Source organism: Oryctolagus cuniculus, chromosome 12 (genome assembly GCF_051225735.1).
Source record: "Oryctolagus cuniculus isolate XC-2025 breed Fujian yellow rabbit chromosome 12, ASM5122573v1, whole genome shotgun sequence".
Classification (NCBI taxonomy): Eukaryota; Metazoa; Chordata; class Mammalia; order Lagomorpha; family Leporidae; genus Oryctolagus; species Oryctolagus cuniculus.
Genome location: NC_142878.1, coordinates 105963753 through 106103464, shown reverse-complemented (window position 1 = coordinate 106103464; position 139712 = coordinate 105963753). Strand labels below are relative to the sequence as shown.

The 139712-nt window shown below is 53.3% G+C and overlaps 3 protein-coding genes and 3 long non-coding RNA genes across 26 annotated transcripts; 2 read left to right on the top strand and 4 right to left on the bottom strand.

Moving 5' to 3' along the window:
• Positions 1-784: 784 nt before the first annotated feature.
• On the top strand, positions 785-2081 carry LOC149123208 (uncharacterized). 2 transcript variants are annotated; one of them, XR_016218385.1, is made up of 5 exons: positions 824-917; positions 1132-1247; positions 1374-1483; positions 1671-1754; positions 1943-2081. It is a non-coding gene; the product is annotated as an uncharacterized LOC149123208 (long non-coding RNA). The 2 variants fall into 2 exon arrangements; XR_016218386.1 differs by lacking the exon at positions 1132-1247 and having other exon boundaries at positions 785-917.
• A 2533-nt stretch (positions 2082-4614) lies between these two features.
• PSMA4 (proteasome 20S subunit alpha 4) lies at positions 4615-13141 on the bottom strand. 3 transcript variants are annotated; one of them, XM_089310806.1, is made up of 9 exons: positions 13026-13141; positions 11167-11194; positions 10998-11040; positions 10599-10761; positions 9287-9364; positions 8906-8994; positions 6753-6883; positions 5613-5736; positions 4615-5021 (listed from the first exon to the last, which is right to left on the bottom strand). In XM_089310806.1, exons 2-9 carry the CDS (start codon positions 11167-11169, stop codon positions 4867-4869), a joined length of 786 nt encoding a protein of 261 aa, XP_089166932.1. In that variant the 5' UTR covers positions 11170-11194; positions 13026-13141; the 3' UTR covers positions 4615-4866. The 3 variants fall into 3 exon arrangements, with proteins under 3 accessions (XP_089166932.1, XP_008246673.1, XP_089166931.1); XM_008248451.5 differs by lacking the exon at positions 13026-13141 and adding an exon at positions 12602-12696; XM_089310805.1 differs by lacking the exon at positions 13026-13141 and adding an exon at positions 12353-12425.
• Positions 13142-16518: 3377 nt separating this feature from the next.
• On the bottom strand, positions 16519-35185 carry HYKK (hydroxylysine kinase). 12 transcript variants are annotated; one of them, XM_089310801.1, is made up of 6 exons: positions 34980-35185; positions 30463-30813; positions 27428-27567; positions 23691-23962; positions 21803-21986; positions 16519-18298 (listed from the first exon to the last, which is right to left on the bottom strand). In XM_089310801.1, the coding sequence occupies exons 4-6, from the start codon at positions 23796-23798 to the stop codon at positions 17838-17840; spliced, it is 753 nt and encodes a 250-aa protein (XP_089166927.1). In that variant the 5' UTR covers positions 23799-23962; positions 27428-27567; positions 30463-30813; positions 34980-35185; the 3' UTR covers positions 16519-17837. The 12 variants fall into 12 exon arrangements, 10 of the variants coding, with proteins under 10 accessions (XP_089166927.1, XP_002721640.4, XP_051690516.3 ...); XR_016218384.1 differs by lacking the exon at positions 16519-18298 and adding an exon at positions 19910-20148 and having other exon boundaries at positions 34980-35113; XR_016218383.1 differs by lacking the exon at positions 21803-21986 and having other exon boundaries at positions 34980-35113.
• A 4474-nt stretch (positions 35186-39659) lies between these two features.
• IREB2 (iron responsive element binding protein 2) lies at positions 39660-101431 on the bottom strand. 6 transcript variants are annotated; one of them, XM_089310797.1, is made up of 23 exons: positions 99878-100027; positions 98320-98627; positions 97994-98241; positions 79867-80032; positions 78679-78816; positions 77621-77839; positions 74847-74916; positions 73868-74051; positions 72885-73024; positions 68641-68812; positions 66511-66608; positions 62939-63055; positions 62191-62350; positions 60538-60673; positions 59058-59142; positions 58572-58728; positions 58145-58269; positions 53908-54012; positions 53677-53819; positions 49997-50144; positions 49798-49920; positions 46823-47008; positions 39660-42533 (listed from the first exon to the last, which is right to left on the bottom strand). In XM_089310797.1, exons 4-23 carry the CDS (start codon positions 79965-79967, stop codon positions 42423-42425), a joined length of 2718 nt encoding a protein of 905 aa, XP_089166923.1. In that variant the 5' UTR covers positions 79968-80032; positions 97994-98241; positions 98320-98627; positions 99878-100027; the 3' UTR covers positions 39660-42422. The 6 variants fall into 6 exon arrangements, with proteins under 6 accessions (XP_089166923.1, XP_089166921.1, XP_089166920.1 ...); XM_089310795.1 differs by having other exon boundaries at positions 97994-98258; positions 98538-98627; positions 99878-100017; XM_089310794.1 differs by lacking the exons at positions 97994-98241; positions 99878-100027 and adding an exon at positions 101197-101431 and having other exon boundaries at positions 98538-98627.
• On the top strand, positions 100160-101939 carry LOC127487814 (uncharacterized). Its single transcript, XR_007915058.3, has 2 exons — positions 100160-100293; positions 101314-101939. It is a non-coding gene; the product is annotated as an uncharacterized LOC127487814 (long non-coding RNA).
• A 9407-nt stretch (positions 101940-111346) lies between these two features.
• LOC149123207 (uncharacterized) lies at positions 111347-118962 on the bottom strand. 2 transcript variants are annotated; one of them, XR_016218381.1, is made up of 3 exons: positions 118694-118958; positions 113949-114117; positions 111347-112150 (listed from the first exon to the last, which is right to left on the bottom strand). It is a non-coding gene; the product is annotated as an uncharacterized LOC149123207 (long non-coding RNA). The 2 variants fall into 2 exon arrangements; XR_016218382.1 differs by lacking the exon at positions 111347-112150 and adding an exon at positions 112177-112707 and having other exon boundaries at positions 118694-118962.
• Between the last annotated feature and the right edge of the window lie 20750 nt (positions 118963-139712).

Sequence of the window (139712 nt, the reverse complement as noted above, 5' to 3'; positions counted from 1 at the left end):
TCTTTTCGCGTGATTTATTTTTAAAAGCATAATTTGAAACTCACCACAAGTGAAATCAACTTCAGATTTTGATTTCTGCATTGTAGAAGAAATTGTAATTTCGGGAAAGCGTTGAAGGGCCGTCAGGATACAGAAAGCTCACCCGTTCTGATTCAGCTGGGAAATGAGCTGTTTGTAGTTTGGCGCAGAGGGTTAAGCCGTTACCTGCAAGGCCGGCACTGACATGAGCACGGACTCGAGTCCCAGCTGCTCTGCCTCTGACCCAGCTCCCTGCTAATGCGCCTGGGAAGGCAGAAGACGACGGCCCACGTGCTTGGGCCCCCGCACCCACATGGAAGACCCGGGTGGAGTTCCTGCCTCCTGGCTTTGGCCTGGTCCAGCCTCCAGCCATCTGGGGAGTGAACCAGCTGATGGAAGATTTCTCTCTCTCTGTAACTACCTTCCAAATAAATAAATAAATCTTTTTTAAAAAAAAAAAAATGTTTGAAGAAAGAGAGAACAGGCTTCCATCCACGGTTTATTCCCCAAATGCCTGCAGTGGTCCCCGCGAGCCGGGACCAAACCAGAGCTGGGAACTGAGCTTCAGGTCTCCCCTGTGGGAACCCGATCACTTGAGCATGAGCAGGAAGCTGGAGTCAGGCGTGGAGCTGCGACTCAAACCCAGGGATGCAGGCATCTTCAGCAGGCAAATACCCACCCTGGAAGCGTTTAGAATTTCACTCCAGGGGCTGGTGCTGAGGCTCAAAGGGTTAAGCCGCCACCTTCCTATCAGCTCCCTGCTAATGTGCCTGGGAAAGCAGCAGCAGGTGGCCCAAGTCTTTGGGTGCCTGGGCCCATGTGGGAGACCCGGATGAAGCTCCTGGCTTCTGCCTGGCCTAGCCCTTGCCACTGCAGCCATTTGGGAAGTGAACCAATGGGTAAAGATTTTTTTTAAAAGATACATTTATTTATATAAAAGTCAGAGTTACAGAGAGAGAGAGAGAAAGGTCTTCCATCTGCTAGTTCATTCCCCAATTGGCCACAGTGGCTGGAGCTGTGCTGATCCAAAGCCAGGAGCCAGGAGCTTCTTCCTGGTCTCCCACACGGGTGCAGGGGCCCAAGGACTTGGGCCATCTTCTACTGCTTTCCCAGGCCACAGCAGAGAGCTGGATCGGAAGAGGAGCAGCCGGGACTTGAACTCACGCCTAGATGGGATGCCGGCACTGCAGCTGACAGCTTTACCCACTACACCACAGCACTGGCCCTGGGTAAAGATTTCTATCGCTCCCTCTCTCTCTAACTCTGCCTTTCAAATAAATACATTTTAAAAAAAATCACTCCAGCACATCAACAGGCACTACTGATGCACTCATCAATATTCATTTGTTGCCTAGTGAGTGCTGGCTGCCGTCCCGGCACTGGGCCACAGCAACCGAACGCACAGGCAAAGCCGCCGCTCCAGGCGCTTCTATCCCAGTGGGAGACACAACCACGCCAGCTGGCGGTGAGTGCTCTGGGGAAGCAGCCACGCATACGAGGGGCAGCGGGCGGGCGCGAGGAGTGGATGGCTTCTTCGCAGACGCAGAGGGCACGGAGGGGCTCTCCTGTCACGGCGGCTGGCAGCCCACGGCTGTGAGTGGCCTAGGACTGAGCCGGGACTCAGCAAGCATTGGGTTTGCATTTCCGTGCAGGCTGGGCTGACACGACAGTCACGAGATGGGACATCTGGGAGACCTCACCTCCTACACACCTCTTGCATAACGGTCGTCACGCAGGTAACACTGCTTCCCCATGCAAACCCTGACCCGCTTCCCTCTGATGGAGAGGCTGGGTGCTGGGGTGTCAGCCTGCCACCTCCCCGGGTGCTAGCACCCCGAACTTCCTCTCTTTTCCCACCCAACGCTTGTGCTCCGAGTCCTCGGCTTCCCTTGGGACGAGCACCTGGTTTCGGGTTGCGTAACAGCCTGTTCGAGCAACGACAGAAGGCTGGCTCGGATGAACACGGAGCGAGGGCGAGAGGCACATGGTGGGAAAGCCGGCAGTGGAAGAGCGGCCGTCTCCTGAGCCGGGGTGAAGACAACACAGGAAGCCAGGGGAGAGCGCAGAGCCAAGCTGTTGTGTTACCTAGGGCAATGTCTACACGGCCTGCGTAAGCTCCTACCCCCACCTAACTTCAGCTCTTGTGGCAACAGGAAGCCTGGCAGCCAACAGTGGTGCAGGCTGACCAGCCGGCACCAGCCAGAAGCGGTACAGTGGCCTGAGCAGCCTTTGGGAGACCCCAGGCCTCTCACCTGACTTCCATGCTAAATGACACCTGCACCAGCGCCATGACAACTGACAATCACAACGTCCACTAGAGGCCGCAGAAGGGCCAGTTCCCATTAGCACGCCACCCCCTTTCCCAGGAAACTGTGCAGGTTCCTCCCGCGCCCCTCTTCCCTGTCGCCGTGTCCAGGCCGACTCAGCCCAGCGGGCCCTGCTCCCCCACTCTCGTGCTACGGACACGTGTCTTCACTTTTATTACAGAGCGAAAGACCCTATATTGGGGTCTCCCCCACCACAACAGGGAGCCCCCACACAGGAGTAATAGTCGCACATCTAGATGTTGAACGATCTCTCTGGCAGTTGTGTCAACTGACCGTAGGGACAGACCTGGAAACAGGAAGCCTGGTTAGGAGGCTGCTGGCCATTGAAGCCAAGAACTAACGGGGCTGGGGACCGGAGTTCTGCACCAGGGGTGTGTGGCTGGACTCTGGAGACAGAGCCAGTGGGTTCCGCCGGTCAGTTTCCCATCGACCTCTACTGCCCGCGCAGCCAGAGAGGTGACGAGGGACAGTTCATTACTTGAGAATTCTGTAGTTTAGAATTTGCAAACTCGCTAAAACCCATTTGTAAGCCTGACATCAATACTTGAGCATTTATGGTCATTTGCAGACATGCGGAGCAGTGACATTACTTGAAATGTAGAGGAGAGAGCTATCTTTCATTGCTGGCTCACTCCCCAAATGCCCGTTAACAACCAAGGCCAGGCCAGGTCACATCAGGAACCAGGGACTCCACCTGCATCTCCCACGTGAGTGCAGGGGCCCAAGCACCTGGGCCACCCTCTGCCGCCCTCCCAGACGCGATAGCACGGAGCTGGATCGGAAGCAGATGGGCTGGGGCCTGACTCGGGATGTGGACACCCCCAGCAGCAGCTTAGCTCCCTGTCCCGCACCGAGCACCCCCCAGCAGTGGAACTGGAGCGCCCACGGCACACCTCCCAGCTGCCGTCCAACAAGGTGACGTTGCCCTTCCTTCCAGCTTTTGCACCTGTTGTGGGAGTGACTGAGGCTGATGTCGCGGGTGACGAGGTCACCAGAGGTAGAGTGAGTAGAACTAGGGTTTATTGAACACACGACAAGGGAGCCACGGGCAGACAGCCCCAGGCAGACGGCTGCACAGGGCTAACCCGAGGGTACCTTCGTGACGACAGCCTCCCGCCAGCTAGGCTGTTTGCCTTCTGGTGGTCCGATGGGGTTACCCAGTTGGGTGATTTGTCTGTCTGGGTGGGGCTGGGAGGTTTTAACAGCATTAGCTGGGGATTTCCCGCCTGCCACGTGCCCTGGGTGGCCTCCAGGACACCCTGTGTATTCTTGGGGTCCGTGTTGGGGCATGCTTTTTGCACTTCTGTGCTTTTTGTGGGGGACCCGTATGTCACTGGTTTCCTATGGCATCGGTGTTCAAGGCTCCCGCACACCAGAAGGCTGCCAAGTGCCTTGCAAGTGCTGCTGGCCGAGTTCTATGTTCATGAATCAACACGCAGGAAATCAAGCGCCTCTAAAGTTTTAAGCAGAAGAGGCAGCAGCTTAACCCCGCTGTGCCGCGACAGCAACCCCAACCCAGGCGGTGTGGTGCAGTGGTTCACCCCACCACCTAGGGCTCCCGCATCCCACGCCAGAGCGCCTGGGTAAGCGCCCTGGCCCCTCTGCGCTGATCCAGCCTCCGGCTAACGTGCACCCTGGGAGGCAGCGCCAACGGCTCAGCTATGAGTCTCTGCCACGCTCTGGGAGAGCCAGACTGAGTCCCAGGCTCCTGGCTGTTCTGGGACACTGGGGAGTGCTCCCGTAGTCCGAACAAATCCTCCAAATAAATGAAAAGAATTTTAAATGCGACTCAGGTGATTCAAATGCAACAAAACATCTCAAACTTCCACCTGCATAATCCCCACCTGCACAGAGCACTGCTCCGCCCTGTTTGGTTCAGCAGGGCTGAGGACGTCCGATTTGTACTCCTGCCACACCCCAGGAGATGCCGACGCTGTCCGTCGCTTCTGTTACCACTTCTATCATGACACCACCTGCTCCAGGACGGAGCTCCCTCCAGTCAAACAGACCCCTTCTCGGCTGGTTTCCATGTCCTCCCCGTGGCTGCTGTGGCGCCCCGGCCCCGGCCCCGGCATCTGCGGCCTCCTGTCCCACACCTGCGCATCGGCTCTGCCTTTGCTCCACCTCTGACCCATCCCTGGACAGACGGGCCATCTCGTGGCCTGCGGGAAGGCAGTGTAGACCACAGGGGGCCAAGGCACGGGAAGCAACAGCCCAGCAGCCCTGGCACTCTTCCCAACAACTGCGACACAACGTTCCCGTCACCATCTCCATTCTTTCCAAGTTTTATTCCAAAAAAGGGTGTGTGTGGGGGTAAAGATGTCCGTGAAGAGTAATCACCATCCTCACAATACGGTAATGGATTGGATCGGCTGGGACGGCCAAGGACCGGGTCGGCGTCGCACATCCGCGGTCCCCGCGGCAGTTAAAAACAGTCCGCGACTTCTCGGCGTGGAGGAAGAGCCCGCCCGCCCGCCCGCCCCTTCTCGGCGTGGAGGAAGAGCCTGCCCGGCTGCCTCTCCTATTTATCCTTCTCCTTCTGCTCTTTCTCCTTCTTCTCTCGCTCGGCTTTGGCCTCCTCTTCCTCGTGCTTCTTGATCAGCTGCTCCACCTCCTTCTGTTTGAGCACTCGGATGACCGTCTTTCCGTTCTCTCTCGTGAGCGTGGCAATCTCCACTACAAACAGACACATCTGCGTTAGGGGCAGGCACGCTCAGGGACCGGCCCCACGGCCGCCGAGCCTGGCTCCCTCTGCCCAGGCCTCCTGCTCGCGGTGGCTCATGGGTACTCTGCTCTGATGGCCACTGTCACTGGATTATGTTTTACAGTCACACAACTGAGGGTCAATAAAAGGGTCTGGAGTTGCTAAGTGGGCTTCACACAAGACATCGCAGCCCACATGTCCTGGAGAGAGCGCCACCAGTCTCCCGCCCACGTGCACGTGACGACGCGCACACGCAGAGACCACGTGAGCAGTGACAACACTGTCAGCGAAGGCAACACAGCGCAGGCTCCCCCAGCCGGGAGTTCTGAGGACAATCAGGCTCAGGCTCCACACACCTGGGACGCAGCGCGGGCCCGTGGCTCCCCCACCTATCAGTGCCGACTCTGGTCGAGCCGCTGCACTTCCCCAGGCCCAGGGCTCTCACTGAGCCAGCAGGGAAAGGCCACCTGACGCCGGGCCAGCGTTCCAGGAAGGAGTCGGCGGTCAGCCGACGCAGCAGCTGCTCCCACCAAGCCCGCGCTCAGGGAGCACACAGCGGTCACCTTTCTCAGCGGACAGCTTGCTGACATCCATGGTCTTGTTGAGCACTTTGATGGCTAAAGCGAGCGCCGACTTCAAGGTCATCTCCCCCTCCTTGTAGTCTTGTTTCAACATTGACACAGCTGCCTGTAAAACAGAGCCACTTTTTAGCGTTCGCATTTTGTCTACCAGAAAATGCCTGAACTTCTATTAGCAGTGCACCCGGGTGAAGATTCTGAGGGCAGGGCAGGTGGCCGGCGGTGCTGGGGAGAGCGGGGCCCGCGCCTGGGATCTGCTGTCTCCCAGGGGTGTGTCAAAGAATCCAGAGTGTAAAACTAACAGGAAAAACTACACCTACACTTCTACAACTTCTAACAGAAAACCACCTTTAATTACAAATGCAGCCAACAAACCCCACTATATTACGAGGACCGATGAGTGTCACTAACAGAAAGGAAAGGCATCGTCCTACCACATTAAGGCTGCTGGAGCGCTCAGGTTTGAGTCCCAGATCCTCTTTCTTTCTTTTTTTTTTTTTTTTTGACAGGCAGAGTGGACAGTGAGAGAGAGAGACAGAGAGAAAGGTCTTCCTTTGCCGTTGGTTCACCCTCCAATGGCCGCTGCGGCTGGTGCGTTGCGGCCAGCGCACCGCACCGCACTGATCCGAAGGCAGGAACCAGGTGCTTCTCCTGGTCTCCCATGGGGTGCAGGGCCCAAGCACTTGGGCCATCCTCCACTGCACTCCCGGGCCACAGCAGAGAGCTGGCCTGGAAGAGGGGCAACCGGGACAGAATTCGGCGCCCCGACCAGGACTAGAACCCAGTGTGTCGGCGCTGCAAGGCGGAGGATTAGCCTAGTGAGCCGCGGCGCCGGCTCTCCAGATCCACTTTCAATTCCAGCTTCCTACCAACGTGCACCCTGGGAGGCAGAGGCGAAGGCCCAAGAGGTGAGGTCCCTGCCAACCCCATGGGAGACTCGGACTGAGTTCCTGGCTCCCAGCTTTGGGCTGGCCAACCCCTGGCTGTTGTGGGCAGATGGCAGGTTTCTATTTCTGTCTTTCTCTACCTCAGATTTTCAAATACATTTTAAAAGTTCATCTGAAGACCTTGTTTCCATCACCAGTACAGAATTACGTAGGTATGGGGTGCAGGCAGAATACTCACCGCGCTGTTGTTTCCGATGCAGGTGGCTTTCCAGCCCCCGTAATTCCCGCTGGGATCACTCTGGTAGAGCTGAAAGCCGTAGTGCTTATCCCAGCCAATGTACAGCAAGGAGACACCAAAGGGACGCTTGCCTTTACCAAAGAAAAAGAACAACCATCTAAAGTGGCATCACTGTGGTTACTGGGGCTCAGTGAGGGTAAGCATTAGTAACTGCTGTACACTCTGGCCACCACAGATAAGCTCCAGCACAAATCCCACTTCTCTTTCTAGGATTTGGATACAGCTAAGAAATGAAACAGACATGGGACCAGCACTGAATGTCATTATGATGTAAAAAGCAACCCGTTTCTAGATTTGAAAATGTGATTTTGGCCTTTCAACAACCTATCAATAAAACTCGGGCTAATTGACATGGTGAATCAGGTCTGTTCAAGAGGCAGGAATGGGGACCAGTGGCTGTGGTGTGGCAGGTTGTGGGGAGCAACTCGGACTAGACTGTTACTGGAATTAAGACTTATTCTATGCATCTGCTCTCCCACAATATGGCGCTGAGAAGGGAGTAACAACTTCCACGCAGCTGCTTCCAGTTCAACCAGTAACCTGCAGGAGCTGATCTTGCTCCTGATTGGAGGAGAGCAGCGTACTCGGCGTGTGGGTAGCAGAGTTGGGATTGGTGGAAGAGGACTATAAAGGAGGAGAGAGACAACATGCACGAGGAACATCTATCTGAAGGAACACCTGAGCAGCCCCCGAGAGAGCCGGCCGGCGGTGTGCCGCTCCCCTGCGGAAGTGGGGAAAGTGGCAGGGGGAACCGCCCTTCCACGGAGGTGGAAGGGTCGGTAGCCAACCCGAGAAGAACCAGCAGCAAACCCGGGGAGGGCCGAGCAGACAAAAGAACAGCGCAGGGTCCTGTGTCGTTCCTCCGCGAAGAGGGGGAGCGACATAATGGTGCCGTGACTCGGATAGGAAGCCTAGGAGCAACATAATGGTGCCGTGACTCGGATAGGAAGCCTAGGCAGGGTCTAGTGTCGTTCCTCTGTGAAGAGGGGGAGCGACAGCAGGTAAGGCTGCAGCCTGCAGTGCAGGCATCCCATATGGATGCCGGTTCAAGTCCTGGCTGCTCCACTTCTGATGCAGCTCTCTGCTATGACCCGGGAAAGCAGTGGAAGATGGCCCAAGTCTTCAGGCCCCTGCACCTGCGTGGGACACCAGAAGAAGCTCCTGGCTTTGGATCGGCTCAGCTCCAGCTATGGTAGCCATATGGGGAGTGAACCAGTGGATGGATGACTTCTCTCTCTCCTCTCTTTGTCCCTGACTCTAACTCTGCCTTTCAAATAAATATTAGAAAAAAAAAAAAAAAAAGCAGGAACATATGATGTGTTTACTAAATTTTCAATTTCTTTTTATTGTCTCAAAAAGGTTATTACTCATGAAACACTTTAACTTTTTGGAATAAAATTTCTAAAACATTCAGTACTGGGACTGGCAATATGGTGCAGTGGGTTGGGCCACAGCCTGCCGTGCTGGTGACCCATATGGGCCCTGGTTTGAGTCCTAGCTGCTCCACTTCTGATTCAATTTCCTGCTAATGTGCCTGGGAAAGCAGTGGAGGATGGCCCAAGTGCTCAGGCCCCTGCACCTGCATGGGAGATCCAGAGGAAGCTCCCGACTCCTGGTTTTAGCCTGGCCCAGCCCTGGCCATTGCAGTCATTTTGGGAGTGAACCAGGGTATGGAAGATACTGCTGTCGCTCCCTCCAACTCTGCCTTTCAAATAAGTAAGATAAATCTTTTTAAAAAATTCAGTACTACTGGGGCCGATGCTGTGGTGTAGTAGGTAAAAGCCGCCACCTGCAGTGCCAGCATCCCATGTGGATGCTGGTTCAAGACCCGGCTACTCTACTTCAGATCCAGCTCTCTGCTGTGGCCTGGGAAAGCAGTAGAAGATGGCCCAAGTGCTTGGGCCCCTGCACCCACGTGGGAGACCTGGAAGAAGCTCCTGGCTCCTGGCTTCTGATTGGCACAGCTCCAGCCATTGCAGCCATTTGGGGAGTGAATCAGCAGATGGAAGACTCTCTCTCTCTCTCTGCCTCTCCTTCTCTGTGTAACTCTTTCAAGTAAAATAAATAAATCTTTACAAATAAAAATTCAGTACCTCCAAACTGTGTGTAAGCTTGCTTGATGTCACACAGCGCTGTCACCAGCTGCTCACAGGGGATGGGCTCCTGATACTGTAGGAGATACCTAGGGCAGAGGGGCAGAGCGGCTTCTTCTAAACCAGCCACAGTCTAAAGAAACACCCTCCGAGGGGAAAACCAGGCCCGCAGACAAGGTAACAGGAGCCTGCAATCCGCAGAGGAAGGCGGGGGTGGGACTCCATCCACATCCCAACAGACTCAGGGTAAGCAACACTGCAAGTTTAAAAACCCACTGCTTCCCACGACCGATCTGCAGGGACTGCCCGCCTGCGGAAGCGAGCTGAGCGCCACACCCCCAGGCTCCCTCCACCCTCACAGCTCCGGCCCTGCGACCACACCTTTGCGCGATGAGTCTCAGCTCATTAGTGAGAACGTTCGCGTCCGACGTGATGCCCGCCACGCTGCAGGCCATGTCCCTGCAGGGAGAGATGGACGTGTGGGCAGGGGGGCGCCTGCGAGCCGCAGCCTCCCACCCACCTCACAGAGCACCGAGCTCCTGAGACGCTCACCAGGTTCGCTCCACCCTCGGGAGAAAACATCAGCGTGATGTCACTCAACACCCAAGATCAAGAGACGCCCCTCCAGGTTCTCCGACAGACGCAGGGCAACCGGCCTGCCCAGGAAGCCCACAGCTGGCCTCCCACGGGGCTGCAGCCCAGGCTCGCATCCAGCCTAGACACCCACCACCACCACGCCTGACCAAGCTGCTGGGCGGGCCCCACATCGCTCCCTGGGTGAGTGTGGGGAGCAACCCGGACTGGACTGAGTTACTGGAATTAAGACTTATTCTATGCATCTGCTCTCCCACAATATGGTGCTGGGAGAGGAGAAAACAGCTTCTACCCAGCTGCCTCCAGTTCAACCAATAAACTGTAGGACCTACTCCTGATTGGAGGAGAGCAGCGTGTTCAGCGTGTGGGCAGCCGAGTTGGGATTGGCAGAGGAGGACTATAAGGGAGGAGAGAGACAGCATGCACCAGGAACATCTAAGGGGAACACCTGTGCAGCCCCCGAGAGCGCCGGCCGGCGGTGTGCCGCTCCCCCGCGGAAGTGGGGAAAGTGGCCAGGGGGAACTGCCCTTCCACGGAGGTGGAAGGGACGGTAGCCAACCCGGGAAGAACCAGCAGCAAACCCGGGGAGGGCCGAGCAGACGAAAGAACAGCGCAGGGTCCTGTGTCGTTCCTCCGCGAAGACGGGGAGCGACAGGTGAGGTCATCACCAGGCCCTGCAGGCCCCCGACTGAGGACAAAGTCTCTGGCCAGCTCTCCACTGGCTGCACCCACAGGGAACAGCAGTGCCACCCAGCACACAGGGCCTGCTGCGCGGTTCCCCCAGGGGCCTGCTCTCTGTGACAATCCTGTCATTCAGCCTCATTCATGAGCTGCCATTCCAAACACTCTGAGAACCCCTGATGTGCCAGCCACTTCTGGCTTATTAAATTTGTTTCATCTGCTGTCACTCTAGGAGGGCGTGAGACGCAGGGCCACACGGCTCACCCCGGAGGCTGGACCTGCACCCGCCGCGACGGCTCTCACCCTGCAGTGAGGCGTGTCCTCCAAGCATCCGGCCCCACCCATTCCTGCTACCAGAGCAGCCGCGGGGAGAGTGGGGAGAGCCGCGGCCGGAGCTCTGCCCGGGGAGCTTACGCACTCGTTCAGCTTATAAATCTTCTCGGAGAAAAAGACCTCGTCCAGGAGCTTGTGGATGTTGCGTCTCTCGGCCGCGAGCAAAACTCCGTCGTTAGCCAAAATGCCCAGGCAGGTGCCGGCGTGTCCGATAGCCTCCATGGCGTACTCCACCTGGTACAGGCGACCTGCGGACACAGGCCGTGAGGAGCCGCTCCCACACCGCCCATGCCAAAGAACACGTCAGGGCACCGGCAGGCCGCCGAGAGCCGCAGAGCCGCACAGGGTCCACCCGGCAACCTGAGTACCGCAAACTACGGAAAGCACAGACGGCAACTACAAAAAACCGTCGGCAGCCCCTCCCCTCCCCCAAGTACAACACTTGAAGGACTGCTTTGGCAGATCGAAGCAGTCTGTACTTTACCTTCGGGAGAAAAGATGGTGGTCCTGGAGTCGTATCTCCGAGACTGCAAAGGAAAAACACCCGTGATTGCGACCCACCGCAGGCCAGCTCCCACACCCTCTTAGAGACACGTCCCGGCGCCGGTCGGCAAGGGCGCGACGCGAGCTATCAGACGCGTGCATCAACTCACCATGGTTCCTGAGCTTTGTAACGCGGCTCTGGGAAGAGAAGAGGGTCGGCATTAGAAACGAAATCCACAATTCACAACTAAGCATCCGCTGAATGAAACACACCCGTTTCACAACACGCCCTCAGCTCAGCTCAGCTCTGCCCTGCACCTGCTGGGTGCCAGGCCCTGTGCCGGGTACTGGGACCCCGGAACGGGTGAGACAGTCAGGCGAGGGGGTCAGACACAAATGGGACAGTAGCGTGGGCGAGGCACCGAGGTGGAGAAAATCAACTTAAGTACTTTTTTTTTGACAGGCAGAGTGGTGAGAGAGAGAGAGAGAGAGAGAGAGAAAGGTCTTCCTTTGCCATTGGTTCACCCTCCAATGGCCACTGCGGCCGGCGCACCGCGCTGATCTGAAGCCAGGAGCTTCTCCTGGTCTCCCATGGGGTGCAGGGCCCAAGCACTTGGGCCATCCTCCACTGCACTCCCTGGCCACAGCAGAGAGCTGGCCTGGAAGAGGGGCAACCGGGACAGAATCCGGCGCCCCGACCGGGACCAGAACCCGGTGTGCCGGCGCCGCAAGGTGGAGGATTAGCCTAGTGAGCCACAGCGCCGGCTTAAGTACTTTTCGAGAAGTCACTTGGGGACGGGAGGGAGACGGGGCCGAAACGGGGAGCAAAGGGCAGTGGGGCAGGCTGGCTCAAGGGGCAAGAGACAGCTGCTGAAGTTCAAAGACAGATCGCGAGGACGCCGGAGGGCTGAGCGAGCGGCCGGACCCCGCAGCGCCCTGAACGCACAGCCGAGCGTGCGGCACCGGGGCGGCGACCGTGCGTGCCCCCACGCCCACTCCCGACGCACGAGGCTCAGCCGGCCACGAGACACAGCCCGGAGTCCCGGCAACCAGGACCGGGGAGGTGAGCAGGGCCCGCGGACCCACGGAGAGGCCGGGTTTCTCGCTCTCAGTCAATGCGGGTCTCCCCAGGGCGACTCTGGGGCGCCAGGAACGGAGCGGTACTCTAGCCAGCGCTCGGGCTGCTGGCGGGCCAGGGCAGGGTGACCAGGGAAGGAGCCGGCGGCACGCGGCAGGGGTCACGGGGGGGCGCCGCGACAGCAGGCCGCGAGGCCACGGGCACACGACAGGCGCGCGAGCCCACGGCTCTCGGCACCTCCACGCCTGACGCCGGGCCCGGCAGGACCAGGGGCTCACCGGCACCTGCCGCAGGGCCAACTGTCACCCGCCGGGCTCCCGCGTCCGGCCCCCGGCCCCCCGTGCCCGGTCCACGCCAGCCCGACGGTGGCCGGCGCGGGCCAGCCCCGTCGCCGAGGCCGCCGGGTGCAGAGTCATCGCGCCCGCTGCTGCTCGGCCGCCGCAGGCCGAAACCGGCCGTCTCAAGACCTCCGCCCACAGGGAGCGCAAGACCCAAGACCTCCGCCCCCCCAGCGGGCTCAGGCTCACCCGAGAGGAAACACGGAAGAGTTGGAAATCCACACGAGGGCTGGACTCCAGGGGAGGAAACCCGCCGCCGCCGCCGGAGTACGAGCCGCTAATATGGCCCCCGCGCGTGCGCAGAGCCGCCCGGGGGCGGGGCGGCCGGGGACGCGGAAGCGGTCCTGGGCGGGGCGAGCACGGGGCGCCCAATGGGAGCTGCGGGGCGGGGTTCTCCCCCCGGGAGGGCGTGGCCCGGCGCAGGGGCGGAGCTGAGGACTCTGGTCGGGGCGGGAGGTGGCCTGAGCGCTGGGTTCCGTTTCCTATGCTTTCGCCTCTACCTCGGCTTGCGTCCCGGCTGGTCACAGGCCCGGGGGAGGGACAGCGGGCGCCCGCCTGTGGCTCCCGTTCCTGCCCGGGGCCCCAGGGCGGTCCCCGCCGCGTCGGATCTCACCTTGCCTCCAGCCGCCTCCCAGCGTTCTCACTTGGAAAGGATCTCCTGGAAGTGCCCAGCTCGCCTTCCCGCCCTTTCCTGCCCACCTTCAGCCGCCGACTGCACCCGGTCAGGGGTCCGCAGGCTGGAAGGCGGACCAGGGCTGGGTTAACGTCATTCGCTCCCAGTCGCCCCCTAGGAGCAGCCGGCCGGGTAGCGTCTTTTATGTAGGGTGCAACATTGTTGGATCTGGGTAGGTTTTGAAAAGCAGGTAGCTTAGAAATGAGCTGTTTAGGCCGCTAGTCCTCTCTGTGTGGTCCACACAGCGTCCGGGTCCCAGGGGGACCTTGTACAGCCCGCCCTCGGGCTCATTCACTGGGTAGTCACAGGCTCACCCAGACTCAAGGCGCAGAGCCTGTCGGTGGGAAACAGCAGTGGCACGTGACAGCGGAACCCGTGGGAGGGGAGATGTCGGGGTCTCATCATCCCACACATCGCTGCCGTCCCGTCTTCCCACTGCGACAGGAAACAGTCTACTGCTGAAGGCACTCTGCATCGAGGCCTCCCTCGGTCAGTCCCTGCAGGAAGGGCCCTCGGAAGTTCGTGGGAAACACCTGTTATGAAAGGGCTGCGGATGGATTTCAAAGTGTGCACCTCCCGCGATCTTCCTGAAGTTCTGTGGTCCCCGCGGTTCAGCCACTCTCACCTACTGGGTCACCCACAGTCATTACTCGGCCTTCCCTCTTTAATCTCACTTTTAACTGAGAAATCTCACTGAAAAACTCTGAATTCTGTGGGGTAAACCTAGGCGGCGGCGGGGCCCTGGGTCTGGGCGAGGCCCTCTGCCACTCCGTGTGTGTTCACCCCTGTGTGCCTGGGAGCAGAGATGCGGGGGGAGACCCCAAAACCCAACTCAGCTATTGGGTTCTGTTGCACAGTAGGGTGACTGCCCATAAGGTAATGTGCTGTGCATGTCTCTTTAACCTGGAAGACGGGATTTGGGTTTGGTGATTGGACTACCGAAAACATCACATCACACCCCATAAATGTGTACAATTTTTGTATGTCGAGATTTTTAATTAAAATAAATTTTTTTCTAAACAGTTCATTTTTTTTTTTTTTTGACAGGTAGAGTGGACAGTGAGAGAGAGAGAGACAGAAAGGTCTTCCTTTGCCGTTGGTTCACCCTCCAATGGCCACTGCGGCTGGCGCACCGCACTGATCTGAAGGCAGGAGCCAGGTGCTTCTCCTGGTCTCCCATGGGGTGCAGGGCCCAAGCACTAGGGCCATCCTCCACTGCACTCCCGGGCCACAGCAGAGAGCTGGCCTGGAAGAGGGGCAACCGGGACAGAATCCGGCGCCCCGACCGGGATTAGAACCCAGTGTGCCGGCACCGCAAGGCGGAGGATTAGCCTGGTGAGCCACAGCGCCGGCATTACAAGGTTTTATTACAGGAATTGGCTCATGTGACTGTGTGGCTCAGCCTGAGCCTGAGGCCTGGTGAGGACCTAGGGAGAGAGCGGGGCGGGGGATTGCGAGGGTCGGGCCTGGAGCCCGAAGGCCAGGAACCTGGAGCTGCAACGTGTGAGCCGGGAGAGGATGGGTGCCTCGCCAACTTGTCTTTTCTCTGCGTGTTTTCTGTCTGGCCCCTCGGCAGACTGCAGGATGCCCACCCACCTCGGTGAGGATGGGTCGTCTGCAGGAAGCCCTGCAGACATACCAGGAACAATGTGTCTGTGTCCGCTGTCTGGGTATCCCTTAACCCACTCACATCAGCAACCTAAAATTAACCATCAGAGGCACACGGAACTGATGGGTCGGAGGTAAGCTAGACCAAAACCGAACCGGAGACATCAGTGCAAGGCAGCATATAGAAAAACTGAAACGGCGATCGGTAGGATCTGCCTTGCAGACTCACTGACGGGGAGTCCACGTTAGCAAACGCAATCCCGAAGGGACTCTAAGAGTTTCATCACGTGAGTGGTCCGGGAGTAAAACCCAAGGCTCAGTCCATTCTTCTGATCCTCAGTTTCCTGACTGACCAAGCTAGACTGCAAGCCATCATCTGGGGTGGGCGTCAGGCCTCGTGTCTAAGCCAGCTGCGTCGCATCTCTGAGCACCTCTAGTGCCTGCGGCTCCTGACCCCAGCTTCCTGCCAACTCAGGCCTTGGGAGGCAGCAGGTGATGCTATACGTGGTTGAGTCCCGCCATCCATGCGGGACACCTGGCTCGTGGCTTTAGCCTGGCTCAGCCCTAACCATTGTGAGCATTTGGGGGTTGAACCAGAGAATGGCAGCTGTCTTGTCTCTCGGTGAAACAAAAATAAAAACCACACAATCCTTTAATGATTGCGAAGCCCAAGTGCTTTTATGTGAATGATCTTATTTGTTCCTGTCTGTGTGTCTAGGGGCCAAGGAGTGGAGGGAGGAAGGGGAGCAAGTACCGAGGGGCCCTGGGAGGGAGGGGGAACCGTTTTTCTGCCAAGGGCCGTCCGGGTATTTATGACACCATTACCAGCTTCAAAACGAGCCTGCTCTGGATCCACCGAACTCTGATCCCACCCGCTGTCGCCCTGGCAAGGCCAGGCCGCACGGTTTGGACGTTCCGCGCCCCGCCCGGGCCAGTGGGGCAGAGCGTCTGGTTCAGGAAGGCCTGACGGAGGCCCTGGCTCTTCTTGGGAAGCAACACTTCTGTTTCCTTCCCTGAACGTGAGCGTTAATCACAGCGGAATTTCCCTCGTGGGCATGTTGTAAAGAGCCTTCGATGCTCAGCTTTTGTTACCTCTTGACATACATGAGACAGGAAGGGCCCATGGGACTAAAGCCCTATGATTCTAAGAACCCAACAGGACTCGCTAATTAAGTATAAGAAAGGTAAGCCCAAAGCTCCCCGGTGTTTTGAGTTTGGACAACCTGGGTGGCCAATACGTAGCAGGTGCTAGCAGGTGCCAAGCACTCAGTGTTTTTCTCCTTTGAAATCCGACTGTGACGTTGGCACTACCATCACCCCAGCTCTCAGAGAAGTGGAGGGACAGCGAAGTGACAAATAAACGATGCAGGGCCTCGTGCTGTGACGTCATGAGGTGACCACTGCTTGCACCACCAGCATCCTACACTGGGCGCCAATTCCAGCCCCAGCTGCTCAGTTTCCCATTCAGGTTCCTGCTGCAGCCCCTGGGAAGGCAGCAGATGATGGCCCATGTACTTGGGCCCCTGACACCCACGCACGAGCCAGGATGGGGTCCCTGGATCCTGGCCTCAGCCTGGCCCGGACCTGGCTGTTGTGGCCATTTGGGGGCTGCATCAGCAGATACAAGATTCTCTCTCTCTCTCTCTCTGTCGCCTGCCTTTCAAATAAACAAATAAACATCACTTCAAAAATAGATACGAGAATATTGAGAGAAAAACTTAGCTTGGGAAGCAGAGTTAGGTAGGTAGGCAGCTAAACATTTAGAATCAATGCCTACTGGTATACAAGTCAGATATGCACCCAATGCAGACACATACACACTGAGGGCATTTGAATAAACTTTGGTCATCGGTAGAAAAGGCAGTTAAAACCACGATGGGAGAAAGGACTGGAGGAAACACAGTAGCAGATTTAAGCCAAGGATACAGCGAGCTTCATCCCATCCGCCACCTCCTCACAGAGTCAGAGATCAAATTACAGGGACATTTTCTCTGTTCGGGGCTCCCCCGGGCCCCGTGTTCCGGGAGCTCCGGGCTCAGCGGGCTCGTCTGGACGTCTCCATTTGCTTCCCTGCAGGTCCAGTGTCTCCCGGCACCCGTCTCTGGAGCTGCGGTTCCAGCCACCCTCTCAGGCTAAGGCGAACGTTTCCTCACGGAACCGTCATCTGAGTAGGCACTGCCGGTGCATTTTAGAGTGCGCGTTCCAGCCCGCGTTCACTCTGCAAGCTTCTGTAAGGAAAGATCTTCCCGTGGGAGGGCACTCCTGCAGGTGTGAGGAGAAGCGGGGAGGAGACAAGAGCACGTTCCACACAGTTTCCGGCCTCACGGTGCTCGTGGAGCAGGTGTCTGCACAACCACGACCCCTGTGCAAAGCCACGTGCCACCAGCTACAGAACGCGACAGGAGGCCAGGGACAGCGGGGTGAGAGGCGCTCTAGCCAGGTCTGTGCATCGTGTCTGGTTATTTCAAATATGCGACTACTTCATCTCTATGTAGCTCTCAATCAATTCCTGCCAACATTTAACGAAGTCCTTGATTTCAGGGCTGGACTAGAACCTGAGCGCTTACCTGACTCAAAATGACATCATCATGCGTGTTCCGTACCCAAGGCAAAGGGGATCACAGGACACGTGTCCCCAGGCACCACTTCTGTCCCAATAGATTTTCAGAGTTTTATTTATTAATTGGAAAGGGAGAGGGAGAGGGGAGGAGAGGGAGAGAGAGAGAGAGAGTCTTCCATCCCTTGGTTCATTCCCCCAAATGCCTACAACAGCCATGGCTGGGCCGGGCGAAGTTAAGAGGTAGAACTCCAGCCCCGTCTGCACATATGCAGCAGGAAGCCAGTGCTCGGGCCGTTATCTGCTGACTGGCAGGGTGCCCGTTAGCAGAGCACTGGGAGGAAGTGGAGGTGGGACTCCAGCCAGGCCTCCTGGTGCGGGATGCAGCTGGCCCCTGCCCCTGCCGCCCTTTAAGTTTAAAAAGTGGTCATGATGGCCTGAAGAGCTTGAGAGGTTTCACACATGTTTTGTCACGTTCAGAACCGATCTTGTCAATCAGTTCATTTTTAGCTACGCTGTGCGAGTGAGCCCTGCACAAAACCGGACTTGGTCCTGCTGAGTTTTAACGACGCAACTTCCACCTGGTCTCACACGGTGACCCCGGACGCGTAGGACTTGGCCGTTCCAAACCAGATCTCTTCTACGGCCGCCTGACCCATCTCGAACAGCTGCTGCAGGTGCCTCCAGCCGGTTTTGGCCGTGACCATGAGGTAGTCCCGGTTCTCGGGGTTTAGCTGGCAAGAGTGCGCAGCCATGACGAGCGACTGGCAAAAGCGACTGCAGACGAGCAGAAACAGAGAGCCCCTCTCGGCGGCGGTGAGCGGGATGACGCTCTCAAAGCCTGCCAGCACGTGACCGCCCACCGGAATGGGGTCCTTGCTTTCAATCATCATGTACATGATGGTGATGGCCACTTCGAACACATAGTAGCCATAGCTCATGTCGTCAAAGTCCAGGATCCCGGACACCTGGTCTACGGTATCTCCAGAGGCTGTCTTGCTGGACTGTATTAAGATATTGTGGTCGTTAAGGTCCCCATGATTAATGCCTGAAAGTAGACAAAGCGTAGAGACAGGCATTTAATAGCCCAGTTCATTCTCTGTCCATTTCTCTCTTAGCTGAGGATCAGTCAGAGGTACAGGGTCAGGGGCCAGTGCGGGCATCCTGTATGAGCACCACTCGAGGCCCGGCTGCTCCACTTCCGGTCCAGCGCCCTGCTAACGTGCCTGGGAAAGCAGCGAGGATGGCCCAAGTCCTAACCCCCCCATCCTAGGAGACCTGGATGGAGTTCCTGGCTCCTGATTTCAGCATGGCCCAGCCCTGGCTGTTGTGGCCACCTGGGGACTGAACCAACAGATGGAAGTTTGCTTGCTCTCTCTGTCTCTCTCTCTCTCTCTTTCTCTCTCTCCTCTCTCTGTAAGTCTGCCGCTCAAACAACCAATGTAATTTACCATATCAACCAAGAAAAACAATATGACCATCTCGATAGCTATGCATAAAAATGCTGGGTAAAATTAAAACATTCATTCATCATATAAATTTTTAGCAACCAGGAATAGAAGGGAATGTCTTAAAATTTTTATTTTAATTAATATTTTTGAAAAGTAGAAAGAAAAAAAATTTGTTTGGCCTGCTGGTTCACCCGCAAAGTGCCTGCAACAGCCACAGCTGGGCCAGGCCAAAGCCAAGCGCATGTAACTCAGTCCGGGTCTCCCACACAGGTGGCGGGGACCCAAGCCCTCGAGCCCTTGCCTGCTGCCTCCCAGGAGGTACAACAACAGGAGTGAGTCAGGACCGAGCCCAGCACTCCTGTGCGGGATGTAGGCGCCCCAAGCAGGCGCTCAGCCGCTATGCCCAACTCCTGTCCCGAAGAATGTCCTTAATGTTATACAGGCGTAAGGCAGCGGTCACGGTCAACGGTTACACAATTCCTTCCCCCGGATGTGGGCGGGGCGGTGGGGAACACAGGATGCTCAGTGAAGGAGAACAGAGAGGGGAAACACAGGACTGTTTCTCCCTTTTAAAGCTGTAATTATCTACAGATGGTATCACTGTGCATGTTTGAAGCATCTTGAGGTAAGTTATTTGAATTAATGAAAGTATTTGGGAACTATGTGGATACACCAAAGTGCTATTTCTATACACCAGCAACAAACAAAAAGTGAAATTAGGAATGAAATTCACATTAGCATTTTAGAAAATCACGCATCTAGTACTAAATCAAGTTAAAAAAAAAAAAAGCAGAAGTCCTCTTGGAGAAATTTACTTACTTAGCTTTTAAAGATTTATTTTATTTATTTGAAAGAGTTACAGAGAGAGGTACTGACAGAGAGAGAGAGGTCTTCCATCCGTTGGTTCACTCCCCAGATGGCCACAACGGCCAGAGCTGGGCTGATCCGAAGCCAGGAGCCAGGAGCTTCTTCCAAGTCTCCCACGTGGGTGCAGGGGCCCAAGAACTTGGGCCATTTTCTACTGCTTTCCCAGGCCACAGCAGAGAGCTGGACTGGAAGTGGAGCAGCTGGGACACGAACCAGCACCCATATGGATACCAGCACCACAGACGGGGCTTAACCTACCACACCACAATGCCAGCCACAAGGGAAATTTATAAAACTTAGTATCTATCTGTTTAATCTATCTCCCTATTTATATAGATGGGTGGATTTTTAAAAAATATTTATTTATTTATTTGAAAGACAGAGTTACAGAGAGGCAGAGGCACAGAGAGAGAGGTCTTCGATCCACTGGTTCACTCCCTGGATGGCTGCAATGGCCAGAGCTGTGCAGATCTGAAGTCAGGAGCCAGGAGCTTCTTCTGGGTCTCCCACGCAGGTGCAGAGGAAGTGGAGCAGCCAGGGGCCGGCGCTGTGGCTTAGCGGGCCACATGATTGATGGTCACTGACACAGGGGCACAAGGGACATCATTTCCGGGCCGGAGGCTGAAGAGCCGGCATACAGTTGGCTACATTCTCCTCCTCAACACCATGGCAGGATTTGGGTTGGTGAAAGTCCGATCAGTCTCCATCCCAAAGTGAGGATGGGTAGAACGGTAGGCGTGTCACTGGAGCCAGCACTAAGCCTTTGCATGTGGCCTGCCACGGCGGAGGGGTGTCTGTTCCCGTGGCTGACCCTGCCTCACTGAGGCACACAGGGCTGCATGGGAGCAGAGGCCACAGGAATAAACCGGGCACGGTTTGCAGCAGAGGTGGGACCCAGACAAAGCAGGGAAGAGGCGGTTGCTTCAATACAGCGTGGTGGGAGCACGCATAAGCCTAAGCAAAGTGTATGCGCTACATAAAACCAGCTTCCAGATGGATTATAGACCTAACATGAAAGTTCAGAAGATCACACAAGGGAACGTAGTCCTGGGCTGGCGATGTGGTGTAGCGGGTAAAGCTGTCGCCTGCAGTGGCGGCATCCCATATGGGCGCCGGTTCCAGTCCCGGCTGCTCCACTTCTGATCCAGCTCTCTGCTGTGGCCTGGGAAAGCAGCAGAAGATGGCCCAAGTCCTTGGGCCCCTGCACCTGCGTGGGAGACCCAGAAGAAGCTCCTGGCTCCTGGCTTTGGATCGGCACAGCTCCAGCCGTTGCAGCCATCTGGGGAGTGAACCAGTGGATGGAAGACCTCTCTCTCCCTCTCTCTCTCTACCTCTCTCTGTAACTCTCTTTCTCAAATAAATAAATAAAATCTTTAAGAAAAAAAAATAGAGTGGGCTCCTGTGACGCGTAAGAGGGAGCTTCACCAATTTGACACTTGGAGGTGATGACTTTGAGCAGCCCTTGTCTCAGCCGCTGAGGAACAGGTTTTTTTTTTTTTTTTTTTCACACTTTTTTTGAACTCTTTACTTAGTATGGAGTTAATCGTTATCTGTGTAAAATTAATTGAAAATAGATCTGAGTAAAAAATAAGAATGGGAATAGGAGAGGGAGGAGGAAGGGTGGGAGTGTGGGTGGCAGGGTGGGTACGGTGGGGAGAACCACTGTGTTCCTAAGGCTGTGCTTATGAAATGCATGAAGCTTGTGTTCCTTAAATAAAAGGTTTCTGGGGAACTCCAAATGGATCAACTTAAAAAACAGTGGAATCGTATGGCAAAGCTTGCAGACTTTTTAAATGAAGTTTAAAAAAGGTTGATTATTTATTTGAAAGGCAAAGAGACAGAAAGAGAGAGAGAGAGAGAGAGAGAGAGAGAGAGAGAGAGAGAGACATCTTCATCCGCTGGTTCACTCCAAATGCCCGCAACAGCCAGGGGCTGGGTCAGGCGAAACCCAGGAGCCTGGAACTCCATCCAGTTCCTCACGTGAGCGGCAGAGGCCCAAGCACTTGCGCCAGCATCCACTGCTTCCCAGGCACGTTAGCAGGGAGCGGGACGGGACACAGAGCCCCCGGGACCTGCGCAGGCTGGGACGACCCCAAACGGCAGCTTGACCCACTCGCCGCGCCAAGCACGCACCTGGGCTGAGGATTTGACGAAGCCGAGCTGCACCTCCACGGTTTTATGGCGCAAAGCACTGACGTGATGGGGCGGGGCGGGGCGGGGCGGGGGGCACTCACATTCCCGAAATTCGCTGAGCTTGGGCCTCACGTCCTGCTTGAACAGCTGGATGACCTGCTCGACGATCGCCCGGTTTCGGCTCTGGCCCAGGGCGTCCAGGTACTGTTCCAGAAGAGGAACGCTTTTCAGGTTCCAGATGAAGTCCTCGCGACGCAGACTACGTACGCCGGGGTGACGGAACTCCTAAACCCCAAAGCGAGAAACGCTCAGCCCGCTGGCAGAACGCGCACCTCGGAGAGGGCCGCCGTGTGCCCCGCAGTGGCCGGGAGTGCTGGCTGCCTCTCACAGTCACGTGTGTGCACTGACCGCGGGCACGTTAACCCACAGGCCAGTCACGCCTTCCTGTCTGTGCAGGGGCTCCTGGCTTCGGGGCACACGCCCTCCTTCACTGGTGTGCACACAGGTGCTTTTCAAACATTGCTATTTGTTTTTATTTTACTTGAAAGGCAGAGAGAGAGAGAGAGAGAGAGAGAGAGAGAGTCTTCCATCTGCTGGTTCACTCCCCAAATGCCCACACCAGCTGGGGTTGGACCGGGACGAGCCGGGAGCCAGCTCCATCCGGTCTCCCACTTGGGTGGCAGGGCCCCGAGTACTTGAGCCGTCACCCGAGGCCTCCCAGGGTGCACGTTAGCAGGAAGCTGCAAAGCACCCAGGCACTCTGATAGGGGTGCACACGTCCCAGACAGCACCTTACCCACTGCACCTCACTCCTGGCCCCGGGACTGTAGAGTTGACACAAGGAATCGGAGGCAGCCCTACAGAACTGTTCTCACCCCCTCATCTGACCCCAGCCCCTGGTGACCCCTCTGACCTCAGCTTGTGCTCCTGCTCACTCTGTTTGGACTGCACCGGCCCCCTGCTGGCCAGTGAGTGCACCTGCAGCGGTCCCACTCCCCAACACGAGTTTCCCCCTCCTGGGCTGCCTTCCGGAGTGGGTCACGTGGGTAGTGCCCTCCTTCAGCCAGATTTTTACTCAAGGAACCACCTTCTCTACAAGAGCCGCCTGACCACGCCATCTAAAATTTCACCTTCTCTCCAACATTTAACGATCCTCTCCTCTGCTTATTTCTTCTGACCTTATTGCCATCCGCATTTGCCATAACCCACTTAATTACCTTCTGGCTCATCCTCACTAGCAGTTAAGCTCTTGAGGACCAGGGGCCTGTTTTGTTCACCACTGTGGCTCCACACCTCGAGCAGTGCCCGGTTACAAGGTACCACTCAGTACCCGCGGAATTCATGGATATTCCTAGGATAAGACACTCTGACCTTGGAAGGGCCTCTAGACCTCAACCATTCTGCTTCTTCTTCTTTTAGATTTACTTATTTATTTGAAAGGTGGGTTGACAGAGAGAACTCTTCCACTCACTGATTCACTCCTTGAATAGCTGCAACAGCTGGGGCTGGGCCAGGCCAGAGACAGAAGCCAGGAACTCCATCTGGTTCTCCCACAAGGGTGTCAGGGACCCGTGTACCTGGGCCATCTTCCACTGTTTTCCCAGGTGCATTAGCAGGGAGCTGGATTGGAAGTGGAGCGGCTGGGACTTGAACCAGTGTTCTAACTATGGGATGTTGGCTTAACCCGCTGCGCCACTACACTGGGCCCAGACTTTAACCATTCTGTCTAAAGTTCTCAGTGACTGTGGCCATCCGTGTATGCACAGGGAAACTGAGCTTCAGGGAGGGCTAGTGACCTGCTACTCTGTGGCCGTGGGAGGGCCTGGGTCTCCTGACTTCAGATCTCTGTCCCCGAGTGCCTGTGTAGGCACCCATTGACGTGAGTAGCCTTCCAATCTTTCTGAGCGTGCCTTACATTGCATTTCATTGTAGAGGCACACATACACATGCAGAAGAAAACCATCGCAGTCAATAATACTGAGACATTACCTGTGATGGGTTCTGGCACTTTGTGTTTTTTCTATGTCTTCCTTTTGTTGGGCTTAAAGCTGCCTCCCCAGCAGTGTCCACCGGCCCCACTGTGACCTCGGGGGCCATCTGGAACCAGACGCATGCCTCTGCCACATGACTGTCCCCGATCCTTGAACTCGGCACTCCTGCCTGCCCTGAGCCTTGACTTCTGCAGATAAGCCTTCTACACCCTCACGGGCTTCCTCCCGGGACGAGACTTCCAGTGTCCTCACCACCGGGTGTGAAGCGCTCTGCGGAGCAAGCAGAAGACACTCAGACACCTTGAGGAGCTGCTTACGGGGAGGTGGGTTCCAAGCAGGAATCGTGATGGTGTAGACGTGGCTTTCATGTGACATCTTTCAGCACCGCTTGAAATTTTCACTATGCATCTATGGGGGGGGGGGTTATTAAAATGCAATGGGAAAATGGAATTCAGAGACAAGTTGCGGGGTGGGTGTGTGGGGTGTGGCAGCAGAGTTGTCCGTTGGAAGCTGCACCCCCTATTAGAGTGCATTGGCTTGAGTTCAGGCTCTGTTTTCTTTCTTTCTTTCTTTCTTTCTTTCTTTCTTTCTTTCTTTCTTTCTTTCTTTCTTTCTTTCTTTCTTTCTTTCTTTCCTTCCTTCCTTCCTTCTTTCTTCTTTCCTTCTTTCTTTCCTTCTTTCTTCCTTCCTTCCTTCCTTCCCACCCTCCCTCCCTCTCTCTCTCTCTTTCTCTCTCTCTCTCTCGCTCTCTCTCTCTTTCTCTCTTTCTTTCACAGAGTTACAGAGACAGGTAGAGCCAGAGAGAGAGAGAGGACTCTCGAACCGGCGCCCATATGGGATGCTGGCACTGCAGGCTGGGGCTTTATCCCACTGTGCCACAGCACTGGCCCCCAAGCTCTGTTTCCATTCAGCTTCCTGCAAATGCACACCCAGGAAGGCAGCAGATGATGACCCAAGTGGTTGGGTCCCTGCCACCCACACGGGAGACCTGGATGGAGCTTCCAGCTCTTGGCTTCAGATTGATGCAGGCCAGGCTATTGCAGATATTTGGAGAGTGAACTAGTGGATGGGAACTCTGTCTGCCTATCTATTGAAGAGAGAGAGAGAGAGAGAAAGAGAGAGAGAGAGAGGATAAATTTTTTTATTATATGCAAGGGGTTTGAAATCCACAAGTAGTTTTTCATTATACGGATTTTCCATGAACAACCCGAATACTCTTATGTATAAAGAAGGTGAAATAGAACACTTGGTGGGTTTCCACCAGAGCGCCAGCCTACTCCGGGGAGGCGCAGAGTCAGCCTCGCAGTGGGGGCCCTGTTAGCCCTGCATCTGCAGGAGGGCTCAGCTCTGACATGGGGTAGTAACAGGAATATTGAGTCTTGGGGCTGGCGCCGTGGCGCAGTAGGTTAATCCTCTGCCTGAGGGGCCGGCATCCCATATGGGCACCGGTTCTAGTCCTGGCTGCGCCTCTTCCCATCCAGCTCTCTGCTGTGGCCTGGGAAGGCAGTGGAGGATGGCCCAAGTGCTTGGGCCCCTGCACCCGCATGGAAGACCAGGAGGAGGCTCCTGGCTCCTGGCTTCAGATTGGCACAGCTCCGGCCATTGTAGCCAGTTGGGGAGTGAGACTTCTCTCTCTGTCTCTCCCTCTCACTGTAACTCTACCTCTCAAATAAAAATAAATAAAATCTTTAAAAAAAAATAAAGATCTCATGTATACGGGTACTCAGTAAATATTTGTTGAACATGAACTCTGCAGATCTGAGTTCTCTATATTCCTGATAGCTTTTTTTTAAGAGTTATTTTATTTATTTGAAAGTCAGTTGCAGAGAGAGAGAGAGAGTCTTTCAGGGGCTGGTGTTGTGGCATAGTGGGCTAAGCTTCTGCCTGCAGTGCCAGCAACCCATAAAGGTGCTGGCTGCTCCTCTTCCGGTCCAGCTCTCTCCTACAGCCTGGGAAAGCAGTGGAAGATGGTCCAAGTCTTTGGGCCCCTGCACCCATGTGGGAGACTCAGAGGAAGCTCCTGCCTTCGGATCAGCACAGCTCTGGCCATTTGCGACCAATTGGGGAGTGCACCAGCAGATGGAGGATCTCTCTCTCTCTCTCTCTCTCTGCCTCTCCTTCTCTCTCAGTGTAACTCTTTCAAGTAAATAAATAAATCTTAAAAAAAAAAAAAAGACGCGACTCTTGAGCTCACCTTCCAGTCAATCTGTGGTCCAAACGGCACCCAGCTGCCAGTACCGGCCAGGCGGAGCCTTCTCCTCTGAATTCTTAGTTCCAGTCCCCTCCAGCCCAGGGGCTCCTGTCTCCTCTGGATCCCCCTGACCAACTGCCGGAAACCGCAGTGGCCCAGCCACGTCCCCAGCCGAGCAGTCAGATCGCTGCCAGGCCCACATTGCACTTTATCTTGCACAGATTCTGCAGCCCCCAGCACTTAAGAAAAGACTCAGAACTTACTCCCTGCGAAGGCAGGGTGAGCTTAGGCAAGCGGATGAGTGACAGCGGTCAAACCTGCTCAGAGTCATTGCGACACCAAGGGGGGACAGCTTTCCTTGGTTCTCTCTGTAGCTCCCCTGTGCCCTGTAGGACATTTTAAAATACCTCGGACAATGGCCGGCGCCGCGGCTCACTAGGCTAATCCTCCACCTTGCGGCACCGGCACACCGGGTTCTAGTCCCGGTCGGGGCGCTGGATTCTGTCCCAGTTGCCCCTCTTCCAGGCCAGCTCTCTGCTGTGGCCCGGGAGTGCAGTGGAGGATGGCCCAAGTGCTTGGGTCCTGCACCCCATGGGAGACCAGGAGAAGCACCTGGCTCATGCCATCGGATCAGCGCGGTGCGCCAGCCGCAGCGTGCTGGCCGTGGCAGCCATTGGAGGGTGAACCAACGGCAAAAGGAAGACCTTTCTCTCTCTCTCTCTCTCACTGTCCACTCTGGCTGTAAAAAAAAAAAAAAAAAAAAACAAACCTCGGACACCAACCAGCAGGTAGTACTGCGCAGGACCCAGTGTCGGTGGGGATGTGGCCCTGCCACCCTCTGAAAGCTGGATTCGCCGTGCCCCACGACAGCGATGCAAATGGCAATAGGTGGATGGGTGCGCCCACAAAGAAGGCAGAAGGCAGGCTGAGGATGAAGAAGTCGATGCGCTCCCTATCCAAATCCCAGTGGTGATCTCACACAGGCCCTGGCTTCAGGGCCCTGCTTCCCCGAGGAGGGACACCCGGCGTCAGGTCTCGGCTTCTCTGCGGGCCAGGAGGGCGGGAGTTGGGCTGCCCGACCCTGGAACCTCGCTAAGCTTCCAAGGCCCTCCTAGTGGGCCAGCCATCAGGCCAGGGATTGGGACGGGCCTGGTACCGGGGGAGAGGGGTCAAAATGTCCAGGGCTGGGCCAGGCCAATGCCAGGAGCCAGAAACTTCTCTGGGGTCTCCCACATAGGTTCAGGAGCCATCTTCCACTGCTTTCCCAGGCGCATCAGCAGGGAGCTGGATAGGAAGTGGAGCAACAGGGACTTGAACCAGCTGCCAGTAGATGGCTCAAGTGCTTGGGCCCCTGCACCCACATGGGAGACTCAGAAGAAGCTCCTGGCTCTGGTTTTGGCTTAGCCTAGTCCTGGCCATTGTGGCTAACTGGGGAGTGAACCAGCAGATAGAAGATCTCTCTCTCTTCGTCTTGAACTCTGACTTTCAAATAAATAAGTGAACTTTGAAACAAATAAACAAATGAACAAGCCCCACAGTCATACCTCCAGGGTCCTGTCCAGCTTGGCCGCCAGCCTCCCGATGTCATACAGCAGCTGGGAGCTGACGGGCAGCTCGGCCACAGGTCTGCCAGGCAGGTAGGTCAGCAGCCTCACCACGTAGCTCCTGACGCTGGAGTCCCTGTCTGCGGACCAAAGGACACTGCTCATCAATGGAGCATTTTCTTTTTATAACAATTATTTACTTGAAAGGCAGAGAATCTGCTGGTTCACTCCTCAAATGGCCGCAATGGCCAGGCTGAAGCCAGGAACCTAGAACTCCATCTGGGTCTCCCACATGGGGGCAGGGGCCCAAGCACGTGGGCCATCTTCTGCTGCTTTCCCAGGCCACAGCAGAGAGCTGGATCAGAAGTGGAGCAGCCGGGACTCAAACTGGTGCTCATATAAGATACCAGTGTCACAGGCAGTGGCTTAACCCACTGTGCCATAGCACTGACCCATCAACTATTCTTGAAAAAATTAGCTTAAATTTGGTCTTTGCAACTTTTATTCTGAAAAGAATAAAAATTACAGAAGAGGCAAAAAAGTACTAACCTGAAACAACTCAGCAGGACTCTAGGCCACAGTGCTGAGTGGATGAAATAAGCAGGCGGAACAGACAAACCTGAAGAGCACTGGGAAGCCGACGTGTGGGGGGGTGGTTGACAGGCAGCCTAGGATGCCCGCATCCCACGTGGGAGGGCCTGGGTCAAGTCCTGGCCCTGCTCCTGACTCCAGCTTCCTGTTAATGCATGTCCTGGGAGGCACCGGTGATGGCTCAAGTACTTGGGTCCCTGCCACCCACGTGGGAGACCCGGATGGAGCTCTGGCTGCTGCCTTTGGCCTGGTCCAGGGCCAGCTGTTGTGGACATTTGGGGAGTGAACCAACAGAAAGGTCTTTCTGGGTCTGTCTCTGTCTTTCAAACAAGTAAAAGTTAAAATAAAAAGTTGGAATTGGCCCTTTCTATGCCAATAAATGACAGTCAGCTCTGCTGGCCGGGGCTCCAGGCAGAAATCACGAAAGCAAATGCTGACAGCACCCCCCCCCCCCCCAGTCTGCACCTGCGGAAAATGAGGCATAGAAACAAGCGCTGGGGAATACAGGCTTCTCAGTAGACTGAGGCACGGCCTGTGTGTGCGACCTGCACACCACCTGCTCCTCGGGGGCCAAGGGCCTGGGCCCCTGCACCCACATGGGAGACCCGGATGGACAGCCTGGCTCCTGGCTTCCTCCTGGCCCAGCCCTGGCTGTTGCAGCCATTTAGGGAGTGAGCCAGAGGATGGAAGACTCTCTATTTCTTCCTGTCTGTAACTCTGCCTTTCAAAAATTAATCAATCGGGCCGGTGCCGTAGCTCACTTGGCTAATCCTCCGCCTGCGGCGCCAGCACCCCAGGTTCTAGTCCCGGCTGGGGCACCGGATTCTGTCCCGGTTGCTCTTCTTCCAGGCCAGCTCTCTGCTGTGGCCTGGGAGTGCAGTGGAGGATGGCCCAAGTGCTTGGGCCCTGCACCCCATGGGAGACCAGGAGAAGCACCTGGCTCCTGGCTTCGGATCAGCGCAGTGCGCCGGCCATGGTAGCCATTTGGGGAGTAAACCAACAGAAGGAAGACCTTTCTCTTTGTCTCTCTCTCTCACTGTCTATAACTCTGTCAAATTAAAAAAAATAAAATAAAAATTATGGCTGGCGCCGCGGCTCAATAGGCTAATCCTCCGCCTGCGGCGCCAGCACCCCAGGTTCTAGTCCCAGTCGGGGCGCCAGATTCTGTCCCGGTCGGGGCGCCGGATTCTGTCCCGGTTGCCCCTCTTCCAGTCCAGCTCTCTGCTGTGGCCTGGGAGTGCAGTGGAGGATGGCCCAAGTTCTTGAGCCCTGCGCCCGCATGGGAGACCAGGAGAAACACCTGGCTCCTGGCTTCAGATCAGCATGGTGCACCAGCTGCAGCGGCCATTGGAGGGTGAACCAATGGCAAAAAGGAAGACCTTTCTCTCTGTCTCTCTCACTGTCTAACTCTGTCTGTCAAAAAAATAAAAATAAAAATAAATAAAATTTAAAAAATTAATCTTTAAAATATATATATATATAAAATAAACAATGAACATAAACAGAGGGACAAACATTCTAGGAATGGGTTCCAGGCTGTTGTTCAGAGGGCTGAGTTGGGTGAATCTCGGCATTTAGGAGTGGAATGGACCGAGTCTCACGGGCCAGGATCGGAGGTCAGGGAGTTCCAGGAGTGTGCCCAAGGTCCCCCAGACAGTACAAGGACAGACCTGGGCGCCCAGCTTCCTGATTTCTGGTCTTGTGTGCACCAGAATCCACCACCAGTCTACTAAATACAAATATCCAATTAGTTCCTGATTAAAAAACCCACAAGGGGCCAGCACTGTGGCATAGCAGGTAAAGCCACAGCCTGCAGTGCTGGCATCCCATATGGGTGCCAATTTGAGTCCCAGCTGCTCCACTTCCGATCCAGCTCTCTATTATGGCCTGGGAAAACAGTGGAAGATGACGTAAGTCCTTGGGCCCCTGCCCCCACGTGGGAGACCTGGAAGAAGCTCCTGGCTCCTGGCTTCAGATTGGCCCAGCTGCAGCCATTGCGGCCATTCAGGGAGTGAGCCAGTGGATGGAAGACTCTTTCTCTCTCTCTCTCTCTGCCTCTGTCTCTCTGTAACTCTGCCTTTCAAATAAATAAATATTTTTTTTTAAAAAAAGTGATAAATCTTGACAAACCCAAGAGAATTGAGTATAAAGAAAGAAGTTCTTTCAGATGCAGCACAAATTAAAAACAAAGTGAAACAAAACACGCCCCCTGGTTCCTACACGCGCCCATCAGTACCACCAGATCCTGGTTACCCCGATCCCCGCCCTGACTTCTCCCAGTCAGAGCTCCGCTCTCCACGGTGGTGATGCTGCGGCTTCTCCCAGCTCCTGGGAAACATCAGCGGGACTCACGCCCTTGGTCGTGAGACCATATCTCTACCCGGGGTCAGAGGCAGACGCCCGCGCGTGGACAGGTGCTGGCCGGGGAGCCGGCCACCTCTTACCCACGGCCACGACGGAGCTCAGGCCGCCTGCCTTGGTGCGGCACACGGAGGCGGTGGGGAAGCCGGCGGCCCTCAGGAACTCGATGATCCGGCTCTGCACGTCGATCACGTCCGGGTGCTTGCTGGCCTCGGCGTTGCTTATCTTCAGGACGTACTCGGCGGGGCCGTCGGCGGCGTCCTGGCTTCTTGAGACACACACGTGGAAGTTCTGGTCGTCGTAGCTGGGAAGGGGCCGGACCTTCGACACTCGGAACCCGAAGACGGATTCCACCAAGGCAGAGGCCTGTGCCTCCGTGAAAGCCGGCTTGGCCAGCGCCCAGGACCGAGAATCCTCTCCGCTGGACATCGCCTCTGGGGGGAGGGAGAGGACAATAAATCAGAAAGGGGCGTGGTTCGAGTCCACTTGTTGAACCGATTTTTCTCCAGAGAACCAGTGCCCTACGTCATCTATTTACTTTTAAGTATAAGGTTAAAAACGATCCGAGCAGGCAATGAGCTAAGTGGATGTTTCCACAGGTGAATAAAAACCCTCACACCGTCAATGACTTTCAGGGTTACCACTCCGAATGACGGCGATTCCCGGGGAGAGAACGCAGGCCAGGAGAGCACTTTGGGGTCACCCCGTCCCGTCCATCCTCCTCCCGTCCCTCCCCAGTGGAAGTTCAGGTCCTGAGAGGTGAAGTCACTGGTCTAGAGTCACGTCCTAAGTCACAATGAGAACCCAGCCACGGGCTGGGCTCACTAGGCTAATCCTCCGCCTTCCGGCGCCAGCATACTGGGTTCTAGTCCCGGTCGAGGCACCGGATTCTGTCCCGGTTGCTCCTCTTCCAGTCCAGCTCTCTGCTGTGGCCTGGGAAGGCAGTGGAGGATGGCCCAAGTACTTGGGCCCTGCACCCCATGGGAAACCAGGAGAAGCACCTGGCTCCTGCCATCGGATCAGCGCAGTGCGCCGGCCGCAGCACACTGGCTGCGGCGGCCATTGGAGTGTGAACCAACGGCAAAGGAAGACCTTTCTCTCTGTCTCTCTCACTGTCCACTCTGCCTGTCAAAAAAAAAAAAAAAAAAGAACCCAGCCACGGTCATGGCCTTGGCCTTCGACTCTCCATCATCGGTCTTGGTAAAAACCACGAATCAGCAGCTCCACGCAGGTCCCACATGTGGGAGGCAGGGACCCAAGTACCTGAACCGTAACCCGCTGCCTCCAAGGGTGCGCATGGGCAGGGAGCTGGAGTCGGGAGCTGGGCTGGGACTCGAGCCCAGGCCCTCTGAGGTGGGATCTGAGTGGCCCAAGCGGCACCGTAACTGCTGCTGAATACGAACTCTTAGCGTTAGAAAGAGTGACTTTCTCTCGTTGCAGGTGACTGAAGGCCAAGCTCCCTTCCAGCCCAGAAGACGTGCCTGCGGCATCCTTGCCGGGCTGTTACACTTCTGTCTGCAGAGCCCTGTTTTAAAAGGCAGCTCTGGCCATCCAAAGTCAGCCTGGGGGCCGGCGCTGTGGCGTAGTGGGTAAAGCTGCCGCCTGCAGTGCCCGCATCCCATATGGGCACCGGTTTGAGACCCGGCTGCTCCACTTCTGATCCAGCTCTCTGCTATGGCCTGGGAAAGCAGTGGAAGATGGCCTAAGTGCTTGGGCGCCTGCACCCACGAGGTAGCTCCTGGCTCCGGGCTTCAGCCCAGCTCTGGCTGCTGCGGCCACTGGGGGAGTGAACCAGGGGATGAAAGACCTCTCTCTCTGCCTTTGTAACTCCGCCTTTCAAATAAATAAATAAATCTTTAAAAAAAAAAAAAAAGCCAGCCTGGTGTAACAAAAAGCTGCTGAGCTGGGAGAAATACGGCGCCAGTGAGTGCAGCTGTGCTGTTACCCTCCGACTCTGCACTGGTCTTGACTTTGCTGGGGGTTGGACCAGGAGGCACCCATGGAGGAGACTGGAGGCGAAGGCTCGGGCCAAGTGGCCAACGGCCTGAGGATCGAAAGCCGCCCGTCACTGTCACCGTCAGGACCACTGGGGAGGCACTCCCGGCCAGGGTCAACATCTCTAAGGAGGCCTTGAGTGCCATCTCCCACATCCCCGCCAGTGGTTTCATGCGGGACGCACCACATCCTGGGCCAGAAACTGGGCACTGAAGGGGAGGCGGGAGAAGACGCCCAACGCCACGGATGTGCCCTGGGCAGCGGAAGGCGTGGCCCTCCCGAAGGTGTGCCTTTAAAAGCAGCTCTCGGAGCACACAGGCCGCAGCAGAAAGGCGACCAGGAGGGCTCAGAATAAAGGACAAAGATGGATGCTGCAGCTCCAGACCAGAGCAGGGATGAGGACAGCGAGGCAGCTGAGGACCGGCTGGGGGAACAGAGCGCAGGGAGACAGCACCCGGGCAGGGCGGGGGAACAGAGCGCAGGGAGACAGCACCCGCGCAGGGCGGGGGAACAGAGCGCAGGGAGGCAGTACCCGGGCAGGGCGGGGGAACAGAGCACAGGGAGACAGTACCCAGGCAGGGCAGGGGAACAGAGCACAGGGAGACAGTACCCGGGCAGGGCGGGGGAACAGAGCACAGGGAGACAGCACCCGGGCAGGGCGGGGAACAGAGTGCAGGGAGACAGTACCCGGGCAGGGCAGGGGAACAGAGCACAGGGAGACAGTACCCGGGCAGGGTGGGATACTGGCACTTGGAAGGCAGCATCTGAATGCCGCTGTGTGTCTGTGTGTCTCCCTTCTGGGCAGAGCAGGTTGAAGTGCCCGACTGATCATATAAATACTGACATCATCACAGCCAGCGCTTGGGCCAGTGTGGAGGCACAACAGGTAAAGCCGCCACCTGGATGCAGGATCCCGTACGGGCGCCAGTTCAAGTCCCGGCTGCTCCACTTTCTATCCAGCTCTCTGCTGTGGCCTGGGAAAGCAGCAGAAGATGGCCCAAGTGCTTGGGTCCCTGCACCCACGAGGGAGACCCGGATGGAGTTCCAGGCTCCTGGCTTTGGCCTGGCCCAGCCCCAACCGTCACAGCCAGCTATTTGGGGAGTGAACAGATGGACAGATGTCCTTTCTGTCTCTTCACCCCCCCCCCCCCACCGTCACTCTTTCAAATAAATCTAAAACAAACAAACAAGCAAAACCCAGCACTTCCCAGACTCAGAGCTCTCCAGGCTATTTCGCTCAACTGGTCTGAAGGCTGCGAGGTCCCGGCAGGTGGGAGTCTGAAGCGCTCATTCAGTCAGTGGATCGCTCTCACTCACTCACATGTGTGGTGCAGGTAGGTTTTACTCTCCAGTCGGCCTACCTCCAACAAAAGTAACAACTTCCATGGGGCCAGTGCTGGGCGTGGTAGGGTAAGCCTCCGCCTCTGGTGCCAGCATCTCATACGGGCGCCAGTTCGAGTCCCAGCTGCTCCACTTCCGATCCAGCTCTCTGCTATGGTCTGGGAAAGCAGTAGAAGATGGCCCAAGTCCTTGGGCCCCTGCGCCTGTGTGGGAGACCCAGAAGAAGCTCCTGGCTTCGGATCGGCCCAGCTCTGGCCATTCCAGCCATTTGGGGAGTGAACCAGTGGATGGAAGACCTCTTTCTCTGTCTCTCTCTGTAATTCAGCAAGGTATAAGCAGAGAGAGAGAGAGAGAGAGAGAGAGAGAGAGAGAGGTCTTCCATCCGCTGGTTCACTCCCCAAATGGCTGCAACAGCCAGAGCTGAGCCGATCCGGAGCCAGGAGCCAGGAGCTTCTTCTGGGTCTCCCACACAGGTGCAGGGGCCCAAGGACTTGGGCCATCTTCTACTACTGTCCCAGGCCACAGCAGAGAGCTGGATCTGACATGGACCAGCTGGGACTTGAACTAGCACCCACATGGGATGCCAGCACTGCAGGCAGTGGCTTTACCCACTGTGCCACAACACCGACCCCAGATAAATAAATCTTTAAAAAAAAAAAAAAAAAAAAGTAGTGACTTCCAAGCTGCCTGCTGTGGTCCGGGTCACAGAGGCAGGAGAACCGGGACTTTGATCGTGGTCAGCTGGGTGGACCTGTGCAAGGCTTGGGAAAACCAGCTGACGTCTGGACTTCCTTCTCCTCGGCCTGACACAGCCTTTCTGCTTTGATACAAGGGTTCCAGATGTCAGAGCTGACAGCCCGGGTCCCGCCAGCCCCCCGAAGGCTCCGGGTCTCAGACCTGACAGCCCGGGTCCCGCCAGCCCCCGGAAGTAAGGAAAGAGTTCGTGAGAGTCACCCCGGCTTCTCCACGGACCCCCGTGGGCGGCCGAGGGGGGATGCGACTCCCACGGGGCCCGGCGGGGTCTCCTGCCCGCAGAGGCTGCGCCATCAAGCCCAGGCTCTCCGCCGGCCTCTCCCGACCTTCGTCCCGGGTCCCCGCACGCGCCCTCGGCCCTGTCCGTGTAGACACGCGCGGCGTCAGCCCGCGGGTCCCGGGTGAGGTCTCCGGAGTGCGGGGGTCGCCCCGCACGCAGGCAGCACTCCCCACCCCGGACCCCTCCCCAGGACGACCCGTGCTCGCCTCTGCGGGCCCCACCCCGGCTCACCCGCCGCGACAAGACGTCCCGAGGACTCGGCTCCCTGCGGTCGCGGACTCTGGCCGCAGCCCCGCACTCGCGCGGGAGGCGGAGCCCGAGCTCCGGGCCCCGCCCCTCCACCGCGCCCTGGGAGTCCTGTCTTCTGATTGGCTCCTCCGAACGCTCAGCGCCCAGTCAGCGCTGACTACTGAGGACGGAGGCTCGCCTCTGAAGCCTGGGACTCCCCTCCCGGTCACGCCCCGGGGGCTGGGAGCGCACAGATATCCGACTTCTGATTGGCTAACTGCAGTCCTGATCCTGCCTTCTCTCGGCGAGCGTCCCAATCAGAACTAGCCTAGCTTTTCCATAACTTGCTCCTGATTGGCTCTCTGAGGTCCCGCCCCGTCCCGCGGTGAGTAGCCACTTAGCGGGCTCTCGGCTCTTGAGCGGCACTTCGCAGTTCTTCCGCGTCCTCGCGGAGGTGGCCGCGCGGTGGCCGCCTTTTCTCTGGGTTCCAAGTGTCTGGGTAGAACTTGCGTGCCCGTTTTCTGCCCCCCCCACCCCTGCCGCTCCTGCTCCCAGCTCCGGGAGCTGCAAGCGTCGGGGCTGACCGCGTTCCCGGGACACGGGGGCGTCTGGGCCGGGACACACACTAGAGGCCCAGACCGGAGAACGAAAACCCGGGACCCCCAGGGGTCGCCGCCTAGAGAAGCGGCGCTGGCCGCGAGCAGCATCGAAGTCGGCAGGGAAGTGTGCAGGGGGCTCGCGCCAGGGAGGCTGCAGCCGGGGTTCGTGATTGACAGCTGCGAGCTGGGGCTCTCAGCCGCCCAGGGCACAGAGGCGCGGCCAGCGGACAGGTGCACGGCCTTTCTCCAGCAGCCGCTCCGCTTTGGAGCCAGCTCCCTGCTCCTGCGCCTGGGAAGGCAACGGATGACCCAAGTGCTTGCGGGCGTGAATGGGCGCAGCAGCCGGCTGCAGAGAGCCTGATGGGAAGTGGAGCAGCTGGACCCCGAACTGGAGCCCATATGGGATGCTGAGGTCACAGGCAGCGGCTTAACCCACTAGGGAATATCTTCATATAAAGCTTTTTTTTTTTTTTTTACAGGCAGAGTGGACAGTGAGAGAGAGAGACAGAGAGAAAGGTCTTCCTTTTGCCGTTGGTTCACCCTCCAATGGCCGCCACGGCTGGTGCACCGCGCTGAACCGAAGCCAGGAGCCAGGTGCTTCTCCTGGTCTCCCATGGGGTGCAGGGCCCAAGCACCTGGGCCATCCTCCACTGCACTCCGGGGCCACAGCAGAGAGCTGGACTGGAAGAGCAACCGGGACAGAATCCGGCGCCCCGACCGGGACTAGAACCCGGTGTGCCGGCGCCGCAAGGCGGAGGATTAGCCTAGTGAGCCGCGGCGCCAGCCCCATATAAAACTCTTTAATACATCCTGCCAGAGCATGTTTCTCCCCAGTAATGTCAACGTTGGCTACCATGGTTAAAAACATTTCCATTAGGCCGGCGCCGCGGCTCACTAGGCTAATCCTCCGCCTAGCGGCGCCGGCACACCGGGTTCTAGTCCCGGTCGGGGCGCCGGATTCTGTCCCGGTTGCCCCTCTTCCAGGCCAGCCCTCTGCTGTGGCCAGGGAGTGCAGTGGAGGATGGCCCAGGTGCTTGGGCCCTGCACCCCATGGGAGACCAGGAAAAGCACCTGGCTCCTGGCTCCTGCCATCGGATCAGCGCGGTGTGCCGGCCGCGGCGGCCATTGGAGGGTGAACCAACGGCAAGGGAAGACCTTTCTCTCTGTCTCTCTCTCTCACTGTCCACTCTGCCTGTCAAAAAATAAAATAAAAAAAAAAAAAAAAAAAAAAAAAAAAAAAAAAAAAAACATTTCCATTAGAGGCTAAGATGCCTGCATCCCGCCTCCTGGCCCTGGTTCCCGACGACTTCCTGCTAATGCACTGAGAGGCAGCAGGTGATGTCTAAGTACTTGGGTCCCTGCCACCCACGTGGGAGGCCTGGACTGAGCTCTAGGCTCCCGTTTCAGCCCCCATCTCACATCCGTTGGAAGCATCTCATGAGTGAACCAGCCACAAGAGCTGCGTTGGTCTCAGAAACTTTTTTTTTTTTTTGACAGGCAGAGTTAGACAATGAGAGAGAGAGACAGAGAGAAAGGTCTTCCTTCCGTTGGTTCACCCCCCAAATGGCCGCTATGGCCGGCACTGCGCCGATCCGAAGCCAGGAGCCAGGTGCTTCCTCCTGGTCTCCCATGGGGTGCAGGGCCCAAGCACTTGGGTCTTCCCAGGCCACAGCAGAGAGCTGGACTGGAAGAGGAGCAACCGGGACAGAATCCGGCACCCCAACTGAGACTAGAACCCGGAGTGCCGGTGCTGCAGGCGGAGGATTAACCTGGTGAGCCGCGGAGCCGCCTCAGAAACAAATTAAAGATTCCACCAATCTAAGATGTGTCAGGTCAGCATTGCAGTAACATTTCTTTTCCACCTAGCCACTGGCACACATTAGGTAGTGACTCCCGGAGTTCAGATACTGGAGGTCCTACAAGATGAACCATCTGCAGAACAAGACTGTAGACAAGACTTTGTATCATGAAACAATGGCCTATACAACTTACTAGCCCAGGCCAGTGTGGTGGTGTAGTGGATAAAGCTCCGCCTGCAATGCTGGCATCCCACGTGGTCACTGGTTGGAGTCCTGGCTGCTCAGCTTCCAATCCAGCTCCTTGCTAGTGGCCTGGGAAAAGCAGGGAAGATGGCCCAGGTGCCTGGGCTCCTGCCACCCGTGCGGGAGACCTTAAGGAAGCTCCTGGCTCCTGGCTTCCGCAGTTGGGCCATCTCCGGGATGAACCTCTCTCTCCCTCTGAGACTCTGCCATTTAAATAAATAAATCTTAAAGAAAAACCTAGCAGCCCACTAGTTACACGTTTTATATTGTGCAGGTTGTTTAAAATGCTCAAAAATTCAGCATCAAGACCAGGCAAACAAAAATTCGGTGATAACACAATTGTCCTTACACAAGCAAATCTTATGGGACTATAGGTACATCTGCTTTTGCGGTAGATACTCCTTTTTTAAGTATACCGAACGCAGGTCTTAAAGTCATACATCCATCTATTCTGGAAAACTAATCATCAAAACAATTCACATCTAAGTAACACGATACAGTTGAAGGGAAGCTAACGACTAAAAGGCAAAACGTGCACCAAGTGAAAACCGTAAGCTGACTACATGCAAGTCAGAGGTGCCCTCCGCTTTCCTCCAAGCCTGGATGTTCCCATCAGCACATCCTGTGTTATTGCCTTTACAACGAACCGCTCAGAATAGTGCACCAACATCCTTAGGAAGCCCTAATAATATGCCAGTTTTGATTACAAACACGTTTTTAATAAACCGTAATCACCCACGAAGAGTGGAGAAATGGCCCTTAGACCCGTGGACAAACATCGCGTGCGGTAGAGACCCGCGGTCTCAGCTCCCAGCTGCGGATGCTGCTTCCCGGGATCCTGGATAGGCAGGCAGCAACATGAGGTGGTGCTCCGGCACCGGGCCAGAACACACAGCACCGCGCAGGGACTGCTCTGCCACGGAGCAGGAAACCTAGGCTTGCAGCGCCGGCATCTCCTAGCGGAGTCAGTCCTGGCTGCTCTGCTTGCGAGTCCAGCTCCCTGCTAATGCGCCTGGGAAGCCGATGGCCCACGTGTTGCCCCTGCCACCCATGTGGAAGCCCAAAGTGGTTTCCTGGCTGCAGGCTTCAACATGGCGGTGATGGCTGCTGCAGCTACGTGGGGAGTGACCCTGTGAGGATCTCCGCCTTTCAAATCAATCTTAATAAAGAGATGCACAGTGCCCGGAGTGGGTTCAGCCTGGTGGTGAAGACGCCCCTGAGGATGCCCGAACTGAAGTGCTTGGTTCAATTCCCTGCTCCAGCTCCTGATTCCAACTTCCTGCTAATGCAGACCCCGGAGGAGGCGGATGGCTCGGGCAGTCAAGTCCCCGCCACCCACACAGATCTGGCTTGCAATAACCTGACTCCTGGCTTTCAGGCATTCGGGGAGAACCAACAGGTAGGAGCTGTCTGCTTAAGTAAAACTTTTAGTCTTTAATAAGAGCGGGTCAGCACTGTGGCATAGTGGGCAAAGGTGCCGGCATCTCATATGGGCACTGGTTTGGTCCTCTTCTGTTCCAGCTCTCTGCTATGGCCTGGGAAAGCAGCAGAAGATGGCCCAAGAGCTTGGGCCCCTGCACCCACGTGGAGACATGGAAGCAGCTCCTGGCTGTGGATTGGCGAAGCTTCAGCCACTGCAGCCACTTGGGAGAGTGAACCAGCAGATGGAAGACCTCTCTGTCTCTCCCTCTCTCTGTCTGCAATTCTACTTCTAAATAAATCTTTAAAACTGAAAAAATTTAAAAAGGACACACAGAACCTCCACTCTACTTTGCATGAGGTTTTCCCGACTCCAACATGTGACTGCTCACTGCCACCACCGCTGAACCAGGTTCAGCTTTTGGCCCAATTTCATTCTCATCGGCCCTGGAGCGGAAGAGGAACTGCAGAGTGTGAGGCTGGGACCTACAGTCGTCGTGTGCAAGGACTGGTGTCAGAACACCAGACGGCATGTCTGAAGACAAATTTCTGGATGGCGGCACATTTCTTTGTAAGTTATGGTTTTTGATTTTCAATTGCCACAAAATATTTTCTAACAAGAGTCAAGTGTAATACAATTCTCTTTATTAAAAATAATTTACAGCATCAGTAACATATACACAATTGTCATCAACTGGACTTTGCCTCCAATATATTTCTATACAATACTTAACATTATTGAACTTACAACTGTTACACTGTTTTGTTGGCTTTAAATAATAGACAATGATTTATAGTTACTTCAGTGAAATACATGGTCTCGTAGCCACATATTATGTGTAAAACTGATAGAAACATCGGCACTATTGTCCATCGGGGGAAACCCATGGAAAACGCTGTCACGTCCACCCCCTTCCCCTTTCGTTACTCCAAACCAAACTGAGGGTCAACAGCCAGGATTTTAGTATCTTCTAAATCTACAGGCAGAAGAAAGGGTCTTTTAATTCAACCCTAGAAAAATGTCAGTCAAGTAACTTTTCTCGCGTCACTCATCACAGAGAAAGTGGACACAACCACCTCATTACAGTACGTGCCAACAGCCGCAACTCCGAGGTTTCAGCCGCACCTGCTTTGTTTTGGTACACCTGCTGTCCGAGTACCAATGGGAACACTGAGCGATCTGACAGGCTTCTGACAGCTCTCATTCAAGTGTCAGCAGATGACAGAGCCGGACAGGGCCACTGCCATCGTGGGAACCTCTGAGGGATAATGGCAACTCAGGGGCAGGATGACACTGTCGCTGACTTCACCTCTCAGGAGCAGCAAAACCAAACCAAGTGTGTAGCACAGTGCTGCTTACAAGACAACCTGCTGCTGTTGGTAATGACTCTGAAACTGAACTTCAAGTTCACAACACGGACCTGCTTCTCCTGTGCGCTTCTCCACTCCCTTTTGTAATACAGAATTACCCAGATGCAGTCACAGAGGAGGTAAGTAAAACAGTAAAAACCAGCAGATGCCACATCTCTGTAACCACAGCATTTGGCTAGAGGCAGAATTAGCAGGTACACACAGCTACGACTCTCCCCAACTTATAACCATGCTATTGAAGCTCTTGCTCCAACGTATACAAGCAGCTGATTAAGGGAACTGTGGTTTTGTTCCCGAAACACACGATTTGCTTGTATCACCACTGGACCAGCAGGCCTGGAGACGCCGACGTCTCCTTCACAGGCGGCCAGCGTCCCTCTCCCCGGGCTCAGCCATGATGACCAGCCCGTGCCTCTGCCTACAGACTGTATGTCGAGTGTGCCTTCCACAGACCCCACCCACCCACCTAATGTGGAATGACCAGTTTTTCAAAGCATGTAACAGGTATCTAACATTTAACTTGTCAATTCTCCACCCCAACTCCTGTTTTCACGTAAGCCAAACATACATGCACTGAGAGACACAGTAAATATGCAGAACAAAGCATGACTTCAAAGTACCAAAGAAAACACAAACATTTTACAGAAGGGAAACTGTCTTGATAAACTCATCCATCTTCCTGTTTAAATACATATTTGCAAAATACTCTCAGACACCATGATTGACTTTGTGCGTGGTTCTCAGTGGTCGCTGCCCACTGGCTGTGGTTCCAGCATCTTTAGCTTGTAGCACTTCTTCACTCTGAGCAGCGTGAGCTGACTGGGAACTGCACGGATGTAACTGCTTTCTATGTAAATCTTCACATACAGGAAAAATCACTACGACCCTGCACCTACTAAGCACGGCATCTTCTGGAGTTAACTGCCCACGCTTCTGCCAGATGGCGCGGCCCGCCTGCCGTGGTGGGCAGACTCGCGTGTCGGGAATACACGGCACTCGGCCACAACTGAAGTGTCTCGCCCTTACAGTCAGCTTGGATCACACCAGTAATGTAACAGAAATGAACAGAAACCACGCAACCTAGGCAAACAATGATTTCAAACCAACTTAAATAATTAAGAAACAGCAATACTTAAAAATGCCTACAGCTGAGCATCCATGTCCTTTAGGGTGAGTCACTTAAGAGTCTAGAGGGAACCAGCACAGAGCTTAATGGTTCAAGTTCTCTTTAGCAACTGAAAAACAAGTATGGAATTTCAGTTAGCAGTACCTAACTAGGTCACGGGGAGTTACAGCATCACAGAAAGTGAGCAAAAGAATCAAATCAAGTGGCGCGGCTCGCCAGAGGGCGTGCCCTGGGGGAGGCTCACCCGCGTGGTCGCTGCGCAGGGCCGAGCGGTCGGCTCTGTTCCGCTGCAGTCCCTCTCCACGGAGGACCTTGGCTGGGGTGGACAGAATGACTGCAACCTGGGGCAAGGTCATCCCTTGAATCTACGATAAACCTGGCTCATTCACAAACTAAGAATGCCAACTGTGTCCAGCGCAATGCTAGAAGGGAATTAATACACTTAACAGTCCTTTATAGGTCAGATACCAACTTCCACAGTTTCAGAGTCTAACCTCCTTCTATTCCAATGTGCTGATCTTAAACCAACAAACAGTAGCAGAGTTCACAGGAGCAAAGCTGAGCAGACAACTCCAGGTCACTCATACAGAAATCTTCAAGTTCAAACTCTGCCTTTATTTACAAATGGTCTGATAAAACACACCCCTCCCCATACTTACAGGTCTCTTCCACAACACACTTCACACGCTGATTTTAGCAATGTTAATAGCACCATTCAGATATGATTTAAAATCAAGAAGACTTCATTCAGTCCCTACGATGATTCGTAATCACTACATCCGTGGACGATAACTGAGTGCGCGGGGGCCACCAGCACCTCCGCGGCGGCGCCCGGCGCAGCGCAGGGCTCTCCAGCGCCACGCAGCAGTCTCTCCCCGATGGGCGGATACTATGAGAATTTTCGTGCCACGAAGTTCAATAAGCCTCCATGCTTGTACAATGTGACCTCCACATCATTTTCAAATGCAGCAATCATGTTGAATACTTTTCCAGAACTTGTCTTAAAAAAAAAAAAAAAAAAAAAAAAAGGAAGTGAGTGCTAAACCCTCAGTGCTACCTGTGCTCGGGCCGTCTGTTCTCACGGTCACTGACTACACCTGCCGCCTATGCTGTCTACCTGTGCTCGGGCCGTCTGTTCTCACAGTCACTGACTACACCTGCCACCTATGCTGTCTACCTGTGCTCGGGCCGTCTGTTCTCACGGTCAGTGACTACACCTGCCACCTATGCTGTCTACCTGTGCTCGGGCCGTCTGTTCTCACGGTCAGTGACTACACCTGCCACCTATGCTGTCTACCTGTGCTCGGGCTGTCTGTTCTCACGGTCACTGACTACACCTGCCGCCTATGCTGTCTACCTGTGCTCGGGCTGTCTGTTCTCACAGTCACTGACTACACCTGCCACCTATGCTGTCTACCTGTGCTCGGGCCGTCTGTTCTCACGGTCAGTGACTACACCTGCCACCTATGCTGTCTACCTGTGCTCGGGCTGTCTGTTCTCACGGTCAGTGACTACACCTGCCGCCTATGCTGTCTACCTGTGCTTGGGGCCGTCTGTTCTCACAGTCACTGACTACACCTGCCGCCTATGCTGTCTACCTGTTCTCGGGCTGTCTGTTCTCACAGTCACTGACTACACCTGCCGCCTATGCTGTCTACCTGTGCTCGGGCCGTCTGTTCTCACGGTCACTGACTACACCTGCCGCCTATGCTGTCTACCTGTGCTCGGGCCGTCTGTTCTCACGGTCACTGACTACACCTGCCACCTATGCTGTCTACCTGTGCTCGGGCTGTCTGTTCTCACGGTCACTGACTACACCTGCCGCCTATGCTGTCTACCTGTGCTCGGGCTGTCTGTTCTCACAGTCACTGACTACACCTGCCGCCTATGCTGTCTACCTGTGCTCGGGCTGTCTGTTCTCACGGTCACTGACTACACCTGCCGCCTATGCTGTCTACCTGTGCTTGGGGCCGTCTGTTCTCACGGTCAGTGACTACACCTGCCGCCTATGCTGTCTACCTGTTCTCGGGCTGTCTGTTCTCACAGTCACTGACTACACCTGCCGCCTATGCTGTCTACCTGTTCTCGGGCTGTCTGTTCTCACGGTCAGTGACTACACCTGCCGCCTATGCTGTCTACCTGTTCTCGGGCTGTCTGTTCTCACAGTCACTGACTACACCTGCCGCCTATGCTGTCTACCTGTGCTTGGGGCCGTCTGTTCTCACGGTCAGTGACTACACCTGCCGCCTATGCTGTCTACCTGTTCTCGGGCTGTCTGTTCTCACAGTCACTGACTACACCTGCCGCCTATGCTGTCTACCTGTGCTTGGGGCCGTCTGTTCTCACGGTCAGTGACTACACCTGCCGCCTATGCTGTCTACCTGTGCTCGGGCTGTCTGTTCTCACAGTCACTGACTACACCTGCCGCCTATGCTGTCTACCTGTTCTCGGGCTGTCTGTTCTCACGGTCAGTGACTACACCTGCCACCTATGCTGTCTACCTGTGCTCGGGCTGTCTGTTCTCACGGTCACTGACTACACCTGCCGCCTATGCTGTCTACCTGTGCTTGGGGCCGTCTGTTCTCACGGTCAGTGACTACACCTGCCACCTATGCTGTCTACCTGTGCTCGGGCTGTCTGTTCTCACGGTCACTGACTACACCTGCCGCCTATGCTGTCTACCTGTGCTTGGGGCCGTCTGTTCTCACGGTCAGTGACTACACCTGCCACCTATGCTGTCTACCTGTGCTCGGGCTGTCTGTTCTCACGGTCACTGACTACACCTGCCGCCTATGCTGTCTACCTGTGCTCGGGCCGTCTGTTCTCACGGTCAGTGACTACACCTGCCGCCTATGCTGTCTACCTGTTCTCGGGCTGTCTGTTCTCACAGTCACTGACTACACCTGCCACCTATGCTGTCTACCTGTGCTCGGGCCGTCTGTTCTCACGGTCAGTGACTACACCTGCCACCTATGCTGTCTACCTGTGCTCGGGCTGTCTGTTCTCACGGTCAGTGACTACACCTGCCGCCTATGCTGTCTACCTGTGCTTGGGGCCGTCTGTTCTCACAGTCACTGACTACACCTGCCACCTATGCTGTCTACCTGTGCTTGGGGCCGTCTGTTCTCACGGTCACTGACTACACCTGCCACCTATGCTGTCTACCTGTGCTTGGGGCCGTCTGTTCTCACGGTCAGTGACTACACCTGCCGCCTATGCTGTCTACCTGTGCTCGGGCCGTCTGTTCTCACAGTCACTGACTACACCTGCCGCCTATGCTGTCTACCTGTGCTCGGGCCGTCTGTTCTCACAGTCACTGACTACACCTGCCACCTATGCTGTCTACCTGTGCTCGGGCCGTCTGTTCTCACGGTCAGTGACTACACCTGCCACCTATGCTGTCTACCTGTGCTTGGGGCCGTCTGTTCTCACGGTCAGTGACTACACCTGCCGCCTATGCTGTCTACCTGTTCTCGGGCTGTCTGTTCTCACAGTCACTGACTACACCTGCCGCCTATGCTGTCTACCTGTGCTTGGGGCCGTCTGTTCTCACGGTCAGTGACTACACCTGCCGCCTATGCTGTCTACCTGTGCTCGGGCTGTCTGTTCTCACGGTCAGTGACTACACCTGCCACCTATGCTGTCTACCTGTGCTTGGGGCCGTCTGTTCTCACGGTCAGTGACTACACCTGCCGCCTATGCTGTCTACCTGTTCTCGGGCTGTCTGTTCTCACAGTCACTGACTACACCTGCCGCCTATGCTGTCTACCTGTGCTTGGGGCCGTCTGTTCTCACGGTCACTGACTACACCTGCCGCCTATGCTGTCTACCTGTGCTCGGGCTGTCTGTTCTCACGGTCACTGACTACACCTGCCGCCTATGCTGTCTACCTGTGCTTGGGGCCGTCTGTTCTCACGGTCAGTGACTATACCTGCTGCCTATGCTGTCTACCTGTGCTCGGGCTGTCTGTTCTCACGGTCACTGACTACACCTGCCGCCTATGCTGTCTACCTGTGCTCAGGCCATCTGTTCTCACGGTCAGTGACTACACCTGCCGCCTATGCTGTCTACCTGTGCTCGGGCCGTCTGTTCTCACGGTCAGTGACTACACCTGCCGCCTATGCTGTCTACCTGTGCTCGGGCCGTCTGTTCTCACGGTCAGTGACTACACCTGCCGCCTATGCTGTCTACCTGTGCTCGGGCCATCTGTTCTCATGGTCACTGACTACACCTGCCGCCTATGCTGTCTATTTTTCCTGGTTCTAATTCCAGACATTCTGCTCTGGAAACCCTTCTGCTATTTGGAAAACACTGAGATATACCTGACTCTGGGCTTCGTAGCTAAGTAGAAAAACAGAATCTTCATTCCTGATTCTAAATCACAAATGGCACACTGCGATAACCATAAATCAAGGGCTTTGGGCTGACTGCTATTTGGGGACATTACTCTATGTCCCTGATCTCACACCAACTCTGCCACTCTCCCTGAGTGGTAAAGCCACCCTCTCACCCCAAGCGCTCAGCCTGCTCTGCCTTCTACGTGAGTAGAGCACACGCCTGTGTTAAAGTTAGATCAGCACAGAGAGCCAAAAATCACAAAGCAGACGCTGACACAGGAGGCTAGGGTACTCCCCTCCATGTCTTCCTTGTTGCAGTGAGCATTCCATGTCCTCTGCTCCCAGAACATGACCCGCATGAACACGGGTGCAGGGTGCAGGACACGGCGCCGCCTCACACCACGCGACATGAACACAGGTGCAGGGTGCAGGACCCAGCGCCGCCTCACACCGCGTAACATGAACACAGGTGCAGGGTGCAGGACACAGCACTGCCTCACACCGCATAACATGAACACAGGTGCAGGGTGCAGGACACAGCACTGCCTCACACCGCGTAACATGAACACAGGTGCAGGGTGCAGGACACAGCACCATTTCACACCGCGCGGTGTGAACACGGATGCAGGGTGCAGGACACAGCGCCGCCTCACACCACGCAACGTGAACATGGGTGCAGGGTGCAGGACACAGCGCCACCTCACACCGCGCGACGTGAACACGGGTGCAGGGTGCAGGACACAGCGCCACCTCACACCGCGCGACGTGAACACAGGTGCAGGACACAGCACCATTTCACACTGCGCGACGTGAACACGGGTGCAGGGTGCAGGACACAGCGCCGCCTCACACCGCGCCACTTATGCCGGCGCTGGTACGCGACTCGCTGGGGCTGCTTCCCGCTCCAGCCAGCCAGCGGAGCGCAAGCGCAGACCTGAGGGCTGGGATATACCTTTACAGTCAGCGCAGTCCCAGGACAGAGTTCTTCAGGGAACGTTAAAGAAAACGTCTCTCTGCCGGACAGGCCCAAGGACTCTGCATTTTCTCCCGGAAGAAACTGAAGTGGAACTATGCCAATTCCGATCAGATGATCTTTGTGTATTTTTTCATAACTTTCAGCCAAAACAGCTTTCACACCCTGTAATAAATGAGTATTTCATTTCCTTTACTCACATTTGAAAGTTGATTTATTGAGCATTATAAAGGGGAAAAGATTTACCACGATCTTCCCTGAACACTTCACCCTCACACCCCACACTGGGACCGGGTTCCCAAAGGCTCTTTGCAGATGACTTCCTGCGCCTGAAGGAGCTCCCGAAGTTGTTCTGAGGCCGTCAGCCACCTCTCGTGCCCCCCTTGCAGTCAGGGCTCTGCAGATGGGGCGGCCTTCACAGCAGAGCTGAGACAGGTGAACTCTTACTTAAAAGGCAGAGGAAGAGGCCCCATCTGCTGGTTCCTGGCCCAAACACTAGCCCAGAGCAGACACTGGGAGCCGGGAACTCAGTCTGTGTTTCCCGCTTGGGTGGCAGGGACCCAACCACTTGCGCCTCGCTGCTGTCTCCCAGGAAGCAGAGCAAGCATCCAGCCCAGGCCCTAGGAAATGGAACGCGGGTGCCTCACCTGCTAGGATGAACGAATGCCCAACACGCTCTCTGAAATAGAATACTAAAATAAGGGCGTGATGAAGGTATGAACCCATGACAGGGAGGACAGCAGAGGAAATTCTCCAAACATTACAAACTAGAGGATAACTGATACAGCACACAAGGCTGAAATAATGGAATGAGGAGGCTGAGGCTAGGGAACAACACCCTAGGGTCTGAGTCACTTTATAGCAGGAACCCAGGCTAAGCCGAGAATCCAAAGTTCTTGGAAGACTGGCAGTACTGCAGTCTCAGAGCAGGGGTGGGGAACACAAGGGCTGCGAAATCACTTGGGCTGGCCCTGCCAAGGCAACCACAGGCAGGACTCGAAATTCAATAAATCTGCCCACAGATGATATCATAAATATCTAAAGCCCTCGGCAGAAACCGGTTCCGCACCCCGCCCCACAGTAAGGCGGGTCCCATGCTGGGAGGGGAACTGTCTGTTCTCCAGAGAACAAGCCCGAAAGGCTCTAATCTGGGTCTCACTCAGGCCTTTTAGGCCAGTTTACCTTAGTCCTGTCTTCCTGCTCACCTCTTCTCTCCCTCCAAAAATGCAGCACCACAGACACACTGCGTGCGTGCTCACGTGACGCTGTGTGCTTACTGTACTTTGCACATACAATGAATACAGTCGTTGTTAACACTGAAGACCCAGCGTTCGTCCCAATGGCTCTGCTGGGATCACCTCGGGACCGAGGCTCACTGGGCACAGGGACAGGCTGGCCTGAGAACACCAGGCTGGAAACAGGGGCGGCACAGGTGACTGTATCCTGAAATTCAGCCGTCTTAGAAGGCATCACAGGCACCCACAACCAGGGCTTAGCCCACAGCTCCAGGTGGACAAAAGCCAGCCATGGCTGGAGCTTGGGATCAGATTTTCATGTATAACTGTGGGGCTGGCCAAAGACCACTCACGGTATGAGGAAAGCTTCCCACAGAAAAACGTAAATGAGGGGTCGGTGCTGTGGCGCAGTGGGTTAGGGCGCCGCCTGCAACACTGGCATCCCATATGCGCATGGGTTCAAGTCCTGGCTGCTCCACTTCCAATCCAGCTCCCTGCTAATGTGCTTAGGAAAGTAGTGGATGATGGTCCAAGCGCTGGGCCCTGCACGTGGGAGACTGGGGTTGAGTTCTTGGCTCCTGGTTCCCACCTGGCTCGGCCCGGCTACTGAAGTCGTTTGGGAGGTAAAGCAGTGGACGGAAGATCTTTCTCTCTGTAACTCTGCCTTCCAAATAAATAAATCTTTTTTTAAAAAAAGTTGAGAAATGTTTAGAATAAAAGGAATCTGTAACTATCATTAACATTTGTAATACTTCTAAATAGTATCTCAGAAATAGTAGAGAATCTGGTTTACTGCTACAGCTCCTTAGGGTGTTTATATCTGGAGGAAGAAACTAAATCAAGGAAGTTCAAGAAAGCAGGCGGTGGATGAGATGGGCGCTGAGGGTGCACTTGGCAGCCTTCCTCCAGCCCCCGTGAGAACAGCTGGGGAACAGGAAGGGGCGGGCACACAGTCACATGACTGCCCCCCCGCACACCAGGGATACAGCAACAGAGGAACAGTCCTGGGAGAAAGGCTTTTCAGGCTCACAGGCACCACCACATCCTATTATTATACCGTAAGACAGATACTTCTGCCATACGGATTTTGTCACCTAAGAAAATGCTGAATTAAATTCAGATATTAAAATGCAGCCAGATCAGCACAAAATATTCTCCAAAACTGCTAGCAGAAAAAAATACATAAATACAAGGGGCCTACAAAAAATTCATAGAAAATGTGCATTATAAGAAAACTATGCATGGATTTCAAACTTTCTGCACCAAAAATAAACACCTTTTAGTTCATTTACCACAAACATTTCAAAGTACCCTAGCAATGAGGACTGAATAACCATTAAAAAGCCCAAGTAAGCAAAATGAATTTTTACAGGATGTTTCTGACAAAAGGGAGTATTAAAAATTATTTTGGGGCTGGCGTTGCGGCACAGCAGGTAAAGTCACCACTGTGATGCTGGCTTCCCATGTGGGCACCAATTCGATCCCAGCTGCTCCACTTCTGATCCAGCTCTCTGCTAATGGCCTGGGAAAAGCAACGCAAAATGGCCCAAGTACATGGGACCCTGCACTCATGTGAGAGACCAGAAGAAGCTCCTGGCTCCTGGCTCTGGCCTGGCCCAGTGCCTCTTGCAGCCAAGTGGGGAGTGAACCAGCGGATGAAGTTCTCTTTCTCCCTGTAACTCTGACTTTCAGATGCTAAGAAGTTTTAAGAACCAATACCAGCAAGTAGGGTCCTTTGGCAGCCCAGTCTCTTGAATTTCCAGAGCCGTATTTCTTCCCTGCTAAGATTATCAGTGGGATCCCTTCTTTCTGGTACAGCTCTGCAGCTTCAAATACATCCAGCTGTGGATCAAACACAAAGACTTAGTACACACTCCGCCCCAGGTCCGCAGCCTCAACGCGCGGTGTGCACCCTTACCGTCTGTCCTGATGGGAAATGAATGGTTTTGGGAGCTGGTTTTCCAATAAATTTATTGAAAAGCTTGATATTTGCAAATGTGCCTCTTGTCATCACAGCATCATTGCCTCTTCGGGCTCCGTATGAATTGAATTCACGGGGGGTAAGGCTACAATAAAATTCTCAGAGTCAGTTTTCACTCCAGATGGAAAATAATTACACAATAGGGAATTGTAAAATTTATCCAAAATTTTATCAACTCCATTAGACTGTGTTGAAGCAATACTCAGATGTGTATCTTAACTGTTTCATTGTTTCTCCAAAAGATATGGACTCTTAAAATACATATACCAGTGGCCGGTGCCGCAGCTCACTAGGCTAATCCTCTGCCTTTGGCACCGGCACCCCGGGTTCTAGTCCTGGCCGGGGCGCCGGATTCTGTCCCAGTTGCTCCTCTTCCAGTCCAGCTCTCTGCTGTGGCCCAGGAGGGCAGTGGAGGATGGCCCACGTGCTTGGGCCCCTGCACCCGCATGGGAGACCAGGAGGAAGCACCTGGATCCTGGCTTTGGATCAGCGTGGTGCGCCGGCCGCAGCAGCCATTTGGGGGGTGAACCAATGGAAGAAGACCTTTCTGTCTCTAACTCTGCCTGTCAAAAAAATAAACTATAATAAAATATATATACCATCCTTATACACTCCCCACAACAGAAAAATCTAATCACCTGTTACTACCAGATAGTCATTCAATATTCACATGGCCCTTGCTCTTCCCATACTACTTTTTGAAAGTTGGTCAGTTCAAATCAGCCTTCAAAATATAGTTCCTAAGTGTATTCAGCTGGTCTCAAGTCCCTTTTATCTGTGTGTCCCCTGCACTTCATCTGAAGAGACCGAGTCATCTGTTGGACAGCTCTCTGTATCCCGACTACGTTTACTGTATTCCCATGAACATGCTTTCTGGTCCCCTGAATTTCTTGTAAATCAGACGTCAGATCCAATGGCTCGAGAAGACCTGGACTTCAAGCGTTTGGCAACAAAGCTTCACAGGTCCTGCGTGCCCCTCAGGAGGCACCTGACACTGTCTCGGTCCCCGCTGTCACAGCCATGAATCATGACTGTCTATGCTGGCTGCGTCATCAGACCCTAAGATGGCGCTACCATAATTCACACATTCATCGTCCTCCCCACTCCCACCCCCTTAAAAACCAAAAAGATTTGTGGATTTTGAAAGTCAGATTTATAGGGATGGAGGGAGGGACAGAGAAAGATATACTCCATCTGCTGGTTCACTTCCCAGACGGTCTCAACAGCCAACGCTGGGCCAGGCAGAAGCCAGGAGCTTCCTCCAGCTCTCCCACATGAGTGGCAGGGGCCCAAGGACTTGGGCCATCTTCTGCTGCATTTCTCAGGCCATGAGCAGGGGGCTGGATCAGAAGTGGAGCAGCTGGGACAATAATCAGCAACCATATGGGATGCTGGTACAACTTTGTCAAATACACAATGCAGGGCCCTCCCCTTTTTCTTAAGGCTCCAAATCTTCAGGAAAGGTAAAATTTCCTTCAGCAATGATTTGGTTGTATTCATACATTTCATTCAAGAAACATTAAAGGCTTGAGTGCCTATCAGTTTTCAAAATTATGAGCTGGTTCCCTAACATCTTTCAAACGTAAGAAATTTAACTTTTTTTCCTTTAGAATCATCACCAACTGATAGATGAAAACACATTCCTCATGTTTCAAGTCGTTTCTAGTTACTGTTTTGTTGGTGCTCAATGCGTCCCATCTTTGAACAGTGACGAAGCCAAGCTGGTTCTAAAATCCCTGACAGAAGCCTGATGGTCTCTGACAGCTCCCTTGCTTCTGTCGAAGATGTGCAAAATCATCTTGGACATTTCCCAGTCCCAGATATGGAATCAATCAACCTCCAAGAACGGTTGCTATTATTGGGAATGGTATTTAGAAACCATAATACAGGGGCTGGGGGTGCAGCGTGTGGCACAATGGGTCACACTGGAGAGTCAGTTCGAGTCCCAGCTGCTCCCCTTCCGATCCAGCTCCCTGCTAATGCACCTGGGAAAGCGGTGCAAGACAGCCCAAGTGCTTGGGCCCCTGCACCCACGTCAGACCTGGATGGTTGCAGAGGTCATCTGGAGAGTGAATCAGCAGATGCAAGATCACCCTCTGTTTGTCTCTCTCTTTCTTTGCCTTTCAAATAAATAAATCAGTTAATCTTAAAAAAAAAAAAAAAAAAAAAAAAAGGAAGGAAGAAGGAAGGGAGGGAGGAAGAGGGGGAGGAAAGACTGACCAACTGACCACAGTATGGGTGAGTACCCTTAGTGGGGTGTTCACAGCTACTGAATTAGTAACTACAGAAATGACTTTAGGAACAATTAACAACCAACTTTTAGAAAAAAAAAAAAAAAATTTGAAAGTTAGAGTGAGAGAGAGAGAGGAAGAGACAGAGATCTTCCATCTGATGCCTCATTCCCCAAATGGATGCAGCAGCCGGGACTGGGCCTCTATCCAGGTCTCCCACATAGGTAGCCAGGACCCAAACACATAGGTCATCTTCCACTACTTGCCCAGGTACATTAGCAGGGTGCACCTGGGACTCAAACCGGTGTTCACAGGGATACCAGCGGCACAGGTGGCAGCTGAAACCACTGTGCTACATGCCAGCCCCAACAACCCAACTTTATTTAGCCTCTAATTTGGTTTCCCAGAGGCAACAATACTCTAAATGTGTACATTTAAATTTCTTACTTCAGGTCCACAGTGGTAGGGATGTTTTATTTTTAGGAAATGCAAACCCACAAGAATTACTGGATTAAATGAGCTAAGAAATTCATATCAAACATATACTATATATGAAAAGTGTGTATCCGAGAGAAATGGTGACTAGTTTTCTTTTATGGAAACTGTCACAATTATCATCAAGATGGAAATCATAACCAAAAAGTATGAGGAAGCAGACTTCCTTTAGTTCTTACTACTCTGTGGTAACAGCTCTCCAGTTTTCTCGCCAGTCAAACCGAGCTACACGGCACTGATACAACGTCTCTGTGCAAAACTCCCACCACCTGAATGGCTCAAGGGTCGAGCAAGCACTCAGCAGTGAATCAGGTCCAACACTGCAGCTCCTGCTGTAGCAAAACTTGCGTCTCTGGTGTCAAAACAGCCCTTCAATAGCAGAGCGACTCCACATCATTCAGCGTGTGTAAATCAAATCTTCCCAGTGTTGGGTTTCTAATCCCCTACATCAAAGTCCTTTACACATTCATGCTGATTGTTAAATGCACAATTTTGAGCACTAATTCATTGTCTTTTGATTAGTGCACATCAACCCTAGCCTCCCAACACACACTTCTGGGCTCCGTACCCCTTCACTGCACTCCAATAAAAGGAAGCTCACTAGAACCAAGTGACTGGGCCACATGGTAAGGAACAAAGCGGCTCTGAGAGAATACCTCGTGTCCAGTCAGGTGCTCATTTATACTATAAGGGCTCCGTTTAAACAAGCACTTTCGTCCAATGTTAGTATGTATGCTGCCAAAGTGAGCACTAAAGCAATTGTGTTCAACTTCTAAAGTTACACGCAAAGACCTTGCTTCAAACACAACAGTCAGGATAGCATCAGGCACCGGACCAGGAGAAGCCCCTTCCCCAGAGAGAAAGAAAACAAAACAGAAACCCTCGACCCACCCTCTGTTTGTCAAGTACTTGGCAGCAGCACTGCTCCGGGCGATGCTCCCCGCGGGAGATATGTGATCCGTGGTGACAGAGTCCCCCAGGTGCAGCAAGACGTGGGCATTCTCAATAGCCTGCAGTGCAACTGGTTCTTTGGTCTACAAGGTAAAGGTCCAAGGTGTTGAGCTCCTCACAGGCACTTCAGTTGATTACATGCTTTGAGGATCAGAGGGTAAAGGTACTTACAAGCTTATCAAAGAAGGAAGGACATCGGATGTAAGTAGACTTTACGTCCCACGGAAACAAAGCTGAATCAGGCGCTTCTAAGGAACTCCATCGCTTATTTCCAGTCTGTGGGGAAGAACCAAGAGGAAGATAAACGCTGTCAGGAAGTTTCTGAAAACGTCGAAGGCAACAAAGCAGCACCCAGGTCACAAGGAAAACAAAAAAGGGTCTGTCAGAGAAAGCTGAGGGCGTCTTCCGCGAAACCCTGACGCCCTGCGCAGAAATAAACGGATCTGCGCTTCAAACTCTAACAGCTGAATCTTCAGAAGCATTTAAAGTTACATTTTAACATAAACTGAACATAAAGATTCTACAGAGACCTATCTTCACACAAGAGAAGCTGCGTATGTGGGGCTTCTGTGTTGTTAATCTTGAAGAACCTTAACGCTGAGAAAAACTGCCATCTTCCAACGTATCTGTCTTATGTCACTGCCTATTCCTTTTATTAAGACTTGTTTATTTGAAAGGCAGAGTAACAGGGGAAGAGACAGAGAAAACTTGCACCCACTGATTCGCTCCCCAAATGCTGCAAAAGCCAGCACTCGTCAGGCCAAAGCCTAGAGCCAGGAACGCCACCCAGGTCTCCCACATGCATCCTCTGCTCCTTCCCAGGTGCATTAACAAGAAGCCAGAGCAGAAGTGGAGCAGCTGGGACTTGAGCCAGTGCTCTGATACAGGATGCCAGTGTCACAAGCAGTGGCTTAAGTCCCTGCACCACAACACCAGCCCCTATCACTGCTTGTTCTGTTTTAAACTCTATCTAAAACATCACAATTTCTCTCCACTCCATCAACACTGTTTATCCAGGACAACAGTAATTTCTCTTCCTAATTCTATCCTCCTTACTCAACTTCACCCCAATACAATTTTTTTAAGAATTTATTTATTTTGAAAGAGTTACAGAGAAGGAGACACAGAGAAAGAGAGATCTTGAATTCAATGGTCCCTCCCCAGATGGTCACAATGGACAGCACTGGGTCAGTCCAAGACAGGAGCCAGGAGCTTCATCCGGGTCTCCCATGTGGATGGCAGGAGCCCAAACCCTTAGGCTATCTTCCAGTTTTTTTCCAGGCCATTAGCAGGGAGCCGGATGGGAAGCAGAGCAGCCGGGACTCAAACAGGCGCCCGTCCAGGATGCGAGCGTTGCAGCAGGTGGCTTAATTTGCTGCACCACAGCACTGGGCCACCAGCACGCTTTCAGTGCAGTGCGCCTTCTAAGCAGATTGTGGCACTCTTCTGTCCAGTCCTTCCAAAGGCCCTCCTCTCACTCACTCAGGGTAAAACGTATCTGACAGGGGAGAGACAGGGAGGAAGGAAACGTGGGGAGTGCGGGAGACAGAGCCAGAGAGGCTCTCAGTCCCTGGTTCACTGCCCACGTCAGCAGGAGCCAGAAGCCAGGAACTCAGTCCAGGACCCACATGTGGGCAGGAACCCCAGCTACCTGAGACACCACTGCTGCCCCTGCCTCCACGCCAGCATCCGCACCAGGAAGCCGGCGTCAACTGTCAGCTGGGTATCCGACGTGGGACCCGGGTGTCTTAACCAGCAGTTCACACAGCTGCCCCGTTCCACAAACTTCAGGCTGCTACCACGGCTTGGGTCCCCAGGGTGATTCTGCTTCCACCAGGCTCTGTGACATCATTTCTTACCATGGTCCACAGTCACTGTCTCCATACTGCTCTCATTAAAGTTCCCTCCTTAATGTCTCTTACACTGAACAGGTATAGGGTAACTCATTCAAAACTTCCTTCAAATCTACTTCCTAACTTGCTTCAAAACTCTGCAAAGATATCCTTTCATTCTATATAAAACTGCAACACTGACAACACAGCTTGTATTAGTTACTTTTTGATTACATAAGAAATGTAGAAGTTGTCTTTGTGTTTTGTACACTGATGATTTCAAACACCTAAAAAGAGTACCACACACACAAGGGGTTCGATAAGTACCTTTCTGTCTTCATATTCATATTCTGTTCTTAAAATAAAAGGTCTGGGGGGGAACACTTGGCCAAGAGGTTAGGACGCCTGCCCACATCCCACACTGGAGCCTCGCTCTAACCTAAATTTCAGTTTCATGCTGATGAGCACCCTGGGAGTCAGCAGGTTGGAACAAGTACTTGGGTCTCAGTCACCCATGCAGGACAATCAGATGGAGTTCTGGCTCCTGGCTTCAGCCTGGCCCAGCCATGGCTGTTACGGGCATTTGGCGAGAGAATCAGAAGATTAAAACACTGTGTGACTCTCAAGACCTAAAAAAATCTGTATGTGTGTGTGTGTCTGTATATACATAAAAACATTTCTGGGAGTCAGCATTGGGACACAGCCGTTAAAGCCACTGCCGGTGACTCCAGCATTCCGTGAGTGTCAGTTTGTCCCAGCTGTTCTACTTCTGATCCAGCTCTGCTAATGGCCTGGGAAAGCAGAAGATGGGCAAGTGCTTGGGCCCTGCTGCCTACACAGGAGACCTGGATGAAGCTCCTGGTTTCAGCTTGGCTCAGCCCTAGCTATTGCGGCCACTTGGGGAGTGAACCAACAGATGGGAGAGCTCTCTCTCTCTCTCTCCCTCTGTGTAACTCTTTCAAATAACTAAACCAATCTTTAAAAAAATAAACAAAAAGGAGCCGGCGCTGTGGTGCAGTAGGTTAACACCCTGGCCTGAAGCGCTGGCATCCCATATGGATGCCAGTTCTAGTCCCAGCTGCTCCTCTTCCAATCCAGCTCTCTGCTGTGGCCTGGGAAAGCAGTAGAAGATGGCCCAAGTCCTTGGGCCCCTGCATCCACATGGGAGATCTGGAAGAAGCTCCTGGCTCCTGGCTTCGGATCGGTGCAGCTCTGTCCATTGCGGCCAGTTGGGGTGGGAAGTGAACCATCAGATGGAAGACCTCTCTCTGCCTCTCCTCTAACTCATTCAAATAAATAAGTAAATCTTAAAAACACAAACAAACAAACACAAAACCATTTCTGGAGGGGCAGGTACTTAGCACAGTGGTTAAGAGGCCACTGGGAAGCCTGTATCCTATACGGAAGTTCCTGGGTCTGGTCCAGGCTCCAATCCTGATTTCCCGCCAGTGAGCATGCAGGGAGGCAACAAATGACAGCTCAAGCAGTTGGATCCCTGCTACCAACATGGCAGACCTGGATCGAGTCCCAAGACCCAGATGCAGCCTGGCCCAGCCCCAGCTGCTGTAGGATTGGAGGAGTGAACCAATGGAAGGGAGAGCTCTGTTTCTTTCAAATAAATCAATAAAAACTTTGGGGCTGGCACTGTGGTGTAGTGGGTAAAGCTGCCGCCTGCAATGCCGGCATTCCATATAGGTGCCGGTTCGAGACCCGGCTGCTCCATTTCCAACCCAGGTCTCTGCTGTGGCCTGGGAAAGCAGTGGATAGATGGCCCAAGTCCTTGGGCCCCTGCACCTGTGTGGGAGACCCAGAAGAAGCTCCTGGCTCCTGGCTCCGGATCGGCTCAGCTCTGGCTGTTGCAGCCATTTGGGGAGTGAACCAGCGGATGGAAGATTCTCACTCTCTCTCTGCAACTCTTTCAAATAAATAATCTTTAATAAATAAATTAAAACTTAAAAAATCTCCACATCACTGGTGAGACAGGTAAAGTAAAAGGCTAGAGAACTGTTGAGAGAGATTTCACTGTTTGCTGTTACCATTTTTTAAATTAAAAAAAGGTTCTTTGAGAGGCAGAGAGAGAGACAGAGAGCTCCCCTCTACTGGAACACTCTCCAAATGCCCATGACAGCTGCGGTTAGGCCGGGGTTGGAGCCAGCAGCCAGCAACCCACGACTTGAGCCATCACCACACTGACTCCCAGGGTCTGCACTGGTGGGATGCTGGAGTCAGGAACCCAGGTACTCCCACAAGGGTCCCTGGCATCTTTCTGAAGCACTTGAGTGGGAACGACCAGCAAGGGCAGTTTCTGTGAAGTGTGCCACATTCAGGAAGCCAAATACAAGGACTTGAGCTTACACAGTACTAAGTATTAGATAAGTGCTATGCATTTTTAGTAAGTAAATAAATTCTAAAACTCTGTTCTTTTTAAAATTAGTGATTCCAGATATAAAATGAGTATTACTCACTAATATCCAAGGATTAAAAACAGTGTAATTTTTATTCCATTCAGAAAGCAGGATGCATAAAAGAACATGTAACTTAGACTATTTCTGCAAACAAGTGAGTTCTTCTCTTACCTCTACCTTTTCCTTTAATGATTTAAACATGGAAAATATAACATGTTCTTCCTCGATCCGATGAACTTCTTCTCTATCAGGCCAAATATCATGCAGATAAATATTCTTGCCAGTAGAGTCAGTCCCTGATAAAAAGATTTTAGCATGGTATTTATGGCAAAAAAACAACCCCCAAAATGTTCAAACCTTTTCAAAAACATATCACAGAAATCAAGTAAATCACTCAACAACAGGCTGCTCACTTAGCAGCTGGAAGAATCACACACTTCACATTCTCACGAGCACTGGAATTATTAACTGCGCATTATCATAAATTTTCCTGAAACACATCACAAAGTGGATGGTCCAAGAAGCATCTCAAAGATGGTAAAATTTTTATGGAAAAAAGGTGTGTGCAGACATACATACATAATAACAGGAACGATACCTAAAGGCTCCGTCAGGAAATCTATATCCACTGTGCCGGCTATGGCATAAGCCACCACTAGGGGTGGAGAGGCAAGGTAATTGGCACGAACACAATCACAAAGACGACCTTCAAAATTTTTGTTTCCAGAAAAAACTCCACAGGTAACCAAATCACCCTGAAAAAAACCACACACATATAAATATATTCAAGAGATGCAACACACTTGGATCATCACATATAAGCAGCCTCCAACATTACAGTTCTGAGGGCAAGACAACCAAAAACCCAGCAGTAACGTTTAGGCCCAGAATTATCAATCCGGCAAACAGAGTGAGTAACCCCTTACGTTATCAGGACATTACTTCTAAGAGCCAGAAATGATCTGCTGACCCATCTTCACCTGGGATACAGAATTATCAATGCAACAACTGTACTTCCTACAATCTAGAAGAGAGCGCAGTTAGGACAACCCACTGGGACATCTTGCAAATGCACACCTCTTACCTGCTTTACTGCATTTAAAACTGCTTCTGACAAGGGTGCTGTGTTCCCCACACATGTTGAACATCCATAGCCAACTATTTCAAACCTGCATTTCAGAAAGTAAATGTGATTGGACAGCATCTCATGTTTGTAAAGAAAGGACGAGCCTTCTCTCATTTCCATCCTACAATGAGAACGCTTAGCACACACAACCCACAGTTCACCTCCGTCGCTATGTTCATCCCACATCTGACCCTTAGGCACGCGCGTGCTACCTGAACCCTACACAAGCCTGGGAGGAGGCCCAGTACCCACAACAATCCCTGCTAGGTCAACAGCACCGACCACGCCACACAAGGGAATCCCTCAGATACTACTTGCTAGGAATGAAACGTGACCTCTTAAAAAACTCATACTGTATCTCCATCCTTGGGGTTTCCTCAAGCTGTTAAGTGCCAGGAGGCCTCGCCCCGTAACAATCGGAATGAAGACCTACAAAGGTGCTCTGACCCAGCACTCACTGGACACAAATCCATTCTCAGCCAACTAAACTCTCCTGGAGCCTCTGAAAACAGGTCCAAGACAACATAGCTAGAAGATTAGAAATATAATCCTGTAAACCAGTTTCAACTACTGTTGGAAAAGCAGGAAACCTACACTTTATCACGCTCACAAAGGAACTGATAATTTAGGTGAGAAGATACATTCCAAAAGATACATCAAAATCACAATCAGCATCAATTTTTTATTACATAAAAAATGTAAAATTAATTTTCTTCAATGTTCAGGGACAACTTTATGTATTAGAGATCCAGTAACCTCACAAAACCTCAATTATGGCAATTTACTGAGTTAATAAATGCAATCTGTAAGATCCCAGTCTCAACAGATCTACACAACTCACAAAAACTGAGTATTGGGCCCGGCGTTGTGTATGGCACAGAGGGTTAAGCTGCCACCTGCAATGTAGGCATCCCATACACCTGTTCAAGTTCTGGCTGAGAAAGCAGCAGAATATGGCCCAAGTGCTTGGGCCCTTACACCCACGTGGGAGACCCTGAGGAAGCTCCTGGTGGCTGGCTTTGGCCTGATCCCGTCCTGGCCATTGCAGCCACTTGAGGAGTGAATTAGCAGATGGAAGCTCTCTCTCCTTCTCTCACTCTAACTCTGCCTTTTAAATAAATCTTAATTTTACTTTATTTTAATTTAAGATAGTCAAGTATGACTTGGTACCATCACTTAGACCGTCTGTCACTGCCACTTGGTTGGCTTGTGCTGCCTCGTCCTCCCTGCCCAGTATCCTGAAGGGAGAGGCCAGGTCTCCCACTTCTCAGCGCCAGCACAGCCCTTGCTCACTGGACACGTCCAGTAAGTGCCGGCTGAGCAACAACTAAAGCACGAGTGTCCCATCCTCTCTTCACAGGAAAGTCTGTAACAGGTGGCAGCTTCCGCACCTGCTGCTTGACACGCATCAGTGTCAACAGTGACGACCGTCACTCACCCGAGCTTACTGAGATACGGTAACACACCGCTTGAACTGAGGTAATGTGTGACCATGCCACTGCCTGGCGACAAGCTGGTTCTGATGTAAGGCTTAACTCGCAGTCCAGCTTCCACAGCCTTTTTAGCCAAAAGACCTGCAGGCAACAAACAACGCTGGTTAGTGCAGCGCGTCTTCCCCGTCATGCATACCACGGCAGGAAGCAAACAGACCAGTCTCCTGTTCAGATTACAGTGAAAGCCCACACTCATCAACTTACTGCCATTATCGTGGCCGTTTTATTCTACTGATTCGCATTACTAACAACAATTTAAAAACTGCAGTAGACATGTAAGCCCTTAGGTTGTACATTATTAAGGTACGTTGATACTGTGGCCTCAAGGAAATAATTAGAAAAATGTGCACACAGAAGGGACCTCAGAAGTTTGTGGAAAATGGAACTGAAAGATGGTTACTCTGGTACAGAGAACACGCAAGTGTTACTTTTCCATAATACATGATTTCCACAAACTTTCTGGAGACCTCTGGTATAACAGATGTCATTAACTGAACCATTTTAAATGCCACAATCATAATAAACTAAGAACAATCTAACACCACGCACAGTCTTCTACTATTAACAAATTGCTCCATAGTTTATACTATTTGATTTCATTTACAACCCTTGTTAAAAATCTCTGCAATTGGCTGGCGCCATGGCTCACTAGGCTAATCCTCTGCCTGTGGCGCCAGCACCCCAGGTTCTAGTCCTGGTTGGGGCGCCAGTTCTGTCTCGGTTGCTCCTCTTGCAGTCCAGCTTTCTGGTGTGGCCCAGGAAGGCAGTGGAGGATGGCCCAAGTGCTTGGGCCCTGCACCCACATGGGAGACCAGGAGAAAGCACCTGGCTCCTGGCTTCGAATAAGCGCAGCACACCGGCCGCAATGCGTTGCCAGTAGCGGCCACTTTGGGGGTGAACCAACGGAAAAAGGAAGACCTTTCTCTGTCTCTCTCTCTCATTGTCTAACTCTGCCTGTCAAAAAATAAATAAATAAAAATCTCTGGAATTTGGGAAACTTCTTGTAGAATATCAATAAAGGCTTGGTAATGAACTATATTTCTAAATTAACACAAAAAACCTGGCTATGACCTGAATTTTATTTTATTTTTTTGTTGTTGTTGTTGTTGACAGGCAGAGTGGACAGTGAGAGAGAGAGACAGAGAGAAAGGTCCTCCTCCGCCATTGGTTCACCCTCCAAAGGTCGCCGTGGCCGGCGTGCTGCAGTCGGCGCACCGTGCTGATCCGAAGGCAGGAGCCAGGTGCTTCTCCTGGTCTCCCATGGGGTGCAGGGCCCAAGCACTTGGGCCATCCTCCACTGCACTCCCTGGCCACAGCAGAGAGCTGGCCTGGAAGAGGGGCAACCGGGACAGAATCCGGCGCCCCGACCGGGACTAGAACCCGGTGTGCTGGCGTCACAAGGCGGAGGATTAGCCTACTGAGCCGCGGTCCTGGCCCTATGACCAGAAACTAATAGATAAGTCACAACACAAAAAAATTTCTTTTATGTTATAAAAAAGCAAAATTACTAAAAAAAAAAAAAAAAGAAAGAAAAAAAAAAAGAAAAAGAAAAAAGAAAAAAAGAAGGAAGCAAAGCTGTGGCAGTGAAGGACACCTACCTGCAGCGAGCATGACGGAAGGGTTGCAATTGTTGGTGCAGCTGATGACGGCGGCGATGACCACGGACCCGTGAGACAGCTTATACTCACTTCCTTCATAGTGAAGAGACACGACATCCTTTTGCTTTTCAGCTGCAATTTGGAAGCCTTTAAATCCAACCTACGCAAATTTGTACATAAAAAAAAAAAAACAAGCATTATGGATATGTAGAGGAAAAAAAGACTGGTAGAAAACATAGCAGATCCTCGCTGGCTGATTTAACATTCAAGGTTCTGACCATGTGGGGCCAGTGCAGTAGGTTAAGCCTCCGCCTGCGGCGCCGGCATCCCATATGGGTGCTGAATCGTGTCTCGGGTCCTCCACTTCCGATCCAGCTCTCTGCTGTGGCCTGGGAAAGCAGTGGACGATGGCCCAAGTCCTTGGGCCCCGCACCCACATGGGAGATGCGGAGGAAGCTCCTGGCTTCAGATTGGTGCAGCTTCGGCCGTTGCAGCCATCTAGGGAGTGAACCAGTGGATGGAAGACCTTTCTCTCTCTCCCTCTCACTGTCTGTAACTCTACCTCTCAAATAAACAAACAAAATCTTAAAAAAACAAAACTGACTTGCATGCTGGTCAGAAGCAATAAATGTGTGAACGCTGGGTGACCATATAGAATGGCTGGGGACTGAGTGAACACGTCACTTTCTTGGATCTTGACTATTTAGCACAAAGGCATTTGACGAAGACAACAATAAAAGCAACCAACCTTTTCATTCAAGCAAGCCTGGAAATCACTTTTCATGTCTGTCACAGCAACTCTATCCTGAGGTCTCTTTGGACCACTGACAGATGCAACTATTGAATTCAGGTTGATCTGGATGACCTAGGAGATGAGGGAGAAGGGGCAGAAAAAGAATCAGAATTCCTAAACACAGGGGCCGGCGCCGTGGCGCAGTGGGTTAACGCCCTGGCCTGAAGTGCCGGCATCCCATATGGGCACCGGTTCGAGACCTGGCTGCTCCACTTTCAATCCAGCTCTCTGCTATGGCCTGGGAAAACAGTAGAAAATGGTCCAAGGCCTTGGGCCCCTGCACCCATGTGGGAGACCCAGAAGAAGCTCCTGGCTCCTGGCTTCGGATCGGCACAGCTCCAGCAGTTGCAGCCAATTGGGGAGTAAACACCAGATGGAAGACCTCTCTCTCTCTCTCTCTCTCTCTGCCTCTCCTCTCTCTGTGTAACACTGAATTTCAAATAATAAATAAATCTTTAAAAAAAAAAAAAAAGAATTCCTAAACAGATTCCCATTCAAGCATTACTTTCTAAAGGAGAATCATTACACTCACATTTCTTTTAACACTGGTTTGTTTAAATGGTAAAACATGCCCCCAGAAATCAAAATTTAAAATTAGTCCATTTAAACTTGTGAAACATATGAACATTTGTTAAAGACAAGCTAGTAAATTAGTAGGCAATCAAACTACCACACCACTGACTGAATTCGCTGTATAAAATTAGCTGTATAAAAGGCAGAGCTCCCCAAATGTTTTCTCCTGATAATGATAACCTGTTGTAACAAGATGCCTCTGCCAGTCATCAATGTATTGTCTCTGAGGGCTGGCACTGCAGCGTAGCGGGTAACGCCACCACCTGCAGTACTGGCATCCCATATGGGCACCGGTTCTAGTCCAACATTCAGCTATGGCCAGGGAAAGAAGTGGAAGATGACCAAGTCCTTGAGCCATGCATCCACAAGGGAGACCCAGAAGAAGCTCCTGGCTCCTGGCTTCGGATCAGCGCAGCTCCAGCAATTGTGACCATTTGGGGAATGAACCAGTGGATGGAAGACCTCTCTCTCTGCCACTCCTTCTCTATCTGTGTAATTCTTTCAAATAAATAAACCTTTTAAAAAAAAAATCAGTATCCTGACATTATAGTTTCTTTATGTGATCAGGATTCTTTCCAGATAAATTTATTGTATTTTATTCTACCACCCAAGTTTTTCTATTTAATATTTTTTATTCTTTTTATTTGTTTCTATTTCCTTTTTTTTTTTTTTTTTTTTTTTTTTTAAGCATTAGCAGCAATAGTTGGCTCACTGATAATTCTGGTGTTTTGTTTTGTTTTCCCCTTATTTATTTCTTTATTTGAAAGGTAAAAAAAGAACTCTTCCATCCACTGGTTCACTCCCCAAATGCCCACAACGGCCATAGCTGGGCCAATCCAAAGCCAGGAGTTTTTTCTGGGTCTCCCACATGGGTGTAGGGGCCAAAGGACTTGAGCCACCTTCCACTGCTTTCCCAGGCCACAGCAGAGAGCTGAATCGGAAGCGGAGCAGCCGGGACTTGAACCAGTGCCCATATGGGATACAGGCACTGCAGGCGATGAATTTACCCACTCTGCCACAGCGCTGGCCCCTCTGTTTTCTTTTAATGAGACAAATCACTAAGTCCAAGGGCAGCAAAAGGAATTAGAAAACTATCAGAGAAGTTGAAAGATTTGTCCAAAGTGCCACATGAATTCAATCCCTGTGGTTCTATGCTGGTCTTCAGCATGTCTGCATTTATTCATTTACTAGCCTAACGTGCTTCTTGAACATCTGCCAGGGACCCGAGACCCAGCCAAAGCGCACTCCTGGCCCCAAAGCACACACTGGCATCCCAGTGGGGAAAAGACAAACAAGTGTACAGGTTGGCACATGCCATGAAGAAAAATAAGTCTGGGGAAAAAATATTTTCTTGTAAAAATTAGCTTAACAACTTACACCAAGTTGTTACAGGCCTGACACACTCCTAGAAAATGAATTTTATTCAAATTAAGACTTTCCTGAAAGTGAGTTCAATATAATTTTATAACAGATAAAATATTTACTTAGATTATAAAATATCTTTAAAACAAACATTTAAGATCATGTAGCCGTGATCTCTGACAACAGAACTTTCCGAGATGAAGTCACAGGCGCTGATGTGGTGCAGCGGGTTAAGGGGCCACCTGCAATGATGCCAGCATCCCAGATGAGTGCCGGTTCAAGTCCCAGCTGCTACACTTCAAACGCAGCTCCCTACTAATGTGCCTGGGAAAGCACCAGCAGATGGCTCAAGTGCTTGGGCCCCTGCATAGACATGGGAGACACCTAGACGGAGCTCCTGGCTCCTGGCTTCAGCCTGGCCCAGCTCTGCCCTCTATAGCCATTTGGGCAGTGAACCAGCAAATGGAAGACTTTTCTCTGTCTCTCCATCTCTCTAACTCTGCCTTTCGATTAATAAACAAATCCAAAAACAACAATAAAAACAAGACACAATCATAAAGCAGAAGTAGAGACACCAAAATTGTTGCTTCGGAGGAAGAGTACTCGTCAAAAAAAAAGTTAAAGAATTGAGTCAACTTTAAATACTGAAAAAGGAGGTCGGTACTGTGGAACAGCGGGTGGAGCTATTCTGCGACGCCAGAATCCCATGTGGGCACCAGTCCCAGCTGCTCCCTGCTCATCTCCCTGCTGTGGCCTGGGAAAGCAGCAGAGGATGGCCCAAATGCTTGGGCCCCGGCACCCACGTGGGAGACGAGGAGGAGGCTCCTGGCTCCTGGCTCTGACTTGATCAAGACCCGGCCATTTGGGAGTGGACTGGCATGTGAGAGGTCTTGCTCTCTGTCTTTTCCTCTTAACTCTTTCAAATAAATAAATCTTTACATCAGTACTAAAAATAGGACCAGAAAATGCTACAAAATTTACTATACAGGAATCTAGATAAAATTAATAAAATCAGGGGCCAGCACTATGGCACAGTGGGTTAACATCCTGGTCTGAAGCGCTGGCATCCCATATGGTTGCCGGTTCTAGTCCCGGCTGTTCCTCTTCCAATCGAGCTCTCTGCTATGGCCTAGGAAACCAGTGGAAGATGGCCCAAGTGCTTGGGCCCCTGCGCCTGTGTGGGAGACTTCGAAGAAGCTCCTGGTTCCTGGCTTTGGATTGGCGCAGCTCCAGCTGTTGTGGCCAATTGGGGAGTGAACCAGCAGATGAAGACCTCTCTCTCTGCCTCTTCTCTTTCTGTGTTAACTCTGACTTTTAAATAAATAAATAAATGTTTTTTAAAAATTAATAAAATCAAAGGATTGGGCTACAAATGAAAGTTCTTAAAAAAAAGCCCCTATTAAGCACTTACTGTATGCATTTGTATTTAATCTAAGAATCTTATGTTGCATTTGACCATATTTTAGAGAGGAGGTAACTGAGGCAGAAAGACTGTATAATTACACCAGGTTAGACAGCTATAAGGCTTAGAGCTGGGATTCAAACCAGAATGTACACCTTTAACTACCAGTCTGTGGCTTATCTGTACATACCTGGGAATACTCAGGTTCTCCAGGATTCTGGTCATTTCGAAACAATTTCACAGCTTTAAGGTATGTTTCCATGGACTTGAGTCTGGCTTTGTCAAAACCTGAAAAGATGAACAGGGACAAAATCTGTTAAGGAGTTCTGAAACCCAGAGCTGGGCGAGAAACCGCTGCCCACACCTATTCATGCCCCTCTCCCGCCTTCCCTGCGAGGCCATGGGAGTGTGGTCTGCTGTGGATCTCACTGAGCCCCAGCTGCCAGCCAGCATGGCAGGAGTCTTCAGGATCCAAGGCTCTGTCAGACCCTGATGGCTGAGACCCGAGATATCATGAAGCAGGGCACCATGTCCCCACTACCCCCGTCTGAACCACTGGCCCACTGTACCCACAGGCCATGAAGGATTACTACTGTTCAATGCCACTGAGTTTAGGATAATTTGTTACATAACAGATCACTAATATCTTAACTCAGATTAGTGTGAAGTAGTAAGATTAGTGTGAAGTAGTAAGATTAGTGTGAAGTAGTGAGGCAGCTCTAATCATTTCTCTGGAATGCTCTGACAACCCAAAACCAGATACAGGGAAGTTTCCCATTTTATGAGGAACATTCCACCCAGGTCCCACAGAGCCAGTCATCCACTTTGCATTTCAGTCATTGACTTATCTGTCTGCCCCGAGCTGAAGAATACATCCCCCAGACTTTCTATGATTACAGATGAGTAGCTTAGCGATGATCTCTTCACAAAGGGAAATGGATGGAATTAAAAAAAAAAAAAAGAGAGAGAGACTGAAGAACAGTAGCCTTACGAAATACCAACACCTTCTGGTTTTACAGACACATTTTTTTTCTCTTAAGATTTATTCACTTATTTGAAAGGCAGAGGCAGAGGGAGAGGGAGAGGGAGAGGGAGAGAGGGAGGGAGGGAGGGAGGGAAAGAGAGAGATTGTCCATCCGCTAGTTCACTCCCCAAATGGCCACAATGGCCTGAGTTGGGCCAATCCAAAGACAGGAGCTTCTTCCAAGTCTCCCACGCAGCTGCAGGAGCCCAAGCACTTGGGCCAACTTCAATCAACAGGGGTCAGCGTTGTGGCACAGCAGGTTAAACCACCGCCTGTGACACTGATCCCATGTGGGCACTGGTTTGAGTCCCAGCTGTTACACTTCCCATCCAGCTCCCTGTAAATGCATCTGGGAGAGAGGCAGAAAATGGCCCATACACTTGGGCCCTGCTACCCATGTGGGAGACACAGATATAATTCCAGGATCCTAGCTTTGGCCTGGCCCAGCCCTGACCACTGCAGCCATTCAGGGAGTGAACTAGTATACAGAAGATCGATCAGTCAATCTCTCTCTCCCTAACTCTGCTTTTCAAGTAAATAAAACGGCCAGCACTGTGGCTGCAGCCTGATGTACCGGATCCCATATTGAAGTGCCGGTTCCAGTCCCGGCTGCTCTGTTTCCAATCTAGCTCCCTGCTGATGTGCCTGGGAAGGCAGCAGAAGACGGCCCAAGTCTTGGACCCCTGCACCCACGTGGGAGACACAGAGTTCCTGGCTCCTGGCTTCAGCCAGTCCCAGTCCCAACTGCTGCAGCCACTCGGGAAGTTAACCAACGGAAAGATCTCTTTCTCTCTGTCTCTCCCTCTCCTACCACTCTGCCTTTCAAATAAAAAAAAAAAAAAATCTTAAAAAAAAATATCAACACAACAGTGGTCCATGTCCCTAATAAGATGATAAAACAAACAAGCAAACAAACAAGAAGATGATAAAAACACTCGGCACCTAGACTGGATTTCACAAAAAGACGCACTTGCTATTCTTCCACAAGAACCCCGATCCCAAGCTCTCCTGTCAGCTGCTCCTGTCCTCCTGCGTGGAGACGGACAGGTGTGACTGTGCACAAGCCTGACTGCATCACATGCACCCTCCGTGCCGAGTACACGTGGAAAGGGAGGACGTGAGGGCCAGTGGTGTGAGTGGTGTGAGTAATCCCATCGGGGTTGAGGTGACTGTCAAGTCACCATGTGCAGTCTGAGAGTCGTTGGTTCAAAATAAGGGAACGTCATGAACATTCACTGGCACGTGAGACGGCAATACCGTCGGACAGACGTTCCACCTCAGGGCCACGAACCTTACCTGTGTGTTCTAAGTGTTTCAGCGTCACATTGTCAACAGGGAAAAAGCTGAGGACAGCACCATATTCTGGACACATGTTTGCTATTGTAGTCCGATCAACGATGGACAGCTGAGAAACTCCACTGCCAAAGAACTCGACAAACTTTCCAGCAACTCCTACTTGCCTGAGGTGCTGAACAAAAACACAGAAACACACAGAAAACCGCAAAGACGAGATTAGCATGGATTCCCTGAAAACTAGAAAACCCAATTGTTAAACCAATTCTAGCAGTACTGAAGGAATGAGATCCTTCAGTTAGGACATATCAACTCATTTTAGTTCCGCAAGTATTTTCACAGTTCACACAAGGTAGCCCAACGTCGCTGACAATCACGGTAGAAAGGGGCTGACAGGTCAGGGCTGCACAGCTCACACTCAGCGTCTCTGGGAACAGGCGCACTGGGACGCCCGTCTGTTTAGCAGGCAGTCCCCCTCTTTTCCTAGCAGCACATAAGGCAATGGCGCTCCAACCACTGATGGCATCTCAGATTTACCAAACACTAAGTGGTGATGAGCTGTGCATTGAAACAAAAACTCTCCAAATTATAGCTACCAGCCCAAATACTGGCAATATTATTAATTATAAATAAATCCAATTTTGGTAGGATTTAACATGCAGCTTCAAACTTCATTTCTTCTAAAATAGCTTTTTCTTGTTCAACTATATTTTTTAAAGATTTATTTATTTATTTGAAAGAGTTACACAGAGAGAGGAGAGAGGAGAGAGGGGAGAGAGGGGAGAGAGGGGGGACGGAGAGAGAGAGAGAGAGAGAGAGAGAGAGAGAGAGAGAGAGAGGTCTTCCATTCGATGGTTCACTCCCCAATCGGCTGCGACGGCCAGAGCTGCGCCAATCCGAAGCCAGAAGCCAGGAGATTTTTTGGGTCTCCCATGTGGGTGCAGGGGCCCAAGCACTTGGGCCATCTTCCACTGCTTTCCCAGGCCATAGCAGAGAGCTGGATCGGAAGTGGAGCAGCCGGGTCTCAAACCGGTGACCATATGGGATGCCAGCGCTTCAGGCCATGGCGTTAACCTGCTGTGCCACAGCACCAGCCCCCTTTTTCAACTATTTTTAAAAACTTGTACTTGTGGCCGGCGCCGTGGCTCACTAGGCTAATCCTCCACCTTGCGGCGCCAGCACACCAGGTTCTAGTCCCGGTCAGGGCACCGGATTCTGTTCTGGTTGCCCCTCTTCCAGGCCAGCTCTCTGCTGTGGCCAGGGAGTACAGTGGAGGATGGCCCAAGTGCTTGGGCCCTGCACCCCATGGGAGACCAGGAGAAGTACCTGGCTCCTGCCATCGGATCAGCGCAGTGCACCGGCTGTAGCGCGCCAGCCATGGCGGCCATTGGAGGGTGAACCAACGGCAAAGGAAGACCTTTCTCTCTGTCTCTCTCTCTCTCACTGTCCACTCTGCCTGTCAAAAAAAAAAAAAAAAACACACACACACACACACAACAACAACAACAAAAGAACTTGTACTTGTTTTACTTGAAAGGCAGAGATGGATGGCGGGGGGCGGGTGTTGTGGCAGGTACATTGCTGCTTTGAACAACTGCATCCCATATCAGAGTGCTGGGGTTCAAGTCCCACCTCTGCTTCCAGTCTACCTTCCTGCTAATGAGCACCCTGGGAGGCAGATAACTGCTTAAGTTCTTGGGTCCCTGCTACCCTCATGGGAAACCTGGATAAATTCTGAGTTCCTGGCTCTGGCTTGACTTAGGCCCAGTTGTTGCAGGCATTTGGAGAGTGGATGGATGTTCTCTGACTTTCAAATAAACGAAAGTAAACAAGTAAATTTTATAGGGGGGAGGGTGCCCGTCTGCTGGCTCACGTCACAATGCCCACAACAGCTGGGCCAGGACAGGCCAACGTCAGGTCTCCCAGGTCCAGGTGGGCGGCAGGGACCCAAGTACTTAAGCCATCACCTGCTGCCTCTCAGCGCATGCATTAGCAGGAAGCTACAATTGAGAAGAGTCTGGCCTTGAACCCAGGCACTCTGATGGAAGAGATGGGTAGGCGAAAAATAAATAAATAAAAATTAAAAATTAAATAACAAAGAAGAGATGGGTATCCCAAGCAGCACCTTAACCACTAGGTCAAACTCCTGCCCCTAAAACTTTCTTCACGACTACCAAGGCTAGCCACACATCTTTCCTAGGTTGTAAAACTGTCTCTGATTGGCACAGGGAGAGCTGAAGTGAACCCTAGCATTTCAGAACTCCTGCTTACAGGAACAAGTCTTACACAAGGACACTTCCTTATATTTACGATTCTATTTCCGAGGGTTACAGAAAACACGTATTAGATACACTACACCAAATGCTGCCTTCCTCAAATTAAGGAGGCATCACAGTGTATGTTTGAACCAACAATACATGACTAACCTCTTAAAGATAATGAATAGAACAAGAACAGAACCTCAAAAATAATATATTCAACAAATGTAAACATACATACTACATTAGCATGCTAAAATGTCAAAAACACAGAGTAAGACTGTTCAGAAAAAAGCAGAGCCAGGGGGATCTGTGGGGAGCAATCCGGACTAGACTAAGTTACTCGAATTAAGACTTATTCTATGCATCTGCTCTCCCACAATATGGCGCTGGGAGTGAAGTAAACAGCTTCCGCACAGCTGCCTCCAGTTCAACTAATAAACTGTAGGACTTGCTCCTGATTGGAGAGCAGCGTACTCGGCGTGTGGGCAGCCGAGTTGGGATTGGCGGAGGAGGACTATAAAGGAGGAGAGAGACGGCATGCACCTGGAACATCTATGGGGAACATCTAAGGGGAACACCTGTGCAGCCCCCGAGAGAACCGGCCGGCGGTGTGCCGCTCCCCTGCGGAAGTGGGGAATGCGGCCAGGGGGAACTGCCCTTCCACGGAGGTGGAAGGGATAGTAGCCAACCCGGGAAGAACCAGCAGCAAACCCGGGGAGGGCCGAGCAGACGAAAGAACAGCGCAGGGTCCTGTGTCGTTCCTCCACGAAGAGGGGGAGCGACAGGGATCTGAAAAGCAGCGTAGCTTTCAGGATGTCTGAAGAATTGACTTTTCTAAATGGTCTATTACTTTTCCTCTGGGAATAATCCTGCTTTCTCAATGTAACTTCCTGATCTTCTGGTACATCCACTGAATCAGTCATTTCCCTAAGATGCCACATTTCCTCCAAACAGGAAGAAGAATCAAAGCCAAAGCCTACCGGGGAGGCATTAGTGTTTTCTCACCCTGTGGAGGACCTGGAAGCCTTCAGACTCAACCATCCCCAAAAATGCGGAGACACTGGGATCCACAATAGAACTACATAAGAGACATTTTTAAGTGCCTCTTAAAATGACACCTCAAAGATTAATTATTTTTGTTTTATTAAAAAGGCAGAGAGACAGAGGGAGACTGTCCATCTGCTGGTTCACTCCTCCAACACCCTCAAAACTAGCAAGAAGCAAGACTGCAAGCAGGGCCAGGACTCAGCCCTTGGCACTTTACATGGGGTGCAGGCATCCCCAGCAGGATCTTAACCACTGAGCTAAACGCCTGCCCCAGGACTTCATCATTAAGACAAAGTGAGTGAAAACCAGAAATTCAGAATGGAGAATTAACACTTCTTGTGGATAGCTGTTAAAGGCATGCAGTCAATATTTTCAAATCCATACAAAAAGTTTCTGCATCTTCAAAAAAATGTTAAAATAGCCCATAGAAACATTTGATACCATCATGTAAAGTATTATGTAGTAATGCTTCATTTAATGTAATGATTAAATATTAAAGGAGATGCAATCAAGTTCTTGTTTAGTATGGCATTTCTAAATTTCATGTAGTCAGAAGAAAATGAGGCAATGACATAATGGCACCCTCATGGACTCAAGACCCTGGCTGCTGGACTAGAATCCCTGTTTGCCCACTTCCTGTCCAGCCCCATGACCCTTTGTTCAATCCTTAAACATTCAGATTTCTCAGAATTAAAATGCTGATTGTAACAGTACCTACCTCACAGGCTTCTAATGAGGAGCAAATAAATTAACATGTTAAGTGAACAGTGACAACAATCATACAAAGCAAATATTACATATCGCTGCTACTACTGCTGTGCTAATTATGATGGTGTCATTAACGTGAGAGCCCTAAGGATCAGGATAGAGCCCTGATCCCTAATACAGTCAGTGTGCACTAAGTCAGAGAGCCACCACACCTTATCACCTTATGCTTACCTTCGTAATGCCAAGGACGACATCTATGGATGTAACAAAGGGGTTTGACGACCCCATCAACTCACATCCAACCACCTCTGGCAAAGTAAGAGAAACTGGCAGACCAAGCATCACAGCCTCTGTTTCAATGCCTCCAACCCCTAAGGAAAGAGCAGGCGGGTCAGCAGAACACATCTGCAGACACTTTATCCCTGGGGGTTTCACAACCTCGTCTTACACAGGACCTTACAGACTCGCTAACTGCTTGTCTTGCAGGGACTGCAAACAGCCCTGCTGGGAGGAATCACCCCACCCACATAAACAACCCAACAAGCATTCACGGAACTTCCGTTTGGCACTGCACGGTGCTAAGACGCAAGTGTGAAAGACACAAGTGTGTAAACCCAGCCTTATGGCCCTCAAGAAGCTCAATCTAAAGAAAAAGGAAACACCCTAACAATCGCATGCCACCCTGTGAAGAGTCAAGCACAGAGCGAGGCACCCTTAACTCAGTGTGGCAAGTTCACGCTTCCAGGGCCACAAGCTTGGCCTCGAAGCAGTGGACTGCGACCATATTTCAACAGTGAAAGCTGCAGCTGGCACAATTTCTTCTGCCAGGGACAACGGTCTTTGCGAAGCCTGACAGAGAGCATGGCCCACTCAGGAAACGGGGGTCAGGTTTCTGAGGCCTGTGTGGCCAAGGGCCTCAGAGCAGCAGCTTGGGAAGGGCTCTGCATACAACGCCAAGGAATCTGGATTCATAACCAAGGTCAGGAAGAGGTGCTGAAGGACTTGACCCTTCACCCTCACCCTCACCCTCACCCTCACCCCAATTGCTTCACCGGCAGTAGAGCTGTGCTGGGCATGGAGCAAATCTCTTTTCAGAAAACCTCTCTTACTACTCAGTTCACAAAGACTTGAGCCACGACTGATGAAGACAAGCGCCTCAGAGAGGGTATGCACCCACCATCTACGTCCCGTTACAACGTTCTTGGCGCACTTACCCCAGCCTAGAATCCCCAAGCCATTCACCATGGTTATGTGAGAATCCGTGCCGACCACGCTGTCTGGGAAGAGGAGGTTCTCTTCCTCAGACACTACTCTTGACAAGTACTCTAGGTTTACTTGATGAGCCATTCCAGTTCCAGGAGGGATCACAGCCACATTCTTAAACACTCGGGAACTCCACTAGATTTTGTTCAAAGAAACACAAGGGTTAGTACTGGAATGTGATTGTATTCATAATCAAAATATATTGACACATAAAAATAATCAGTGTCCAATATGGTCAGTTCAAAGTTTATAATACATCCTTAAAAACAATGTGCAGATATTCAACCTAATATCTGCTTTACAGATATTTAAAACAAAACTAAGTTAGGTCAAAGAAGTATGTTCCAATAGCTCCAGTAAATGATCTACTCATGTTTCAAAGATTCCCAGAGATGAGCAGATAGGAAGACCCCAGGCACAAACTCGCCAAACTCCCTTGAACCAGAGACACTTCTGCCACTGGGGTTTCCAGTAAGATTTTATTTGAACAAAGCTTTCAACTGCCATAACAGCTTTAAAAAGCACCAAAGAGGGGCTGGCTTTGTGACATGGTAGGTAAAGCTGCCACCTGCGACACTGGCATCCCATGTGGGCGCTGGCTCGAGTCCCAGCTGCTCCACACTTCTGAGCCAGCTCCCCACTCATGCGCCTGGGAAAGCTGTGGAAGATGGCCCAAGTGCCTGAGCACCCTGCACCCATGTGGGAGACCTGGAAGAAGGTCCTGGCTTCCATCGGGGCCCGCCCTGGTCACTGTGGCCAGCTGGAGAGTGAACCAGCGGATGGAAGATCTTTCTCTGTCTTTTCCTTTCTCTGTAACTCTGCCTTTCAAATAAATAAATTTTAAAAACACACTAAAGATACAAATAAAAAATTGCACCTATCAATATTTTACAAATTTCAGTACAAAAGCTCTCCCAAATCTTTTTATACCTTGAAAAATTGAAGCCTCTCGCGATTTCTGCCAAATTCTACTTCTTGATTTTTTAATACTGTTTCAGGTCTGAAAAGAAGAGCTGTTGTTAAATTCACATCTTACAGAAAAGCCTTGTTTCTAAGTATTTCTCCTTCTGTGTATTAAGCACTTTTTTAAAGCCTTAGAACAATTTACCAGACTTCTCAGAATTAGGTTTTTTTTTTTTCCAACAAGGAAGTTGTGCTTTAAATAACTTCCCCGACAGGCATAGAAAGGAGTTACTATTTTACTAGGTACAACAAAGCAATGTCCACACCAGTGTCCAAAGCTATACTTAAAATGCATTATTATGAAAGACTTGGCTACAAGCTCAATAAATGGTATGTTTTGTTTTCCACTGCAATTAAAAAAAAAAGGAGGGGCCTGTACATGCTTATTTAGCAGTTAGCTCCTACACGGTTACACTGGGAAACGGGTGTTGATTATTGACATGAGGCAGTACACCTGACCACATTTATGGCTTAAACAGCTTTTGGTGAAAATCTTTTATTCATCTCACCCAAAATGGAGGGCTCTTTTTTTATGTATCAATAGTTTTCTTTAAATGGATTATAAATGCATTTTATGTTAATTATTTCAACTAAGAGACAACAATAACTCACCTCTAAGCAGTAAATATCATACCACTGTGGGGAAACTAATTTTACCTAATAGATATTTTTTAAAAATTATTTCAAACAGCATTTATTTATTCCACCCACCAGCTGGAGATTAGACACTGACTAAACATCAATCTAACCTAAATTACACAGGTCCTCCAGGATCTGCAGTCATCTGTCAGTATTTTTAAAGAACAGGGACAGGGGCTGGTGCTGTGGCACAGCAGGTAAAGCTGCCGCCTGCAGTGCCAGCATCCCATTCGGGCGCCAGGTCAAGACCCGGCTGCTCCACTTCTGATCCAGCTCTCTGCTATGGACTGGGAAAGCAGCAGAAGATGGCTCAAAGCCTTGGGCCCCTGAACTTGTGTGGGAGACCCTGAAAAGCTCCTGGCTCCTGGCTTCGGTTTGGCACAGCTCCGCCCACTGTGGCCAGTTGGGAAGTGAATCAGCAGATGAAAGATCTTTCTCTCTCTCTCTCTCTGCCTCTCCTTCTCTCTCTGTGTAACTCTTTCAGATAAATAAATAAATAAATCTTTTTTTTGAAAAAAAAAAAAAAAAAAAAAACGCATTGCGGGACCGGTGCTGTGGCATAGCAGGAAAAGCCACCGCCTGCGGTGCTGGCATCCCATGTGGGTGTAGGTTCAAGTCCCAGCAGTTCCACTTCTGATCCAGCTCTCTGCTATGGCCTGGGAAAGCAGTAGAAGATGACCCAAGTCTTTGGGACCCTGCACCTGCTAGGGAGACCTGGAAGAAGCTCCTAGCTTTGGGTCGGTGCAGCTCTGGCCGTTGCGGCCAGTTAGGGAGTGAACTGGAGAATGGAAGACACCTCTCTACCTCTCTACCTCTCTCTCTCTCTCTCTCTCTCTCTCCCCTTCTCTGTGTAACTATTTCAAATAAATAATAAAAATAAAACTTAAAAAAAAAAAAAAAGAATTCATTGCACATTGATGACTTGAAGCCACAGCACAGTGAGGTTCTTCTCAGGACCTCAGGGACACAGCTTTCTGGAGCCACTGGAGTGACTTCACCTTTCCACTGCACGATGTGACACAGGGCCACACAACACGCAGTGCTGAACCGGCCTGCAAATCAGGCACTGAGTTCAAGTTCAGATGTCATGCTCGCAACGTTCTAGCCCTCAACTTCTTGCCTGAACCTACAATTAACATTTTACAGAAGAACTAAAGAACACAAAAGAATTCTTTACTATGTCACACAGCCAAGAATTACAATACAATAGTTCTTAATTTAGAGGCAACACTGAGGGGAAATTTGATTGAATTTTAGAAATGAAAATATACAGTAACTCACTCATTCTCTGCAAGTTACAAAAAGGCAACTAAAGAATCAATTATTTTTAAATCAATAAATCTTCCTTTTCTGGAATTATTTTCCATACAAAAGACATTAACCACAAAAGCAACAGGCTGCTAACCACCAGTACAAACAGGTAGCAGGAATAAGGAGTGACAACACGAGCCTGTCACGATTTGAGAGCCAAGCACACGGATTATATCGAGTTGCTATAAAGAGCGAGCATAGGAGCTCACTCTAGCCCTGGCTTTATGAAATACTGGAGGAGAGGGCACTCGGGGCAGTAACGGAGACGCCGCTCGAGACGCCGGCATCCCACACGGGAGTGCCTGGGTTTCAGTCCAGTTCTGCTCCCTATTCACACCCTAGAAGGCACCAAAAAATGGCTCAAATACTTGGGTACCTGATACCCAAGGGAAATCAAGATTGAGAACCAGTGCATGAATGACACAAATTCACGAAAATATAAAACCCAATTGAAAATGAGATCCTGTTTTCTGCCTGCATCAGTCATAGATACAAAATATATTCAGATACATCTTAAGAAAGGTTTGCTTCCTAAGGAGCAGAAATCAAGAGTGGTAGACTATCATTTTATTTAAGTTTGCTCCTTTCAGAAACATAGGAGATACAGTGTAAGTGCAATCTAGCACATGAGTGTCAGGGCAATGCACCAGGCATCAGGCAGGAAGGGGCTGATCTCCTCAAGAGAACACCGCCTGGCACTACCATGTCGGAGAGCACGTCTCCCACTCAGGCACCCCTGCCGAAGCGCAGAGCCCCCTGCACCAATGCGTATTAACAGAGCGCTCTCATACTCAGGCACTGGCTGCAGATGGAAAGGACACAGGATGGGCGTGTTCTCGATCTGCGAAGCGAAGGCTCCCGGGTGCCGGCCCAGGTCTGCAGAGTCGCAGGGCCCTCGGCAGGCAGTCTGGCCTCTGCAGGGTAGCTTCTTGGGCTGCGCTCTGAGTGGAGAGAGCTTGCCTGCCTTCTGCAGCTCACCACCTCCAGGATTCGGCGCGTTCTGTATTGCACTGGCATGCCGAAAAGGAGACAAAATAAAACCGTTTCAAGTGACGGCAAAGTTAGGTCTTCAAATAACATACACAACATAACTGGATGATGTCTGAAAGCTAATGTATAATTTAACAAAATCAAATCTCAGATTTAAAGAAAAAAACAAACAGAAACAGGTTAGTTTCATTTATGAAGATAAAAACATAATGCTACACATTCACACTCAAATCATTCTCATGTTCTATCAGCCTGAATAACTTTTACCAAGAATTTGGAAATAAATTTTTTTTCTTTCATCTAACAAATTAGGAGATGCTCAGAGCTACAGTCTAAAAACACAAGGCAAAGTCTCCCGCAGGCTGTAACACACTGGAGTCTACCTCGGTCACTCCAGGAGTGTAAGAGAATGTGGATGCCCGGCAACAGAAATGCGTGTTCTCTAGTTTGGCCTTGGTCAAGGGGCTTCAGAAACAGAACAAACCGATCTCAGCGGAAGGAAAACAGAGCTGTAGTGAGCTCAGTGTTTCCAATCGTCAATTAATTAAAGACATGCATGGCTCAAATCCTTATTCTCTCTGAAAGGTAAGTAGGTCAAAAAACAAAAAGGAAACAAAGACTGAACTCAGATGGTCACTCCAAAAAGCTTATATTTCCATCCAATATGGCAACAAAAATACACAAGGTGATAACAGCTGTGTACTCAGACTGTGTACAAGCAACCTGGCCAGTGCACTGACTTTTGTCCTCTTGTATGCTAGCACACTTTCCTCTGGACAAACCACCTCTATCCTTCCCTCCACACCACACACTCTGGTTAACTTGCATGGCGTCTTCCCAAGCATCTGTCTTTAAGTACCATTTACTGAAGTCGATCTGTAAAGAATGGTCGACTGTGAGATCTGTCGGACAGGCAGGATGCACTTTCTTAGGGTCACCTCCAAGAGCCTTCACCGCCTCCCTCATAGCAGCAAAGTCCACCATAGCTGGGATTCCACTACAAAACAAAAAATGGTCAAATCATAATATGGTTTTAATTGCTTTTTATATTGTCTAATAAACAACTAACATACACATATTTTTGTAACAAGTATTTACCAAATGCCTTCAATGTGCTAGACACCAATGAAACAAGGCCAAGTACCACATAGCTCTGGCTCTCAAGGAATCTGTAGCGAAGGCATAGCAATGCTTACAGAATAAGTACTGAGATAGTACTATACACCAGGAACCCAGAGCAGGGGCACACAAATCAGATTTGGTGGGCACGTGAAGGGAATGTTCTACCTAACTCTTAGGACCCTTTAAAACTTAGGCCAAGGCTAACTCTTACGGTGATTAATTCCAGGCAGTCTTTCAGGCTATTGTAAAGACTTGGGATTTTCTTTTAAGTCTGATGGAAGCCAACTGGTGCATGGAGGAATGATAAGGCCCGAATAATATTTTTAACTAAGCCACCCCATCTACTATGTAAAAGACAGACTGCAGATTGCAAGTGTGGAATCAAGACTACCAGACTACAGCAGCTGTCGTCCAGATAAGGAAGGGGCTAGGACCGGGTGACAGTGGTAGAGATGGTAGGAAATATTTGAACACAGACACATTTCAAAGGCAGCACTGACAGGATATGCTGACAGAATACGCAGTACTAAGCAAAGAGGAGCCAAGGCTAACTACTAGATTTTTGGCCTAAACCATTGGGAGGCAATGGTGCCGGTCAGTAGGACAGAGGGCTTAGAAAGGAACAGGTGACGTGGGCCGGGCAGTCAAGAAATCAAGTACTGGGTGGGTTGTCTGAGAAACCTATCAGCTATGTGGAGGTAACAAGCAGGCAATTAAGCAAAAATAAATAATAAATGGTTTAAGAATAAATGCTTTAAGGAATACATGTCTAGTTTCTACTGAACTGCTTCACTTTAGAAAGGGAAATTTTTAAAATTCATAAACCAATCTTCAAAATTAAAAAAAAAAAAAAGCCATCCACCAAGGAGACTGATTTCTAATAAGGGAACAATGAAGATTCACTATGCAAAAAACTATCACTCACGTAAAATCTTGAAGAAGAACACGGGCTGGGAAAAAGGGCACTTCAACATTGCTTTGTTTGGTTTTCCAGTCTAAAATGTTCATAACATCTTCCTTTTTCATTAAAAAGCCATCACAATTTCGTACAGCAGCTTCCAACAGGACCCGTATTGAGTAAGGCAGAACATCTGATCCAAAAGAAAAGATGACTATTAGTGAGAGAACAGTCATACCTACATATTCTAAAAATCACAATAACAAAAAGATGCATTTTTCTCTCAAAAACACTCACTGCTCAGGTGAGTACACCTGGAATCCGACCCCACCCCTTGTAACAGCAGGCCTTCTGTAACTACTTCACCACAGAGAAGAAAACCTCCAAGGAACAGACGCTCTGATCTGGACCTATCGGCCTATGATCGTGAAAAATGAACAGCTGACATTCAGGGAAGACACAAAAAAACTGAAAAGCACACAATGTCAACTCAACACAATAATGAAAAAAACTCTTATTGTGGCAAAAAAAATGGTTATGCTGTCTAAATTCCATTAGGACGCTTGGGTGATTAAAATTCATTTCAGGGAACCTCATTCACTCTTGATTACTAGTTTAAGGGTATCAAGGAGACAGATTTTGCTATTTTTAAACTTTTAGTCCTATTTAATTCTCACATCAGATTCTGTCACAGTGTTTCCTCAGTACTTAAAGGGAAGACTGAGGGAATAAATCATGCTAGCTCACATTAAAGGAACGAAGGGTTCTACACACTGATAAGGAGTGATCGCCAGAATTCTGTCCTCAAGGGAAAAGCAGCATGATGGGGCCAGCGCTGTGGCATGGCAGGTAAAGCTGCCACCTGCAGTGCCGGCATCTCACATGGGCGCTGGTTCTAGTCCTGGCTGCTCCACTTCCGATCCAGCTCTCTGCTATGGCCTGGGAAAGCAGTAGATGATGGCCCAAGTCTTTGGGCCCCTGCACCCATGTGGGAGACCCAGAGGAAGCTCCTGGCTCCTGGCTTCAGATTGGCTCAGCTTTGACCACTGCAGCCATTTGGGGAGTGAACCAGCGGATGGAAGACCTCTCTTTCCCTTCCTTCTCTGCCTCTGCCTCTCTGTAACTCTGCCTTTCAAATAAATAAATAAATCTTTTTAAAAAAATCCTGTAAAGGACTTCCTTTATATATTAAAAAAAAATAAATAAAGCAGCATGAGCCATGTTCACAGTAGACCACCTTTCCTCAAGAAAGGAGGTTAAACACACACATGCAAAATAATTAAAGGGGCCAGCGCTGTGGCACAGTGGCACAGTGGTTACATAAAGCCACCACCAGCAGTGCCAGCGTCCCATATGGGCGCCAGTTCAGGTTCTGGCTGCTCTACTTCTGATCCAGCTCCCTGCTATGGCCCTGTGGGGCCTCTCCACCCACACAGAAGACCCAGATGGAGGATGGAGGCTCCAGGCTCCAGGCTCCAGGCTCCTGGCTCCAGGCTCTGGATCGGCCCAGCTCCAGCCATCACGGCAACCTGGGGAGGGAACCAGCAGATGGGAGATCTCTCTCCTCTCTATATACCTCTTAAAGCCGCCTTTCAAATAAATGAATAAATCTTTAAAAATAATAACAAAACATAAATTTAAAGTATACATTTACAGTGTTTTTTCCCAAGAGAACAATGCAAGGCTGATCTGAAGAACCCAGCATGTGTCCCACACAGCACTTCCGACTGGGCTCCTCAGTGAGATATACACTAAGGAAAAGAAGAATGACTGAGAAAACAAACCACATAAAGTCGTTAGCACTGTTATTGTCCTATACGGTATAAGAAAGCAAGTAAGTATTTTTGTTACTATGGTTGGAGACCAAGGGTTTCCTGAGGAATGATACACATGTACAAAATCAGAGTAGCTACGTTTAAAAAATTAACAATTTCAGTTTTTTCAATTGAAAACAAGGGTATGAACTCATGCTTTATTCTTCTCTTTCTAAAAACACACGTATTTCCTAGTTCTATCCACTGAACACACCCAAAACAATGACAACCTAACAGTAACAAACTCCTAGGGAAATCAGTTTATTGTTTGTAAATACTATTTCTCATCTAAAAAAGTCAAAAAGCTCTCAGGAGAAACGGCCAATTTCTATGTCTGGAGAAGAATGATACACAAATGAGCCCAGGACATCCTCTCTCAGTTACCAAAGACTAATGGGGACACTGCTGGGTCAAGGTGAGCATCCGCGACTGCTGACTGCAATTCACCGACACCCGTCAGACAGATTAACAGCCCTGAGTTCACACTGACTCTTAAAAACCCCTGCAACCATCACCAGTGAAGCTGCTAGGGCAACTTCCGAAAGGTGACAAAGTGAAAAATCATTACTGTCCTTTCCTGCTTTCAAATCACCAAGTAGTTAACTCAAAGTTCTTTGTTACAGATGAGCTAATAAAAATTCTAATAAACTTAGAATGTTATAATTAGAAAAACCACCAATGAGCAGCACCCTGTGAATGGATCTGGACAATGATCAGAGTACTACCATCAGAAGGTTCTGTGTGCATGGGGAACAGGTGAGGGCCATCAGGCTGCTAACAACCAGACTCACTGCCATCAGAGTGAGATACCATTCGTCTCCTCACACAACAGAAACAAGCAGCAACAAGGCCAGGGCCAGGGCACCTTTGTTCCACCAAGGGCCACTGGGTATTTGTGACATCGTTCACAGGCCAGCCATACAGCCTGCTATAGAGTTAGTGAATTCCAGGTCTCAGCTGCAGTTGCCTTGGGAGAACCAGGCGTTCGCCATCCTGGATTAGGACATGTTCTTGCAAAAGTAAACAAACAGTGCCCTTAAATACCGTGAGTCTCATCAAGACAGCAGCCTCAACCTTCAGTTACCAGGAGGTCTGAGGGAGCGTGGAACACAGTGAAACCAGAAAGCAGCAACCTGCGAGACGCAGGACAGACATCCAGCGTCCCCAGCACGGGAGCAGCGGGGGGAGGAGGAGGACTGCTGGAGACCGAGACTTCACTCAGCCAGACGCGAGGTGTGCGCCCCGTATTTGGATATCAGCTGATCAAACCAAATTAATAATTACACTTTTGAGGCAGAGAAATTTAAATTGGACCAGGTTTTAGACTTTAGTAAGGAATGACTATTTTCTTAGTGTAAGAAGGACACTATGATTCTGTCGGTCCTTTTAGACACCAGCTATGATATAGGACAATATTTTCAGTTAAGAAAATGCAGGAATATTTGAAAAACACTAATGAAATGATGATACCTGGCTGATAAATACATAATGCATTATACTATTCTCTCCCTACATTTTTTTTTTATTAAGAAAGTATTTACTGGGGCTGACACAATGGCGTCGCAGGTAAAGCCGCCGCCTGCAGTGGCGGCATCCCATATGGGAGCTGGTTCGAGTCCCAGCTGCTCCGCTTCTGATCCAGCTCTCTGCTGTGGCCTGGGAAAGCAGTGGAAGATGCCCCAAGTCCTTGGGCTCCGGCACCCGCATGGCAGACTGGGAAGAAGCTCTGCCTCCTGGCATCTGATCCACACAGCTCCACCTGTTGCAGCCATTTGGGGAGTGAACTAGTGGGGAGAAGATCTCTCTATCACTCTCTTTGCCTCTGCCTCTGTAACTCTGCCTTTCAAATAAATAAATCTTAAAAAAAAAAAAAAAAAGTATTTACTGACTCTTCGAGACTGTTCCAGCACGGAGAGAACTAATCAGACGTGGCATCTGTCCTGAGAGGTTCAGACCACAGAACACAAACAGAAATGTACAAACAGCAGCAGGCACTGCAAGGGACGTGAGGAGGATTCGGCAGCAAAGACGACGCGGACTTCCTTGGCTGCAGTAAGCAGTGAGGCCACCTCTCAGAAAGTGGGATGACCTTTTTTAAAACAAAACAAAATCCCCTTTTTTTTAAAGATTCAGAGCCCTTATGGGATACCTGCACTGCAGCCGGCGGCTTTACCCACATGCCACAGCATAGGCCCCAAGAAAACCAATTTTTTAAAATTAATTAATTTATTTATTTGGAAGTCAGAGTTATACAGAGAGAGAAGAAGCTGCTTCACTCCTTAACTGGCCACGATGGCCAGAGCTGCGCCAATCCGAAGCCAAGAGCTTCTTCCAGGTCTCCCTCGTGGGTGCAGGGGCCCAAGGACGTGGGCCATCTTCTACTGCTTTCCCAGCCCATAGCAGAGAGCCGGATCAGAAGTGGAGCAGCCAGGTTGCCGGCACTGCTGGAGGCGGATTTACCCACTACACTATAAGTGCTGGCCCCAAAAAATTTTTAACAGACCATTCGGAAATAACAAGAAGGAAAATATATCATCGAAGGTAATACACAAGATTAACCTTTTAATTTGGTTAATCAGTCTACAAAAACAATCTCAGAAATACTTTTTAAGAATTCCATTAAATACTTAGCTAAACATGGTAAACACAGCACTTACCTCTGCTCCCTCCTGAATCCCACTAAGACAAGAGATGAAAAATATCAACACTATAAACCCACAAGGAGAAGCAAAATCAACAAAATCCAGGAAAACAGAAAGTGCGCAGGTGAGTGCTAACCCGTGGCACTCTGAAACTAAAATGCCAACACCAAGAGGAGGAACTGGGATTCCCTGGATTTCGCAGGAGCATCAGAAACTAGAGGACAGAGGCCGGCATTGTGGCACAGTGAGCTAGCAGCTGCCTGCAATGCAGGCATCCCATACCAGAGCACCACTTCAAGTCTCAGCTGCTCTGCTTCCAACCTGGCTCCCTGCTGATGCACCTGGGAAGGCAGTGGAAGCTGGCCCAGGTGTTTGGGAGACTCAGATGGAGTGCTGGGTTCCTGGCTCTGGCCTGGAATAGCCTTGGTTGTGGCAGCCATTTGGGGAGTAAACCAATGGATAGAAGATGGATGGACTGATCTCTCCCTCTCACTAAAAGAAAAGGGAAACTAAAGGACAATGGAACAAAGTGTTCCAAGTTCCAAGTGAAAATAATTTCCAGCCTAGAAATTTACACTTAGGCAAACTTTCACTTAATTATGCAAGGTATCAAAAATCTATTTCCCAGGCACCCTTTCTTAGGAAGCTGCTGGAAGATATGGCATATAAAACAAGAGCAGAAAATTAGAAAACCATGAAATCTAGAACAGTGTTCAGCACAGGAGCAAGAGCCAGGAGGCCTTCAAGGACAAAAGCCACAGAGCACTCGGCCTCAATCGCAGCAGCAGATGAAGTCCAGGTGGGACACTGTCGGGGGGGGGGGTCAGCTGGTGACTACCTGACTACACGCGGCAGAGTCTGGGGATGACTAAGTCACAGAAAACCACGCAAGCAAAGACACATCAGGGCGGGCACAGTGCTGAAGTCATCGCTTTGGCCATCCACATCCCGTATCAAATGCCTGGCTGCGAGTCCAGCTACTCTGCTTCCGACCCAAATTCCTGATCACGTGCACCCTAGGAGGCAGGGTAATGGCTCAAGCGCTTTGGTCTCTGACACCCACATGGGAAATCCAGGCGGAGTTCAGGCTCCTGGCTTCAGCCTGGCCCAGCCCTGGCTGTTGTGGGCATGTGAGGAATGACCCAGCAGGTGGAAGAGCTCTGTCTTTCACATAAGGTGGAAAAAATAAAAATAATAAAACTTCGTTTACATTTAAAAATAAAATCTAGTAAAAATACAAAATTGTGAGAGAAATGAGATGTCATCCCCGTCTGGACCTGGATTGGCTGAGAACTATTACTCATAACAACATTCAGTATCTATCTTACCAAAAATTATGATGAGTCCATGGAGAGGACACTTCAAAAAATTCATGGAAAATGGAATTAAAAGGTCAAGTTCATTTTGGTGCAAGAAATTTTGAAATCTGCATTTCTGGGGTCATCAAAAAGTTCATGGAAAAGGTGTACTATGAAAAAAAACTGCATGGATTTCAAATTTTTTTGCACCAAAAGCAACTTTCCTTTTCATCCCATTTTTCTACAAACTTTTTGATATACTCTCATATGTAGAAGTGTCAAAGTGTCGTTTTCTATCATGGAAAGTCTAAAACTGAAAAGCCTAAAAGTGAAAAAAATCAAAAAACAAAGTTGTATATAAGCAAAGTTATTTAGTACAGAAAAAGCCACCAAAGATTTGAAAATATTCTGTGGGGAGTAGAAACCGGGGATTAAGGGATTAAGGGACTACTACTTTGTATGTTTATTACCTGGGTGGGGGCTTTAAAATCTATCATTTGAGGGGCCAGTACTGTGGCACAGTGGGTTAAAGCCCTGGCCTGAGCGCAGGCATCCCATGTGGGCACCAGTTCGAGTCCCGGCTGCTCCACTTCCAATTCCAGCTCTCTGCTATGGCCTGGGAAAGCAGTAGAAGATGGCCCAAGTGCTTGGGCCCCTGCACCCACATGGGAGACCCAGAAGAAGTTCCTGGCTCCTGGCTTCGGATCCGCACAGCTCCTGCCATTGCGGCCATCTGGGGAGTGAACCAGTGGATGGAAGACTCCCCCCCCCCCCCTCTCTTCGTGTAACTTTCAAATAAATAAATAAATCTTTAAAATAAAACAAAATAAAATCTATCATTTGAAAATTTAACAAGCAATTTTCAAAGAGTGTTAGGAGAGAAAGCTAATCACAGATGTTAACTGGGCTTTTTGTTATTGAAATAATTGTCATTAAGAAGCACTATTACAATTCTATCCAATTTCAAAGCTTTAATTAACTTGCCTACTGCAAGAAAAGATGCAAATGAACATTCCCCCCCCCCCGCCCCCCCAGCTGGTCTCCAGACAACACCAAACCCTTCCCTCCCTGGTGTACTTCAGACTGCACTGAACCAGTTCTGCCTATGTGACCAACAAACACGGCTGTGTGGGGCTTCCAAGGCACGTCTAGGAAAGCACGGCGGCCTCAGGCTTCCTCTCTTGATCACCTGGTACCGGGCCAAGCACCCAGCCCTGAGGGCAGGCACCGGCCTCTGCGCCAGTGACACCTGCCCATTACCTCACACTTCTCAGCTAAGGCATCCACAACCCAACACATGGGAACTGTAAGAGATAAATGTTTACTGCTGCTGCACAGCCAGTTTTTGGCTTAACTTGTTATGCACAAATATAATTTTCTTCCTCAACTTTTTAAACAATAACATAAGCAGTTATTTAGGACCCACTAAGGGGCAAATACTGAGGTGCTTCACATGCATTACCTCATTTAGACCTTAAAGTAGGCCCACAGGCATATTCCAGTACCAAAGTGGACAGCAAGCCAGCAACTGTGGGAAATGGGCACAGATGCTCTGCCTGTCTTGCCCATTTTGGAACAGGAACAGCGTTCAGGAAGGTCCTTTCTCCCTCCCCACTCTCCAGCCCATCCCGCATAGTCCCATGCTCCAACTCTGCCATCATAAAAACTCCCTACACTTCCAAACTCGCTGACGCCCACCTCAGCACGCATGTCCTCCTCCCTTACCTGGCGGCACCGGGCCCCCACACCTTCCCTCCTTATGCACTCGGGGTCTACTCGGTTTCATCTCTCCCCCACCTTTTTTTTTTTTTCCACCTGATCTGTCCAAGAAAACGATGACCCTATTTTGAAGCTGGTGCACCCCATATCATTTCCTTGCTCATAAAAAACAGTCCTTTCGGGGCCAGTGCTGTGGCACAGCAGATTAAAGCCTTGGCCCGCAGCACCAGCATTCCACACGGATGCCTGTTTGAGTCCTGGCTGCCCCATTTCAGCTCCCTGTAACGAGTCTGGGACAGCAGCAGAGGACGAACCAAGTGTTGGGCCCCTGCACCCGCGTGGGAGATGCTGAAGAGGCTCCTGGCTCTGGATCAGCTCAGCTCTGGCCGTTGCGGCCTTTTGTGGAGTGAACCAGCGGATGAAGATCTCTCTCTCTGTCCTTCCCTCTCTCTGTAAATCTTTCAAATAAATATTAAAAAAAAAAAAACCTGTCCTTTCATTTTTAAAAAAAAACTGTGCTGAATTATATTTTGCCTATCCTGTAAGTTGTTCTTTCCAAGTGTGTAATTTAATGAATCTTCAGTAACTGAACCGAGTCATGCAAACAGCACCATCCATCAGTCTGAGAGCATTTTCATCATCCAAAAAGATCCCACATGCCCATTTACTGTTAATTCCTCCCCTTCCAGCCCAAACCCGGGAAACCGCTCATCTACTCGTGCCATTTCTGGCTATTGGATGACATCACACAAGGTCTCGCTGGCCAGCTTTTTCACCGAGCACGCTCCTTGCAGCATCTGCATTAGCATCTCTCTGCTGAGCAGTATGCTGTCACGTGCCACGTGTGGCCCATCCAATCACCCACTGAAGGATACCCGGGTTTCTTCCAGTTTTCAGCTATTACGGATGCTGCTAGAAGATACCTGTCTGCAAATCTTTGTGTGGACAAATGTTTCCACTTGCTGGGTCATGTGGTAAATCTATGTTTAGGCCGGCGCCACAGCTCACTAGGCTAATCCTCCGCCTAGCGGTGCTGGCACACCGGGTTCTAGTCCCGGTCGGGGCGCCGGATTCTGTCCCGGTTGCCCCTCTTCCAGGCCAACTCTCTGCTGTGGCCCGGGAGTACAGTGGAGGATGGCCCAAGTGCTTGGGCCCTGCACCCCATGGGAGACCAGGAGAAGCACCTGGCTCCTGCCATTGGATCACTGCGGTGTGCCGGCCGCACCGCGCCAAACGCGGCGGCCACTGGAGGGTGAACCAACGGCAAAGGAAAAGGAAGACCTTTCTCTCTGTCTCTGTCACTGTCCACTCTGCCTGTCAAAAAAAAAAAAAAAAAAGAAAGAAAGAAAGAAAAGAAAAGAAAATGCCTGTTTTCCAAATTGGCACCATTTTACATTCCTACCAGCAATGTTCAGGTTACGTTTCTCCATACACGCCCCAGCATTTGTTATTTCCTACCACACCCATTCTTGTGCTGTTCAGTGGTGTGAGGACAAGGAAGAGAAACAAACTAATCATCAACCCAGGGCAACCGGGGTCAGCACAGACAGACACATGCTGAAAACGTCTGCTGGGTCTCCACTGCTTGCCCAGATCTGTCCTTTGTTCCTCTTACATGCTCATTTCTCCACACTCCCCAATCATTCATTCACACCTTCATCCACTCTCCCTAAAAAGTAGCAGTTCCTTCCTACCTCCCTTGCCCTCGACCCACAAGCCCCGAGACCCACCGTTCCTGGGTGGAGAAGGGAAGAACAGGACGTCTCCTACAGTCAACAGCTCCAGGGACAGCTGCAGCCCACTCCCAGGCAGTCAGCAACCAGTCCGGTCCTCTCTCCTTTCTTATTTACTTTTTTATTTATGTTGATGTTGCAGGAGGAGGATTAACCAAGGGAGCCGAGGCGCCGCTCTTTTTTTTTTTTTTTTTTTTAAGGTTTATTTATTTATTCGAAAGTCAGAGTTACATGGAGAGGGAGAGAGGGGGAGAGGGAGAGGGAGGGGGGGAGAGAGAGAGAGAGAGAGAGAGAGAGAAGTCTTCCATCCTCTGGTTCACTCCCCAATTGGCCACAACAGCCAGAACGGTGCCAATCCTAAGCCAGGAGCCAGGAGCTTCTTCTGGGTCTCCCACGCGAGTGCAGGGGCCCAAGGACCTGGGCCATCTTCTACTGCATTCCCAGGCCACAGCACAGAGTTGGATTGAAAGTGGAGCAGCCAGGACTAGAACCGGCGCCCATATGGGATGCCGGCATTTCAGGCCAGGGCGTTAACCCACTGCACCACTGCGCCACTGCGCCACAGCACCAGCCCCTTTTATTTACTTTTTAAAACAATCTACCCTTCAACTGGAAGTTAAACAACATTTAAACAGCTTCTAGTCTTGGTTTAACAAAATTAAAGTTTCCAAGAACTGCTTTCTTTGAATTCTCCACACCAAGTTTTTCTTTAAAGAATTATCTTTGTTGCTGGTGCCTACTTTTCCACCTTCCATTCACTCCCTCAGCCCACACCATCTGATGTCCAGCCTGCAAACCTAAGTCTAGCTGGAGCAGGGGTGGGAACCTTATGCCTGTCAAGGGCCATTTGGATATTTATAACATCATTCATGGGCCATACAAAAATTGTCAACTTAAAATTAGCCTGCTACAGATTGACTGAATTCTGAGCCCTGCCTGCGGCGGCCTCGACCAAACAGAATGATTTTGTGAGCTCTACATGGCCCGACGTTCCCCACCTGACAGTCCTGATCTCCCCTCAGCGACTGCACAGGATGAACAATGGCCTCCTTGGAACATTATCTACTGGATTCCACAACGCCTGGAAGACAATGTCCCATGTCTCCCATCCCCCATTTCTGCATGACGCAAGAACAGACGCAATGCCTGCCTTTGTTCTAGCCTTTTCCTTAAAGGACGTGTAGGAACAGCCTTGGAGGGAAGAGGCCTCCCTCTGGAGCAAAGGGCAGACATGCTCACTGCCCATTACTGAGAACTGGGTGCGCTGAGTCACAGTTCCCCTGTAGCACAGCCTGTGTGTACAGGAGTTCCCGGCCCTCTTCCACACCGCCCTGCAGAACCCGGAGCCTGGGAAAGCAACACAACTGCTGATACTGAGGGCAGTGCTGAGCTCCGGGTAAACACTGTCCATCGTCTGACATGCGAGTTGCCAGACCCCCTGCCCATATCCGTGGAACTCTGTCAGGGTAACACGCACACCTGCGAGGACGGTGAAGGTTCAGACCCTGTACAGCTCTTCACCCCCTGCGGCCCTGCCCCGGTCTCCTCGCCAGCCTCCACTCCTTCCCCGATCTTACATGCAGGAGTTGCTCAGAATTCCTACCCAGGCTCCTGCTTTTCTCCTTCTATACCGTCTCCCACAGGGCTTAGCTGCTCCTACATCTATCTCAATACCACAGTCCGCCTAGCCCCCGATGGAAAAAAAAAAGCCTCTTGAACACATACTGACATGTACCCAAATTCCTGAGTGCCCTCGGCTGAATTCTGGAAGTCCTCGCTGCCCTGTTCCTATCACCACCTGCTCTCGGGCCCCTCACTGAGGAGCACTGCCACCCACCTGTGCAGATGCTCACGCCAGACGCTGGACACCACCCTCGACACCTCTCACAGCCCTGCCTGCCTACCTGTATCACCACCACCACACCTCCTCTCGTCCTGGTTCTCCAGGTCATCCTCCCATTCCCACGACTCGCCCTGAACCAGTGGTTTTCCAAGTGTGGCCCCTGGACTCCTGGAGGACCCTAAAACCCTTTCAGGGACCCTTCTGCGGTCAACTGAGATGTTATTTGTTCTTTTCCACCATTCTGACATTGGCACAAATGGTTCAGAACCAACGGTGAGTAAAACTGCTGGTGTCGTAGCTTAACTGACCCTGGGAAAACCTAATGCACATGATCACACTTCTGAAATGAGCTGGTAACAGTAACTCAGTGGAAAACCCAGCAGGTGGTTGAGGCTCCGCGACAGTCGCTGAGCTCCGGCGGAGGCAGCCGGGGGAAAGGCACCCCCGGTTTCCCGCTACTCCAGGCTGAACGGCTCCCTCTGCACCAGGCAGTACAGTGCACCTCTCAGTACACGGTCCCAAGCTGCAGGCCTACACATGTTTTGTTTCTTCTGCAGACTTTTAACATTTTCAAGTTTAACTGCCAACATTTAAAACCCAGACATTTTTCACATGAAAATACCAGTCTCTGCAGGGCTGGTGCTGTGGCATAGTGGGTAAAGCTACCACCTGCAACGTGTCCCAGCTGCCTCACTTTCAATCCTGCCAGTGGCCCGGAAAAAGCAGTGGAAGATGACCCAAGGGTTCGCAGGTGGGAGACCCAGATGAAGCTCCTGGCTCCTGGTTCCAGTCTGGCCCAGCCCTGGTCATTGTGGCCTTTTGGGGTAGTGAACCAGTGGGTGGAAGATCAATTTCTCTTTCTGTCTCCCCCACAGTCTCTGTAACTTTTTCAAAATAAATAAATAAATTTAAAAGAAACCACAAATCTCTGGCTTCAAGATAAAAACCTGGTGGGTAATTTCACCAGCACCTCACCCCTTATAAAGGGCACATGTTCCCTACCCAGGCCATCCACTTGTTCCAACTGCCTCTCCGGTTCTGGAAGCACCAGCTTGCAACCTGTGTTGTGACAGATTCTCACAAGCAGGAGATGTGGAATCAGACTTCTGCGATCTTGGTCAAGTGGATATTACAAGTATTTAGAACTGGATACAGTAAACAATACATACAAGCAGTTTATTACTGCCATTATTAAGGTGGGAAACAGAGGAGTACAGCCGGTTTCTATTTTAAATCATAAGATACGGATCTAAAACTGTTTCCTTCCATAAAAGATGTCTTAACCCTAGGGAAATCACTTCAGACTCATACCCTCACTGTGTCTGCATACAGTGGACTTAAAACTACCCTCCCTGTACCAAGACGCAACGTACTGAAGGAAAAGCGTTCTGTCATTTGCAAAAGTGGAAAATTCCAGGTTGCAACAGTAGATGAAGGAAGCACCCACAGGGAGTACCAACATTAACACAGCTGGTAAGCTTTAGACAACACTGGGAAGACCACCAGACCACAGGGAGAAGCACTCAGGACTGGAGTCACAGTGTGCTGGGCCTGTGAAGTCCCACAGAGACGGTGGTCTTGGGAGTCCATTCTGGGAAAGAGGGGGCTAGGACCAACAGTGAGCAGCAGTACCTGTAGGGAAAACATGAAAACCCTGCTCAAGACCAGGGCCCCAGGGAAAAGGTTAGGGATCTGTTCTAGAGAGCCTTCTTGGAGCTGGCACTGTGGCGTAGCGGGCTAAGCTGCCGGCAGTATCCCATATGGGCCCTGGTTCGAGTCCCAGCTGCTTCACTTTCCATTCAGCTAATGGCCTGGAAAAAGCCGTGAAAGATAGATAGCCCAACTACTCGGACCCCTGCCACCCACGGGGATGAAGCTCCTGGTTCCTGGCTTCAGCCTGGTTCGGCCCTGGCTGTTGCAGCCATCTGGGGACTGAAGCAGCAGATGGAAGATCACTCTCCCTGGCTGTAACTCTTACTTTCAAATAAATAAATAAACCGGGGGGGGGCGGGGGGGAGGGAGACAGCATCAGGCAGGTGGAATACAGCAGGTAACTATTACAGGGCTAAGGAAAGCCTTAAAAAAATTTTTTTTTTTTTTGACAGGCAGAGTGGACAGTGAGAGAGAGAGACAGAGAGAAAGGTCTTCCTTTGCCGTTGGTTCACCCTCCAATGGCCGCTGCGGCCAGCGCACTGCGGCCGACGCACCGCGCTGATCCGAAGCCAGGAGCCAGGTGCTTTCTCCTGGTCTCCCATGGGGTGCAGGGCCCAAGCACTTGGGCCATCCTCCACTGCACTCCCGGGCCACAGCAGAGAGCTGGCCTGGAAGAGGGGCAACCAGGACAGAATCCGGCGCCCCGACCAGGACTAGAACCCGGTGTGCTGGCGCCGCAAGGTGGAGTATTAGCCTAGTGAGCCGCGGCGCTGGCTAAAAATAAAAATTTTTTTAAAAGCCTGCAACCCCACCTGACTCGGCAACAGGATGAACTCATGCCCATACCTCACCATAGTCAGGTTACTATCTGGGGCCAGCGCTGCACCGGGGTTGGCTAATCCTCCACCTGCAGTGCCGGCATCCCATATGGGCACCAGCTGGTGTCCCGGCTGCTCCTCTTCCCATCCAGCTCTCTGCTACGGCCTGGGAGAGCAGCAGCAGATGGCCCAAGTCCTTGGGCCCCTGCACCCACATGGGAGACCTGGAAGAAGCCCCTGGATCCTGGCTTCGGTTTGGCGCAGCTCCAGCCGCTGCAGTCATTTGGAGAGTGAACCACTGGATGGAAGACTTTTCTCTCTGCCTCTCCTTTTTTCTCCCTCTCTCTCTGCCTCCTCTCTGTAATTCTACTTTTCAAATAAATAAATAAATAAATAATTTTAACAACCAGCACTTACAGCTGCTTTATTTATAAGTAAAATACTCAAAGGTCTGTTAACTAAGCCATGAGGCATTCACACAGCAGCACGGTGCAGCCATGAGAAGGCTGCAGAGGCGCAGGTATCCCTTTCCACCTAACTCATCCCCTCACTCAGAAACCAAACAGATGCAGATAGCAAGGGACACCTGTATTCAATGACATGGAAAGATGTGCATGATATATCAGGTGGGAAGAAAAGGCTACAAAACAACGTACACTGTATTTTTGCTGAAAGCAGCATTTACATTTTTTGCATATACACATAAAAATAAGGCTTCCTGTGGTGTCTGATGTTCTTGACTTTTCATGATTGTCACAAACAAGAAAAACTCTCTGAAGAATGCACACACAGATCGCCTTTCAAAGACACGAAGCCCTGGCTCTACTGAAGACTGAGTGGGACTGCGGCTGCACAAGCCAGCAGGCAGGACAAAGGAAAGGGTGCGTGAGATGACCAAGAGCCCCGATGGAAGTCCCACTGCCAACAGCTACTCCCAGCCTGAAATAAACGTCCCCTCCCGCCAGGCCCCGCCTCCACCATCCTCCTCCTCACTCTCACCTTCACTCTGACTCCCCACACGGACTGGCTGCCATCATGCCCCGTCTGACACAATTCAAGGCTCCACTCCTCAGAAAGCAGTCTGACTGCTCCAGCCAACAGGCATGTCTCCCCCTCCCCGCACACAGGCATGCTTTCCCACTCAGAGACCTGCTACCGCGTCCCTCCAAGTCTGCTGCTGGTCAACACCCGAGTGCCTGTGAGACCAGTGTCTGCGTGCCCATGCGTATAAAGGTTCCTGAGCCTAACCTGGGCGCACAGAGAAAGCGGCAGTGGGAAGCAGCGCTCACATACCTGCGCTGTACTCCTGAGATAAGGAAAGTAAGCAAGGCGGACGGCCTGGGCCGGCTCCCTCACCACCATGCCCCGCCCCCTCTCTGTCCTTCTCTACTGTAAAAGCTGTAAAGCTAAAACCCTTCCTATTCTAGGCTTCCTTAAGGTAAGAGTGGCCCCTGACATTCTGGCCAAAGAGCCAAAAGCCTGTGTGTAGGGATTTTCTTCTTTTGCTTTCCAGCTTCTTGGAACAAGAATACAACGCCTGGAGGTGCAACCAAAAGAATCAAAGTGAGGTCAGTGTTGTGCAAGGGGCTAAGCCTCCACCTGCAACGCCAGCATCCCACGCGGGGGCTGATTCAAGTCCCGGCTGCTCCCCTTCCGATCCGCTCCCTCTCATGTGCCTAGTGCTTGGGCCTCTGTCACCCCCACGGGAGACACAGATGGAGGTCCAGCTCCTGGCTTTGGCCTGGTCGAGCCCCAGCTATTGTGGCTATTTGGGGAGTGAACCAGCGATGGAAGACCTGTCTCCCCTCTCTCTGTAACTCTGCCTTTCCAATGCTTTTAAGTCCTGGCAGCTGCAGGCGTCCTTGTTCTAGTTACCCTGGAGCCTACACAGTGGTTGACTGTCTTTCCTCCCCGACTTACACAGGGACGGCACACACTCTTCATTCATCACTCCCTAACAAAGCAGCGAGTAACTACTTGTCATGCCTCTCGGCCTGGCAGGCGTCAGAACGCGGCGGCCCTGAGTCCCGGTGACTGCGAAGCAAGGGCCCCTCTGGGCACACGTCGGAGGGGCCACTCCATCGGGTCTCCACAACACAGCAAGGGTTTCTGTTCAGACACTGAACAAACAAAATACTCTGTACCCAAGGTGCTCCTTTCTTTAAAAGTCCCTTCTTTTTTGGAAATTTTTTTCCCTTTTAAGAAATGACTAAGGCAATTTTTCATAAACCTCTCACAACACACTCTATGAAGAAAACCATGGTATTGATCCCAATACAAATTTGTTTTAAAGGCATTTATGTTTACAAGCATCCCATGATTCTATTCAGCATGGCTGTAAAGACTTGGGCAACTCTTGATTTAGGTTACCTAGGCATGCACTCTCAAAGTCATATACAGGGCAGTGGTAGCACAGCAAGTCAGGCCTCTGCTCGGGACACACGATTCCATACGGATGCCTGGTTCCAGTCCTGGCTCCTCATGTCTCAGACACAGCCTGCTAAGGTACCGCAGAGCCAGCAGTTGAGTCCTGCCACCCATGCGTGATACCCCAGACGGAGCTCCTGGCTCTGGCCCAGCCCAACTCCGGGTGTTGCAGACACCTGGGGGGATGAACTAGTGGATGGAAATTCTCTCTGTCACCCTCCCTTTCAAATAAGTAAACAAATTTTTAAAGGGGGGGGGGAGGCAGCGCTGTGGTGTAGCAGGTACAGCTGCCGCCTGCAGTGCTGGCACATCCCACATGGGCGCCAGTTCAAGTCCTGGCTGTTCCGCTTCTGATCCAGCTCTCTGCTATGGCCTGGGAAAGCAGTAGAGGATGGCCAAGTCCTTGGGCCCTGCACCTGCTTGGGAGACCCAGAAGAAGCTCCTGGTTCCTGGCTTCAGATAGGCGCAGCTCTGGCCTTTGCAGCCATCCAGCAAGTGAACCAGCAGACAGAAGACTGACCTCTCTCTCTCTCTGCCTCTTAAATAAATACATAAAATTTTTTTTAAAAAAAGAAAAAAAGCCAGCACTGTGGTACAGCACAGTAAGCTGCCACTCACGATGCCCGCAGGCCACAGTGCAGTGCTGGTTCGAGTCCTGGCTACTCTGTTTCCAATCCAGAGGAGACAGTGAGGTACCCCTGCCACCCACGTGGGAGACCAGAAGGGAGTTCCTGGCTGCTGGCTTCAGCTTGGCCCAGATGCTGGGTGCTGCAATTATTTGGGGAGTGAACCAGCAGATCAAAGATCTCTTTCTCCCTCTCACGCTTTCAAATAAATAAACCTTAAAAAAAAAAAAAAAAAAGTTAGGTACAGATGCCCATGCCAGCTTATTTTTCCTTAGAGATACTTAACTTTCACAGAATTAGTCACTACCTTCCTATGCACTTAATAGTTGTTTTTCATCCCCTGCACTTGGCAAATACAGGCCACTCATCAAGTAGGTGCACCGCCACAAGAGCTCCATGGAAATTATCTACTTACACCCTCACACACACTCTTCTCATATGGGGAAAGGAAATAAAAGGTCTTTCTTGTTTACCATCAATTTCATTGTTCCTTTTTCAGAACTAATGTAAACTCCTCACCATTGAAGGAATAAAATAAATGTAGAACTCACATGGCGCCGAAGACCAAGCTCTCTTAACAGGCATGGCTGGCAAACCACCGCAACTAACATGCACGGTGCAGCAGACCGCTCTTGCTTTAAATGGCAACCTAACTCTACGACAGACATCAGGTACGCCAAGATACCTAAATCTCGCAAAAAACCTGCACACGGCAGCTATTTATTCACAATCTACAGGAAAATTACAAGAACGATCCTCTTATTTGATGCAAGAAAGAAAACAAACCAAAACCTCGAGACTGCAGGGACGCTCCCTCCAAGGCCCCTGCAGGAGATCTGGCGCCTGTCTTTCACGCAGTTCTCACAGGGAAGCTCCCAAAGAGTAACCTTCACTCTGAGACAGTCTTCCCCTCACTGCCCTGAGTGAGAGTTTCTCAACCATCACTAAACTCAACTCGCATCCGGCGGCCCGGAGGGCGGCCAAGGTCAGCTTCCTGAGACCAGGGTGACAGGTGCACGTAGGTGTCTGCTGCAAGGGGGGGCGGGTCCTGGAGAGCCAGGCAGATCACGGGGCGCTGCTGTCAATTCCAAACCAAGAACAGCATGAGGAAAGCTTGCGGGCACCGACCATGTGACAGCGCGAGACACACGAACTGCTGTGGAGTGACATCAGTCAGGCTTTCAAAGAACAAAACAAGGGTGGGCGCTGTGGCATAGCGGGTAAAAATAAGCCGGCATCTCATATGGGCACCAGTTCGTGTCCCAGCTGCTCCGCTTCCCATCCAGCTCTCTGCTATGGCCCGGAAAGCAGTAGAAGATGGCCCAAGTCCTTGGACCCCTGCGCCTACGTGGGAGACCCAGAAGAAGCTCCTGGCTCCTGGCTTCGGATTGGCCCAGTTCCGGCCATTGTGGCCAATTGGGGAGTGAACCAGTGCATGGAAGACTTCTCTCTCTCTCTCTCTCTCTCTGCCTCTGCCTCTCAAATAAATAAATAAATCATTAAAAAAAAATTCCAGAAGATCCCACTACCATGCAAAGATAAACGCTAAACATGAAAAAACAAAACCACACGATACCAAACCTAAGGACAGGTGGCTGGCACAGCAGGTGCGATTTTGCCTGGGTGTGAGTCCTGCTCGCTCCTGGCTCCAGCTCCCTGCCAATGTGCACCCCAGGAGGCAGCAGGAGACGGCTCAAGTAGTTGGGTCCCTGCCACCCATGTGGAAGGGCTGGAATGAGTTCCCGGCTCCTGGCCCAGCCCTGGCTGTTGCAGATCTGGCGAATGAACCAGCAGATGGGAGACCGCGCTGTCTCTCTTCATCTCTCTGCCTTTCAAATGAACAAAACTTTAAAAAGCAAAACAAAACCAAAAATTGCAACAGTAGTTTCTTCAGGGAAAATACTTACTGCTTAATCAATGCAGATTTTTGAATGAGAAGTCACGGGCTTTCTTCTTCCTCCAACAAAAACCACCCCACGAGGAGCTTTTTAAATAGAGATAAATGCGGGTGTACCTCTCACAACAGGGTGGACGTAGATTTAAAACCTTGTCGGCTCGGCTTGACAAAGGCATTGTAGTTATCAAAAACTAAACAAATTCCAAAAGAAAGTGTAAGCGACATTACCATACTTGGCGCCTCCAAGTCTGGGTACATTGAAGAACTTCTTCTGTGAGCTGTCACCTAACGTTTCAATAAGGTGCTCAAAGGCAGATCCTGCAGGGAGAAAAATCACGTGTTCATTAAACGGCTTCGCACTACACACGGCTACCGCCTATTTTATTCAAAGTAAAACAGCGCGATCCCAGAGAATTTTCTGCAATGTTTGCGCTGTCCAGTGAGGCAGCCACTGGCCACGTGTGGCTACTGAGCGCTGGCCGTGTGGCGGCGGAGACTTAATCCCAATTCAGCCGACAGGTCGCCACGGCCCACCCTATGGGACAGTCCCAGCAGATCACTCGCTTCTGCAAAGCCCTGGAAAAGGACACGACTCACACGACGCCTAAGCGAGTTGGGGAGAGACGGGTCTTGCAAGTTCCCTAAGCACAGGCAGAATAACGAGAAAACTTCACCGTTACATTAGAAATTAAAAAAAAAAAAAAAAAACTCCGAAAGTCAAAAGACAGTTACAGAGCACTCAGACACAACACAAACTTCTCGGGTAAGACCTTATGAGGCCCGAAGACAAAAGGCAACACAACACCTAGCTAGGCAAGCGGGCACGGTCCCCGCGGGGCCGGGGGCCGGGCTGGGGGTGGGAGGCGGCCTCCTCGGAACGCGCCCCAGCTTCTAAACGCTCTTGGGGGACCGTGGCAGGGAGGCTGAGGCTGCAAAGCACCCCCAGACCTTTTGTGCAGGCTCCCGGCGGTGGGTGGGCGCGACCCCCGGGACGGCCGGGGCCGCCGTCCAAAACGAGAAGCGACCGGTCCAGGCCACTTTCAGAATGAGTAGCCTCTCCTCTGTTTTTTTTTCCGGCTATTTTTTTTGGGGGGGGGGGTCTTGCGAGGGTGGGCGGGGGACGAGACCTCGGGGAGACCTCGGCCTTGACCGGCCCTCGCTGCGCTCCCCAGGCACACGGGGGAGGGGCGGCTCAAGTGCGCCAGCGGAACCAACGGGGAAGCCGCAGGAGACCCCGGCCCCGGCGCCCACCCTCCCCGCTCGCCGTGGGGGGGGCAGCCGGCGGGCTGCTCCCCGCTCCAGGGGTCACTGCCCGGCGCCGGGAGCTGCGAGTCCAGGCCGGCGGCCTCAAGGGCGGCCCTGCCTGGCAGCAGCAGGGCGTGAGGGGCGAGCAGGCCCGGCGGCCGCGGCCTCGACACCCAGCGGCCTTGAGGGCAGCACCACCCGAGCCCCGCGCGCCTCGGACGCCGGCCGAGCCACCACAGTGGGCGACAGGAGCGAGGGGGCCCGGCGCCCGCGCAGCGCGCGTCTGCAGCAGCCAGACCCGAGTGCGGCGGCCCGCAACTGACCTGCGCTTGGGGCATCCATCGCCGGAGACCATATTCTCCCCGCGGGGAGGGGGCCGGCGGGGTAAGGTTGGGGGGGAAGGCCGGGCGGGGAGGAGGGGGAGGAAGACAGGCGGACTTGGTGAGGGAGGAAGGAAGGAAGCAGTCTCGCGCGCAAACACCGCGAGAGCCGCGGAGACAGCCCCGGGTCTGCGCTCGCGGGATTTGGCGCCGAACTCCCGCGAGATCTTCCGACGGGGAAACAAAGAAAGAGAAGGGGGCGGGGCTACGCGCAAGGCGATTCGGGGCGCAGCCGCGGCTGTTCTCGCGAGCGTAGGCGGGGCGCGGGGGTGAGGCTGCGGCGTTGGCGTCACTAGCGTGGCCTCGTAGCGACCCGTTACCGGGCCGTAGCTCGCAGTGTCCATTTTGGGGGTTCCGAGGTGGGGCTGCGGGGGCGGGTTCCTGCTGGGGGGTCTTCGGGAACAGGGGTGGGGAGCAGATTCGGGGAGGGGTCGCGGGAAACCGCTCAAGAAGCGGGTTCTGCGAACGTTAAGGCGTCCGTGACGTTAGCGCGTCTGACGCGGGCAGCCCCCACGCGCGTCCTCGAGAGCGCGGGGCCGGGCCGCTGGCGGGCGGTTGCTGATGCAGGAGACGTTCCGTACGAAAGCGTGCTGACGTGTCTCCTCCGCCCCGGGCCCCGCCGCGGGGCGCCTTATCGCCCACGCGGCTTCCGCGCCCACTCGTGCCCGGGGCCGAGGTCGGCCGTGGCTGCCCGCTGACCTCGCGTCCCGCAGTCCGACTCGCGCGCCCCAGCGTGCCCCAGCGCCTGGGGTCCCAGAGCCTGCATTTTCCTTCCCTTCCTACCCCTCCGGTTGCGCTCCTCCGCCCCCTCCTCCCACCGGGCAGCAGGTGCACCCCAGGTCTCCCCGAGTTCTCCCCGCCCCTCTCAGCCTCTCTCTTGGCTCCGCCTGGGATCCAGTCCACCTCCTAAGCCGGGAGGTGGGCATCCTGGTACCTGCTGGGCCAGCACCCCAAAACCCAACTCAAGGTTTTCCCCTTACAGCCATGGCTGCCTCTGCATCTGGGCCGTCAGTAGTGCGTGCACTCGCCCAGGCCACGAGCCGGCACGTTCTGTCCATGGCGCCTTCAGCCGTTGACCCAAACCCTGTCCACGCAAGCCCCGATTCCCACGCCGTACCCGCCTTCCTAGCTGTAGATACCCGTTAAGGCTTGCAGGTCTAGATGGCTGGGCCTTTTTCTCAGAAAGGCCCGAGCACCTGCCGCAAGCCCCATTTTCACCGTCAGGGAACTGAACCTGCAGCATCGGGGCTTAAGTAACTTACCCAGCGTTCCCCAGCTCCCAGAGGGCTGACTCGGGATTTGAACTCCCTTCGGACGGGTGCACACGCACACGTGTCCGACTTGGGCCCTCACGCGTGCTGTTCTACCCTTTTGCTCAGACCTTTTAGGCAGACTCTCCTGTCCGTCACCGCTGGAGTATCGCGGTCGCTCTTCTCGGAGCGCTCTGTTTCCCCGTCGGGCTAACACCTGCTCCTCCTCCTTCGGGCCTCTGTCCATTTGTTGTCACTTCCTACCGGGAGTCTTCTCTGATTGCCTCCCTGTCTGGGTTGGGACCATGAAGAAATGGCCTCCCTCACACCCTGTATTTCAGCTAAAACATTTCTACACATGAGTGTGATTGTCCACGGGCTGTATTTCTCATGTCTCAGATGCTTTCAAATGCATGCAAGAGAACACCCCGCTAACCACGGCTTAAACACCCCAGACCTGTAATTATCTCACCTCACGATGTCCGCAGTAGGCGGTCCCCGAGTTGGCACAAAGAAGCAACGGTGCCATCAAAGACCCAGGCCCGCTACTTTGGCCCTGCAGCTCTCCGCACCGGGCTTTGCTCCGGGGGACCGCAGCGTGACGTCATCGCAGCTACACCTTCAAGAGCAGGAGGGAAAGGGGCCCAGAGCGCTTCTCCCTTTTTATCAGAAAAGAGAATATTTTCCCGAAGACCCTCAGTAGGCCTCTCATGGACCAGAAATTAAACCAGGAGTTCTACACCCTATCCAACCAACACCACTTTGTGTTTTGTTTGTTTTTTTTTTTTTTTTTTTTTTACTTGAAAGGCAAAGTTGGAGAGAGAGAGAGAGAGATCTTCCACCTGCTGGTTCACCTCCCCCAACCACCAATGGCCACAAGGACCAATGCTGGGCCAGGCCGAAGCCAGGAGCCTGGAGCTCCATCCGGGTCTCCCACGCGGGTGCAGGGCCCACCAGGCACTTGGGCCATCCTCCACGGCTCTCCCAGGCTGCAGGCGGAGAGCCGGATCGGAAGAGGAGCCTGGGCTGCAGGCAACACAGCCTGATGTCAAAGCAAGGGACCTGACGTTGAAGCGGTCCTTCCGCCGGTTTCCGATTCGGGCAGTTTCACAGTTTCCTTTCTAGGGTGTGTGCTTACACGTGTAGATCCGTGTGACCCCCCCACTACAGTCAGAATGCAGAGCGCCTCTGACGGTCCTCAGACTGCCCTCCCATAACCGCAGCAGCTCTCCTGCTAAGCTGCCCCTTCCTCATCCCTGTCCCCGGAGTGACTAATCCGTTCTCCCGTTTACGGTACACGGGAACCAAACCGCTGTGTTTCCACGGTACATTTTCAAGTCACATCTCCAGTGGTAATTTTAGTACCTATTTAGATCAGCATCCTGGACAGTGTCCAAGCTGGTTCGTCTCCATTCTTTTTTCTAATTAAATTTTTTTATTTTGGAAAAAAATATAGAAAGAGTACCAGATAATTACCATTAATATTTTGTTATAATTGCTTTATCTTCTATATTACATATGGCACAATAAGATTCTCATTATTTCTTATCCTAATTCCATTTCCGATCCAGCTCTCTGCTATGGCCTGGGAAAGCGGTGGAAGATGCCCCAAGTGCTTGGGCCCCTGCACCTGCATGGGAGACCCAGAAGAAGCTCCTGTCTCCTGGCTTCAGATTGGAGCAGCTCCGGCCATCTCAGCATCTGGGGAGTGAACCAGCAGATGGAAGATCTCTCTGCCTCTCCCTCTCTGTCTGTAGCTCTGCCTCTCCAATAAATAAACAAATCTTTTTAGATTAAAAAAAAAAATTTCATCTGATGGAAGCTTGGCTCCTGCTGAGCAATGACTTGAACAATTTGGTCCAGGCCCTGTGAGCATTCTCTGCTAGCGAGGAGGGTGGGGCCTGCCCTCGGGGAGCCCATAAATAGAGAATGTGGTAATGAAAATAATGACGGCTAACACCTATTAAACCTTGTTGAGTGCATTATCTCGTTTCAATCTGCGAACGCTCCTGGAAGGCCTGGTTTCCGTGAGGATGCTGCAGCTACCAGCCAAGAAGCATCCAACCCGAACCAGCTTGAATCTAAGCCACTGCTTGTCCCCACAGACACACTCACGTTATCCCAGGACCAGGCAGCCCGGTGCAGGGGCGTCGGCCTGGCTCCCTTCCAGCATCACGGACAGGTGCGCTGAGCAAGTCCCGAGGGCACCCCTGCCGAGCGAGCTGATCTCAGCCAGGCCCTGCGACAGGGCTGGGGATGCAGGAGCCATCGGGATGGCTGTGGGCTCGCCCCTAAGTCTGGGGCAGGGACGCTGAGAAGTAAACAGACCACGATGATGTGTCTGAAGTGGGAGATGATGTGGGGCGGGGAGGGGACAGGGTTTGAACGCAGAGCCTTTGTGCTCGGGATCTTTGCGGACGTTTGATATCCATTTCTTGCTTCTCCTGCAACTCTGAATGCCCTTTGAAGTTCCCTCCTGCCATCCTGTCACTGGTCCACCGTTGGACCCACTTCTGAGCTCAGGAATCAGGGATATAATTAAAGCAGAAGCAACAAATCACAAGACTTCCTGGGGCTTCTGAGAGAAGGAAGCTTTCTTTAAAAAAAAAAAAGATTATTTATTTACTTGAAAGTCAGAGTTAACTCAGAGAGAGGAGAGGCAGAGAGAGACAGAGAGAGGTCTTCCATCTGCTGGTTCACTCCCCAGATGGCTGCAGTGGCTGGAGCTGCACTAACCCGGAGCCAGGAGCCAGGAGCTTCTTCCAGGTCTCCCATGCAGGTGCAGGGGCCCAAGGACTTGGGTCATCTTCTGCTTTCCCAGGCCATAGCAGAGAGCTGGTTCCAAAATGGAGCAGCCGGGACTCGAACTGGCGCCCACACAGGATGCCGGCACTGCAGGCGGCAGCTTGTACGCGCTGTACCACAGCACCAGCCCCTACAAAAACTTCTGGAGTTTCTTTCAGTGTTGCGAGCCAACACTCCTGCCTTTCTGTGTCAAATAAAATTTATAGAAGGTCAGTGGTTTGGAGCAGGCTCCTGCAACAGGCCCAACAGACCAAACCAAAATGCAGTTACTTATGTTGAAGTTCTAAGTGGTTTATCTGGCCTTCAAAACAAACAAACAAAAAGAGACAGCAAGAGCCAACAGCCAGCTCTCCGGTCGGGCGTGTCTTAGCAGGCACAGGAAGGAAATCCTCCGTCCTTTATCTGAACAAGGAGAGCGGCTGGGAAAGGACCGCGCTCCTCTCTGCTCAGAGTCTGCCTTCTCCCACCCTGTGTGTCTCTGAAGCCCACGCCCTGCTCAGCCCGTTCTGGGTTCCAGTGCGAGGTGCCGCCCAACTCCAGAGTCACAGATGAGAGTCGGGTGGGTCTCTGAACTGCCTCCGATAACCAGTTCCTCTTTGGCAGTAGTTTAAGTCGATTTGCGTTTTTTGATTTGGGGGACTTACGTCACAGCAACCTAACTGGTAGAGCCGTCTCGCAGCTGTGCAGTGTTGGGCACGATCCGTAGATTCTCCGCGCGGCAGCTTCTTCGACTGTAACGCGAGCGTGAGAACGCCGACTCCTTGGATGTTTGTGCCACTCGAATGCACGCAAGGGGTTGTGTTCATTGCCAGCTGCGGCTGTTAGCAAGTGATCGCTTAAAACCACACGTGTTTCTTGTCTGTCCCAGGTCTGGGTCTGGGTCTGGGTCTGAAACGGGTCTCCATGGACTGAAGTTGAGGGGCCACTGGGCAACGCTCCTCTCTGGAAGGCCTCTGGGAAACTCAGTGCCCCAGCTCTTCTAGCTTCTGGCCGCATCTCGCTCCCCGGCGCCCTTCCGTCTTGGAAGCCAGCAGGGCTCTCGCTGAGACCTTGGCCTCTGCCGTTGTGCCTTCCTCTCACTCTCCTCCTCCCTCTGCCACTGCCAAGGAGACACGCGGGATGGCCCGAGCCCCCTGCATGGAGACATGCGGGATGGCCTGAGACCCCTGCAAGGAGACGTATGGGAAGGCCCGAGCCCCCTGCAAGGAGACGCATGGGATGGCCCAGACCCCCTGCATGGAGACGCATGGGATGGCCCAGACCCCCTGCGTGGAGACACGCGGGATGGCCTGAGACCCCCTGCATGGAGACGCATGGGATGGCCCGAGACCCCTGCAAGGAGACGGCACGGGATGGCCCGAGCCCCCTGCAAGGAGACACGTGGGATGGCCCGAGCACCCCTGTATGGAGACACGCGGGATGGCCTGAGTCCCCTGCATGGAGACGCATGGGATGGCCCAGACCCTCTGCACAGTCTGGGGGAATCTCCAGTCAGAAGAAAAGCAAACCGAACCCCACTGCAGCCTTGCTAGGGAACATGACAGTCACAGCTTCCGGGGGTCGGGCTGTGGGTGTCTTCGGAGGGCTGGGGGTGGGGGGATGAGTCTGCCTACCCTGGGGTTCTATCCCGGTCTGCATATACATCCAGCACTCAGTAAATCATTGTCCTAGCCTTTGAAGCACAGGTGAAGAGCATGTAACCCCACTGGGTGGGAATCAAAGCAAAAATTCTTAGGAAAAAAACAATGTCTGGGCTGAATCTATTTTAAAGGAATGTCTTCCATTTATGGATGTCTCCGACATTGTCCAGATGGCATGCATAAGCTATGTGCTGTCTTCATCATAACCTTGAAGGTAAATATTCTTAGTAGCCTCATTGCACAGAAAAGAAAACTGAAGCTCGGGGCCATGGAAAAATATAACCCTTCACGAGCACGCATTGGTCTGTCGGTGGGACTGGGAGAGGGCAGTCCGTGCTGATGGGAACCCAGCAAGAGGAAAGGGCCGGCCCTTGGAGTACCTGCAGGGAAGGGAGCCTCAGGGCGTGCCTTGCCCTGCGGTTTCCTGGATGGCCAGAGGACATCCTGGGTGCCAGGAGGGACACCTCGGGGGAGAGGAACCTGAAAAGAATCTGAGGTGATGCAGACCCCGTGTCCAGTTTAATTTACAGATTTCATAAACACTGGAAATGTCGGAGCACCCAGAGAACACGAGAGCCGATGTAACAGCCCTGTACACAGCCTAGGTCCTGCTTGGAACAGGAAACCAGATTCCAGGCCAGGCGTGCGCACCCCTTCTGGGGCTCTGACCCTCTTAGAGCCCGGTCCCGGCTCACTGCTCCCAGGGCTCTTAGATGCAGAATGGTTTGTGCTGGGAAAAGAACCAGGCAAGTGCCGGAGCTACTGCTCGGGCTGCTGTTAGGCAGAGTGGCCTCTGGGGGGCAGCAGCGGGAGGCTCTGTACAGGCTGAGCCTTACACAGACCCTAAAGGTAAGCCCTTAATGAAACGCAAAGGGAACAATAAGCGAATGATTCTCCCAGCTGCATCTTCCAGCCGGCCACAACGGTGAATTTTTAACACGACATTTGAGACCCCCCAAATGGCCCTTTCCAAGGCGCCAGCCCCCCAGGCTCGATTGCACGCGAGGCTGCAGGTACCGGAAGCACTGTGGGACTCTCAGGGGAGCCTCCTGAGCTGGGCTGCCCTGGAAGAGAGACAGGCTGGCGGTGAGCACCTGCTTGCGAGAAGGCTCATCCCCTGCCCAGAAGGTTCAAGCCCTGGTGCGCTGGGCGTGTGTCCTGCAAACTCCCACTCTTCCCCACTGATAAAATACCTAATCCTGGTCTGAGCCCACATCCCCTAACTAGCCTCCTGGCTAGAGTCAACCCAGCCAGCACAGGGATTGCACTGCGGTGGGAGCCAGCTTGGGCCGGCCTCTGCTGGACTTCCACCGCGTCCTCGCCAGGGTCTGCGAGACCCCCGTCCACCCCTGAGCACCATGCACAGTACCTTCTCTGGGCCTGGGTGCTGGCAGGTCTCAGCCTGGGACACTGCTCCCCGCCGTCCACACACCCATCCCTTCCCATTCTTGGGCTCCCTGCTCTGCTTTTCCTTGTTTGGTGAGGGCATTCCTGAATGCCTACCTTCAAGGCAAGCCTCAGCACTGGCTAGGTACACATTCATTATTCTTATTTCATGGCACTTCCCAGCTTCTACCATGCGATACATTTTTCTTTGGTTGGTTTTATTTCAGAAGGAGACAGAGAGAGAGAGAGAGAGAGAGAGAGAGAGAGAGAGAGAAAGAGAGAGGCACAGAGCTCTTATCTACAGGTTCACTCCCCAAATGCCCACAATGTATGGCTAGGGCTAGAAGCCAAGAACTCCATCCAGGTCTCCCATGTGGATGGCAGGGACCCAACTACTTGAGCCACCTCTGCTGCCTCCCAGGGTCTACACTGCCAGGAAGCTGGAACTGGGGACCAGAACCTGGAATGCAGTGGGATGTGGGTGTCGAAACTGGCATCTTAGCTTCCAGGCCAAACACCTGCCAGGAGCATGCTGGGCATTCCGCTCCTTTGCTGTCCGTCTCCCGCCAGGCTCCACGGGGGCAAGGACTTACTGCTGTGTCCACATCCAGACTGGCCCATGGTTGAATAGCTGCATAAACCAACTCACCCCGCAGCCGGTCCAAAGAGAGACTTGATACTGAACCCAGCGTGGAGACTAGCAGAAGTAAGATTTTTAAAGATTTATTTATTTATTTGAAAGGCAGAGTTACAGAGAGGCAGAGGCAGAGAGAGAGAGAGGTCTTTCGTCCACTGGTTTACTCCCTAGATGGCTGCAACAGCCAGAGCTGTGCTGATCCGAAGCCAGGAGCCAGGAGCTTCTTCTGGGTCTTCCGCGTGGGTGCAGGGGCCTAAGGACTTGGGCCATCCTCCACTGCTTTCCCAGGCCATAGCAGGGAGCTGGATTGGAAGTGGAGCAGCCGGGACTCGAACCGGCACCCATATGGGATGCAGGCACCACAGGTGGCAGCTTCACCAGCTACACCACAGCGCCTGCCCCCAGAAGTAAGGTATTTTTATTGATTCTGTCACAGTGGCTGGGATGAGGGGCCTGGGATGTCAGAGGCAGCAGGGGCACTCCTCTAGGTCTCCCTCCATGTCTCCCACCATGTCTTAGGTCAATCTGCAACACCCAGCTCCTGAGAGACCGCAGAAGCCAATTAATTGCAAACGTATCTGATACAGAGTGCTAAACTGGTCACCAGAGGGAGTCTGGCTATGACGGGGTCTTTGGTTGCAGGCATCATTATAACAGTTCGTATTTGGAGAGCTTTATGCGGCCCCCGTCTGCTCCACGGGCCCCCCAGCACCTTGTCACCACCTGTCTCATTAAGGAGCACGGGACCTCGGTGCGCTAGGCAGGTGGCCGGTCTCATTATCCCACTTTTTAAAGAAGGGCATGTGAAGGTCAAGTGACTTTTTTCCCAACATCATGTTAATTAAAACCTTCTGTAGCTGTTATTTGCAAGTTCATGGGCTCCTTAAAAGCTTTGTTAATGATTTCAAAAGCCCAATTCACTTACTGATTGCTCTGCCACTCCCATTAAGAGTCCAAGACAAAGAGGGGGAGGGGGAGGGGGTTAGGAAGGGCAGTTTTGCCCTCGTTTCGGTTCTGTTTGAACATCAAAGAATTTGGTAAAAATAAAAATGAGCCGCTCCAGAAGCAGGATTGATGCAGTCACAATGCTTCTTGGTTTCCTAAATTTGAGTCAACGTCTTGGACCGCGCCAAGACCGGGAAGTGGACAGAGAATTTATAGTGCAGCCGGGGAGGGCCGGGCCAGGGGAATGACCTGGAAACACTAAGCACTAAGACGCCAAAAGGCAGAAAAAGGCAAACGCAGCCAAGCCGGGGTGGGGGTGGAGGGTGGGGAGGTGGTAAGGAGGGTGGGGGGCTCCTGCTCTGCTGGGGCTTCCAAGGAACACTGTGCGCCTTCGCCCTCCCCGTCCCCCCCCCCCAACGTCCCTGCCTAGTATCACCCCAGCCAGCCCCGTTTCGGCAGAAGCCGGCCTTGTCTCTGGGTGATCCCGGGCCTGGGGGACGAAGGACCTGGATGCAAGGGACCAGATGGAGCAGATCCGCAGAGGCAAGGGCTGAACGTCCCAATCTTTTTATGGGAGATCCTTAGGCAGTGACAAGTTCCAAGCACTCATGTAAAACACGTCTGGCCTTGGGGTGGGCATTTGATCTAGTGGTGCTCTCTGCACCCCACAGAGAGTACCTGGGTTCAAGTTCGGGCTCTGCTCCCGCTAACGCAGACCCTGGGAGGCAAAAGTGATGGCGCAGGCCGGCGCCGTGGCTCAATAGGCTAATCCTCCACCTTGCGGCGCCGGCACACCGGGTTCTAGTCCCGGTCGGGGCACCGGATTCTGTCCCGGTTGCCCCTCTTCCAGGCCAGCTCTCTGCTGTGGCCAGGGAGTGCAGTGGAGGATGGCCCAGGTGCTTGGGCCCTGCACCCCATGGGAGACCAGGAGAAGCACCTGGCTCCTGGCTCCTGCCATCGGATCAGCGCGGTGCGCCGGCTGCAGAGGCGGCCATTGGAGGGTGAACCAACGGCAAAAGGAAGACCTTTCTCTCTGTCTCTCTCTCTCACTGTCCACTCTGCCTGTCTTAAAAAAAAAAAAAAAAAAGTGATGGCGCAGGAGACTGAGTCTTTTCCCACGTGGGAAATCTGGATGAGATTCTCAGCTCCTAGCTTTGACCTGGCCCAGGTATTTGGGGAGAGAAGCAGTGGATGGGAGATCTTGCTGTCTGTTGCTCTGTTTCTTAAAAACCGTTAGAGGGTGCCGGTGCTGTGGAGGAGTAGGCTTGGCCTCCCATGTGGGTGCGGGTTGGAGTCCCGGCTGCTCCACTTCCAATCCAGCTCCCTGCTGTGGCCTGGGAAAGCAGTGGAGGATGGCCCAAGTCCTTGGGCCCCTGCACCCGTGTGGGAGACCCAGAAGAAGCTCCTGGCTCCTGGCTTTGGATTGACCCAGCTCTGGTTGTTACAGCCATCTGGGGACTGAACCAGTAGATGGAAGACCTCTGTCTCTCCCTCTCACTCTCTGTAGCTCTGCCTCTCAAACAAATAAATAAATGTTTTTTAAAATTAGTCTATGCACTGCTCATAGACTCCAAATATAAATAAATGATAAGGAAATGGAAATGTTAATGACCCCAATTTGATCAAAACCTGCTGCATACCCTATATATGTGCTGCCCCCCATAAATGTGTTCAATTATTCTGTGTTGCTGATGTCTCTCATGGTCTGCATTAGAAGAGCTGGAGTCAGGAGCTGGAACCTGGCATTGAACTCAGGCACTCTGATATGGAACGGGGGCATTTTAATCAGTGTCTTAACATTTTATTTTTTAAAAGATTTATTTATTTATTTGAAAGGCAGAGTTACAGAGAGAGAGGAGAGAGACAGAGATCTTCCATCCACTGGTTCACTCTTCAAATGGGCTGGTTCAAAGCCAGGAGCCAGGAGCTTCTTCTGGGTCTCCCACGCAGGTGCATGGGCTCAAAGACTTGGGCCACCGTCCACTGCTTTCCCAGGCCATAGCAGAGAGCTGGATCAGAAGTGGAGCAGCCAGGACTTGAACTGGCGCCCATATGAGATGCCGGCACTGCAGGCGGAGGCTTTATCCACTGTGCCACAGCACCACTCCCTCCACCTCCCCCCATGACTTTTGGATCTTTCCCAAGATCAGGGTAAAGTTTAAAAAAAATCAGCTTTATTGAGGAACAGTTTTCAGTGATGCCCAGGGCAGCTTTGATTCCTGTCTCTTCCTTTAACAAGTGAGGTTCCACCGTGGAGGAAACACAGCAGCAACCAGAGACAAAGAAGAGGAGGACTCCCTTCCCTACCCCCCCCCACACAAATCTTGGAAAGTGGCTGCTCACTGTTAGGGAGGTTGTCTAGGGAGGGAAGACGTCCTAAGCTCTGCTTCTGTAACTCCAGTCATAAATCTGTCCTAAGAAATCTGCCTCTTTTACAAACACACCGGGCCCACCGGCCATTGGAAGTGTGGTCCTAGGTCACGTAGGCTGTAATGTACACCCATCAATGCCATGATGGCTAAGGTGTGATGCTGATGAACCTATACATATTGTAGGAAACTCGGGATGGTGGCTCGGGTCTCAGGAATTGATTCCAGCTGAGCCCCTGGCGTTCCTAAACCGCTTGGCTCCTCCGCTGTCTCTGGTGCCTGTTTGAATGAAGGGACTTTTCCCACCCCAGGTTTCTGTAACATCACATCTTTTCTTTCATTTTTTAAAAAGATTTATTTATTTACTTGAAAGTCAGAGTTACACAGAGAAAGGAGAGCCAGAGAGAGAGAGAGAGAGAGAGAGAGAGAGAGAGGTCTTCCACCCGCTGGTTCACTCCCCAGATGGCCACAACAGCCCGAGCTGCGCCAATCCAAAGCCAGGAGCCAGGAGCTTCTTTCTGTTTTCCCACTTGGGTGCAGGGGCCCAAGCACTTGGCCCATCTTCTACTGCTTTCCCAGGCCACAGCAGGGAGCTGGATTGGAAGTGGAGCAGCCGGGACTTGAACCAGTGCCCATATGGGATGCTGGCACTGCAGGCAGCAGCTTTACCCGCTACACCACAGTGCAGGGCCCCCAAAAACATTATTTATTTGGAAGGCAGAGGGACAGAGAGAGAGAGAGAGAGATTTTCCATCTCTTGATTCACTCCCCAGATGGCCACAACGGCCGTGGCTGAGCCAGGACATAGCCAGGAGCTAGGAACTCCATCTGGGTCTTCCACGTGCATAGCAGAAACCCAAATCCTGGGGCCATCTTCTGTTGCTTTCCCTCGCGCATTAGCAGGAACTGGGATTGGATAGGGGCCCCAAGTGGTGGCTTAACCCTGTGCGCCGCAATGCCTGCCCCCTCCATGTCTTTTCACGTGCTTAAACGAGGGGAGATTTTCCGTGTCCTGCTTGGTGTCTCAGCATAGAGTCCCCGTGTGTGCAGGTTGGCAGTATTCTCTCCGCATCTTCAATAAAGCCCTGGCCACTTGGCTCTTGTTTGGCTTTAAGCCATAGACGGCACGGGCTTGGTTCATTGCCCCGTGGGTGCTCACCGCCTTCCTCTTAGACGTTCCCATTCTAAGGAGGAAGAAGCAGAGGAGGCCCCGCTGTGCCAGAGGCAGGGCTGGGTTTCCACCCTAGCTGGCTCGAGCCCGCAGCCCGTACCCGCCAGGGCTGCCTCATTCCCAGCGCTGGGTGGGAGTCAGATCAGAGGACCCGAGTGCTGGCTCTGCCCCCACCGGTTGCTGCACAACACTGAGCAAACCCTTCCCCTCTCTGAGTCTGTGCAGTGAACGGCTGGACTTGCCAACTCCATGGCTCCGGTCCCGCACAGGCAGGGAGTAACCCAAGACTCCGCAGCCCACCCTCTTCCGTGCTCAGAGAACAGTAAAGCTCCTGCTCCTGGAACACAGACAGGCGCTGGGGCTTCTGGATGCGTCCATCCCGGCCTCGGTGCTGGGGCGGGGCGGGGGCGGGGGAGGGGGAGAGGCGGCCGCGGTCCAAGCTTCTCCCACATATGTGGGGCAGGCCTGCCTCCTCAAGGGCTTTCCTTGTCCCGGGCAGGAATTACCACGGCAGGTGGAAGTAGTTATCCCCGCGCAGGGGAACGGGGCACCGGAACTTGCTCGGAGGCCCTGCAAGATGATGAGAATGGAAACCAGACCTCACGGGGCTTCTGGGGGAGAGGGAACTTGAGCCCCCGTTTAGTTTCAGAAACTGGCACGTCCACGTGAAGGGAGCGGGGACGTGGGGCCTGCACAGCCTAGGGACTTGCCCAAGGTCACACACGTTTTCAGAGTCCGACACAGGTCTTTGATTCCTACCATGATGCCCACCACCTCCCTGCACCCCCCCACCCCACCCTCACCCCATGTGGCAGGGAGGCCCTGCTGCTTTAGGGGAGGAAGTCTTGATGATGCTAATAGGATACATGTGCTGGGTCTCTATTATTTGCACATTGATGAAGGCCCTGGGCTGCAAGGACTCCCCGCCGTTCCACAGTGTGGTGGAATCTACACGGCCAGGACCCTCCTATAAAAGGAAAATTGCAGAGGTGTGGGTTTGGCCTGGGACTACCTTTTTCACCCGGAGCCTAGCCAGCATCTCCGTCCTGTGAAGCCCCTCTCAGCTGCCACGGCACATGCATTTTATTTCCCATGGCAAGCTTGGAGGCCCGCAGTGGCTCCCACGTGACGCCGCGCAGTGAGCCTGGTTCTGGCTGGGGTGCTGGCAACTGGGAGAGGCAGTGGGGTGGGGGGAGGACCGGCCCACATGCAGCTGAACGTGGTCTCATTGTCTCTGCCACCCTGGCCATTGCTAGCCACGCCCTGGGGGACCAGCCTCCGGGGAGAGGGTAGAGAAGCTGAGCGCCCAGGCAGTGGAGTCCACTGGGATGGGTCCCAGCTCTGCGCGCCAGCTGCCGGCCTTGAACAAGTGACTTCCTGCTCTTGTTCCTTAGCAAAGCACAGGGCAGTGGAGTGGATTCGAGGAGATCATCTGTGTAGACTGGGTACTGTGCCTTTAAAGGGACTCTGGCCTGTGGCGCCAGCACACCAGGTTCTAGTCCCGGTCGGGGCGCCAGATTCTGTCCCGGTTGCCCCTCTTCCAGGCCAGCTCTCTGCTGTGGCCAGGGAGTGCAGTGGAGGATGGCCCAAGTGCTTGGGCCCTGCACCCCATGGGAGACCAGGAGAAGCACCTGGCTCCTGCCATCGGATCAGTGTGGTGCGCTAGCCACAGCGGCCATTGGAGGGTGAACCAACGGCAAAGGAAGACCTTTCTCTCTGTCTCTCTCTCTCACTGTCCACTCTGCCTGTCAAAAATAAATAAATAAATAAATAAATAGAGAGACTCTGTAAGGGGTAGTGGAGATGCTTACGAAGCGCGTTCCGTGGGACGCAGGGTCGCGTGTTCTAAGAGGCGCCACTGGAAACAGAGAAGATGCATTGCCCGTGAAACCACGGCTCCGGCTTTCCTGTTGTCACCAAGACCTCTGACGGAGCTGTCACACGTCTGCAGGCGTCAGAGTGTGGTAGGGTATCCCTTTTCTAGAAAAATGTAAGCAAGAATGAATTCGCTTCCGAAGGGCACAATCACCTTTGACTCAGAATCACGAAGAACCATGCTCTCCAGGTAACGACGCCCTCAGGCTGTCGACAAGGCAGGCCATAGGCCGCTTCTTCCTTTAATTAATGTTCACTTTACTTGAACAGCAGAGAGAGAGGGAGAGAGAGAGAGAGGAGCTTCCACCTGCTGGCTCATTCCCCAAATGCCTGCAACTGTCCTGGGGCTAGGCCAGGCCAAAGCCAGGAACCTGGAACTCAGTCCCGGTCTCCCATGTGAGTGATAGGGACCCAACTACCTGAGCCAACTCCCGCTGCCTCCCAGGTGCACATCAGTGGGAAGCTGGGTTGGCAGCAGAGCCAAGACTCAAACATAACCACTCTGACATGTGATGCGGGTGTCCCAACTGTGTCTTCCTCTTCCTCTTCCTCTTCTTCTTTTTTTAAAGATTTGAAAGGTAGGAGCCAGAGCTGTGGCGTAGTAGGCTAAGCCTCTGTGTGGGACGCCGGCATCCCATATGGGCACCAGTTCATGTCCTGGCTGTTCCTGTTTCAATCCAGCTCTCTGCTATGGCCTAGGATAGCAGAAGATGGCCCAAGTCCTTGGGCCCCTGCACCCGTGTGGGAAACCCAGAAGAAGCTCCTGGATCCTGGCTTCGGATTGGTCCAGCTCTGGCTGTTCGAGCCACTTGGGGAGTAAACCAGCAGATGGAGGACATGTCTCTCTGTATCTACAGCTCAAATAAATAAAATAAAATCTAAAAAAAAATATATTTGAAAGGTAGACTTACATAGAGAGAGAGGGAGGGAGACACACACACACACACAGAGCTTCTGTCTGCTGGTTCACTCCCCAAATGACCACAATGGCCGCCCGTCCCCAAGCCCTGTTGGGCAGCCACCAGGCAAGCCAGATCCCACACCCGCTGTTTCATTCTAGTCCCAGGGCCATGGAAGGACCCAGCTTCTGGTCACAGGGCTGGTCAGCCTCCGGTGGCAACGTAGAAACCCACAGAGCTCATGGCTGCAGTCAGTGGCCGGGCTAGAGCGTGTGGCCAAGGGATCAGAAGAGTCTGATCAGCCGGGTCTGATGGGAGGGAGGGACATGGACCTCGTCCTGCAGCCTCTCTCCTCTTTGGCGGCTTCTTGGGCACAGTCTCCACTGTGAGTGTGGGATGTGGGCCCTCAGTCTCCGCCTGTGCTTCCACCCGGATAGGTTGAATGTGCCCTTGACGGAGACAGAGCCGATTCTTCTATTTGCACACTTACACGAAGAGTGTGTGGGAAAACGGAATTAAAAGGTGTGGCTTAGACTCAGGTCCTTGCATCTAAGCTAACACAAAAAGAAGGAACAGTGGCTGTGTTTGCGAGGGCAGCAGCCACGTGCAGCCCATACACTCCGTGCGTACCAAGGACAAAGCCGTTAAATTGTTTTTCTGGTTTTTTTTTTTTTAATGATTTATTTATTTATTTGACAGAGTTACAGAGAGAGAGAGGAAGAAAGAGACAGAAAAGAGATTTTCTATCTATTGGTTCACTCCCCAAATGGCCACAACAGCCAGGGCTGGGCCGATCCAAAGCTAGCAGCCAGGAGCTTCATCCGAGTCTCCCACACAGGTGCAGGAGCCCAAGGACTTAGACCATCCTCTACTGCTTTCCCAGGCCATTGACAAAGAGCTGGATGGGAAGTGGAGCAGCTGGGATTCGAACTGGCGCCCATATAGGATGCCGGCACTGCAGGTGGTGGCTTAGCCTGCTGTGCCACAGAGCTGGTCCCAAAGAAGTTCATTGTCTGCAGCATGGTGGAGGCTCAGCCATCGGGATGTTCCCAGAGCAAGTGTCTTGGGTGCCCAAGTGTTTCCCCTGCTGTGTGTGTGGCTGCATTGTGTGTGAGTCATGCCATGCAGGTGAGGCCAGGAGGAACTGATCTTGTGAGGTGGAGAAGCAGCCAGCACTGCCCCCCCACTTCCGGCAAAGCCCGGCTCCTAAAGAGGAGGAGCCTGGTCCCTAAGGACTGAAGAAAAACTACTCTGAGGCTGGCGCTGTGACACAGGGCAGTTAAGCCGCCACCCACAACACCCGCATCCCATAGGAGCACCACCAGTTCCAGAGCCGGCGGCTCCTCTTCTGATCCAGCTCCCTGCTAATGGCCTGGAGAAAGCAAGGGAAGATGGCCCAAGTGCTTGGACCTCTGCCACCACATGGGAGACCCAGATGGAGTTCTTGGCTAAGATTTATGTATTTATTTGAAAGTCAGAGCTGCAGAGAGAGAGAGAGAGAGAGAAAGATCTCATTTGCTGGTTCACTCCCCAAATGGCTTCAACAGCCAGGGTTGGGCTAGACTGAAGCCAGGAGCCAGGAGCCAGGAGCTTCTTCCCGGCCTCCCACATGGGTGGCAGGGGCCCAAGCACTTGGGTGAGTCGTGTGTGTGAGTCAACACCACCCGTCATGTGTGCGTCCCGGAGGGGAAGGCGGGGAGCCCCTTGGTCTGTGAAAATCGTCACGTTCAACCACAAACCCCACCCTGAGGTTGACCAGCTGATGAACTGCTTCCCACGCCCTCAGCCAGCGAAACCCAAAGCACTCTTAAAACAAAGCCGCCCTCAGACTGCCATGAAAGTCCTTCCCCCCCCGGGACTTCACAAATGAGGTCTGAAGCCCACCCGCTGGGTCCCCGCGGCTGCTGTATGGCGATGCAAAAACATGGAACCTGGGGTTCCGCCTCCCTCCCACGGGGCTCTGCACGTGGCAACTGAGCAAGGAGGGGCCTTGAGCTGTGGCTCTACCACTGCCCCCCCCCCCCGCCCCAGTGCATGACCCAGAACTGGCAGGGCTGAGGGTGGGGGCCTGCCTTACAACCCTGCCAGAGTAGAAGCCTACCATGGCGCGGCACAGCTGCCTCGGGCCGTGAGCTCTGCTGGCTTTGGCCACTGCCCCAAGCGGGGACCACCTCGTGGCCCAGGGCTTTTGGGGCCTTCATGGCTCAGCGGCTCCCTCCAGGTCATGCATCTCCCCCCTGCAGGGTCACAGGCTGTCAGATGTGACGACAGCATGGCAGGAAGCCCAGGCGTCATGTCTGGGCCGGCTCCTCCTCATGTGGCTCAAAGGCGTGGCAGCTACCCCCATGCAGAGGGACAGTGCCCTGTCCTGGGGTCCCTGGGGCTTACAGTGGGGAAGAGCACACATCCGCAGTGTGGATGCAGAAGGTGGATTGAAACCGGCAGGTGCCCCAGGTGCTGGGGTGCGTGGGAGGCTCCAGTGTGCCGATCGGTGGCCAGGTCACCAGCTGAGTCAGGGAGCCTCCCCCCACCCTGAGCACTGGGCTAGATCAGCACTTCCGGAACAGTCTTCCATGGAGAGGGAGCCCCACCAGCGGCTGCCAAGCCTGGGGAGCCACCAAGGACAGCGCGTCGAGGGGCCTGGGGCCTCGGGGTTTCCCACACATCCTTGGCTTTGGGGCGCCTTTCCTGTCGAAAAATGAACCATTTCACATCTCTGAAGTCAGGGCCGTGTCTAACGACTGATGGATCCTAGCATCTTTGAACTATGTTTTAACAATAACATGTAGGACAGCAACTAAACGCTGGACTGAGTAACTTATTATTTATTATTTGTGGGACCGGCGCTGTGGCGTAGCAGGTAAGGCTGCAGCCTGCGGCGCCGGCATCCCATATGGGCGCAGGTTCGAGTCTCGGCTGCCCTACTTCCAATCCAGCTCTCTGCTGTGGCCTGGGAGAGCAGTGGAAGATGGCCCAAGTCCTTGGGCCCCTGCACCCCCATGGGAGACCTGGAAGAAGCTCCTGGCTCCTGGCTTTGGGTCAGCTCAGCTCCAGCTGTTGCAGCCATTTAGGGAGTGAACCATCAGATGGAAGACCTCTCTCCTCTCTCTCTCTGTAACTCTACCTCTGAAATAGATAAAATCTTTAAAAAAAAAAAAAAAAGCAGAGCCCTAAGTGGGTGGAAGTGGGCTCAGGAGACAAGGGGATGCATGGACATCCCGGGATGGCTTGGGCAGCAGCGGGGAAGGCGTGGCAGGGGAGGGGTCAGCAGGTGTGGAAGCAGAGAGGAGCCAGGCCTTCAGCGAGGGGTTTATAAAGCAGCTTCGAGGGGCAGGGGGAGATGGAGCACATGACTTCTCCCAAGGGGTGGGCCATTTCCCATTCTGGCAGTCCTGAGCACCCTCATGTGGGAGAGACACTGCCTCCTCCCGCTGTCTGCACCCAGGACTCCACAGGGAGCCGGGAGAACGCAGGCGGTGCGGCCTCACCTTGGGACGGCTGTGTTCTGGGCTGACAAGTGTCTGATGGAGCTGAGGGGAGTAGGGAGTAGGGGAGAGAGAGAGATGTTCCACCTGCTGGTTCACTCCCCAAATGGTGGCAATGGCTGACCCTGGTCCAAGGCCAAAGCCAGAGGGCAGGAACTCCATCCCGGGTCCCAACCCAGGATGTACTTGGACTATCCTCTCCTGCTTTCCCCTTTCCTGGGGGCGTTAGTAGGGAGCTGGATCGGGATTTGAACCAGTGCTCCGGTATGTATGCTGTCATCGCAAGCAGCAGCTTACCCAGTGGCCCCGAAGCCGTGGTTTGTCTCGGTGACGTTCTCCGGGAGCAGAGCTGAGGCCCGTGCTTGCCTGTGTGGCCCACGTCGACACTGCCATCTGTGTGTTTGTCCTTGGCTTTAGAACACAGGCCCATCGACCTTCAGACCCGGGAACCCCAGGGCGCTGGAGCCCAGGTGCGTCCTTGTGGAGCTGGACGGTACGTGGCAGCCCTGAGACAGCGTGAAGCAGCCTAACAAGCTGCCAGGTGATCTGATGGGGCGAGAGAGAGAACACTGGTTTACCTCTCCAGTACCCAGAACAGCTGTGACTGGGCCAGGTGGAAGCCAGGAGCCAGGAACTCCATCCAGGTCTCCCACCTGGGTGGCAGGGACCCCAGGCCTTGAGCCATCGATGCTGCCTCCCAGGGTGTGCATTAACAGGAAGCTGGATTTGGAAGCGGAGCCAGACTCGAACCCAGGCACTCAGACTAGGCCAAATGCCAGCCCCTAGCTCTGCGTTCCTAAAGCCTCTGCCTTGCCTCTCACTGTGCGAGTTGCTGGCCTCACAGCCCCACCTCTAGCCTCTGAGGGTGCTTTGGCCCTGGGCCTAACACAGCATCGGCAGCCTTGGTATTCGAACCACCGCTCAGCAACCCCGGCCGGGCTGCCGTGGGCAGATGGCCCATCCTCATCTGCACCCCGACCCAAGGCTGCAGCCGCTCCCTGCTGTTCTTACCTTCTCCAGGGGCATTAGGCAGACCCCCACCCTCCAATCTGCCCTGAGAAGCAGAAATCCTAGAGCTCACGAAACCCACATGTGCACAAGGCCCCCTCCCAACCCCTCTGGCTAGGGCGGCCCAGAGGCTGGACCCAGCCGCTCTGACCTTCTTGGTCGATGCCACTAAGGAGAGGATTGTGTAATGCTTTGTCTGCTAGGATTGGAATCTGGGCCTGGCCCCAGGCTGAGCAGGACTCGGGCCTCCCCTCCCTGGCCCTGCTAGCTCCTTGCAGCCTTGCCCTGGCCAGCACCCTCCCCCCACCCCGCCCCAACCCACTGCATGCCCAAGGCTGTGGCAGGGGTGGGGGCTGGTGTGCAGAGACCCTGCCTCCGACGATCTTTCTCCACAAGCCCCGGCTCTATGAAACTTTGTCTTACACGCCTGGAAAAGCTGTTTATGTGGCCAGAGCAGAAAAGAACAGGCATTGCAGAGCCTGCCTGCCTGCCTGCAGGATGGAGTGACCGCCCAGGGCCTGGAAGCTGTTACCTCCATCTATGACTAAGGTCCTTTGGCCTCAAAGAGGCAGTTTTCTCTTTCGCCTTCCTTGGATGGCTCTTGCCATCTTCCCTGAGTCGGGCACCCTGGAGGGGCACAGGCCCCAGGTTTGAATCTCGGCTCCACCTCTTTGTAGCTGTGTGACCTTCTGCAGATGCTATACCTCTCTGAGCCAGTTTAAGATGAGGAGCAACCCTGCCCCCAAAAGAACAGCCTAGGGAGGACACTGAGGGTGTGGCGGTGCCCAGCCTCCAGGCTCTCGCCGGCCACCCCACCCCAAACCTAGCACCCACGAGGAGACAGCACTTTGAACAGTTCAGCCACTTAGACAAGAGACCAGTGGCTGAGATTCTAGGCTAAGTTGCCTTTTCCTGGTTCTTACTTGGGTGAGAATGATCAGGTGGGTTAACAGCACCAGGGACGAGACCCAGGCCTGGCTGAGCCCCCTCTGGGTTGCGTGGCCCCAGGCAACCCACCCTGCCTCTCTCTCCTTTTTCAGTCCCATCTATACAAGGCAGCTTTTCTCTCCAGCTCCGTGCTTTTACAAAATAGGTATGCCAATCAAATGGGTGGCAGCATTTATATGAGCAGGTGGCATTGTCAGCATAGCTCTGGCCCTTCCTGGTCTGCTTGGTGGTGGTTAAAAACCGAGACACGACTCCTCGGACCCCAGGGTCACTCCGGCGTGCTCCCTCCACTGCCCCGGAATTCCTCGGCTCTGTCCTCAACGGTGCTGTGTTTTTCCTTTCTCATCCAAGTGTAGCTTCCTGGAGAGCCTGACATGTGGGAGAGCCGCGAATGGTTCCAGGACCTGTAGGTGGTCCCTCCCCAGCGGGCTTGTAATCACTTCCTGGATTCCAAAGGCTCATTATGTGAAATCGAAGCTGGAAGCCCCAGCCCGGTCCCCTCTCCTCCCTGGGCTGTCAGCGGGTGCTGGAATTGTTTGGCGAGGTTGGGGGTGGGGAGAAGGAGAGAGGAGCGAGGCTGGGCGGTCCGGCTGCACTGTCCCTACCACACTTTCCTTGCAAATGCTGGCCCGCTGGAGTCTCTTTTGAGAGCCGTGGCCTTGACTGTGGGTGCACCTGCTGCCAGGTTGTCGGCCTCTGAGTTCCAAGGTTATTTGGGCTTAATGTTCCCCACTGGGGGACGGGGGCTAAGGGACCACATGGGGTGGGGGGTTGCTCATCGGGGAAGAACTATTTTCCAACTTGCTCGCAGCTTCATGATTGAAGCTGAACTTGGTCTAGACCGTTCTGTATTCAGGGGCTTCAGAGAGTTTTTGATGGCAAATGCTGCCCTGGAGGCGTGGCTCAGGTGGACCGAGGCCGGAGCCACCACCTCTCCTTCTGTTCTGTTGGGTTTGGGGTCAGCAACGCATCACTGTGCTTCCCCTGGCTCGCTAGGCTCTCAGGAGTAAGGAGGCGGCCGGGAAGACTGACTGAGCTGGGAGAGATTCTGGCTCTGCGCTCCCACTCCCTTCCTGGGGGCTGGCGCAAGTGGGCATCCAGATGGGAAAAGGCAGCCCCTGCCTGGGGTTGCACCAGGCCTCGGGCACAACGACCGGGTCTGGGCAGACTCTCTCGGTGCCTCCACGAGCCAGAACACAGGAGCCGGGGGTCAGGGGAAGGAAGGATCCCAATGAGGCTTCCTGGAGGAGGCGGCGGGGCTGTGCCTGCACCAAGCAGAGGATCTGCAGCGGGAACAGGGGAGGAGGCGGAGCAGTGGATGCCGGCCACGTCTGAGCAAACCCACGGAAACCTGGAATAAGCGAGATGTGTTCAGGGAACGATTCCTCCACTCTGCGGAGTCACCGTGTGGTCTCAGCCAAGCCGCTGGAAGAAGCTCCTGGCTCCTGGTTTTGGATCAGCTCAGCTCCGGCCGTTGAAGCCGTTTGGGAAGTGAACCCATGGATGGAAGACCTTTCTCTCTGCCTCTCCCTTTCTCTATCTGAAACTCTACCTCTCAAATAAATAAATAAAATATTTTTCAAAAACCAAAGCAGTGAACAAGACAGAGTCCCAGCCCTCACGCGGTAGGGAGGACAGTGAGCAATTACTGGGACAGGCAGCGCTAAATACCTCGGAGGCGAGGTGGGGGATGAACTGGGGAAGGGAGGGGGGAACGAGGAGGGGTAGAAGAGCCATCTGTTTGAGAGGCAGAAACAGAGACGGACACTCCCCAGACACCCGCAACAGCTGCAGCTGGCCCAGGCTGGAGCCAGGAGCCGCGAAATCCACCCAGGTCGCCCACACCAGCAGCAGGAACCCAAGCTCTGGAGCCGACCCTGCCGCCTCCCAGGGTCTGCATTAACGGGAATCTGGAGTCAGGAGCCAGGGCAGGGAATCCAACCCAGATGCTCCGATACAGGACAGGCATCTTAATCACTAGACTGATCACCCACCCCGAGGAGAGCAGTTTGAAATAGAACGGTCAGGGAAGATCTCACTGACACCATGGCCACCTGCAGAAGGTGACACAGGGAGCCGTGTGGCTGTCGGGGGCAGAGCTATCTCTGGACTGAAGGAACAGCAAGTGTCAAGGCCCTGGGGTGACCGCAAGCTCAGAGAGCCCAAGGCACAGCAAAGAGGACAGTACGGCTAGAATGCAGAGGCGCAGGTCTCCATGGAAACGGGTTCTCGAAGGACATAGAAAACCAGTCCTCTTTCTGCCCCGGGGAGTCCCATGGTGTAATCAGCACAGCTTGATTGAGCAGGATAGCAGGAAGCACTCCCGGGGCTGGCACGAGCCGCTGGCAGGGTGCCCGGGGCGTCCTGTGCACCTGGGGGCAGTGGCTGGCCGCGCCAGTCGGCTGCAGCAAGAACACGCTTCCCACTGCCCTCCCAAGAGCACCCCCTCCCACCCAGAGAGCTTTGCAGCTCTCTTTGGGGTGGATCAGCCTTCAGCCTAGCAGCAGTGTCCAGTGTCTAGTGCTGACACCAGGCTGATTTCTGGCCATCTCAGCTGGACCCTCTCACCCCAACCCTCACACACACGGCCTCTGCCCCTGGCCTGGGAGCTGGTTCCTTCCTGCACACGGTCCAGCCAGAGGCTCGCTCGCCGGTTGCTTAAGGGGAGGATGACACGGTGGAGCCTGCGAGTGGGAGTCATTTTGGCTTGGAAGTCACAGATGCCCAAGCCCGGGGCGGGGGCATATTTAGGGGACAGAGTTCATGGTAGGAAAGTAGGAGAGGAGGCAGAGGGAGATAAAGGCTACGGATGCCAGAGACCAGGCAGAGGGACTCTGAGCTGTGAGCCCTGCTAGGTCAGGGGTCCGGCGGGTGTGAGCAGGTGCAGAAGGAACAACTGTGTGGTGTCCAGGCTGACCGGGGCCCCAGAGAGCCCTCCCCATGCTCCCTGGGTCCCTCTTGATGCTGGTGCCGCCTTGTGGTCCCGTGTGCACAAGAACGGCCTGGATACGTCCCCAGGGTCCCAGGGACCCAGAGAGGCTGGGCCACTAGAGTGGGGGAGGGGAACAAGGCCAGGCACCTGGATGAAGAGGAGACAATGCAGGTGGCACTGGACCCCAGGTGGTTCACGGCCTGAGCTCGGTCCTCACCGTGACCCTGGAAGGCAGATAAGGATGCGGAGGCTGTGACGAGGTTATGTCACTGACCCTAGGTCCCAGGGCCGGAGGAAGCACAGCTGGGACTTGAACCCAGGCCGTCTGGCTCCACAACCTGTTCTCCTCACAGTTTCTTTCTTCACTCTTAGCATCTCCCTGGCACTGCCCTGGTCCTCCACAAACCTCCCCGGAATTTACACACAGTCTGACATACAACCAGGAGGGGAAACCCCAGATCGACCGCGATTAAATGTCTACCACTGGCCGGCGCCGTGGCTCACTAGGCTAATTCTCTGCCTTGCGGCGCCAGCACACCGGGTTCTAGTCCCGGTCGGGGCGCTGGATTCTGTCCCGGTTGCCCCTCTTCCAGGCCAGCTCTCTGCTGTGGCCCGGGAGTGCAGTGGAGGATGGCCCAAGTTCTTGGGCCCTGCACCCCATGGGAGACCAGGAGAAGCACCTGGCTCCTGTCATCGGATCAGCGCAGTGCACCGGCCGCAGCACACCGGCTGCGGTGGCCATTGGAGGGTGAACCAACGGCAAAGGAAGACCTTTCTCTCTGTCTCTCTCTCACTGTACACTCTGCCTCTCCAAAAAAAAAAAAAAATGTCTACCACCTTCCAGAATGAGGCTCGCCAGCTGAAACTCCGTTCAGTTACAGCTTTGTGCAGAGTGCGGACTTGGGGGCCAGCGACACAGTGCGCGGGTTAAGCCTCTGCTGGCCGTGTTGCCGGCACGGCATCCTGTTTCAGAGCGCCGGGTTCCAGTCCCAGCTGCTCCGCCTCCGATCCAGCTCCCTGCTGATGTGCCTGGGAAGCAGCAGACGATGGCTCAAGTGCTGGGGTCCCTGCCACCCACACGGGAGACCCAGATGGAGCTCCTGGCTCCTGGCTTCAGCCTGGCCCAGCCCTGGCTGTTGCAGCCATTTGAAGGAACGAATCAGGTGACAGAAGATCTTGCTCTCTCCCTCTTTCTCTCTGTCTCCCTGCTCCTGTTTCCTCCCTCCCTCTCTGTTGCTCTGCTTTGCAAACAAATAAATAAATATTTTTTATTTTTATTTTTTTTTGACAGGCAGAGTGGACAGTGAGAGAGAGACAGAGAAAAAGGTCTTCCTTTTGCAGTTGGTTCACCTTACAATAGCTGCCACGGCCGGCGCAATGTGCTGATCCGAAGCCAGGAGCCAGGTGCTTCTCCTGGTCTCCCATGAGGTGCAGGGCCCAAGCACTTGGGCCATCCTCCACTGCCCTCCCTGGCCACAGCAGAGAGCTGGCCTGGAAGAGGGGCAACCGGGACAGAATCCAGCGCCCCGACCGGGACTAGAACCTGATGTGCCGGTGCCGCAAGGCGGAAGATTAGCCTAGTGAGCCGCGGCGCCGGCCTATATTTTTTAAATAAATATTTTTTTGAAAGAGGAGAGAGACAGAGGAGAGAGAGGTCTTCCATTCATTGGTTCACTCCCCAAATGGCCACAACAGCCAGGGTTGGGCCAGGACGAAGCCCGGAGCCTTCATCTGAGATGACAACACGGCTCCCTGTCCCCTGGCCAGGGGCTTCCGGTTCTGGGGTGGACTCTTCCACACGGACCCGGCGGAAGCCTCTGTCAGATCGGCCGGGGGGTCTCTGTCGCCCTACTCATTCATCCGCCGCCTGCTTTCTAGCCTCATCTGGAAAGAATGAAGGCAGAGGGAACAGAGCAGGGTGCTCTAATGCAAACCATCCGTGTGGCTGGGAGGCCGAGAGGATGTGATTCACTGGGACATTCCAGCTTCTCTGTAGAGAGGCCAGTGCGCAGTGCGGGCAAGGCAGGGCGCCGTGCACAACAGCGGGCTTTCTCCGCCAGGCTGGATTCGCTCTCCCAGAACCGTCCTGGGGCCTCCGGGGGCACCGGCACTGCTCTGCTCTCTGGTCCCGTGGATGGGCTTGGTGCGTGTGTTAGGAGGTCGGTGGTTTTAGTGCCAGCTTAATTCCTCGCACTCGTGGCCCACGATGCCACAGTAGATGGGTGCACTGAAGAACACTGCAAGGGGACCCATCATCTTCCTCCTGGGCGGGTGGACTGGGAGCTGTCTGGGGACAGAGGCATTGTCCACGGCCTCACACTGCGCTTGGAATGGCAGAGGCAGAGGTGGACAGATCTGTCTCAAGTCCCTTTCTGGTCTCTCTTCCTTGGACCCTGATTCAGCCATGCAGCCACACCAATCCTCTTGAAAAGGAAAAAAAAAAAAAACAAAAAACAAAACAAAACAAAACAAGGATTTGTTTATTATCTATTTGAAAGGCAGAGAGAGAGAGAGAATCTTCCATCTGCTGTTCACTCCCCAAATGGTCCCAAATGGATGGAGCCTGGAACTCCATCCGGGTATCCCACGTAGAGGTAGGAGCCCAAGGACTTGGCCATTGTTGCTATCTTCCTAGGTGCGGGGTCAGAAGTGGAGCAGCCGGGACTTGAACCAGGCACTCTGACATGGGATGCCAGTGTGGCGAGCAGAGGCTTCACCCGCTGTGCTGCAGTGCCGTGTCCACACCAATCCTCTTTCGGTCCCTCATGGGCTCCCAAGCACTGTCCTGTGCAGGACCCTTGCACATGCTGTCCCTTAAGCCTGGGCTGTCCTGCCCTCCCTTATTCGCCTAGAAAACCTCCATCCCTCTCAGCTCCCAGCTCAGCCAGCACAGGCTGAGAACAGTCCCTCGTCACCTTCTCCTGCTCCCGTTGTCGCGTCCGTCACAGGCACCATCTCACACTGCAGCACACGGATCCCCCGTGTGCACATCCACCTCCCTCACCACACAGCTCCCTCCGCGAGGACAAGGGCCGGGTCCCCTCTCCCCCACAGCCCTGCCCAGCACCCAGCACCTGGCCATCAGCCCTCACCGAGCACCTGAGGCTGTCAGCCACATGCCGGGCAACCCTGAGAAATCACGTCCCCTATTTACAGGTAGGTAAACTGAGGCCCACGGAGGGAACGCTCCAAGTCCCACGGCGGTAAGGGCCGGATTGCAGCTCTTGCCCCCGTGTGGCCAGCCGGGTGGACGGCTCACCTGCTGGGAATGTACGTAAGTGCTCAAATGGGCAGAGCCCAGGCCAGAGAGAGGAGGCCTCCTGGGGCCAGGTCCAGGCCTGCCCCTCGCTGCTTTAGCTGGGGCCAGCAGTTCTCCCCCCAGCGGCGTCCCCCTGCAGCCCTGTGGGGCCGTGAACTCGAGGGTGTGACGCCGGCGTCTCCTGGGCTGCCCCACCCCCCGCCCCGGGAGGGTACATGTGTCTCAGTCAAGCGAACACTGGAGCTGGCCACATGCACGCCAACTGCACATTGGGAAACCGCCCCAGGCCCTGGTTGACAACACTGCCAGGAAAATGACAGCTCCGGGTCCACATGAAAGGCATTCTTGGAAAATCTCTCCCGCCCTCCCTCCCTCCCCAGCTAGGAACTGGTGCAGCCATTGCCGGCCCCAATCAGCGTGAGAGGAGGCAGCTGAGTCTCCCTTCTTTATTGCTCCAATGTGTGCAGAATCAACTCAATACCCTGGCAATTTCCCTTCGCCCCACCTCCCCCCAGAGGAATGGAAGCAGCAGGCCTAGGGCCCTCACATTCCCTGGATTTTCCTCTGCCACATTCCAGAGGGGGTGGGCGGGGGAGGGGGCCTGGGCTGGAAGCCCTCCCCGCCAGGAGTCTACTCCCCTGAATAGGCAGCAGAGAAGTGGCTGCTCCAAGTTTCCTGCACAGCCCAGATACGGTGGCTAGCTGGGTTATCACGGACCTGCGGTGTTGAGCCGGGCCCGGAGGAAGAGGGCCAACCCCATGTACACAGGTGGACCTCACCTGGGATGCTCGGTGCCTGCGTTTGCTCTCACGTGGCTCTGTGCCTGCCCTTGGCCGCTCCCGAGGCGGGGCGGGAGGGGACAGTGCCCTGTGACATTTCTGGGGTTCCGTTTCCTGCAGCTGCGGCGGCTTTGGGAGCTGTTGCACGTTTTGTGACAATGGGCCTGTGGCTGGTGCGGCGGCGGAGCTGCCCTGCAACATTCCAGCATGAACAGAACCACGTGTAGTTAGTGGGACCCTGCCGGTCCAGAGTCGTTTGCCTCCCCGCGTGGGGACCGACACCGGCGACACCGGCATCGCGGTGAGTGCGTTAGAACGAAGCTGCACTCGGGCCCGTTGATTCAGACTCTGTTTCAAAAAGATGCCGGGTCGTGAACATTTGCGAAGTGGCTCTGCGGAGAACAAAGGAACAGGAGGTAAGACACGAAGGAGTGAAAGGCTGGTGACGGGGAACAGCTGTCACAGAGGCGTCCCTCGGCTCTCCTCTCGGACATCCCAGTGCTTTGCTCTGGACCCAGTGCTGGCAGCTGCGGTCCCATCCCCATCCCGAAGGCAATGCGGTGAATGTCAAGGTGATGGCCGCCGGCAGGCAAGGTCGGGAGCGTCTCTCTCGTGGCCCCAGTGTGAGAATTCCCACAGTCCAGGGCAACGTTCCAGCATTTCATTTTTAAGTACGTGTTCCTGTCTGGTATAATGAAACACAGGCTACACGCCGATAAAATTTAATGTTCAAGCTAAATAATAAAACGTCTTCTTTACGGCCCAATTCTATGTCTCCCTGCGGGGAGATAAGTTAGCACACAAGCACGCCCCTCTCCTCCCGGGGTCTGACGGGAAGCCAGCTTGTCTCCCGCTCCATGCCACAGGGGAGATGGGGGAGGCAGAGGTGGAGTTACTCACATTAGCCCTGGCTCAGGGCAGCTGACAACCGCTCTGGGCGGCTGGGTGTGAGTTCACTCCCCAAGTGGCCACTACAGCCAGGTCTGGACCAGGCGAAATCCAAGAACTCCATCCATGTCTCCCATGAGGGTGGCAGGGCCAAAGCACTTGGGCCATCTTCTGTTTTCCCAGGTGCATTAGCAGGGAGCTGGATCAGAAGTGGAGCAGCCACAGACAAAGAGAGGGAGAGACACAGAGAGATCCATCTACTGGTTCACTCCCCAAATGGCCACAACGGCCAGCACTGGGTCAGGCCAAAGCCAGGAGCCAGGAGCTTCTTCCGGGTCTCCCACGTGGGTGCAGGGACCCGACACTTGGGTCTTCTTCCCCTGCTTTTCCAAGGCCATCAGCAGGGAGCTGGATCAGAAGTGGAGCAGCCAGGACTCAAACTGGTGTCCATATGGGATGCCAGCACCACAGGCAGAGGCTTAACCTACTTCACCACAGCGCCAGCACTAGGTTTTAATTTTTAAAAATATTCCATTTATTTATTTGGCGGGGGGTGGGGGGAGAGAAGAGGGGGAGAGAGAGAGAGAGAAAGCTCTCATCTGCTAGTTCATTCCACAAAGCCCACGACGGCGGGGGCTGGGAACTGAATCCACCTGGGTGGCAGGGACCCGCCCCCCCCCCCCCCCCCCCCCGCCATGTACTTGAGTCACCACAGCTGCCTCCCAGAGTGTGCTTTAACCGGAAGCTGGAGTCAGGAGACAGAGGCAGGACTTGAACCCAGGCCCTCCCACATGGAATGCAGGTGTCTTAACCACTGGGCCAAACACCCACCCCAGAAAATGGGGCACCATGTCCCAGACACACCCATGGCCCCATGCCCTGCCCCGACCTGTGCCTCCTCCCTGCTGGTGCTCCGGCTGGGATGTCAGAGCCTCTAGGATGTTCCCGCTCGCTCGGGCTCCGCTCCCCCACCACTCCCTGACCTCCCGCCTCCCTCCAGGCCTCCTCCCAGCCTCACCGCCACTTCCGGGTCTGGGGCGCCCACTGATCACTGCTTTTCCTCTGTGTGTGTTTCTGACTCCTCCACACTTGTCCCACAGTCAGCCCCTGTGCCCCAGGGCGAGGATGGTCACCTCCCCCCCACCCTCGGAACCTCGGGGACTAACCTCATTCTCCGTGTAGGAGTCAGAGCGAGCAAGTGGGACTTTTGCAAACCTCCAGAACTAGGGTTCTGGCAGGATTCAAGGAGTCATGACAGGGGCCGGCGCTGTGGGCACCACAATGGGTGCTGGTTCAAGTCCCAGCTGCTGCACTTCTGATCCAGCTCCCTGCTAATGTGTCTGCAAAGGCAGCAGAAGATGGCCCAGGTGCTTGGGCTCTGCACCCACGCGGGAGACCCAGATGGAGCTCTAGGCTCCTGACTTCAGGCTGGCCAAGCCCCAGTGGTTGCTACCATTTGGGGAGTGAACCAGCAGATGGAAGATCTCTCTCCCTCCCTCCCTCTCTGTTATTCTGCTTTTAAATAAATAAAATAATTCTTTAAAAAAAGGAGACCGAGGGAAAACAAATAAAAGCTCTGGATGACCTCGCTGCCTTGGGCGACCCACAAAGCAGGTGGGGTGGTGCTCCTGCACACAGCAAGGTCACTGTGACCCCTGCACATCAAGGTCACCACGACCCCTACACACAGCAAGGTCACTGTGACCCCTGCAAACAGCAAGGTCACTGTGACCCCTGCACAGGGCAAGGTCAGCACCACCCCTGCACAGCAAGGTCACCAGGACCCCTACACACAGCAAGGTCACTGTGACCCCTGCACAGCAAGGTCACCATGACCCCTGCACAGCAAGGTCACTGTGACCCCTGCAAACAGCAAGGTCACTGTGACCCCTGCACAGGGCAAGGTCAGCACGACCCCTGCACAGCAAGGTCACCACAACCCCTACAAACAGCAAGGTCACCACGACCCCTACACACAGCAAGGTCACCCTGACCCCTGCACAGCATGGTCACCACAACCCCTACATAGCAAGGTCACCCTGACCCCTGCACACAGCAAGGTCACCCTGACCCCATGCACAGCAAGGTCACCCTGACCCCTGCACACAGCAAGGTCACCCTGACCCCTGCACAGCAAGGTCACCCTGACCCCTGCACACACAAGGTCACCGAGACCCCTGCAGTAGCGTCTGTGTGTGGGCTGTGGCTGCTGTCTTACTGTTGTGTTAAGAAGGAAAAAATAATCCTGTCTACTGCTTGCTAACCCCTGGATAGCAGAAACCAGCTCGGAGCTCTTCCGTTCCATCTTCACGAAGAAGTCGGCGTGGAAGAGCTGCACCTAAGCCACAGGACAGCAGGCAGGAGGGCTGTCTCCCTCCCCCCTTCCTGGTGTGGCCAAGCAGGGACACTGTGTGCACAAAGAAGCCCTGCTTTCCACAGCCCTGTGCCAGGGCAAATGCCTTGGCAAGTAGGGAAGGGGCTGGCTATGAATATCTGGCAAGCAAAGCAGGAAAGCCAAACTCTTTGAACAGCACACAACCTGCACATCTGTACCCAGCAACCCTACGTGTCCCGACGGCAGCCACACCCTGTCCTCTGCGTGTGAACTCGTTTCACAATAGCTCAGTGTTTACAAATCCTCGAAGCCTCCCTCCCGCCCCCGCCCCGTGTGTTTTCATCAAACCTCACAACAACCCCGAGAGACCGGCCAGGTTGGTGTTCTCATCTCACTGGAAGACGAGAATACTGAGGCTTAGAGCCTCGTAGGAATGACTGCCGGCATCACCTGCCTTGTAGGGGACGGGGCTGGACACAGGTGTGCCCCGCCCCATTGGTACAGTGTGGCCCCTGGGATGCTGAATGAGGTTTTCCCCTTGTCACCTGCCGTCACCAGCCCTCAGGGCGCTTCTCTTTAGGAAACTTCTCAGGGTGGGTGGCGTTGGCACAGTGGCTAAGGCACTCCTCAGGACTCCCGCCTCCTGTATCAGAGCATCCGATTCAGGTCCCAGCTACCCTTCTGACCCAGCTCCCTGCTAACGCCCGCCCTGGGAGGCAGCAGGCAATGGCTCAGTGCTCAGGCCCCTGCCACCCACAAGGGGCACCTGCATGGAGTTCCTGGTTCCTGGCTTCCGCCTGGTGCAGCCCTGGCTGTTGTGGGCGTTTGGGGAGTGAACCAAAGGTGAAAGGTGTCTCTTTGTCTCTCTGTCTCTGTGTCTTTCAAATACAATGAAAATAAATTAAAAATTAGGAAGAGAGACAACGAGAGCGAGAGAGAGAAGGGAGTTCTCCTTGGCCCCCTCCAGAATTCCCACTTTCTTCTCTTCTGGTCCTGCCTCTAATGGTCCCCAGCAAACGGTCCCCAGCCCGTAGTGTAACCACAGCTGGGCCCAAACATCACGGGTTTCAAGTCACAAAGACTTCTCCAAAGGACCGCGGACGGATGGGTTCTGCCTCTCACGTCCCACGGGGGCAGGTGCCAGGCCGCCCTTAGAGCAAACATCAGGGCCAAAGGCACAGGAAGCGGCAGCCCGGTGTGGGCACTGGAGCGACACCTTGCCCCGGTGTCACCGGAACCTGCTTAACTGGGAGGCTCAGGTCGGGCGCACAGGGCACGGAGCCCCCCTGCGCTGCTCAGCCACGCCCTCAGCCACCCCGGCAGGGGCAAGGATTAGAGAGGACCCCCACGCCCCAGCTTCCTTTGTTTGAAACCCTCCTGTCCCCAGCCCCCAGATGCAGAGAGAGGACCAAGAAGCCCACCCACGCAGTCCTTGGGCTGGGGTCTGAGGTGGGACACGGCAGCATAGGGGATGTTTATCTTCCGCCCCCTCCACCTGAAATGCAACTTTTCCCCTCGCTCTGACCCAGGCAAGACCCCGGCGGTGCTGCAGCACCTGGGATTCTGGTGCCATGGCAGCCGCCGTGGTATTCACATGACGTCACACATGACGCGCTCTCGACAGACGGTTTACGCGCCTCGCCGCGACAAAGTCCCCCCTGGACACAGACACAGCAGCACACAAGGGGACCCCAGTGAGTTCCGGGGACAACGGCATGAAAAGACCACTTTGATATAAAATGCTTTTGAGAACCACGCGTAGTTTTTTTCACGATATACACTTTTCTTTCTTTCCTTTAAAAGATTTATTTATTTATTTATTTATTAGAAAGTCAGAGTTTCAGAGAAACAGAGGGAGAGAGAGAGAGAGAGAGAGAGAGAGAGAGAGAGAGAGAGATTCCATCCACTGCTATACTCCCTAGATGGCTGCACGGCCAGGACTGAGCCCAGCCGAAGCCAGGAGCCAGGGGCTTCTTCCAGAACAGGGGCCTAAGCACTTGGGCCATCTTCTGCTGCTTTCCTAGGCCATTAGCAGGGAGCTGGATCGGAAGTGGAGCAGCCAGGAGTTGAACTGGCACCTACATGGGATGCAGGCATCACAGGTGGTGGCTTTATGTGCTATGTGACAATGCTGGCCCCTCTTTTTAATTTTAAGATTTATTCATTTATTTGAAAGGCAGAGTTACAGAGAAAGAATAAGACAGAGGAGGGAGGGACGGAGGGAGGGAGAGAGAGAGAATGTTTTATCTGCTGATTCACTCCCCAAATAGCTACAATGGCTGGGGACTGGGGCTGGGCCAGGTCAAAACCAGGAGCCTGGCACTCCATCTAGGTCGCCCACATCAGCGCAGGGGCCCAAGCACCTGGGCCATCTTCCATTGCTTTCCTGGGCACATTGGCAGGGAGCTGGATCAGAAGCAGAGCAGCCGGGATTCAAACCTGCACTCATATGTGCCACACGCCAGCCCCTCATTTTTTTTTTTTTTTGACAGAGTGGACAGTGAGAGAGAGACAGAGAGACAGAGAGAAAGGTCTTCCTTTGCCGTTGGTTCACCCTTCAGTGGCCACTGCGGCCGGCGCACCATGCTGATCCGATGGCAGGAGCCAGGTGCTTCTCCTGGTCTCCCATGCGGGTGCAGGGCCCAAGCACCTGGGCCATCCTCCACTGCACTCCCTGGTCACAGCAGAGAGCTGGCCTGGAAGAGGGGCAACCGGGACAGAATCCGGCGCCCCGACCGGGACTAGAACCCGGTGTGCCGGCGCTGCAAGGTGAAGGATTAGCGTAGTGAGCCGCGGCGCCAGCCCCCGCCCCTCATTTTTAATAAGAATCTTTTTTTTTTTTTTTTGAAAGGAAGAGAAACAAAGACTCATCCACTGGCTCAGCTGGGGACCCAGTTCAGTTACGAGCTGACAGCCCCACTCAGGACCTTGGTGAGGGCCCGCTGCTGTCCTCCTCCATCAGGAAACGAGAGCAAAACCTCCCCACCGTCTCCCGTGGCTGCAGCCCCCACCCGGGGCGCCACAGTGCATTTTCCACGCGTGTGTTGCACGAGTGTCCTCTCCAAATCGTGTCTTCTCCAGAGCCTGGCTCTGGAGGGCAGGAAACGCGGCCCCCAGAGAGGGCACGGAGTGCAGGGCCAGGGGCGGGGAGCAATGCCCTGCGAGAGACGGTCGCACATCTGCAGCCACTTAGGCAACTGCCCCCCACCCTGGGGCTTCCGCTGGCAGCCTGGAGCCGGGCCCGGTGCCCGAGAGCCTGGCCTGGTGCCTGCCTGCAGGGACCACTGCTCCCGCCCCCGGGGGCGGCAGCACGAAGTCCCAGGTGCACATGGGAGGAAGACCTGGGTCCCTGGGGCCCCATCAAGAGGACGGGCAGGGAGCAGTCGAGGGACGCCCAGCTTAGGGAGAGGACCTGGCTTGCCGCCCCCGCATCACCCAGCTCCCAGAGGGGTCGTGGGTCCAGCCCTCTGCCCTGTGCACACAGTGGGGACATTAGGGTCCACAGAACCACTGTCGCCAAGAGGCTGTGCCCTCTCACCTCGCCTCAAGCGGGGCTTGTCTGCAGGTCACCCGGCGGGGCTGGGCAGCCACTCCGCCTCCATGCGTGCTCACGCCCAGGCCCACGTGCTCCAGCCCGCCTCCCTGCTAGCTCACAGCTGCAAATGCAAGCTCCCTGCTGCAAACATTGCCGTGAGCTCTGACCCCTCTCCCGAGGCGAGAAGGAAGGGGCACGCCCGTGCAGCCTGGCTCGCGTCCCCCAGAGGCGCCCGTGCGTGGGGGCTGCTGGCGGCTGAGCTTTCGCCGGTACCTCTGGCTCTGCGCGGCCCCTTCCCCTGCCTCCCGGATCCCGAGGAGGAAGACATAAGCCAGAAGGGACACAGTGCAGGTCGCACTTTTGCTTCTGAGATGGTCCCCCGGGACCCCAGAGCTCTCTCCTGCAGGATAGAGGCCATTTGACCCAAGCCTGGGCCAGGTCCCTCTCCAGTGGCTGGCGCTGTCCATGGCTGGGGCTGACTTGGAAAGGGCCTGATACTGTCGTTAACCCCAGGGGCTGCATTTCAGGGCCTCCTCGCTGGGGGCCTCTCTGTCCAGCTCCGGCCTGGAGTAGCCCTGGTGCCCTCACATCCCGGCTTCCAGAGGAGCTGTGGCTGCTCACCCCACTGGGCTTCTCTTTGAAAGATTTATTAGGGGCCAGTGTTGTAACAGGCTAAGTCGCAGGCTGCAACACTGGCATCCCATATGGACGTCAGTTCGAGTCCCGGCTGCTCCACTTCCAATCCAGTTCCCTGCTAATGGCCTGGGAAAGCAGTGGGAGATGGCCCAAGTGCTTGGGCTCCTGCACCCATGTGGGAGACTGGGAGGAAGCTCCTGGCTCCTAGATTCAGCTTGGCCTAGCCCGGGCCATGGCAAGCCATTTGAACAGTGAACCAGCGGATGGAGAAGCAGGCATGGAGGGAGGGAGACCATTGCAGCCTGGTGTGGCCAGGGCTCTGCTGGCACCGGGCAGGAGGAACTCGTAGAAAACAGGTGGAGGAGGCAGCAGCGTGGTCTCCCCAGGGAGAGAGTGCTCTGTCCAGGACATGGGTCCCAGCGTCTCTAGAGTGTGCCCAGTGGACAGGACAGATGCTGCCTGGCCTTCCCTGGCTTAGCCCCAGAGGACACAGGCGCCACTGCCAACACCCTCGGCTGTCCCAGCCGTCTAGGATGCAGCAGAGCCGATGGTGGGATGCAGATTTCGTCTCTGGCTGGGAGGAGAGGCAGAGGGCATGCAGGCCATGCTCGGAAGTGGCCACGGGAGGTTCCCCAGAAGCAACAACCCTGGGGCTGCATTCTGCAGGCCGGGTGGGCGTTTGCTACAGAGACAGAGCGGGGAAGGCGTCCCAGACCGGCTGCCAGCGTCCACAACGGTCCCGGGGGCACAAGAGGGGACTGTGACGTGTGAGAGGAGTCCCACCAGTCTCCCAAGGAGCCCAGCAAAGAGGTCCTTCCTGCGGGCGCGCCCCACAGCTCAGATACTGCCCCCGGCTGAGGGCTCCTGGCCCTGCGGCTGGCTCCTGAGGGTGGGGCGAGCACCCCAATGCCCCCTGGGAACACTCTGCGTGGGTCTAGCCAGACCCCAGGCCCGGGCCGCCTCCCCCACCTGGCCCGAGCTCGCTGGGTCTGGGTTCTGGGTTTTCAGTGCTCTGCAGGCTGCGTGCCTGTTGGCTGGAATCCTGGCCGCTCTTTCCATAACGCCGAGTCCTGAAGACAGGCATAAAAATCCAGACTGCAGTGGGCTGAACAGGGAAGCTATTGGCTCTTCTCCTGGAACGTTCCAGAAGCGAATCCTAGAGCTTAACCCTGTCAGAGTGCAATCCGCTTCCCTCTGGTTCTCACCTGGGCGTGTTTCTGCTGTTTACTTCAGGCAAAGTCTGAGTGTCAGACGTGGCCACCGTAATGGGTTCTGAGAACGGCACGGAGTGGGACGGCAGCTAGGGAAGACACGCCCTGATGTAGCTGTACTAACCGGCTGTGGGGATGAGATAAGCCCGGGCTGTGAGGCCGGCACTGTGCCTCTGGGAGACTTCGACTCAGTCAGCCCTGACCGCTAGGAGGCGCCGTGGCTTAGACCTAAGTAACCACCAGACTCACCCCACGATGAGAAATAGGGGGCGGGGATCTGTAACCAGGAGGGGCAAGACAGACAGAAAGGCGGGCAAAATCTGGCTGCCCGTGGTTCCAGAGCCGCTAAGTACAGTTGCATAGTTTGGGCACTGTGCAAGGAGAGAACGAGGTGGCTTCCCTGGCTGCCTGGACAGGGTCCCATTACCTCATTCACACAGAGGCATCTGTGCAGACCAATCTCGCAGGCTGCCACACTTTGCTTCCCCCAGGACTCCAACACTGCCTGGAACTCCCCTCACCCCCAATCTCTGGGTCCCTGTTCAGATGCTCACTCCTCCCGGACTGGCCCGGATGACCCGGGAGCTCCCTGGGGCCCGCATCGAGCCGCGGCTCTTGGCTGTCCAGTTGTCTGGTGGCAGCCCCTGGTCCACGTGCTTAGAGGCAGCAGGTGCAAGAGGCCCTCCCGGGCTGGGCGGAGCTGCCCAGGTGGGCTCTGTTCTGGAGCTGGGAGAGAACAGGTTTGTTCCCCTGCCACCCCAGCCTCGCTCCCCACAGTGCCGGCAGAAGACAACCACAGAGGGGGGTGAGCCCCGCACCTCAGCCCCAGAGGCTGTCGGTCTGACCTCATTCAGCCTCCAGAGACAAACAAGGGGCCTTGAGCGGCACACCCGTGGGCCGCCAGCCAGGCAGGCCTCCGGAGGACAGGGGCCCTGCTCCAGGCGGTCTGGAGGGACGAGAAGGTGGCTGGGCTCCGGGTGGGCCTCCCAGAGGCTGCCGGGCAGCGGCTGCAGGCCTCAGCTCTGGCTCCTGATTAAAACCAGAGGTGGGAGCGCGCACTCTCCGTGAAACTGGATACCTGTCTGCGGCGACAGGGGACCTGCACTGCGGGAGGGGGCTGGGCGGGGCAGGGGGCCCCCAGGAGCACTGGCCATGTGGGGTGATGACAGCCCTAAGAAACAGGAGCCCCGCGGAGACCCGAGGAGCACGCCCGCCTCTCTGCCACCTCCTCCCCCGTCCCTTCTCTTTCTCTGTTTCTTTTCTTCTGCTGGAAGACCTGGGTTCAATCCCAATACCAACTTGTAAGTATTTAGCCTCTCTGAGCCTCAGTCTTAGCACCTGTAAAATGGGTAAACAAAGGACCTGCTTAGTTGGCTTACTGTAGGGTTAAAAGTGCTCATCTGTGGGGGCAGGCGTTGGGCTCAGTGGTTACGATGCTGGCTGGGATGTCCATACCCTGTATCAGAGTGCCTAGGGTCGGAGTCCCAGCTCTGCTGTGATTCCAGCTTCCTGCCAAAGCCCACCCTGGGAGGCAGCCGGTGTTGGCTCAAGTAGTTAGGTCCCCGACATCCACGTGGGAGACCCGGATGGAGTTCTCAGCTCCTACTTCTGGCCCGGCCCGGTCTGGGCTATTGTAGGCATTTGGGAATTAAACCAGCTGATGGGACGTCACACTCTCTTTTCTCTCTCTGTGTTGTTCCAATAAAACGAATTGGTATAAAAATATTTAAGCGATAATGCGTGCAAAACGCTCAGCACGAAGCAGTGAGGAGCACAGGTGGCCCTAACCAGATGTCCGTTGTTGTTTTGCCCCTCCCCCCTCTCCCATGAAAAGCTATTCGACACCTTGAGGCCAGACACACACTCCTTCCTGTCCCTAATGGCTGAGAGGGGCGGCGAGAGCATTGGCTGGGGTTTGATCCCAGCTCTGCCATTCACAACCAGCGCAATGCACACAAACACTGGGAACCTCAGTGTTTCTGTCTCTAAAATGGGGAGATTGATTGTACAGATCCCTGCCTGGGCCCCAGAGTTTGCTGTGCACCTCCCCGGGGGGACACAGGTGGGATGGACCCTGGAAAGTGCCGAGCCCGTGCCCGGGCCCTCGCTCGTTCTGTTTCCAGGGCTCTGCTGTCCTCCATGCTGTCTCCTTGTCTCTCGTGGGGCCCTGGTCTTCCTTTTCCCAAAGTCTTGACTCAAAGAAACCTCCTGGGGCCATCAAGGGAGAGAGCCACGAGAGACCGCTGCCGCTGGTCCGTGGCACCATCAGAAATCACCTGGGATTACGGGAACATTCAGGTTCCAGGCTCAGAGGCCAACACTAGACAGCTAGAGATGGTGCTTTGGGGCCAGCTTTGGGGCACGGAGCTTTGCAGCCTGTATGAGTGAGAACCAGCTGCTCCACTTCCCATCCAGCTCCCTGCTAACACGCCTGGGAAAGCAGCAGAAGATGGGCCAGTGCTTGGGCCCCTGCACCCACATGGGAGACCTGGATGGAGCTCCTGGCTCCTGGTTTTAGTCCGGCCGTTTTGGCCATTTGGGCAGTGAACCAGCAGAGGCACGATTCTCTCTCTCTCTCTCTCTCTCTCTCTCTCTCTCTCTCTGTAATTCTGCCTTTTTAAATAAATATATAAATGTTTAAAAAATCTTACTTTACAAGTGGAAATGTTAAAGTTACAGAATTAATCATGCTGGGTCAGCTGGATTCCAGGAATACAGAAACAATGGCAGCCAGGCGGGGGCCTCCTCTAGGTCACCTCTGCACAGCTGGGGAGAGTGTGTGTGTACGCACGCACACGCGTGTGTGTGTGTGTGTGTGTGTGCGTGTGTGTGTCCGTACTCTGGGCTTTGGGGGTTTTTACTTCTCCGGCATAAAAAGAGCTAAGCATATAGCTTCACTATTTTCCACTAAAAGAGACAAGACACACTTCCCTGGGGAACCTAAGGTAACCAGGACCGCAGTCCACGGCTTGTGGCTTGGCAGCTGCGGAGCGCCCCACGGCACGGCCTCACCATTGTCCTGTTGGTGGACACGGGGCTGTCCTTGGGGAGCCGTAGGCAGCAGCCCAGCCCTTGTCCCTGGTCTGGCAGCCTCTGCTTCACACGGATGAGCAGGGAGGCCCCGAGAGCCAGCACCGAGCCCTGGGAGCTCCTGGAGCGGAGCCAGCCCGCCCTGGTCATCACACAGAACAAGTAAAGCGAGGGGAGAAAAGGCGTCTCACAACATTTTTCTGAACCTGTTCCCCACTGGAGGGAAAAGCAAGGCAAAACTTCCGTTGTATTTCACGTATGTCTGAGAATGAGATCTTTTTTCTCCCAGACTTTCTCAGAGTTTTCATTTTTTATTGTGCTCACTGCAAGTGTTTATGTTGCCATAAATTTTTCCTACATGTTGTTTTTGAATCCACTGGGTTTTTTCAGTTTTTATACTGGAGTCTCGAACTGCTGCCTCCCCTGGGTACAACAATTCCAAGAGAATTTGGCCAAGTTCCATTTTATGAACTCCAGCCCCCTCTTCATCCACCATAATTGATGAGTTCTCCTCTCTGGTGGAAACAAATGGAATTATAAAATGGTGACTATCATTTATTATTTTTTTTTACTAAGTTAATTGCTCCAAGTCCTGTAGGTAACTTTCCAAGAAAGATATATTACCCAAGTGTAACACATATAGCATGGAATGTTTGCAGAGCCCTTGTGAGAATTTGCTTTCTGTCCAGAAACTATGTTTAATCTTCCTACCAAAGAATGGAATGTTAACCCCGCCTCTGGGGAGGTTTGATTGG

Bases quoted from the DNA above. Each gene is read 5' to 3' on its own strand.
- PSMA4 (XM_089310806.1), bottom strand. The intron at 9,365-10,598 runs GTGCGTAAGCTC...CTCTCCCTGCAG, and splicing joins AAGATTTATAAGCTGAACGA to GGACATGGCCTGCAGCGTGG. The intron at 6,884-8,905 runs GTACTGAATTTT...TCTTTGGTAAAG, and splicing joins AGCTTACACACAGTTTGGAG to GCAAGCGTCCCTTTGGTGTC.
- HYKK (XM_002721594.6), bottom strand. From the start codon at position 30,808: ATGTCCAGCGGAGAGGATTCTCGGTCCTGGGCGCTGGCCAAGCCGGCT. The intron at 27,568-30,462 runs GTAAGAGGTGGC...TTTGGTCCGCAG, and splicing joins GAGCTCCGTCGTGGCCGTGG to ACAGGGACTCCAGCGTCAGG. The intron at 18,299-21,802 runs GTGAGTGCCCCC...GTCTACTTTCAG, and splicing joins GCTCAGCGAATTTCGGGAAT to GCATTAATCATGGGGACCTT.
- IREB2 (XM_089310794.1), bottom strand. From the start codon at position 101,431: ATGGACAGAGGCCCGAAGGAGGAGGAGCAGGTGTTAGCCCGACGGGGA. The intron at 66,609-68,640 runs GTAAGGTTCGTG...TCATCTTTTCAG, and splicing joins GAAACACTTAGAACACACAG to GTTTTGACAAAGCCAGACTC. The intron at 58,270-58,571 runs GTATCGTTCCTG...TCTTTTTATCAG, and splicing joins TTTCCTGACGGAGCCTTTAG to GGACTGACTCTACTGGCAAG.